Consider the following 110,060-nt stretch of genomic DNA (forward strand, 5'->3'; position numbering starts at 1 on the left):
CAAAACGGTGAAAAATAATTTATTTACATTTTTTGTAATTAATTAATTGGTTTGTAATCATTTCCTAATTTTTAGTTTCAATAATTTTCAAAGCATGTGTATCTAATTTATCAAAAACAGACGAAGATTACCTGCGTCGAACGCATTAAAAAGTTTTTCAGCATCGGTTAGGATAGGATCGCGAAATACAGTGAGCACACATTATCGTCCGAGCTGCGAGTCAATTAGCGAACTCTCAGAAGACAAACAAAAATATGTATGTGTGCAGCTCATCCCCGACGCCCTTCTTCACGGCGCATGTGCGTACACTCGGAGGTGTGATAAGGCCTTCGGCAGGTATAAAGAGGCTGCGAACGGAACACTGGAGGGTATTTTCCTTTCAAAACCATGTCGCACATCTCAGACGTCTTTCTGGCCGCCGACGGCCGGCCGGCCGTTGTGCTCAACACAGGCAAGGTGCTCGAGGAGGAGGAAATCGACTGGCCGGCCCTCACCACTGCCAGGGTGGTCGCCATGGTCGTCCTCGGCTTGGTCAGCTTCGCCCTGGGAGTCCTGCCCTGGGCGCTCGTCAAGATTTTCAAGCTCAACGTCGAGGAACGCATGCAGCACGGCAAAACCAAGGTTGGTGTTGGTTCATTCGTTTCATTTTTACGAAAATAAATTGAAATTAATTTGATTGAAGAGCAAAATTGAAAAAATCTAATTTAAATAAAAATGCCTGAAATAATATCAGTTTTTTTTAATAAAAGCGATTTTTATACTATTATCCTATCGCAAAAAAGACTCAATTTTCTACAAAAGCTGTGGTTTTTACACGTTTTTTTTATAACAAATTGAGACAATCTTGTCGGTTTAAGGTGGATTTCAATTAAGAACTGAATATATAGGCACGAAATTCCAGTCAGGCATTTTAGAGATAAGCCGACCAAAATAGTCGAATTATTTGCTTTGCTGAAATAGTAACTTCTAATATAAAAAGAGCTATATTATTATATTTTATGATTATTGGGACACAATTAAAATTTTTGGAACGGAAACTAAGCTGACAAATGCATTTTTGTAACACACTTTTATTTTATAGATTTTGTTATACTTTTTAGTTTTTCCAAAAAACTATAGAATGAAGGGTAAAAAATACTTTTTCAATTTTTTCTTTTTTTTACATCGTAAAAGGATAAATTTTAACTCTGACAACTGAGCTTACAATTAGATCAATCAAATCTATTACGATTTCTAAATTGACTTAGTAAGAAATGTCCCAGATTTTTAAATCTTTAGCTAATTTTATTTGAAATTTTAATTGCTCCATTATGATTACAACTCTGAAGTGAAATAGGCTATGAAATTGACCATTCGCCTTGCAGAAAAGCGTTTAAGTTGTTATTTTTTTATGTTAGATGCCAATGAAACCAGATAAATTCAGGGTTCCATAAAACTCGCCGTTTTTAGTTTTGAAAAAATGCAGTGTCCTGATTTTTTTATTGTTATATATCAATAACTTGCACATAATATAACTTTAGAGTAATTTTTGCTTTTAACCTCGACCTGAGCAATGAAATAGTAAAAAATTGTGGTGAAATTTAGGGCAGCAATAGCATTTTATTTGCGTAAGAAATCGACTGGAAAAAACCAGTGGCAAAAACCAGGTGGTCAGAAAATTCAACCCTGGATACATTTATGGGGCACACGGTAAAAAAAGTTCAGAAGAGAAATGATAATAATATTGCATTGCTTTAGTGGTGGAAAACCAATACCATAAAAACAGACTGCGTGCTTAAAGTATAATCACTTAAAATTAAAATTGATAATCAAAAACAATTTGATATTCACTTGTCACAAATTTTACATTATCTTTTACAGTAATTTTATAATGTAAAAATGAAATACAGTTAAAAAATTAATGCATTTATAAGAACAAAGTAATAAATCTGAAAGAACTGTAATAATCATGTTGTTTACCAATTAAAGGTTGTGTTTAAAAGGTTTAGAAGCGCAGTAAGTGGTGATATTAACATATCTAATTTTCAAATTAAGCTAATTTTTGTTTAAAACCAAATAATGAGTTGGCTGCAATTTTCCCTTATTTACCCGTAAGCTAAAAATTTAATCGGCTGTAAATAAATGAAATGAAAATTTACCAAAAATTAAAATAAACGAGCCAGTAATATCAAGGGAATTTTTATCTAGATTTACTGCTAAGAGTGAACAAAGGTCGTTGATCAGGTTGATCGCACACCCATCAATTGTTTTTTATGCAATCGTGATATTTCCATAACCAGAGTATAAACTCTTGAAGTTGTGAAGGTAAAGATTTTTCAAAAGTATGCACGCAGAGTAACGTGCCAGACCTAACATAAAAATTCCTTAGATAAAAAATGAACTATACAACATACATGTTACACAATTTGATAATTTTGCATCTTATAGATTATCTATGTTTCCTCCATTGCAACAGAGTAATGAGAAATTCTCAACCGACATGAAACTTTGTACGCGATTGAGTAATTTAATTTAATCAGCTCTCTCACAATTATGAAACTTGACGGGACGAGATAAAAGACTTAAAAATAATCGAGTTTTCTTCAGATTATGTGGAATTCAGCAATCACTTCTTGTAATCGTTAACATTCTATTTTTAGATTTTTATTTCCATGATGCTTTGCTTCGGCGCTGGAGTTCTTCTCTGCACAGCCTTTTGCCACATGCTGCCTGAGCTGAGGGAGTCTGTCGAGGCCCAGGTCGCGATTGGAAATTTGCCTGAGACTGGACATGGTGTACCTCTGCCCGAAATTTTCTTGCTCTCAGGTACTAATTGCAAATTTTAAAAATTAAATTACTTCAATTTTAAAAAAGGACACGCATTTTACATTAGTTATTTTAGTCGTTTAAGTTGAAAAAATTTAGTAAGCTGATTTCGTAATACACAAAAGCGTAGCTGTTTTTTGTGTGAAATCGTAAGTGGCAAAATATAAACATTTTTCTTCAAATTGAAATTTTGGTCACCTAACATAAAAATGATCTATTTTGGAAAATTGCGCAAAATTAAAATAAATAAAAGTTTTTGCGGATTACTAAGTGTTCTTGCGCCAAATAAGATTGGGGAATAGCAATTAATAAGTATTTATATTATTTTGTAAATCCAGTGGCCTTAAAATTGAATTTCAAATTTGTTGGGCCTCCGGCAGAAAATGTTTTTTAATGAATTTATTATTTATTCTATTTTATAATTATCAATGCAGTTTTTTGTGAAAAGATGTGGGTTTTCGCGAACCCTTTCGGTATTTCACACATAGATTACAATTTTTTTATCAGATTTAAAGTTACAAAACGCTAAAAATGAAAATTTGATTTTGTCAATCGATAAGTATTAGGATTTATTTTAGATTTAAGATCTGATTGAAATAACTAAACAAAATAATATTTATTTTGCTCTAGGTCTGTTCGCTGTGTACCTGGTGGAGGAGCTGGTGCACCTATTCTTCGGCAAAAACCAGGCGGGACACAGCCACAGCAGCAAGCCGGCGGCGGCGTCGTCCAAGTCTGACCTGGAGTCGTCGACAGCGGGCAGCAAGGAAAAGCTGGCGCGGCGCAAGAGTTCGCTCTTCTGGCGCCGACCCAAGTTGCACTCGCTGTTCAACAACCTGAGCGCGCTGATCGCCGTGCTCGCCTTGTCCTTCCACGCCGTCTTCGAGGGGCTGGCCGTCGGCCTCGAGTCCAGTGCCACGGACGTCTGGTACTTGATGGGCGCCGTCGCCGCCCACAAGTTCGTCATCTCGTTCTGCGTTGGCGTCGAGCTGCTCGTCGCCAAAACCGACGTCCTCCTGCTCTTCCTCTCCGTCGGCACTTTCTCCCTCGTCACGCCGCTCGGTTTGTTGGTTTTTAATATTATGCGCGCGGTTAATTTCACACGCAATTGACCATGGGTCACTTTAAAATCGGTCATGGAAATTATTTTTTTATTTGGACGGCACTGTAATGTAAATTAGAAAGGATTTGCCTGTTTAAAATTCTTAAAAAATTGACTTTAAACTTCATCTTGCTAATCAAGAGATTTTTGTGAGTAGAATTCATCACCTAGTTTTTCAATAGGACCACCATAAGGAGTGGGAATATTTCGTTCTGAATATTTATTTAAAAATTTGCCCGATCAAAACCCGCAAAAATGAATTTCTTGGTGAAAAAAATTAATTATTTTTAGAACAGATAATATTTTACAATGCTTTAAAGTGGATCTATAAAGACAACAATTGTAAATTATTTGAATTGTTGGATGCAATAACCAGTTAGTTGATCGATAAACAAATAGGGATGTTTCCTTCGTCCGGCGGGTTTTCGATATTAAAAATACTAGATTTTTATGTGCGTGAAACTGAAATATTCGGCGTCGAAACAGCCAAAGAGGGGGGCGTAACCGAGGGAATACAATATGGCGGCGCACCGTGCCACCGATGAGCGGTGAGCAGTGCACCTTACCTGCCGTGTCCACGCCGCCATATTGTATTCCCTTGGTTTCGCCGTTACGCCCCTACTTTCGGCGGCTGATTTCGGCTGTTTCGACGACGAACATTTCGGTTTGTAGCACATCCAAAAATCAGCCCAAAAATCCAATATTTTTTAATACCGAAAACCCCGTAGCCAAAATCCAAAAAAGAAAACATCCCTATTGGTCCACATTTTGCAACAGTAAAAAGGAACCTTAATTGCTATACACAAAAAATTCATTTTTTTTAATTTTCTCCAAAAATTTATACCACATTTTGTTGGCATATTTCGATTCCTCTCTCGTCGAGATCTGTCCAACATCGTATGAAACCTTTCAGGGAAACTCTTTGTTGGGAAATAAAATCAGATTTCAAGTAGGGAGACAGTCCTCACCATTTGAAAAGCATGCTAACTTTGCAGCCACTATTCTAAAAAAATTTACGGTGGTATTTAGGCCAATTTTGGCTTCAAATGAATCCTAATTGTAAGGGACGAGTTCATGCATTTGCAGTAATATATTTTCTGGTTTTTAACAGTATCAATCCTCTTTAATTTTAATTCTAAAATCAATTCATACAAACTTTAATTTATTACTCTACTCACTTCCTGGGTTAGAATTTTCACTAAAATAATTCTTATTTCGCTTAACAATATTATTTTGTGCTCAGGTATCGGTATTGGCATTGCGGTGACCTCCGGCGAGTCATTTTCCGCGGAGACGGTGTCGACGACGGTGCTGCAGGGCATGGCGGCCGGCACCCTGATCTACGTGGTGTTCTTCGAGGTGCTGCACCGCGAGCGCTCCAACCTGACGCACGCCGGCATCCTGCAGTTCCTGGCCGTGCTGGTCGGCTTCCTCGTCATGTTCGGCCTCATCAACGCAGGTCAGTCCCAATGATTTGATTTGATTCAACACGCGATTTGTTTCTTTGCGGCTAACAATAGGCTCCGGTTGGAGGCAAATAATGCAATCCGCAGTCAGTCGTGCGGATCTGCGTTTGAGAAAACGCAATAAATGTGAGATGAAGAGACAAAAAAGGGCCTCTGACGAGTGGGATTCCCATTTGTCAGTGGTGCGTGCGAACGTGGTCGCTCTGGGAATTTATATATTTGATCTGGCAGTCGTGTCCGTCGCAATATTTGTTTCGTTAGAAGCCTGAATGCTCTTTGATGGGATGAAAATAAATGTAAGGCTTCGCTCTCTCAAAGAGATTGATGGGGAATTTTAAAGGAGGGAAATGCAAAAGGCGTTTAAAAAGCAGCAGAGCAATTTAAATAGGAATTTAATCTAGAATTCATATAAACAGTGAGAGTTACAAAATAAATTTGTTTGATGAATGAACGCATTTTGACAAAATTGGAATTTAATTAATTTATTTTGATGCAATTAAGTGATCGCGACTGATCGATATTTTGAATAAAAATTAAATTTTACGTATAAAAGAGCTGTTATCAAGGATATAAAGAGATAATATTAAAATGATTTTTGAGAAAATTAAATAATATTCTTTGGGACGGAAATGAGCTAAATTTTTTTGCAACACTTCTTTTATGAAATTTGCCAATTTTTCAACCCCCGCCCGGTCAGATAATATTGAATATATATGTAATTTAAATAGATTTGTTTTGGATTTTTCGGAAAAAAACCTGGGCAATCAAGCGGTGTAGAACGATGAAAATTAATTGATATTCCTCCCGATTGGAGTCGATTTCGAACCTTGTAAATGATTTTTCGTCTCTTGCGCACCCGGGGGTAGAGGAAGTGGGCCTATTCATCGGGGAATTTTTAAGGGACACACATTTCTAAATTTAATAGAGCGCTGTAGGCTCGGTACGAGCTAAATTAAAAATTTTAAGTGGAAAAACGCGATTTGGGACAATTTTGGCCTCTGTTTTCGGGCCCTGGACCAGACCCTAGTGGCCCAGTGGGGCCTCAACGGGTCTCAAACGATGCCTTTTGAATAGTCATAGGTTGGGCCAGTTTTTTGTTCTTTCAAATTTGAAGATTTTTCGAATTTTTATTAATTTTAAAAAATGTTTTGGAAATGTAATTTTTTATAATATATTCCCTAAATGCCATATTATGGCATCTAGGTCTTTTTGAAGAGCTACGATTAGGTGCGTATTGATCAAAGTATTTCCTCAAGAATTTTCTTAAGGGTTAACTTTTCAACCATCTGATCAAAACGCATACTTAAACAATTTTTTAAATTTAAATATGTGCAATATAATAAAAAACGTTTAATTTTTTATTTAATTTAAAACAATTCACCAGTTGCATAAACACGAAGTGTTCGAAGCCGCTAACAGATGGCGCCACCGTAGACTTTCGATTTTAAGGCACTTCCGCTGCGATTTCAGATTCAATCTATAGCTACTGACAGGGTTCGCAAAAACCCGCACTTTTCCGGAAAACCCCACTGCATTGCAAAAACTGTTTTTTTGCGGGTTTTTTCTGCAATATTGCGCATTTTTCCAAAACACATGCATTCTCATAGAAAATAAAAAATTCTCATGATGCGGATGACCAAAAAAAGGATTTTTCAAAATCCCCAAAATCAGTATTACAGCCACGGGTTCCTTCAAGTGACAGAAATTTTTTTATGAAATTTCAGACTGATTTGGAGCAAAAATTGACTATTTTTGGGATAAATTCGGAAAAATGCGGAAAAACCCAAAATTGGTGGGTTTTTCCAGCCGGTTTTTTGCGCAAAAAACCAGTGGTGTATTTTTGCGCATTGCAAAATTGTTGAACCCTGGCTACTGTGCATTCTTTAATTAATATGATTTTTTTGACGTGCTGAAAACCAAAATCGGTTCAGTCAATCGCCGTAGAATCGTGAAAAACTATATTTTGAAATAAAAAAAATCTTTTCCAATGTTTCTACGGCGAATGGCTGAACCGATTTTGGTTTTCATGACGTGAAGAAAAGCAAAATCAATTGAAGAATGCAATATAGCTAGAATAAGACTGAAATCGCAGCGGAAATGCCTTAAAACAATTTTTTTAAGAAAGTCTGGTTGCGCCATCTGTTGGCGGCTTTGAACACTAAGGGTTTATGCAACTGGTCAATTATCCATATATTTGATTTGGCTATTTGCAAAAAATACATTCTTCAAAGTTGAAGGTGTGTGCGTGTGAAATGTGAATGGAAAGAAATTCTCTTTAAGGAGACAAGTGACGTTCAAGGTTTCAAGTTTACCGAATTAAAACCCTGCCAGACAATAAAATATGTATGTATTTAAATATCTCTGACATTCCCAAAGCCTTTTTATCAAATCAAGAGAATTAATTGCTCAAGAAGCCGGATTGGGGTCAATTTTATTGATTCCCATTAAAAGAGTCTGGAACTAACTGCTGCTGCACTGATCAATCGCGGCTCGTCGAACGGCTTAATTGGAAAGGTCAGGTGCACGTAACAGCCCTGCTGATTTCTTTGCATCTTTCCTCGTCTTTCGCAACTTGAGACGAGTGCTTTTTTTTCTCTCCGGCTCACACACAATGGAGATTATGTCATAGTCTCGGCTTCAAAAGGAAATAAACACGCAAGATGCGAAATTAATTACCTGGCATCTGCAGCAGGCGTTCGATTGCGTGTTTTCCGCTCTTTTCTTTCTTTTGCATCTGCAGCAGCAGGGAGTGGCGCGGATAAACAAAAGTGCAGCCAGCATGAAGTTGGTGTGTGTGTATGTGTGTGCGCTTTTCATTGGGCTCCTCTCTTGCCGCTCTCTGGAGCAAAATCGATTTTAGCGGGCTGGAGGTCAGTTCGTTTTAATGAATAACTTGCGCTCGTCGCCCGGCTTATGTGCTACTCGCTTGAGAGATGCATTCATCCCCACCGACACGTGAATTTCAACCCATTATAACACTTCCCATTCAATGAAAAATTCATGATTAAAACGACGGGCGGGCTCGTTTCCATTAGACAAATTAATGTGGAGTGGAAATAAGCAGCATAATAATTGGTTTTTAAAGGGGTTTAATTAAAAAAAAAATCTCGCTTATTGAAAAATATAAATTATTGACTTTTTGAACAGTTTTAATTAAATTGTAGATTTTTTAGAAGCTTTTAAATCACGTAAAACTGTCAGAAGAACTACAAAATTATCAAAATCGCATTTGAAATCTCTAAATATCTCAGTTAAACTGAAAAATGTGTACATTTTTATAAAATGATTATTTCTAACCTTTTGAAATGAAATGTCTTTGGAATGCAGTTTGCTATCAAGGGAGAACATTATTTTGTTTTGAAATTTAGAAACCACTTTAGTTGTTTTTCAAATGCAAAATTTTAACTCTGCCGGAAATTTTTCTTTTTTGGAGGGCACGAAATAAATATGGTTGTCAAAATGAGTCATAATTATATACAAAAATAAAATGAAAATGGGTGAAGAGCGTTACAAAATTCGCTGATACAAGACCATGACCATCTAAATACTTTCGTTTAATATTTTGAAAAAGTAAAATTGATGTAAATTCCCATACCCAAGAATGAAAAGCTCTGAGGATATTTCTCATGTGATAATATAAATTAATTCATTTTATAAATAGAATTGTGACTGCAGATTTAATTTAAAATATTTAAAAAATTAAAGTATTGTATAAAAATTTGAAGTTGTAAACAAGAAAATAAAATTAAATAAATAAATGTTAATAAGTAAAACCAATAAAAAAATTTCAGTTAACTTTGCACATAAATTATTTATTTTTTTAATTTTAAATTCAAATAAAATATTAAATTGAAAATTAAATTTGATTAATTTGTATATAAATTTTGCTTTTAAACTAAAATATTTACATATTAAACTAGAAGTTAACGGTAGTGGAACTCTGAGGTGGCGTGTTGGTTTTGAAATTGAAAATCACTCTCATTAATTGTTTTTTAAATGCGAAATTTTGTATAAACCTGATCTGGAAATTTTTAGGGCATGATTCAGAGTCATAATTATTTACAAAAATGAAAAGAAAACGAGTAAAAATCTTTACAAAATTTGCTGCTTTGAGGCCATAACCACATTAAAACTTCCGTTTAAATTTTTGAAAAGGTAGAAAACCCATGTAAATTCTCAAAACCAAGAATAATAAAAATAGAACAGCTTGATCCTCGGCATTTAATCTTGGAATTGTTTTTAAAATCAGTTTTATAGGTTCATTTAAATAAAACGTTCTCAAATCCACCTGAAAATTCGAGGAGAATATTTTAATATGTCCATAAAATGGATAATTTTGAGTTTTTGTACTCATAAACTTTGTTGTGAAATAATAAAAGAGTTCAAGTAGAGAGACAGTCCTCCCCATTTGAAAATCCACTGCTTGTCTTAAAAATTTTCAGTGACTATAGGTCAATTTTGGCTCTCAAAATCAGCATTTGCTTACCACCGCTGGTTTTTAACGTTTGTACCACTACATTTTTACCAATTTTTCGCGCAAGAAATGCGAGAAACGAATTTATTATTTATATCCCCTGTGAAAATCTAAAATGTGCGGTCGGAGAGGTAAAAATTTCCTCTAGTGCGCAGATTTTTTTCTTTTAAATTGCCATTTGCTGCCTCAATTTCTCAAAAATTTATCTCTATAACAGTCTTTCAAGTCGAGGTCATGAGCTAATAATTTATTGAAAACTGAGGTGCAAACATTGCCTGCAAGAAAATGGTTAAAATTGGAATGAAACCACTCTTTACCACTGCACTGAATTTTTTTAAATGCGGGTGTTTTGCAACCCTGGAGATCAAAATTTGCATTGGCAAAAAATATTCTTCCGAATTTTTTTAGCCTTTTTGATTTTTAAAATCTTTTATTCCCCAACCCAGAAACAAAAATAACTTTAGAAAATTATTCACTTGCTCGGACGCAATTTCATTTTAATATTTCCTCTGCGAAGGGATTCGTGATACAGCAGCGATCTCGCGCGGCCCTTTCTTCACACAAACACTCACTCAGACTCGCAGGTCGTCCTGCTTCGTCACTGCTTGCACTTGCAGAGCAGCGTATAGAGCAGTTTGTTTTTTGTCGTGCCTCATCATCGTCGTGGCAGTCGCAGGGTGGAGGCAGAGCGTGCGTAGTCCTTCATCTAGTCAGTCAGCCGACAAACACCTTGTTAGGCCTCGTGTTGCGAACCAATGCGCCTCGCTGCCCCACTTATACCCACCCTTTTAAAGGGGATGCGGTTGCCACGTGCCCTCCTTGACACACGCACCCAACAACAGTTGTTGACGTTTTATTGCGTAATAATGTAAACATAATATTAAGTTAATTTTAGCTTGTGTTTTATTTTCATTAATAATTTAAAAAGTTAAAAATAAAATTAAATAAATTTTCATGTTTATATTTTATTTATTATTTTCTATTTGAAGATTATTTTTTTAAAAACAATTTAATCAAACATTTAGCATTTAAAAATATTAAAACGTGTTAAATAAGTTAATTTTAAAACATAATTTGTCACGTCACCTTAGTATGGTGCATTTTGCAGTTAACACATTATACCCCCTCGTCGAGAGTATGCATCGATATTATAAGCAACAAGCCTCATCATATAAATTACAAATCTATTGAACAATCTGTCCTGTGTGAACCGATTAATTAGCAGGATTTGAAACTTTTCTCATTATTTTACACATAATTTTCCTCATCAAGCTGACACGTAAAGTAAATCTCAAAAGCCATGTATGCGTATGTTCAAACTGCTCTCGTGCCACGTGCCCTTGATTCGCACACGCACACAAAGTTGATGCAAACATTGTATGGCGTGAAAACTGATAGCAATGCATCAAATCGTACCATTTGTGCGAATGCGTAAAGTGATACAGCAGAGGCCGTATGACATTCTACTAACACGTAACCAATTACTGCAATAAATTGACACACTGTTGAAGCCTGTAGACAGCAATCGCGAACATTTTATTGTTATTTTGATGCCATAATGATATTTCATCATTATTTAATTAATTTATTGGTCCCATTCCATGAAAATTTTAAATGAAATTAATTTGTTTAAAATTTCCGGTCACCTTGAAAGGGTTGTAGTCAACTTGTCATCCTTTATATGAGGTACAAATGATACAATACTAGTTTGAAAGTTTCTATGCAAATTTTCACCTTGAAGTAAACTGCAACATACGTTTAAAGGGAAATGCAAACTAAATTTGTTCAATATTTGGGCTGAAAAAGTCGATAAAAAATATTTTCCCTTCTACTTGAAATAGTGTCTTAAATTTTTAAAAATTTCATAGCTATGATTTCTGAAAAATTGACTCAAATCGTCAAACGCATGTTGATCAAACGGCAAACACTGCGTCTATCCTTTTTTAAAAATCAGGATTTATTCTACCATGAGATAATCCGCACATCATTGAATAGAACGCAAGAGAGAAATCAAAATCAAGCGAAAAAAATCATTGAAAACCCGTTTGGTTTTTGTTATAGAAATTTGGCGAAATCTGCAATTGCTTCACTATTACTTGGTCTTGATTTCATTAATAATTGTTCAGAAATTCATTAAAGAGAATTGATATTGCAAAAACCTGGAAAATGCTTGTTGCTAATGCATGGACTCGTCCCTTTTAGGATTCCGTTGAAGCCTAAAATTAACCTTATTTTTAGTGGCACTGTTTTTTTTTAGAAAAGTGGTTGCAATGTTAGCATGCTTTTGAAATGGTAAGGACTGTCTCCCTTCTTGAAATCTGATTTTATTTCACATCAAAGAGTTCCTCTGAAAGGTTTCACGCACTGTTGGACAGATCTCGACGAGAGGAATCGAAATCTGCCAAGAAAATATGGTCAAGCGCTGTAAATTTTAGAGAAAATTTGAAAATTTTGAATTTTTACTCTATTTTTAATTGTTCGCTTGTAAAACTTTACTTTAAAAAGACTTCTAGACAAATTGTGCAGCAGTCACTTAGCAGAAGATAATTGGTTGCGATATTCGTCACAAATCGGCTGTGAAATTGCAGGTTTGCTGGCTGGCTTGTCCTTTCTCCCTCGAACATTGGTGCTGTGTCTGTGCAACTGGTTGTTATCTAGTGCGGCAAAGTGTGTGCTAACAGCGCCAAACAATGGCTTTCCCAACGATTTACGCGCTGACCTGCGACACACACCGCGCCGGCAACTCAATATATATTATTATCTGCGCGCGAGAGACTCAATACTATTAACTCTCTTCCGTGGATCGCTGATGACAGCAGTTGCGCGGGAGTAAATAAAACAAGAGCGATTTATAGAAAGGGAAATTTACCAGCGACAAGGTCGCGTTCGAATGATTGTTTTCGTAACAAAGCCGGGGATCAACCATTTTCGCTGACGGAGTGAATTGCAATCGTTTTTTTTTTGTTTTACTTGTATAAAACTCTCATCGCAGCATGGATCGAGTCATGCAACTTTTAATGTTAGACGGCATGACTTGAATCTTATTATTATATATTTCATTCTGACATCAATGTTTGTTTTGCTGTTACTGCCACAGCAGAAATGACTGTTTAAACGAGGAAAACAATTGAAATGGCTAAACGTGGTGCTCATCTGCACGCAGTCCTTTCGGTATTTTTTTTTTTAAATTAAAAAATATCTGGCCGCGTCTCTCTTAAGTTTAAGAGAGACTCATAAAAATTGCTGAGTAATAAGGAAACGTTTTTAAAATAATGTTGACCTCAGAAATTATAATGTAAATCAATTTTAATAATTTGAAAGCGAAACCTCCACTTAATTAGGGGCTGAATCCATCTTGAGTCCATTTAATTTTTCATATACGGCACTGCTTTTTTATTTCAATTAATCTTCGTAATGGATTAAAAACCTTCTAGATAAAACAAATGAATATATTCGCTATTAAATGTATAAAGACCACCGAGGAATAAATAAATTTTTGATCAAAAAGTAACCGATAAAAATATCTTCTAACAAAAATTAAATTACGCGAAATAAAATTAGAGCCAAAATTTTTTTATAAATAAAATTATGCGATATCCTTAAGATTCTTAACCAATTTAAATAGTTTTGGACAGCGGGGTCCAGATTCGTGCGACGCGCAGATATGGCGTCCGGTGGAGTATGGTCACGTGAAAATGTGCGAAAAGAACCAAGTTTTCGTCAATATTGGGACGTATAATTTGCATTACTTTTAACTAATTGTGTCTTTTGGATCGTAAAAACAAACTCTTGACACTCGTACGGCAATCCAAAGAGAGCTTTTTGTTTCCAACATTCAGACACCATCTTGGATCTGCGCAGTGCGAACCAATTTTATCGCACATCTGGACCCCGCTGGTTTTAGACTGTTTTTGGCGAAAAATAGTCCACGACCATCTAAAATTCAGAGCTCTACAAATAATGAGATTCATTCTTAATGTAAGCCAGTTTTCCTTTCAAAAATTAATTACCTAATAGAAGTATTTTCATTAATATAAGAACTCCGCTTACTAACGCCTTTCCCTGCAGTAACACGCACACACGAGAAAAATATTTCCAATTATATAAATTGATTTCAAAACTTCCCTTCTCAATCTCAATCTTGCGTCGTTTCGCATTGAACGTTGCGGTAGGGGCAAATTAACGATCAAGTAAAAGGATTTGACCTATCAAGGTGCACATCTCGGTGATGAGGTACGCAAAAGGAATTTCTCTGCTGTCTCACAATCAAAGACGAGTTTTCCTTATGACCCTTTATGACATTACCGCGTTAAATTGTGTTTAGCGCACACACTCTCTCGCGCATTAAATATTCCATTCACCTGGATGACGTCAGTGGCCGCGCAGCTCGATGCCAAAGGTGGAGGAACCCAGCAGCGCTCTCAAGGAAGCAGATTCAGTTTTTTCTTTGAACTGCATCGCATGAGTCACTCTCAGGTGAAAAACCTGAGAAATTATTGCTAAATTGATGATTAGTTTGGTGAATTTAATTAGTTAAAAATTAATATTGGGAGGCTTTAGTTCTAATTGTATCCAGAATACTCTTAACCTGATCTTTTTAATATAGCCTAAGAAAATTATATTGTTGCACGTTTATCAACATCATCAATGATTCTTGGTATTCATTTTCAACCAACAATTATTATGTTTCAACACAACAATTAATTATCTAGTCATTTTCAGATTATTTTTAAAATATTTAATCAATATTAAAATGTTAAAAAAATTACAATTTAATGTTTGGTCTGCAGGCGAACGTTGGGGCAGCTCAGGCTGAATAGTTTTACGACAAAAACTTGTAAGAAATTTTTAAAATACAGTATATTTTGTGCATAAATTATTTATAAAGTCCTATTAATAATTTAAACAAGAAGGTTAAATTAAATTATAATGAAATAAAATTTTTATACTATATTTTTGTACATTTTGCTATTAAATTTAAGGTTGGCGGCAGTGGGACCGTCAGAGACGGCGTTTTAGTTTTTATGCGTCCCCAGGGGGTGCGAATCTTCCCGCAATATTCGCTGCAGACGGCCGGGAGGGAGGCCGCGCGCGAATAAATTTCTGCAGCTCACGTGTGTGCCCTATCGCGTTACTGGCAAACACACCTGAGGGACTCTTTGCGTTACGTTACACCGAAAGATGATCTGCGCGTCGTCTCGAGTACGGGCTGCAAATTATCGCGGCAAAGACGGAGCCTTGAATGCATTACGCTTTACGCTGCTGCCAGCGTGCCAGATGATTGCCAATCTCTGCACAGATCGTTGATTTAATCGCACACTTGGGGACTTATGATAATTATTTTTAATATTTTTCTTGGAATAAACTTCAGCTGAATTTCAGTATTTTAAATATTATGGTTTTATAAGAGTCAACTGAAAACAAATTTTAGTACTATCTCAAAGTTCCAACTGTTGCAGAAATAAAAATTCTGATGCTTAGATCTAAAATTTATGACAAGGCTCAGTTTATATTTCCAACGCAGTACAAATTTCAACCGATGAAATGTTGAAATTTAAAACCATTTCCGGAAAGCAATGCTTTTAAATTTAAAACAGTAATTATATCCAGGGCAATTTGTCGATTTTTAACGAAAGGAAATGACCCTACTCTGAAACACCACGCCACACATGTTGTTTCAAAGCTGATTTATCTGTCAATTTGCGACCGTAATCAGTGCTGCTAGCAGGTAACAAGAGAGTAATTGGCAAAATCTGTTGCGCACTTTGTTAGGGAATAATTATTTACCTCTCACCCTCGGCAGGCCGCGAGTGAGAGTTAATTAGTCCGGCGCCCGGCTCTAATCAATACGCGTGTGTGTGCACCCGCACAGCTCGCACACCGCATACCTAATGATTTTGACTCTTAACTTGAACTTATCACCTTTTCGTGGGGAAATATAAAAGAATATTCATCAATTTCTGGATTTATCTAGTGTGGAGGAAGAAAACCATTTCGAGTAAAATAACTTTTTATGCAATGCTAAGGATTGGACAGGTGTAATTATAATTATTTGCAGATAACTCTAAAATTAGATGATATAATATATAATGTGGCAATGTGAAAAACAAGCAATAAAAATTTGAATTTTTTCTTTGGCGTAAAATTTAACCAATATTTTGAGATTAAAAATTGAAATGAAATAAAAGATAACTTAACTATTTCAGTCTGTTAAAAGGAAACAAAATTAAATTTTAAATTATGCACTCGTTTTAATAATTGTAATAAATATGGTATGTGGGATTAAATGGTTCAACATTTAAATTTTTTAATTATTCTTATCGGTCTGCCTATGGATATTCTCAAATTACGTAATACTGATACTGACATTAGATCCCTGAATTTCTCTAAAATAATAAATAAAACATGCAGGCACAAGACGTAATACTTGACTGATTAACAATAAAATTTCGAAACAAGGTCACAAATCATTTAATTTTAAATATGTTTTACATAAAAGAAAAATGAAATTAATTCAAACGTAATAAATGTCTGGCATTTGCCCTATCCAAAATTGTCGGTAGAGTTTTCCAAGGATCAAAAAATTTAAATTGACAAGTAAGTGAAACTGGAAATTGCCAAACAAAATGGCTAAGTAAAGTTACAAATTTCGCCATTAATATTTCGGGGTACACTTAATGGCCAGGTTGTTTTGCTGACTTAAAAAAAACATTGTATAATTTACGTGACCTTTGAGGAGGAAACTTTTGTCTTGACTATATTAAATCACAAATGTTTAAAGCTGTTCAGAAAAGAACAAATGAACTTTCGCTCATTTGACCTTTGGGCCGACTTTTTCACAAATTTTAAGAGAACAATTGGAGTAAATTTAAAAAATTAAAACCGACGCTCGAATATTTGAAGGCTCGGCAGATATGAATAAGCAAATAAAGGGAAGCGGAGCAGAGCAGTGAGTCAGAATGAAAAATGCGCGATTAATATACCGGCGTCAGCGAGCGCCGTGAATGGCGCGTAACGGGCGAAAAGGGAGCATCGAAGGAAGAGCTTCCTTGGAAGGCTGGCGGGCGCGCGCGCGCGCGCATTATCCACCTTCGGAGAGCAGCAGCTGCCGCGGCAAGAGCGGGCGGGAGAATCGGGCAGTCGTCAGTCGCTCGCGGAGCGTGGAGTGTGGTGGTTTCGCGGTGATACAGTGTCCGGCGAGAGAACAGACAGACATACAATGGAAGAGGATCACGTGGTGGACGACCTGCTGGTGGCCAAGGTGGTGGCCATGGTGGTGCTGGGCGCGTCGAGCCTGCTGCTGGGCGTGCTGCCGTTGCGTCTGGCGCAGTGGCTGCGCTGGGAGTTCACGGCGGCGCGCTCGCAGCTCGTCCTCTCGCTGCTGCTCTGCTTCGGCGGCGGGGTGCTCTTCTACACCACCTTCCTCCACCTGCAGCCCGAGGTGCGGGAGGCCGTGGCCGTCCTGCAGCGCAACGGCCACCTGCCCACGCCCGAGGGCCACATCCACCTGGCCGAACTGATTTTCTGCTGCGGATTTTTCTTCGTCTACCTTGTCGAGGAGCTGGTGCACGTCTGTCTCGACTCGAGACACGAGGAGGATGACGAGGCCGTCCTCCACCGCACCATGTCCATCAGGAAGTGCGGACGACACCCTGAGCTCGCCGCCGACGCCGCCTCTGCTGGCACCGTCAACCAGCAGAATCTCATCCCCAGGGTGTCGCTCAGCGGCAAGACCACAGACTCCGGCAGCTCCACACAGGTAATTTTCTAAATTTAATACTTGTTTATTAAAAGATGTGTGCTTGAAATGTTTCACATAAAATGTGGAATTTAAAAAATTCAATTCTTTTAAATTTGTATTTTTAGAGACAATGAATGCAACTTTTTATTTTAAATTTCACAAAAATATTTTTTTTTATTTGGGAAATTTTAAAATGAGTTTGCAGAAAATTACCTACTAGATTTTGTTTTTTTAGATAGCTCTCATCAAATTAAAATTGTTGTGCAAATGATTTGTGGTGCTGTTGATATATTAATATCAATTATTTGCCGTTTAATGCCGGTTAAGTAATTGAAACAGAAATAACTGTAGTCAAATTCGTCCAGATTTGTGTGCAATTTACTGCACAGCGACACGAAACTTTAAGTAAATGTAACAAATTGTTGAAGATAGATTTAAAAATCTTTTATAATCTAACGCCGTATTCTTTTTAAAATGTTAATCGTTTTTCTCAGTTATTATTCAATGGATATATGCTTGCAGTCAGATTTTTTTAAGATTCTGGAGCAATTGGAAATTGCAAATTTAGTAGACTAGTATTGATTTTAAGAAACTATAAGTGATATATAATTATTTTGTGCTAAATATTGGTATCTTATAAAAATTGTAATTAATTTATTTAGAGAAACTTTTTAAAACAACACGTTTTTTTATTAATTTAAAATAAAATTTATTATTATATATTTTACGGTAGTTAATTTACGATTTTAAAATAATTTAAATTAATTTTTTTTGTTTTTTACTTTATTAAAAATATATTATAACAATTTTTAATTTATTAAAAGCTATGATTTTGTTGTACATTATCATAAAAACTCTGCAATCAAGAAAGAATAAATGTTAGCAGTTTAGCTAAAAAATTAACCAATTGTTAATTAAACCTCCATCACATTTGAACCCGTTGAAATGCTCTAATTATTTGACACTAGACGATTTCGAAAATTCGATTTGACTATCTCGTGCAGCCCTGATTCAGAGGACAAATGTAGTTAAAACATATAGAGAAAATACTATGTAAAATCCTGTTAGCTCGTCTCAGTTTTCTTATTAAAAAAGAAAATAAAAAATTCCTACCCTGATAAAAACATTCTTTTCTGATCCAGGGTTTGATCTCGGCGGGCTCGACGTTGAACCTGAGCAAGCCGTCGGCGCTGGACGCCGAGGCCCGCATGACCGGCGGCCCTTTGGCTCTGGTCTCCAACGCCGTGCTGCCTGAAAACTGTCCAGTGCGGCATTCGCATCACGGCCACTCGCACGTCATCCCCGTGGACTCGAATGGCAGCGGCGGCAACAACAAGTCGACGGTGGCGACCTCCTTCCGCGGCCTGCTGGCGGTGCTCGCGTTATCCTTCCACGCGGTCTTCGAGGGTCTGGCCGTGGGTCTGGAGACGAGCGTGGCCAACGTGTGGTACCTGTTCGCTGCGATCGCCACCCACAAGCTGGTCATCGCCTTCTGCGTCGGCGTCGAGCTGATGAACTCTGGCACCAGGAAGTGTCTCCTAGTTCTCTACGTGGCCACGTTCGCCGTTGTGTCGCCGCTCGGCATCGCCATCGGGGTCGCCGTCGCCGCCAACGCCGACAACACGTCCACCCTGACGCCGACGACGGTCGTGCTTCAGGGCATGGCCGCCGGCACGCTCGTCTACGTCGTCTTCTTCGAGGTGCTGCAGCGCGAGCGCGCCAACACGCAGTCCGGCTTCTTCCAGCTTGTCGCCATCATCTGCGGATTCATCATCATGCTCTGCCTCCAGCTCATCAGTAAGCACCTTTTTTACTTCTTATTGGTTGCAAGGAAAAATAAAATATTTAAAAAACAAACAAATAAACTAGAAATGCCATCAAGAAGACGTTTTTTAATATTTAAAATTGGGTTTTAAAATTCTATAAGTTTTTTTTAGCGAAATTGATGAATATTATTACTCTATAGGGGCTATAAGATTTGCTGCTATCCATTTTTATTACTAATTTTATGCAGGGTGGTCAATAAACCAGTTGTAAGAGCCCTTATATAGAGTCAAAAGCCGCCAACAGATGGCTCCACCGCATACTCTCTTAATAAATTTAATTTTAAAGCACTTCCGCTGCAATTTCAGACTCAATCCTGTTACTGTGCATTCTTTAAATAATATGCTTTCTTTTGACGTGCTGAAAACCAAAATTGGTTCAGCCATTCGTCGCAGAATCATGAAAAACTATTTTCTGAAATAAAAAATATTTTCCGACGATTCTATGGCGAATGGCTGAACTGATTTTGGTTTTCAGCACGTCAAAAGAATATATATTAAGTGAAGAATGCATAGCAGCAAGATTGAGTCTGAAATCACATCGGAAGTGCTTTAGAATTAAATTTATTACTAAAGTATTCGGTGGCGCCATCTGTTGACAGCTTCAAACACTAAGGACTTACGCAACTGGTGACAAAAAACTATACCGCGTTTTTTCCCGGAAATTTCCAGCAAAAAACGCCAATTTTTACACCTGATTTTAAGATGAATTAAATTCTTGACGTGAGTTCTGCATGAGGAGCCCAAAAACGTTATCGTCGCGGTCAAGTAAAAATATCGCTTCAGAATTTTATAAGCTAGACGTCCGTTTCGATATTGCAAAAGGGTTAATATATTTTGAAATAAGTGTTTGTTGTGATATGGGTTTCTTAAGAGTTAATTGATTATTCAGAACTTTTCAGCTCAGTAGTTTTTAACATTATTTAAAAATAATAAATAAGGAACTTTAAAAGCCTCTTAAAAATTTTGCCAGTGCTGATGGCATATTTTTTATTAAATATAAAAAATTTCAATAAATATCGTTGGTTTGCTGGAAAGATTTGTTCTCCGAGCTTTTTCCCTACACTGTTCAAATAATTTGTCGTGGTTTTTAAAAATACATAAAACATCCAGCGTCTGGAAGAACCTGAACATTTTTTGCTGATTTAAAGACCAATGGATCACCGTGTTGGCTGTGTTTTCATACTAGTATAATAGCATAATTTTAAATATTTGCAATATAATTCCGTCTTTTATTTTTGCTATACTAAAGAAAGCTTTATTGTCAAATCATGATCCATTGTATCTTTGAAAAATTTTGATTAATTGCGAGGAACATAATTCACAAAATTGTGAAAGGTCTTTGCTCTTCTTAAGAGGCCAGCAAATTATTTCAAAAGTAACGGTGGAGAACCCTTTCAAGAACAATTTCTCATGAAAACTATCGTAAATCGTCCAACTCAGACTTACAAACTGTGTCTGATAACAAAACTAACCTGCCGTCGACGACTTTAGACCCTTCATATTTTTGTATTCGGGCTCTATGCAAACAATTTACGCAATCTATAATGCAATACTGCCCTGAGTCCAATAAATAAAAGAAAAAATGTGACAATTTAACTGACAGGCGTTGTGTCAGTTCGACACCAAATAATTTGCATTTTACGCCGCATATTTCCCAACCTTTCAACGCAGCCATTAAAAATTTATTTGCCTCATAAAGGTTAAGAAACGTTAAAAAAAGATTTTCAGAGCAAACGCACACGCGACTCAATTGTTACGCCAGCGAAGTATGTAATTGAATCGAGTGGTGTAACACGCTGCCTTTCCGCTCGGCCAGTTCGCTTCTTCGCTTTTCTGCTATTCTATTATTTGTAGTTTGCTGCAGCCGGGCGAGCGGGCGAGCGGGCGAGCGGGCGGGTGCGCGGGCAACGCAATAAAAACTTTTGTGCCACTCCGAAGTGTGTCGTAAAAATTTATGGACGCCGATTTCAGCCTTAATTAAAATGTTTTCGCTGCATGATGCGAGAAAGGGAGAGCTAGGAGCATTTATTTATTCGCTTAGCTCAGCATGGCGATTATTGGGAAGGCGAGAGTGAATGTAATTGAAAAGCACATATCGCACACAGTTTGTTAACATGTAGTGTATATAAAAGCCCTCTGCGTAGGAAATTTTATCACGGCAAGTCTTTTGTATGCAAATTGTCGCAGATCAATAATGAAACTAAACAGCTCAGCTCTGGGGTGACTTTTGCGCTGGTATTATAACATTTATAAAATTATAGTGTTTGCAAATTTACGCCTATTAAAACTAATTAAAACACGAAAGGTTAAATGTACAAAAAAACACTTGAATAAATAATTTCTAGAGTTTGGCTCTCGCTATCAGGATTTTCAAAACAGTAAGACAGAAATAAAAATGGCCGTTAAATTTTGAAACAAATGATGATTAAAAATTCCATTATTTGCACAGAACCATGAGAGTCTATTGTTCATTTTTATAACTTTAAAATGAGTTGATACAGGACAGCAATAAATTGAAATTAATTTGAAATGCTGACATAAATTAGAAGTCGTCTAATTGTTGACTTGAACAATAGCGTCTACAAAATGTGAAGTAAAGAAATTAAAGTAGAAATTTAAAAGCCAAAAATTAAGATTTATTTTGCATTGTTGACTAAAGAAAGTGGTTAAATAAGTTAATTGTTTGTGAAATGTAGCATCGTTTATCCCTACAATGGCAACAATGAAATCAGGACCGCGAGGAACAGTTTAATTTCAGATTGTGTCGAATTTCTCGAAACATTTAACAATTTTTGTCAATGATTTTTCGCTTAATTTCGATTCCTCTCGTCGCACTCTGTCCAATGGTATGGGAATTAAGAGTTAATTATCCTTTCTGGCTAAATTTTTTTGGAGACAGTGCTGGAAACAGTTTTAGCTTTTCTCAATTTTTAGAGAATCTATTTAAGATAATGAGAAAATTATTTTTAAGAATTTCGCATTACACCTTTATTTAATTTAAAAGGCTTTAATCGTCTTCAACTACTGAAACAGCAATAAATAATTGACGATTTACGATTTCTGTTAAAATCAACTAAAAATCACATTTTAGACAAAGTGATTTTGTAGATTTTATGCATTGTTCAGCTTCACAAGCGTTATTAAACTGTTTTGATTACTTCAGGTTGTGTTAGGGACGAGTTTTGATCATTTTGACGATTGTAATTACAGAACTTTAGATTCATTTCAAATTTTAACCAATGAAAAAATTTACAGTCTTAAATATCTAACTGTAATCGTGACGGAAAATAGTTATTATATATAGCTTCCTGATTTTTACCGTTATAAAATCTAATCTAAACATGTACTTTAACCGCTTGTATTTCCATATTTTAAGTTATTAATGACTCTTTTCCCTTTGACAAATCAATATCCTAACTCATTCATGGCTTTCTGATCAGTTTTAAATTGATCAATCATTTCACATTATTATATCAGTACTTCACAAATCTATTGGATATATTATCTTCTGTAAGAAAACAAAATCATAATGTTTCCTGAATAGGACACTGTGCGTCGTAGAAAAATTGCCTAATATGGGTTGTTTACAAATAACATTTTCTTAAAAGTAGCAGGAAATGTGTGTTATTATCGATATATCCACTTAGACATTTCCTTTAAAATGCCTACATGAACTGCTAGAAAACAGATTTGACAGAATTTTCTGTTCATATAAATTTATTTTTTAAATGTTTATCATGGGTACGCTTTCATTTTAAATTAATTTTTAACGGCAGAAAGGTCGTAAAAAAGGTATATTTCTCTGCAATGTTAAAAATATCATAAAAAAATGTATGGAAAGATATTTCAGTCAAGGGAATTTTTCCTTTGTGACCCCTCTATGAAATTAACGCTTCATTACATATAGGACGGCATTTTGAGCTTTTGAATTTTGTTAAATATGAAAGGTTAAATCACGCGTGGGAGGATCAGTGGCAGGGTTGACAAGATGTAAAGCCGTGCGTTTTCGAAAATAACTGATTCAGAATTATCTAGCTGCTGTTATTGTTTTGTTTTGGATTTGGAGGTAAATTAATGCTGATGCGAGGCCTGCGGGGCCAAAACAGCCGCTGTACAGTACCAGAGCGTGTTATTTAATTCCAAAATTTGACAAATAACTATCCAACCCAAATTAATCCGTGCCGAGCTTATCCAATTAATCGATAATTTTAAATTTCCAATTTTTTATTTCTATCTATACAAAATTATCAATATAAGCTAGGTTAAATTTAATCAAAAGCCCTTCGCACGCTTATCAATTATCAATCCAAGGCTTAGGGAAACCTTCAAAATTTACAATTGTAATAAAATTTAATTTAAATCAGTTCTGAATATTTTATAAAACAAAAGTATTTGCTTTTAATTCAGTCTCACTGGTCTCACGGCCAAAGGGACGCCTTTAAACCACAACAACCACACTTTGAGACGAAATACACGTTGATGTAATCACTTAATCAGCATGCCAAGACCGCGTGAACTTACTCGGCCCGGCCTACGCAACGAAAGCGTGCGTGGGCCGGGAAATTGCGCAATTCATTCCTAATTGTAAGTGCAGGCAGATCGAGGCGGAAAATTCAACGTGTGTGTGTGTTTGCTGCTAATCCGATGGGCCGACTAATTGCCTGAATAATTAATCTGCCCGTAGCAGCGCCCATTCATAATTCATATGCCTTTGGAGTTTTTGCATCTGCTGCTGCAGGCAGGCAGGGTTAAAACCCGGACTCACTCGGTCCGGCTGGTCGCTTTTCCAACTCCGATATGAACTTTGGTTTATTCATAAACACGTCGAGAGCGCTCTCATTAATTCAATATCTACTTTTCCTGCTTTGCTAAACTGTTTTCTGTTTGATTAATTTCATAAATAATCACAAAGCGAATATTATTGATTTTGATTATGAAAGCTGGACAGTTAACTCTTCCTGTGTACTACCTGTATACTAATATTTTAACTATATTTTTGGTCAATTTTCCACTTAATTTGTGCGGTTGTGTTAACGGTTTTTTTATTCTGCTGAATTAATTCTTTAAATTTAAATTTTTGCTGATGAATGATGATACAATTGTCCCCTGTAATAACTAACTATTTGATACACGATTTTTTAAACCTGCCGAGTTGAATTCCAAGAACAATAATTATTTTTTGCTCAGAATTCGAGTAGTATTCTTTAAATAACTGTTCGTTAATCCCTTAGAGTGGATTGTTGCAGGACAACAATTTAAAAACAATGTGCTGCAACAATCAAAAGTGGACATTGCTACAGTTGCAATTTCAAATTTTGCCCATTTTCTCCCAAATTTCCAGGCAGATTACGATTCCTCTCGTCGAAATTTATCAAACGGCTTGGAGAAACCCTTTGTTGTGAAATAAAATCAGATTTCGAGTAGGGAGACAGTCTCATTACCATTTGAAAAGCATGCTAACTTTGCAAACACTTTTTTATTTTAAAAAGTTGGTAATTATTTAATTAATTGGACGAAATTATTATTAGCCTGAAAACAAACTTTGGCTACTTTAAAGAAGCAAAAAATCTCACCCAAACTCGGTTTGCTTCTACTTATAAAATTCCTATGAATGTTTTTCCCATTTCAAAACTCATCGATGCAGATAAATTTTTAATTTAAGTTTTTTTAATCCTCTTTAGTTTTTCTCAAAGCTCTCTCTAAAAGCAATTTTAAATCCACGCAAAAACACTCGACCTTTTTTCAGTCTTGATGAAAGGTCAGAGTTAAACAAAAGAGATAGATGAACTTTTATATTTCCAACAAAAAGGTCAATTTTGAAAGTGGCTTTCTGCGTTCATCGAAACACAAATAAGTGCTCTTATGGGCCACGCATTCAAAAGGCAAAGCTGCGGTGTTTGCATATACTCATCTGTGGAAAGCCAACTAATTTCCTCTCTGACGCGTTGATTATATTGGCGAGAGATGCACGAACTAGAGCGTGCGGCTGCGGAGTAATTACGGGGCTCCCTCTCCAGCTCTCCGCATATATGTACACAAAACGATTTTAAAAATACTTCCCGATGAACAGTTAAGCCGGCACGCGAATGGAAATTTATATACATATTTCCACTGCGGCGGTGAATGTGTCTCGCCTCGATAGAGATAATTTTAACGTACGTTGCATTCAATTTCTTGCTCAGCAATTTCGTGCCTTCACCGCGCGTTTATTAATAATAAGTTTCGTCCTAGAAGAGGAATTTAAATTAAACTCGGTTGCAGAACGGATTTTGCGAAATAGCTAGGAATACAATGACCGTACATTAATTTATTTGAATTATATCGAACGTGAAATTTGTTCATTTCCCTCGCGGACTATTGTTTGAATTGGACAATAGACTTGCTGGTGCTTCTTGGAAAGATGATTATTTGCAAGGGAAAAAATGTGGTTTACCCAAGAGAGAGGATAAATTAACTGCCACCACATCGTTCTGAAAGAGTGCCTTTTTTTATTCATTTGAAAGGAATTTATTATAAAGAAAAATATTGCAAAATTTTAAAAACTACCTATTAAGCAATTTAAATAATATTAAACTGTTATTTTATTTAAAAAAATTTAATACGAAAAAACTTTTATTGTTAATATATTTTAATAATTATTTTGTTTAAATTTAATATGAGATTTAAAGTAAATATCGTGAGAATAAATCTTAAATAGTTTACAAATGTGTTAAATTTTATTTTGTGATTTAAATTTTTAAATTATCTCCACGTACAATCATATCATGTTTCAAACGTAATTTACGTTCATTTCGTTATCATTTACTTTATACTTTGAAATATATAATTAATGCTAAAAAAATGTGAGTCTCTTCAGACTATTTTAAAAAAATTCCGGCCTTAAATGATTTTACCCTCGTCAATCCTAGTTTAATTTTCTCATGCAAAAAGAATTATCAATATCAATCCCGTAAATAACACCGCCTTCGAGAAGACGCAAAATTTCTTTAACTTAAATAAATTGCTCTTTTTGGCACACGCATAGTGGAGATCTCTTCCCTTCCTCGTCTTTGTGTGCACGTAAATTATGCATCGTCGCAGGATGTGGAGCTCTACGGTTCCTTTGGGGTTGAAAATTTAATCACGCGGAAGACAAAGGCAGCAAAGACACACACGACCCCTTTTCCGCGTAATTAAATTACGCCCTGCAACGTCCGCTGGATGAAGACACGGGGATATTGCGACGCTTTGATTCGTCCGACGACCCTTGCCTGATTTCTGATGTGAATTGATAATTAGAAGAGAAACGGTCCAATTTGCTGAGAGCAAGAAGTGCGAAAACCAGGCCAGAGAGGCAATAATATTAGCTAAGAGCGCACGGATTTTATGCTTAATTTGCCGAGATATTTTTTAAGTTTGTTGATTAGCCTGACGTTCAACTTGTTCGCGAGGTTTTGGGTCACGTTCAAAAACAAGTTTTGCAGATCGACAAATGTTGTTTTTTTCATTTGGTTGAGTAATGGGAATGAATTATTTCCAGTTTTTATTGGCCTGCGGAGCCAAATTATTTTCTCTGCAAAAATGAAACAGATGCATCTAAGTTTTGACACTTCTAGAGGTTCTATTTTGTACACCAGCTGGAATTAAAAATTTAAAAATCTCTAAAAATAAAGAGAGATAAAGTCATCCATTAAATCCAACGTTTTTTTATAATTTTTTAAGGAAATACTTGATTCAGATTTTCCTGGCATGGTATTTAAATTATCAAATATATATTTTTGCAGCTTTGACTAAAAGGGAGTCAGAGGTTGTATCTAAAACAACTGACGAGTTAGTAAAAAAACTGAAAAAATGAAGTTTTTCTTTTCTCCTTCATAAAAATGAAAAAAAGTTCCATAAATTTATTAATTTTCAGGCTGGAAAAATAAAAAATTTGGGGAATTCTCTCAAATGTACCATAAATATTCACTGTTGCAAGAATTTATAGTCAATATTTTGACGTTTTTTGTAGATTTTGGCTGCTTGTATACGTATATCAAACGACGCAAAACTGCGATTCATGGTCCCGTGATGTTTGCAAGCAAACAAAAAAGGTCGATCGTCTAAAATCCACAGCCCTCTATAATACGCATTCTGCTCCAGAGGCGTGTAAAATTTTGTCACGCTCTCCGGGAAACAATGAGACGCGCGCGCGTCGCCCGGCAATTACATAATTACTCTCTCGGGCGTCGAGTGCACCCTATTATTTTCTTGTGCGCTTTCGCGAACAATGGCTGTGCGTCAGTTCTAATGAAACGCGAGCGACCACTTTCAAGGCCGGCTGCGCTTTTTGGGGAAACAACAAAAAGGTCGGCAAACCGTCCGCAAAAGTTTAGCCTCTCAAGTCTCAAGCGGCGCAAATTTGCCTTCAGAGAGCCGCGCGAGGATGAGTCAAACTCGGAAAGCGCTTTGTTGCTTTCTATATCGCATGTTTAATTGTAATAACGTGCGTGTTTGAGGACAATGCTGTTGGAAATTTTTATTACGAGTCCGTAATTAATGAAAGGTGGATTGCCCCTTCAAGGGCAAGCCGCTGTTTAATTCGCAGACAAGAATTAATTGTTTTTAGCATCTTGAACTAATGTCTCATGTTTACGATGACACACTATTTTCTTTCTTAATAATTATAATTATCCGTGAGAGTTCAACATTTTTAACCTAAGATTTACACGCTTTATAAATCGTATATTATTTTTATGAATTAAAACGCGGGTGTAAAATTAAATTCAATGATCTCTCTTTAAGTGAGAGAAATTGATATTTTTCTGGTCTACAACGCCGAGACAATGGCTTTTCAGGGCAAACGATCCGAGCCAAGCAGAGAGAACAAAGGCGATGAAGAAACTGAACAAAAGTTTGTCATCATCGTTATCTTGTCTCTTTTTATAAATGCAAACAGAGTTGCTTTCCAACACAACCATAAAAATCGGACCAACAAGACTTTGTCTCGCGGAATAAATACAAAAAAAACTCTGAAACTGTTCTCTGCCAAGTTTTGTTCATATTTTTTTTTAACCCAGAGAGCGAAGTTCTTTTGTGGTAATTTTCTGTTTTATGGAAATTATTGAATTTTGATTACATAACTGAATTCTAGCTACTGTTTCTTATTCAATCCAAACGTTATTCTAGTTTGCGCCTTCATTTCCAATAATTATAGTTAACGATAGTAGAAGTTTCCGTCGTCAGAATTAATACATAATTCTAAGCTTGCCAAGAAATCTTTCATGGAATAGCGTGATTCACGGAGAATTTAAAAAGAGGCATAATAGCTGCCACAATTCGCGGGAGAATCGAAAAACAACGCCATCGTCTCTTTTTCCATACAGAGTACAATCAATATTTTGGTTTTACTTTATTGTTTGGTTTCAAAATAGAGTCAGATGCCTAAAACGTGTACATTGGAAGAGAGACTGAAAAACAATAAATAATAACATGGGTTTGCTGGTAATCTCTAGCCTTGTCAGATAGATTTTCCAGAATTAATTTAACTGTCTCGAATACACCAGTGTTCGAAGCCACCAACAGTTGGCACCACCATATATTTTAGTAATAAATTTAATTTTAAGGCACTTCCGCTGCGATTTCATACTCAATCATGCCATTATGCATTCTTCACTTAATTTGCTTTCTTTGGACGCGCTGAAAACCAAAGTCCAGCCATTCGCTGTAGAAACGTTGGAAAATATTTTTTATTTCAAAAAATAGTTTTTCACGCTTCTACGCCGATTTTCTGAACCAATTTTGGTTTTCAGCACGTCAAAAGAAAGCATATATTAAGTGGAAAATGCATAGTGTCAAGAATAAGCCTGAAATCACAGCGGAAGTGCTTTAAATTAAATTTATTACGAAAGTATACAGTGGTGCCATCTGTTGGAGGCTTTGAACACTGAGGGAAAAAATCAGACTATCAAAATTTTGAGGAAAATTCACTGCAAAACAAAACGATTCTTTGGTCGAGGCACTCTCCGCAAAATTTCGCAACCTTCTTTCTTCACTCCGATCCACATTGCACACGACAGTGAATTATGGAAGATGTCAGCTCAGAGTGATACACCTGCAAAGAGGCATTTTTCCCTTCTTTTTACTAAAAGACTGGCTCATGGGTCTCGAGCTGTCGTCATCTCGGTGTGCACACAAACTCTTTCCTCCTTCGCTCTGTGTCTCTGTGTGTGCAGGAGAGACCGCTCTCGTTTGGTCCACAACGTGTGTGCATTCATCTCGGCGCGATGAGAAAGTTAATTCCCTGTGTGAGTCAGAAGAGATCCTTTCTTCCTTTCTTTTGTGAGGATCGAGAGGCAACCTTGAAAGCCAGTATTACGTACTCTGCTCGCGCGAACAATGAGTGACACACGTCTGCGGAGAGAGAGAGAGCCAGCCAGACTTTTCAAATTTTTCCCGTCTGCTCTCAGGCTGGGGTATTGTGCCCGCGCGGAACAAACGACCGACGCCGATTCCCTGGCTGCTCAAGAATTGTACATTATGCATTCGTTTTAAATTTCACCAGCTCAGGGACGGGAGACAAAATTCTTCCTCACATAAGGCGCTATTTCTCTGAAACCCCTTTTTTGACACACAAATTCACCACTCAACCAGTTTTTTTTATCCTTTTTACCTTGTGGTTTAACGATCAAAAGCGCCGCCTTGCTGAAATTGGCTCTTTCATCCCTCGCCGCAGTTAGCGGGTAAAAAAATTTTATATGGTGGGCGCTTTTGACTCTCCTGCCGGCACGAGCGAATTGAATTTGCATCGCTAAACACGCGAGCAAAATGTTATCTTGTATATGCTTTTTGCTACATTAGCCGGTCAGTTAAACGGATTTTTGCTTGTGTGTTTCCTCGCTTAAAAATATTGTTGAGTTAGTCGAACCTGGTGGCCTCCGCACGGGATTAATCGAATGTGTTGAACTCAACTGGTTATATAAAAAGGCGAGACCTTGCTTTCATCTAAATTTTCACGAACACGTTGACATTCACCTTATATTCCCTTGGGTTTTTTTACGCTGATCAAAAGCAGGACCTACATTTTTTGCATCTGAATGACCTCTAGATGACATATACACGGCTCTGGAATATTAAATGCGGACATGAAAATTATAGGAAAATGACATTGATTACCTCGTAAAAACGCAAGGAGAGTGGGAAGTTTTTTGGAGCTCAAGTATTTTGGTAAAATACTTGACCTAAATTGTTGTCCATTCTGTGAATCCCTTATTGTACCAAAATAGGATTACAATCGAAATATAATCCTCTCGATAATCCGGACTTTACTTTTGTAAATGTATTGTATTTGTCCAATGCAGTGTAAAAGTGTGGTGAAACTATTTTTCACTCAAATACTCTCGAGAATGTGTTTTCCGTCGGGCAAAGCACCCGCTTGTCACTAAATATAACCGTGGACGAAATAACCCTCGAATCACTCATCGAGAGTTATTTTTCCACACGCTATAACAAAACAACGGGCTAGTGTGGGAGACGTCCTCAGACTTAATTTCACGATTTTGGCAGACTGAATGGTGAGAAATGATATTTCACTGATTGTGAGCATATTTCTTTTCCTGTCTATGAGAATTACTTTTGAAGGAGGTCAATTTCAATTCATATATATTCCGTTCCTGTCTGTATTACGATTATTTCAAGAGTGTAAGCAAAATGTGTGACAGATATTTAAACGGAAAGTGGGAAAACTATGGCCGTTTCCAAATTTTGTATAGAGGATTTTCGATAAAATATTTATTTCTTCTTATAATTTTACGGTAAAGATCAGCCGGGTCAAGATGTGCGATAAAATTGGTTCCCACTGCGCAGATCCAAGATGGCGTCTGAATGTGGGAAACAAAAAGCTCCCTTTGGATTCCCGTACGAGTGTCAAGAGTTTGTTTTTACGATCTAAAAGACACAATTAGTACAAGGAATGCAAATTATGTCACAATATTGACGAAAACTTGCTTCTTTTCGCGCATTTTTACATGACCATACTCCACCGGACGCCATATCTGCGCGTCGCACGAATCTGGACCCCGCTGGTAAAGATAAAAATTTAGCCTGGTGTTGTTTAGAGTTAATTGTTCCAAGAATCCACTCAAACGCTTATTTGCCAAGTCCACAAACATCTTTCTTTGGAATCTTCAAGAAAATCATAATAACACTCCAAAAATAGAGCCAATAAAGAATCTATTTTGGCACTAAATTTCTCATTCAAATTCAGCCCCCAGAAATTTCCCCCGTGCATGACCGCATTTAGTACATTTACGACCTGAACGTGTTTGGCCGATCGCGTGTGTTGGAAGTTGGAACTCTCGACAATATATAAACTCACCTCTCATAATATGTTTGGTGTCTGAGTTCCGAGTACGTGCCGAACTGCACACATGAGCGTTCCTCGCTCTTTCTCATTTATGCATCTCGAACCTCACTGCATGCGTGATGCGGCAGTGGAAGCGTTGGCGAGCGTGTTAGGCGCAAATCTCGACTCTCAAAATAGAACGACGCCTTTGCACACACGATAATTTTCTCGCCGAAGAGAATTATACAATAGAAAACTTTGACAAAGCATGGCATAATATATGTGAGCTTGATTTAAACACTCTGGCACGCACGCCCTTCGAATGGTTTAAGGCGCAAATCCATCCACCTATATGGAAAGAGCGATTTGTCAGCGTCGCAAAATTCTTTCATCTGAGCAAACAGTCGGATTTCCTTTTTTTGCAGTGTGAATGTGAAAGCTTTGAAGATTTATGATAAAAAATTATAATTTAGGCATTTAGTAAACGTTGGAAATAATTGGTCATTTGGAAAGTCCTACAAGGGAAGCGCGCACCATTTGAACAAAAAAATTTGATGATTTCTTTGAACCAGATGATATACAGTTTTAAAATTCAACCTTCTCTCCAAGGCAAATTTCTGGTTGTGAGTGGTTAACAAGTTGTGCGCCGTGGAAATCCAATCTATTTTCTCACAGTGGAGGGTCGCGGACTTTCCGATTTGCCAACAGTAATAGCATTGTACAATTTTCTGTTACTTACGTAGCAATTTCAGACTAAGTTCCTGATATTTTGTAATCCTTAACGCATAAAAAGAACAAACAAAATCCGAAATTTGTTCTGGTAAGCGCCGTAGAAACTGAGCGGAATTTTTTTCGCATTGGAAATGCTGTCTATTTACGTTTCTAAATCAATTTGCTGAACTGATTTTAGTTTTAAGCAAATTTAATAAAATATTTTTACACGAAGAACGCATCTTTTGGCGATTTTAAACCTGTGCAAATTGCTGATTGCTCAAAGACCTTTAATATTTCGATTCCAAAAATTTAATTGATCCCAATTTTCTGGTAGAGAATATACCAAATCAGTATTAGAGGATTTGAAACAAATTTTTTACTGTGCATATCACCCTCTGATGTCAGATTTTTGCTAACAATTTAAATTAGGAACAATATAAGCTTGAAATTACCTCATTAAATTATCTTAACTGTTTAGAGCTCACCTGCTTCTATTTCTATTTGATTTGACTTACAAAATTATCAAGATGTATCTGACAACAGTGGGGGCCAGATGTGTGATAAAATTGGTTCGCACTGCGCAGATCCAAGATGGCGTCTGAATGTAGGAAACAAAAAGCTCTCTTTGGATTGTCGTACGAGTGTCAAGAGTTTGTTTTTACGATCCAAAAGACACAATTAGTACATGTATTGCAAAACCAAAACTTGGTTCTTTTCGCGCATTTTCACGTGACCGTTTTTTCGCGCCATACTCCACCGGACGCCATCTGCGCGTCGCATGAATCTAGCCCCCACTGTCGGACAACTACTGATATCTAGTTTTTAATAAGGAAATTTAAAGCTTTAAGCTTATAATAATTTGAAAAAGATAAATTTATTAATAGATTGTCAACATAAAAAGCTAAAAATTCCCTTTTTAGACAAAATAATTCATCTTGCGTGCACAATGAATAATGAAAGAGCAGAAAAAAACGAGTTTTGCCTGCACGGAAGGAGAAAGTGACGTTTCGCCTCGGAGGCGCAGCGAGAGCAGGACCGCGAACATTAATAATAATTTGTTTGTCTGGACGTGAAAGGTCACGGCCGCGCGGCACGACGAGAGAGCTTGCAAGCAACTTGATGCATGTACATTAAAATGTCACCCGAGTATCGGAGAATGTGTTCCGCGCCGACTGAAATTGTCCTGCGGCGCGGTGGCTGCTCTTTTTGCGCGCACCCAGGCAAAGCCATTTCAGGTTTTTGCTGCTCGCGACGCACTCACTGGCATTCCTGGCCGTGTGTCACGCAGAATGGCTCCGACAACAATAATGTTCCTCAGGCTAAATGAAAAACGAACAACACACACGTCGCTCGCGCGAGTGAAAAATTGCAAATTTCCGCGGCAAAACGCTGTGTTTGAAAGCTCGCGGCGCGCTCGTTAAAAAGTTCTCCGCCGCCGCCGTCGCCGCCGCATGATGAAAAACTCGAATTTCGAACGCGATTACGTAAACGGCAGGCAGAGTGCTGTCACTGATTTTAATTTATTGAATCGTGGCTATAAATTTGCAAGTTTGCGCTGCTCCGGAAAGGGGAAAACGACTCCCGCCGCCTCTGAACGCCAAGGTTGAATATGTTTTGCGTATCAGGGGATATATATTTATAGCTGCGCATGCAAACTTTCATCATTTTCGTGAATTTCCCGTGGGATTTCTTATTCATTTTCCACTCCAGTAAATTTAAGATTGATGCTTGTTAGCACGAAGCTATATATAAAGAGACCTTTTTGTTTAAGGGTGGCAGACAAAAGTCTAAGAAGTTAGAGAAATAGAACACAAACACGTATATGCATATGGCGGCATATTTGTGTGTAAATCCTAAAAATTGTTTAAAGAGCTTCCTTTTAAGATTTTTTGACGATTTGCTAATGATAAAACTTCTAAATTGTGTTCGTTAGGTAAAATTTGGCGCAGAGAAAACTGCAAACAAGATTTTTGTCGCGCCAGAAAAATTAACAGCAGAATTGTTGACTTCTTAGACTTAATTTTGAGAGAAATGAAATCTCTTTAGACAATTCTTGTGGTTTGAAATGCAGTGGACTGGACTGAAAGGTCAAACAGAAAAAAACTCAAGAGTTCTCAGCCACCGTTGAAACTGTCTGGACTTACACCTGATAATTCCTAAAACTGTTTTAAATCATCGAAATCCCGTGAAATTTTGTGCGTTTAGATTTCCCAGATATTTTTACATGAAAAAATAACATGGGAGTCTGATCTAAAAGAGTTTTGACACTTCTAGCCAGCAGAAAAAAATAAAAGAACATCCACCAAACGCGTTACTAAAAATATAAAATGTTTATTTTTCTTTTACATACTAATCATTAATTAAATTTTATAACAACACTTTTAAATCAAGCCTTTTATGTTTCTAGCCAGTTATTAAATGTTTCCCATGGCATTTAAAGAGCTTAAAAATTCATTAATTATGCTTAAAAATAGGGATTTGTCCAAAATTCCACATTTAACCCAAAAAAATCTCATTTAAATTTTTATTCCAATTCACAAATGTCCAGTTTCCGTCGGAAAATGCGCTCGCCCGGAGCAATAAAAAAAGAGGGATGATGTGATAACCAGTCAGAAACAGAGATCTGACCCGGTAATTTGTCCAAGCGTGCGGTCTATCGACCGCTTGGCTCGGGCTAAAAACTTGTGTGATGTCACACAGCGAGCCGGAGAAATTTTTTCCACCCTAAGCGCGCACTCATCCCCATCCACACACGGCGCTGGTGGCGAGATTTTGGTATTCTTGGCCCGAAATGAGGAATTATAATGAGCGAGAGCAGATTTTCGCATCCAGCCGGTGCGCCGCAGCCGCTTTTTCATTCGGCGCGCGTGCTCGGTTTTGTTTGCGATACACCCACTCGGGGGTTGTTCTCCGGCGGCGCGCAAAAGACGCAAGGGTCGTGCACGCGGCGAGGCACGAAAAAGCAGCAGCAGCAGAGAGAGAGAGAGAAAGGCGTTTTGTTTGCTGCATCCATAATCATATGCCTCGCGGACTACTCACCGGCAAAAAAGCGGCAACGCACCGGATTTCCATCCTGCCGCGCGGCCGAGAGCAAAATCGATTTGCGCCGCTTTGGCGAAATCGCCCGTAGAGAGCGAAAATAAATATCTTGAAGATGTCCGAAGTTTCATCCAACTCGCTACTTGACCGGCCCAGTTTTGTTTCTGTTTGGTTGATTCTTTAAGAATATGATATATTTCAGAGAGGGATTGAGTGTTATCCCATTAAATTATTTATGTTAGAAGATTTTTTTATTTATTTTATGAATTCCACAAACTTTTATTTTTTCTTTTAAATTTAAAGTAACAGATATTTTACGTAAGCCACATGCAAGCAATTATTACTAAATAATATAAATAATTAAGTTTACAAGGATTTGCAATTAGCGTCTTTTCTAATCACTCCTTGATAATGCTCGAATGGTTTTGTTTAATTTTAAATAAAATTGTAAGTCTGATAACTCTAAATCACTAGCAAATGGCGTTCAAAATACAATTTCTGGATATTTGAACTGTGATTTCAGATTAAATCCTATCCTGCTGCTGTGCATTCTTGGTGCAAAGATTTTAATTGACGTGCTGAAAACCCAAAATTGGTTCAGCCAATTGTGGTAGAAACCAAAATCTAAGATTTTTATCTTGAAAAATGGCAAATGAACGGTGGCGCCATCTGTTGCTGGCTTTGAACACTAAGGACATTAAAAATTGATTTAATGCACCAGTTGTTTAAGCCCTTAGTATTTGAAGCCGCCAACAGATGGCGCCACCGTATACTTTAGTAATAAATTTAATTTTAAGGCACTTCCACTGCGATTTCAGACTTAATCTTGCCACTGTGCATTCTTCACTTGATATGCTTTCTTTTGACGTGCTGAAAATCAAAATCGGTTAAGCCAATCACCGTAGAATCGTGAAAAACTTTTTTTTTTAAATATAAAATCATTTCCAACGTTTCTACGGCGAATGGCTGGACTGATTTTGGTTTTCAGCGCGTAAAAAGAATGCATATTAGGTGAAGAATGCACAGTGGCAGGATTGAGTCCGAAATCGCAGCGAAAGTGCCTTAAAATTAAATTTAATAAGAAAGTATTCGGTGGCGCCATCTGTTAGCGGCTTCAACTGGTGAATTACATGAAATATTTAAATTAAAAAATATAAGTTTATTATAAAACTTCCAGTTGTGCTGTTTACAATTATTTTATCTCTTCTTCAACCTCGCAATCAGTTCAGGCAGGAGCTAATCAAGTTGACAACCTGAGCCGAGAGCGAAAGCACCATCGAACCACCAACAAGAAAAATAAGGCTACCACTATAAAAGTGGGGCGTTAAATTGTTTGCGAGCCCGCTGTGTGTGCGGTGTGTGCGTTTTATATCCTTACTTTTAGCAATAAAGCCGTCGCGTGCACCACGTGGCATTGGAAGTGCGAGCAAGGTCGTGCCGCGATTCGACAATAAACCATCGCAAAGGACACTGATTGATACGCACACACAAGCTGTGGAATCGCCGAGTTTCCTGATATAAAAATCAAAATAGAGGTGTTTGTCCATGAGATTTTGTTGTTGACGTCGCGCTGCCTCCGCTCGCGTCGGAAAAAATGAAGCCTGTCAAATGATAAAATGATTATTCATGCTTCACTTGGCGGGGCATTATGCTTGAAAATATAAAAAAAGTCGTAAATCAAATTTGAACAGCAAAAGGGTAAATTTTTACTCGGCAACATTACATTTATATTGGAAATTTCTTAAAATTTTTGAAACTAAATGCATATTTGAGGGGATTTATTATGTAGCGATATTTCTGCAAATTTTTACAAAAATAAAATCAAGGCCAAAAGGAACAATTAAATTTCAGAATTTGACAAAATCTTTGCGATGCATTGAACGGTTTGGTAATGATTTTTTTGCTTGATTTTGACTCCTCTCGTCGCAATCTTTCTTACAGTGCACCAATTATGAGGTAAATTAATTTCCCTTCTGGCGAAATAAATCATGATTTTGGCAAAGGAGGACCTAGAAAATTAAGCCTGTTATGGATATAATTTTAAATAAAAGAAAAATATTTTTATTTAGAATATCGAAGCATGACAACGTTCATTTTTTATTTTAATTCTTGAGAAAATTTACTGTAATTAAATTATAGAGGAAAACTACATAGTTAAACCTGCAATAACATATTTAATTAGAAGGATCAGTCCAGTACAACAGAAAACAATAATTCTATATAATCATCTCAATTTGCAAGCGGATCATTTTAATTGAGTTAATTTTCGGAATAAAATGTATAATCAAGAAAGGCATAACATTTCCTTTTCGGAATTAAGGCTCGTTTAGCCTGCTGGAAAAATTAGTTTCATGCGAAAGAGCAATAAATTATATTATATACCATCTGCGTGCTAGCATCAACGGGATAATTTGGCCCGATACCGGAGCACCAACAGACAAAGAACAGGCGAAAGCCGACAAAGTGGCATTGAAACCCCAGCACGGGATAACTCTGCTGCGGCTCCACGCGCCGGGATGCATTCATGTGACGAGCACGGAACAAGGGTCGCGGTTATCGATTCCGCTAATTTGCGTCATGCCAATTATGAAACGAAATACATCTATTCAGCGCCGGCGTTTTATTTGTCACCGGGCCTGTTCGCTGGCTTAATTGGTGGAAATTCACCCTCGACTTGCTCTTTTCAGACGCCCGACTGACGCCGGTGAATACGCATTTAAATGAGCACCGCGCGGTTAATTAGCTTCGGAATTTTTCAAAAGGTCATGGGTTCATATTTTTTTTAAATAAATGATTTGAATACTGAACCGCAGGACACAGATACAAAGCGGGTTGCATAGCCAACGTTTTTCGGTTTTGGAAATAAGCCAGATAAATGTGATACTTAAACCACCAAGCCGTTGTTGAGCGCATGCTTTGCGTGCGCGTTGCAATGTGAGAATCCGAGCGATGTTTAGGGGTTGAGTGCGGACGCGGACTCCCTTTGCATTGCAATGACGATCGAGTCCATTTGGATTTGGAAGGATTTCGAAAGCTGTTCCGACTCGTTACTTGCTGGTTTGTACCTTTCCAGCATGCGTGAATTTATTTTGTCTAGCGTTTCAATGAAAAGACTCCATTGTCCTTTTCTGGACGTGACTTAATCAAATTAGGCCGCGATTATTTTGGAACAAGGAGTTGTCGCGTAAAAAACTGTTTCCTGAAATAAAAAATCTTTTCCAACGTTTCTACTGCGAATGGCTGGACTGATTTTGGTTTTCAGAACGTCAAAAGAAAGAATATTAAGTGAAGAATGCACATTAGCAGGATTGAGTCTAAAATCGCAGCGGAAGTGCCTTAAAAATAAATTTATTATTAAATTATACGGTGGCGCCATCTGTTGGCGGCTTCGGACACTAAAGGCTTAAACAACCGTTGTATTATAAACAAAGTTTTGATTTCGGATACAATATTTTACATGAAATTATTTGAATTATTTCTTTTTGTTTGTGATCAAAAACTATTTATAAAAATATTCAAGACAACTAACTGAATTTATTTAGAATCAAATTACCTGCATGGTGCTACTGGCTCAAAATCAGAAACACTAACCGCAAATCACTCTCGCTATAAATAACCCCTGTCCGTCGGTGGTTTCGGCTCGTTCGCTCGGAAGGTCGAGTAATTAATTCGCTTTGGCTGTCACGCCTAGGCAAAGGTCTGGAAAACAACAAATTTGCGCGACTTTCGGGGCAGAACAGCGGGACAAAGGCGCCTTTGAACTCGCGCGCGTAGTGAAATTCTCTCGCAGACCAAACACAAACGCGGCGCGTGCAAGAAAAGTGTAAATATAAAAGCTCGCCGGAGAGGCAGATCAATCCATCTTCATCATTTCGGTCGTTCGCCATTAATCACAAAGGCTTTGGCGGACTGCTTTTTCGCTCGTCTACATACATGCACACCGTAGGTAAATAGGTTCACCGAGAGCACTATGTACACACAAAAGAAGATACTGCGGCGATCGATCCTGCAAAAGCAGCATCCACCGGCAAAAGCCACCCGCACCCTCGCTCACTCGCAGACGTCTCTCTCTCTCTCTCTCTCTCTCTCTCTCTCTCTCTCTCCTTCTCTCCTTGTATGCACACGAGAGAGCACGTGCGCCGGGCGTGAACGAAAATAAAAATCCTTTCTCAAACAGAGCAAAAAAAATCAGCCGATATTTGCATGTCAACTCCAAAGTGCCGCAGCCACGAAATCTATCAATATCTACTCCCCCCAAGCTAAAGAAGTTGCTAGAATTATGATATTATCAGACAAAAATTGGAAGGTTCTCAAACTGTTTTAAATTTTTCCCGAGAAAATAAGACTAGACTTGGGGATTAAATATTTTCCTACCAAAAATTCGATTTATCAGGCGATTTACTCTGTTTTAATAGTCAGATTCTAGGCTAAGATTTTCGTTCTAAGCAGTGGGGTCCAAATTCGTGCGACGCGCACAATCGCACATATGGCGTCTGGTGGAGTATGGCGCGAAAAAACGGTCACGTGAAAATTCGCAAGAAGAACCAGGTTTTCGTCAGTATTTTGTGACATAATTTGCATTACTTAGTACTAATTGTGTCTTTTGCGTCGTAAAAACAAACTCTTGACACTCGTAAGGCAACCCAAAGAGAGCTTTTTGCTTCCCACGTTCAGACGCCATCTTGGATCTGCGCAGGGGAAACCAATTTTATCGCGCATCTGGACCCCGCTCGTTCTAAGATACGAATATCTATTTTTATATTGCTTTTTATCCCTGTTCGAAGACCGGGATTTTTGAGATATTTAAATTAATAGGAACGAAAAATGAGCTAAAATACCAATTATTTGCAATATCTCTTCTGGAAGTTTGTTACAACTACATGAAATTCAAATTTCTCCAACCATTCTAGGGGCAAAAATGAAAAGAAAGGTCAAAATTTTCCCAGTGAGATTGTTTTGGCAGCTTGAGCGAAATTACTTGGTCCGGTTTCAAGCGTGACAGTTTAATGGTTGCCACAAAATTAATTACAGCTCTTTAGAGAGTTTGTAAAGAGCTCAGGCAAAGCTTTTTAATTCCTAGTTTTGTGATTTCAATATTTAAAGTTTTCCATCTTCCAATAGGACGAAGAAAAAGCTCAGCAAAAGTTTACGATAGCATTTTTATCATAAAAATCATTTTGTGCTCATGATTGACTCAATATTTTTTTGTCTTTCCAAGAAATTCTCCCAGTGTCTCAGTTGCCTTTAATATATGCGTGGTATATTATTTTACTCTATCAAACTTTCCGTTTTCCCGTAAAATTAGCAGATTGTTTTGAGCGATTTGATTTTGGAATATTCCTCGTTAGCGAGCGAGTTCGCAAAGTTTGCGCGGTAGGCGATGGCTGGACGTCTGAAAGGCAAATTATTTCACGCGGTTTACCTTGGCACAAACTACTGTAATAAAGCGAACGAGTTTGGCTGCTTGGTCATCTGCATCCGATAGAGCATACTTCCATTGGAATGTCTCCAACCGAAGAATGCAGGATGCGGTATAGAACAACTTCAAGCCAATATGTTTATTACATCATGCCTCGTAAAATGTCAAAGTTTGTCGAGGTATAAGTCCATTTGCATACTTTAAATTGCAGACAAATTTTCCATCTCCGTTTTTACTTGGAAATAAGTTTTTTTTCTAGTTTGCTTTCAATTTTCTCGCCACATGTATAAAGGAGAGATGTTCAATCTCCGGCATCAAATCAGGTTGACACAAATACGCGAATGAAATTTTAATGCATGTTACGTAACCAATGTATCCAAAATGTTCACTTTCATTCCTCCTTTTTTGATATTGATATTTATATTTTTTATCACAATAATAATTGTTCTATAAGGCTTGTTCAAGTCTAAATTTAATAAAAAAATAGCAAAATAACGTAACCTATTATGTGTATAGCTTTCAATTATTTAAAACGCAGAAATAAATATAGATAAAAATTACTTCAAAACTAATTTTGTTTCAAAATGTCTAATAATTTAAAAGATTTATCACAAAATAAATTTTTCCATTTAATCGTCTCTTTAAAAAAGCAACAATCAAGTTTACAAGGAAAAAGATCGACAATATTAAAAAATTCCAATTCAACGTACTAATGAGACTTTAAAATGTGCAAAACGAGTTTAAATTAAAGCAAAGGTGGTTTGCGAGTGGCAGCTATCCGTTCCTTCCAGTTAACAGAAACATTGTTGTCCACCAGCGTTTCATTTCCTGCACTAAAAAGGCGTGTTGCAGATGAGCAATCGATCCTCGTCTCTTCGCTGAGTGTTTTTTTCTCTTTCTCTCTGATTCTGCTTGGTCTTGTTTCCCGCATCGCGAGCCAGCAAGCGAGTGACTTAAAAGCAGCAGCTGTTGCCGCGTGTGTGTGTGCATGGTGTCAAACGCGAATCGCATCCGCTTTGCCTCCGCGCTCGCTGATAAAACATCTCTATCACATTTTATTGAATTTATTTTTTCTGTTACTCTTTCGCCCTGCTTCATTTGTATTCAAGTAAAGAACATCTGCGACGCACAACACCGAGTGCGATTGTTTATTCCAGACGGACAGTAATGCGTGTATGACTCGGGAATTTCGTCTGTAGAAATATTCACGAGGCGTACGCGCGAGTGTCGCAGCGAAATTTTAATAAATAAATACTGCACGGTCCGCCAATGAGGAAGCTGGCACGCAGCTGGATTTTCAGCACTCTTTAGAATTTTAATTTATGCGTTCGTCATAAATTATGAGAAATTTTTAGTATTTATTTTTATACTCATTACAGGAATTGGAGATGTATTTTTACAACTGTAGGTTTTGGCAGTTGTAAAATCTTCTAAATATTAGACTGTTTCATTTTTAGCATATTTTTTAATTTGGTATAGTTATTAAAATTATTTGTTCCTACCAGCACCAAACTTAATAAGGTTAACTTTCCTTAATTAAATTCTTATCACATGTTGTACACGAAGAGTGTTTAATAAAATTATTGATTGTTTCAATAATTGATTGAAATAACTGCTGAATTCAGTCCTATAGTTTAAATTTGCATATCAGAATTTTTGAATATTAATAATTAATTTAAAAGCAAATTTGAAAAAATCCAATGGAAAACAAAATAATGTTAGGATTTTTTAAACTATTAAACTTAGAATCTAAACTTGTCAACAGATAACAAAATACTTTTCAATTTTAGTCGACCATATCACTTTATCTATACATATTTTTTCGAATCATGAACTTCTGGGTTTAAAAAACGGTTCAATGGTTCAACTAAAACCAACATCTTGGTTAAAACGGGTTATTGAAAAGTAAAACAATCGCCAAAATTAGGAAAAAATCTACGATTTGCATGGATACCCTGATTTTTCTGCCCAAAGCTACAGATTTTTATATTCTGGACAAGTTATATACAATTCAAATAAAAGGTACTATTCAACTAATAATTTTTCCTTAGCAGATTTCGATAAATTTGGACAACTTTTAGTTTACAAGAAATCAAAAGCTTCCAGAAATTTCCAAATTAAAATGTTTATAATGCATATTTTAGCTCAAATTTGGTTCCAAAGGGTATTAAATGCCTCGAAAACAATAAATCGAACCCTTTCTAATCTTTAAATATGACCAATTGACGTGCTGAAAACCAAAATCAGTCCAGCCATTTGCCGTAGAATCGTCGGAAAAATATGTTACTTCAAGAAATAGTTTTTCACGATTCTACGGCGATTGGCTTAACCGATTTTGATTTTCAGCACGTCAAAAGATAATTAAGTAAGTAAGGAACGCACAGTGGCATGATTGAGCCTGGAATTGCTGCGGAAATGCCTTAAAATTAAAATTATTACGAAAGTATACGGTGGCTTCAAACACCAAGTGCTTATACCACTGGGGTATTGGGCAGAGTTGTTTTTTAATGAACTGAAAAGATTAAAATTATTGACGTTTGAAAATTTTGATTTCAGATTCAACCATTAACGTTAAAATTAAAAAAATAAATCCCTTATTCTAATAGATTTAAAAAAAGTTCATCTTGAAGCTCTATAAATCCCTCTTATCATTTCTTGACAAACTTTGTTTTTAAATTATTCCGAGGCTCGATCTGTAATCGGCTTCACTGTTGATTCTCTTTCCTTTTCTATTAAATTTCTACGTCTCGATCCCTGCGAGTGAGCACTCATTCGGCGCGCGCGGTGTGTACGACGTGTACGAGCACATCTGCTCTCGACTTCTCATCCTTTCATCCATATTTTACGAGGCAATATTCTCAAGTGGAATAGCAGAAATATATAATATAATAAACACACGCGCCTGCCACTATATAGACACTCCGCCTCTCGGTTATTATTTGCGGACGTGTTTCACGACCATGCCAAATTGTTAAACAGTTTTGAATTCTGCATGTGGAGCGTGTTTCACACGCAAAACGCATTTGCAATTTCCGTTTTCATGTTAGAACGATGCTGAGAGAGGAAGTGCGAAGCGTAAGTCTCTCTTGTTCTTCATTTTCTTTCACTCAAGAAGAAGAACAGTTCAAGCGAACCGCAGGGAGTGTATTTAATGCAAAAATAATGTTGTACAGCTTAATTAAAAACTTGAACTTTGGCTTTAGAAATGCGTCTAAATTAGCTATAAAAAAGCATATTTTTTCTTCACGCTTGAAAAATGTTTATTTTCTTCTTTGTGAAATTTGTTTATTTGTTTTACATGCGAAGTGTTTTTGTAATTTTTTAGACCTTCGGAAAACAAACTACTGTCCTCGTTTTGGTTTTAAATGTGTTGAAAGTTTTCATTTTCCAGCTTAAAATTATTATTTAAATTTTCAAATCACTCAAAATTTGTATTTTGTTAATTTTTCAAGTTTGTCAAGTTCGTTTACGTATGATTTTTTTATTTAAAATTTTAACATTGTTTTATTTGGGTTGAAACCATCTCGAAAAACCGTCTAAATTGGCCCAGAAGCCGTCCAATTTGTACGGAAAAACAGCAGAGAATTTCCCGAAATAAAAACCGTCTAAATTCGCAGCCCTAAATGTGACAGATTTAAAAGATTGATTTTACAATAATTTACATCTATATTAGCAACCGTTAAACTCTCTATACCAGTGTAGGAAAAAGACCATTATCGCGTGCGGGCGAAGCAAGAGGCGCTCTTGACACACACGTGCAAAAATAGTCAGGGTTTGTATGATGTTGGGCCATTAGGCGCGCACATTGAGCTTTTTGTGCTTGGCGGTGCTGGCTGGCTAGCTCTACACTCGCACCCCTCGAGCTGAAACAGCTCACACTCTCGAGAAAATATAAATGTGTGAGTGAGTGACAGCCGCGCAATCTCCAGTGAATATAGGGCTGCGTGGCGTGTGCATGCGATCGGATAATAATTTGCAAAAGTTTGCATTTGCATCGCGAAATATAATTTTATTGCGAACACGTCAAAGCACTCTCAAGACAAAACAGTGCATTGTGTTTCTATGCTTCTCTCTCTCTCTCGTGCGCGCTGCAAATTGTTTTTCCACCGACTACAGACTACATAGTGCTGCTGTGCTGACAAGGCCAATTAATTAATGTATTGCCAACTCGCCTGTGCACACAACACACACACACACACACGCTCCAATTCGTGCACGCCGATCAATAATAAATGTCAACTGATTTAAACTCATCTGCTGGAACTGCTTCTCACGGGGTCATGTGTGCCACTCTTGTGTAAAGTTTTAATTGCTTTCAATGCTTGACATTCATCAAATTACACTCAAGTCGTTTTATCCGTCAACGAACACTATAAGAGTTAAAAACTGCGATAATCATTGCTCGTTTGTTCTTAAAAGGATTAATTTGTATTGACACTTTAAATCGGGATCGATAACAGATTTAAAATTATTTGCATTGCAATCGATGAACAATTTGTTCTACAATTAGTGAAATTAAAAAAGTACCTTTTTTACGGTAAAAATACAATTTTTTTCAAATTTTATCCAAAATTTACAGCGCTTGACCACATTTCTTGGCAGATATTAATTCCTCTCGTTGAGATCTGCCCATCAGCTTGTGAAACCTGTTAGGGAAACACTTTGTTGTGAAATAAAACAAGATTTCAAATAAGGAGACAGTTTGCTAAATTTGCAGCCACTTTTCTAAAAAATTTACACTGCTACTTTTAGGTCAATTTTGGTTTCAAATATTTCCTGAGAAATGATTTCAGTCATTGGCAACGAGGATTATCCAGGATTTTACTGTATCAAATCCTCTTTAAATGATTTTCAGTGCATCATTTGTAGCAGAAATCAAAATCAAGCGTCCGTGCTTCAGGCTTTTTTATTTGAATTTTGATAGAGGAAAGGTCTAAGTTTTGCAATGAAACTAACTCCATTCAGTCCATTCCCATTCATGGACGATAAAAACTAAATAAAATTTCTAGAATTAAAATTAAAACACTTTTTACCTTGGAAGAAATTTTCTACAAAACCATTTTTTTTAATTTGCAAACCTGAGGTAATTTTAGATTGTGTTTGGACACTCATACAAAAATGATGAGCTATTTAGATTCAAAAGTAATTTACTATTCTTAAGTTCAATTGATTTTCATGTACTAAAAATTCCGTAACAAAATCTCAGAGAATGCTAATTAAATATTATTTTTGATTCATCACTATTATTAGTATTTTACAAAGCAGTCTGGAAAAATTAATAATTTCAAAATACCCTATGACTTAACTTGAAAGTTTTTTAAATAGATTTTAAAATAACATTATTTAATTAAAATAATAATCTGATTAATTACTAATAAAATAACTCTTTTTGTTACAGCTGGACACGAGCACAACCACGACCACGAAGACGAGCACAGTCACCACGATCACGAGCACCCTGTGACGGCGGCCGCGCCGACCCTGAGCTCGGTTCTTCCACAGCTGGTGCAGAACCTGACTGAAAAGGTGGCGAGCACGTTGGCAGGCACAACGATGGCGCCGCACCACCACGACCATGACCACGATCACCACCACTGAGAGGACCCATTATCAAGCCGCGACGCGTAAAGACAATGGAACGTGCGCGGACGAGACGAAAAATAATGTTGTTCAAGCAGTTATTGATATAATGAGTATTCCTCCGGATCGGTGTTTGCGTGTATTATTCGTAGCAAAAAATTATTAACTATTTTTCTGAGAAAACTTAATTGAAAATGGCGAAAAACGATCGAATGTGAAAGAAAGTATGGCAGGGACTGATCAACGTTCTTATAAATTAATTAATTAATGTTTGTCGACGAGACGAATGTACACCGTCGTGTACTGGATTATTGCGAATCCTTTGTTCGATTCACAGGGTAGTAGAGGGCAGAAAACTGTAATATTAAATATTAGTTGCGGAAAGGAAGGTGTTGATTTACATGTGATCTGCAACGATTTTAAAATTGTAATAGTTCCATTTCAAGTCTTTTTAAATATTTAACATAACGTATTGGCATTTCAGATTTGATAAATTGCTAGTCAAGCTAATGACTTAGGGGCTTTTATAAAATTAAGCTCTTAAATTACTAAATGAAGGGAATTTTACTCAGTGCAGAAACAAGACAAAAATGTTATAAAACAAATTAAATTTAGTTGGGAAGAGGATTCACAAGATAAATGTTTAAAACAAAATTTAAGCGTTACTATTTTTCACTGTTTTCGGTCTCTAATGTTTTTATTAGTGTGCTAGTGTCCTTCAAATTTCAACCGAGAGTCACACACTACTTGTACTTTTATCGCAAATTCAACTATTTGGCCTTTATCTAAACGTGACCAGTCGTAAGCTTTCTATTCTGAACGAGTTCCTCTTGTGATACTAACCACGCACTTAAGTAAAAACTTCATTTTCAGCACAAATAAAATTGTCAGTGTGAACAAATAAAATAACGAATATTTAACGAAAATCGGTGCCAACGAGTGATGTATGACTGAGACAAAAGTGCTGTTTTTTTCCAATAAAACTGTTGAGAGCGCAACTTGTCTTTTCATTCATAAAAAATAACATAACTGAGAAAATTATTATGAAATTTCTACGTTTATTTATATGCATTTGACAAATGGCATTGGTAAAAAACAGCCATTAACAGATTTATGAAAACGATCAATCTACTTAGAAAATTTGTGGATAGCCTATAGGCCGTCGCATGGATCACTAGATTTTTGGAAGAAGTCGTTGAATTTGTGCTCTGCCAAAAGCTCATTGACCTTGTACTTCTGAAGGCGGGACTCTATTTTCGACAGTGCAATCTAAAAATTATCTCATAAATCTCCAGCCAAAGGTTTTTTTTTTAAATTTCTTACCAGGTCTTCTTGCATGGTGGTGACTTTAAACCCATAGAATGGCTCGTCTCCTGGTTCCTTCAAAGCGGAGATCCACTCCTCCTCGAGTTCTTCAGAAATTTTCTGCTTTAATTCCTGCAGTTTCTGCTCCGAGACTGGCACTTCAGCGCCAATGCTGACGATCAGCTGCGGATTTGGCGAGTCAACAGCGTCCTTGAAGGCAGAGAATTTCTCACAGACCTTCTCCATTTCCTCCTTGGTCCTGAGCGGGGCCTTCTTTGACTTCTCAGATTTGCTGGTCTTGGCTCTTTTGTTGAACATGCCAAATGGTATTTTCACGGTCTGAAATAAGTTGCCGTGGAATGTGAGTCAGCTGGCATTCTTGGTATTTGTAAATTTTAGCATTGACAGAATTCCTGCTTCTGTTTCAGATTGTACAGAAGTGGTTAAATTGCCATTTGCACATCAATTTCTAAAAAAATCCTTAATAATTTTTCAAGTTTAGTCTAGGTCATGAGCTAATAATTAGAAAATTATTGAAAACAAGGTTGCAAGCGTTGCCTGCAAGAAATTGGTTAAAATTGAAAAAAAAAATGGATTTTACCACTGCAATGCATTGTTAGAAAAAAATAAGTACAGGTATTTTGCAACCTGGTTAATTGGAAGCAATTAAAATTTAAAACTTTCATCAGCCAAATTTTGAGTAAATATTGTAATTCCAAGTGGGAGATTGGATATTTTTAAATTTTAATGTCAATTTTTGAAATTAAAGCAAGCGTAGTTAAAATTGGCAATAAATTAAGTATATTTTTTACTAAATTGAAATTAAAATTTTTAAATATTGATTTTTAATACCTGGATTAAAATAAGCTAGAAGAAAATAATTACGAGCTTAAGAAAGCATGGAAAAACTCTGATGCTTTCTGCTCAACACTCACCATCGGCTATGTGAGCTCACCGGATTCCAATAACACAGAAAAATGAATAACATGGGGCTCGAGTGACTGCAGAGGAGCTTGGGCCCCTTCTTGAGCATTCTTTTTGATCAACTAATTAAAATTCCAGACATTTGTCTTTAGCTTGCTGAAGAGGAAGCAAGCTAGCAATTGGCGAGTCGGCCTTCCAGTCTCGCAGATAACTATTTGAGATATTGAAAGTCAAAGAGCCGGTAACCACCATATTGGGCAGCCAGCAGGAACAGATTTTCCAAACTCTCGCACATCTCATATAACTGCAACACGCTAGGAATTCCTCAACAATGCGAGCCAACGAGCTGGTTTTTAAGAAAATCGGGAAAATCCAACCATTCCAACAACACAAGTATATAAAAAATCAATTTTTGCTGGTAAAATATCTTTAAAAATGTCTGAAAGCCACTCTAAAACAACTAAATTAAATATTTTCAGCATCTAGATTTGATTCGCATCATGTCAGAATAAAAAAATCAATAAATCCACCATCACAAAACCTACAAATAAAATAATAAAACTTTTCCTACCAAAAGATTGGAGGGCCGGGTGCTAACAATCTTGTCTGGCATTTTTTTGGCCTCCTTTACCGGAAACACTAGTTCCTCCTTTTCCTTTTCCTCATTCTCCTCATCCTCACTCTCATGATCAGCGGGTGCACCAGGCCCTTCCTTCTCCATCAAAAAGTGGTGCACACTCTTGTAGCCGAGGGTTCGGACGTAACTGGAGATTTGCCCCAGCGGCGCCCTCCCCGCCTTCTTCCTGCAGAAGGAGCAGTTGCACACACCCCTGCACATGGGACACTGCCACACCTGAAATTTAATTTATGTCAAGATTTGTCAACTTTGTTGGAGTTAGGTGGCACTTACAGGATCACGCAGAGCTTCAGCCAGGTCTTGTCCATAGTGGTCTTTGAGACAGGCGCCGCAAAATTGGCCACGTACACCAATGCAGAATCCCGACCTGCATACTGACTTGGTGTCGGCAGTTTTTTGCCTAGAAAAATTGATTACTTAAAATAGGAGTAAAAAATTAAGCATTATTTTAAATTGCCAAAGCTTCAGTTATTTCTAAATGAAATAGTGTTTTTCCTCATGACTGATTTTTGGTGATGCATGCTGTATTTTTCTCAGGGCTTGCAAACTGATTTTTTTCCGAAAAAATATTATAATTCATTGCAAAAAACTGTTTTAAAGGTTGTTTTATGCAATTTTGCACGCATTAAAAAAACACGTGCATTTCTATTGACGATCAAATGTTCTGATGATGGATGACCAAAAATGGGGATTTTTAAAAATCAGCAAACAAGCCACAAACCACCCGTCGTAATTTACCTTTAACTTCTGACTCTTTTGGCGCGATTTATAACCTTCAAGGATTTAAATTCGGAAAAAATAGTTAAATTGCAAATCAAAAATTAATTAAGACAAGTGTAATTTAATACATCTAGATAGACTGTAAAAATGAGAGTTAAGGCTTTGCTTCAAGATAATACCATTTAAGCTCAAATCTAACAATTGCAAATTTAGAAAAAAAAGTATCATACATACCTGCACTGATGGCACGATTTTCCATTCACTGGATCATACTTCTTTTTGGTTGACATGTAATTGATTTTGGCAATCATTTCCTCAGTGACGTCCTCGACGTTTAGGATAGTCACAGGCAAACTTCTGACAGTCGACTGAAATTCAATCACTAAATGAAAAACTAGAAGATTGTGAGGCGAATCAATTCATACAATGGAATGCCTTCTCTTCACAGCTCCAGGTTTGAGTTTTGAAAGGAGATTGTTTAAATTGTCATCTGGATTCCGGTACCGGCGATTGCCCCTCAGGTCCTCGTCAAATTCCAGACTGGAATAAAAATTACCCTCGTTAGAGTTTGTCATATTTGGAAGTTTTTGAAATCCTCACCCTCTGTAGTCCACTATCGGCATGCCTGAGAGTCTGGTGGACTTCCTATCCAGGATGGGGCTCCTAGGCCTCTTCAGGGCGCCTGCGGCCATTGAGTGCCTCCTGGCCTTTAATGCCTTTTCATTGTCCTCTCTTAGTTGACTGTTGAATTCATCGGCAACACTCTTCAATGCGGCCCTCTAAAATAAGTTTATGTATATACAATCTATGTAGGTGATTTTAGGGGTTAAAATTGAATTACCGCTTCCTCCAACGCTTTCATGTTCCTCTGACGAATCTCATTCAAATCTGAGGTACTATCACCATCATCGTCATTTTCGTCCTGGGTGTCAGACCCGCCAAGTGGGTCGTCGTTAATTAATTCAGTGTCCAACATTGTGAAGCCTACAACTGTATGTCCATACAACACACAAAACGATTTTTATGTAATGAAAATGACACCTCGCGTTAAAGGTCTTACAGTTTGCTCACTGTTGTCCGACTGGTCGCTATCCTCGAGCGGTACTAGCAGATTAATTGCTTTTAAAATCCAAGTAAAATAATAACAAACACAAGGATGCAGAAATTTCTGCTCCCTGTTCAACGATTAACGAACACGAACAATTCAACCGATTCAACGATTCATCTGTGTTGTGTGAATGTGAATGTCAGTTATGGCGGGAAAAAAAGTAAAATAACCGGTTAATTTTAACAATTTGAAGTCTTTACCGGTTATTTCCTACCATTAGTTTGAAAATAATATTAACAATTAAAGGAAGATTTAGCTAATTTGGTACTTCAATTTAAGTTTTAAGGACAGCTTTTGAGGTAATTCTTGGAGAGCAATACACACTCGATTTTTAATTCTGTAATGTATGTAGCATAGTACGTAATCCTAACCGATCCAAACCGGTATGATATTTTATGTTTATCTCATTTGTGACAACAGGCTGGAGTAAAAAAGTGGGAGAAGAGGGGCGTGATCAAAATAAAGCATGGGAAGTGGGCTGCGCCGGCTGTGCATCTCGTCTCTTGTTGCCTGCTCTTTTGAAATTTGTATTTTAAGTTGAAAAAATTAGGACTCTCGTAATTTTGGTCTGTAAATTATCTGGCATCAATCCCGATCTATGTAATGTATGTGTGAATGTAATTTTGTCAATTTCAAAACATGTCAATTTATTAATATTAGATACATATTGCTGAAGCATGCATAATTAATGATGTTGTTCCAATGAATTTTGACCTTCCTCATTCGCTTTGCAGAATGGCTAGCTCTTTTTCGTTCCACGAGCTATGCGAAGAGTTGGAGAAACTCAGTTCAATGCCAAACAGACCAAGGTTTGCTAGATCGAATGCCTTCCGGACGTACATCAACAAAGTCAGAGACAGAATCGAAGCAAACTCGGACATTCAGGTGCAAAATAAATTTTATAACATTAAATTGAATTTTAACTAAAAGTCACTATTCACAGGATAAAAAATTGGGTCTCTTCCCAATAGCTCGACTTCTTCTGCCCGCTCTGGACAGGGAAAGAGGCGCTTATGGCGTGAAAGAGACTGTCTTGGCCCGCAAATACGTCAAGGTTGGGAATTATGAATAAATATTTAATTCACTATTATATAAATATTAATTTTCTTAGGTGTTATGTCTTTCTGAATCTGGTGCAGATGCTCAGCAACTGCTTCGCTATCGAGAGCCACGAGGAGGATCCAGCGATCTTGGAGGCGATTTTGCAGGAATCGCTGCGCACGTTTTGAAAAGTTACCTTTCTAACAATCCCAGCGTCTTCACGGTTGGCCAAATCAACGAAATCTTTGACTCACTGGCCAAAAACAATGCTGAGAACAAGCCAAGTAATTTATTTACCGAAAAACCGTTACGCATCCTTTATTTTCAATTTTTATTATAACTTATTTGGATTATCACCAGCCATAATCCCCCAAAATATTAAATTGCGTGGCTTAAGTCTAGCTCTAAGTTTTTAATTTTTCTCCTCGCAAAATGTGTGCTTTTTAATTTCATCAATTTAAAACAGTTTAAACAGATATTAGCTATCATTAACCCTGAAACAAACAAATCATTAATTAATCCTAAGTATTAAATTGAAACTTGCATTGGTTAGAGAAAATTTTGAGTAAAACTTCCAAATTGCAGGACTGGTTGACGAATGCCTTGAAAACTTACTGAGGAAAACTTCAGCATTGGAGCAAAAGTGGCTCATTCGAATGCTTCTAAAGTCAGTTAAATTCGGCCTTGGGCGACGGGCGATTTTCTATGCCATCCATCCTGATGCTGAGATGCGTTTTGACTCAAGAAACAGCTTAAGAGATGTAAAATCCTCGCCCTTAACCTTTGCCCTTGTCTTTATATTGCGTTCCAGGTTTGTGAAACTCTGAGAGACCCTTCGAAGCGACTGAACGAGATTGAAATCTGCTTGGGTCTGTCCTTCAGTCCCATGCTGTCAGACAAGGTGGATATCGCTCGCCTCGCCGCATTTTTCACTCCTGAGAGACCAGAGCTGTTTGTGGAAACTAAACTGGATGGAGAGCGCATCCAGATACACAAGGATCCGCAGGGAAACTTCCGCTATTTCTCTAGGTTTGTCTGCAACTTTCTTTTTTGTTCTCCTTAAATTATTTCATTTAATGAACCTATCATTTTCATTTTAAAAAATATTGCCTTTTTAAATCAAAGAAGTTTTGCCACAGTTAATAATTCAATCAATTTTTGTAAAATTTATTAAAAAATTGTAAAATATTTGTTAAGGATTTTGCCATTTTGCTTAGAAATCTTGATTTTCTGCTCATGCTTTAATAATTTTTTCTCTAAAGAAAAATTAAATTGATTTTTAAATATTCCGATTCTTAATTTATTGTTTTTCATGTGAAGTGCCCATGAAACTTAGCTATTTATTTTACAATTAGGGAAATAAAATTGTTACACGAAATTAAAGGCCAACTATTGACGTTTAAAAAAATAAAAATTCGCCTACATCCTTTAAAATCCTTCTGGTGTAGATTTCAATTCAGTTTTTAAATTTTAAGCTCAAAAATTCATGTGTTTCCTCAAGTTCCGTTTCAAAACAATTTTATTTGGCTAAAACACGAATAAAAATAGTTCCATGAAAGACAATTTCCGCGGGAATAGCTTTATAACTTATACATATATATATAAAATATATATTTAAAAATTTTCAATATTTTCAGAGTAATTTTGGTTTTAATGGATAGCACTAATTTAATTTTTCAGAAATGGATTTGACTTTAGTTCAGCCTTTGGAAGCAGCATCCAAAGCGGCTCCCTGACCCCCAGGTTAGCCAAAGCTCTCCTCCCCTCAGCCTCTTCCTTCATTTTGGACGGAGAAATGATGGCCTGGGACACAGCACGGCAAAACTTCAAACAGAAAGGGCAAAACGTGGACGTGAAAAGTCTACCTAGTCAGGGTGCCGTGGTTGCCTGCTTTTGCGCTTTTGATGTTGTCCTCTTCAATGGGAAAGTGGTCACCAACAAGCCGCTGAAGGAGAGAGTTCTACTACTGGATTCTGTCTTCCGGGAATCGCCCCAAACCATCGTCAAGACGCCCAGATGGACGGTTACCAATGAGTAAGACAAGTTTTCTTTCTCTGAAAATGGAACAAAATATCTGTGTCCTTTTTCATGTCATTTTGAGTTCATATTGGTTTAAATTTAATTTATTAGGGTTGAAGTGAGGGAATCACTGAACAGGGCAATTGATAACCGAGATGAAGGGATCATGCTCAAAGATCCAAATTCTGTCTACAAACCGAGCAAGGAGCGGAAGGGCGGCTGGTGGAAAATAAAACCTGAGGTAAATCAATTACATAAGAAATATAGCTATTTTAAAAATTGATTTCAGTACAACAACGAGCTGATGGAGCACTTGGACGTGATTGTCCTTGGCGGCTACTTTGGAGAGGGCAGACTCCGTGGTGGGCTGGTCAGTCAGTTCCTTCTTGGCGTGGCAAAACCACCAGCTGTCCCTGGTAAGTTTGGACTCAAACTGGAAACCTATAATTAATTTTCTTTAAAATTGTCTTCAAGCCCAAATCCATAAAATAAATTGCTAAATAAGCTTGGTAAACGATGAAAGAATTATTTATATTCCAGGTGGAGTACCAACAGAATTTTTCTCCTTCTCCCGTGTCGGCTCTGGATACACCAAGGGAGAGCTGATGGACACGCTGGAGCGGCTGAAAGGACTGTGGCAGGATGAACAACCGCCAAATGTCTTTGTAACCAAAGAAAAACCAGATGTTTGGATTCTACCACAAAAATCTGTCATTGCAGAGGTTTCAACATTAATATCCAGCAATTTATCCATCTAATTAACTATATGTATTCAGGTTAAAGCAAGTGAGATAGTTCCCAGTTCTTCCTACACTGCGAATTACACCTTGAGGTTTCCCAGAGTGCAGAAATTCCGGCCCAACTTGATGTGGAGCGACTGTCTCAATCTGGACGAGCTCACCGAATTGAGAAAGGTATTCAAAAGGATGTTCTGCATCAGATGAAAATCTAAATCTGAACAGATCTCTGCAGGTAAGCTGGCCAAGCACGTGACAAGCAGCACCGCGCCGGCAACAAAGAAGAGAAAGGCAGTGGCCTCGGCAGAACCAACAGTTGCCGCGCACTTCAGGCCTGCGGACCTGAGCAATGTTCAAAAAGTGAATTTTCTGGGTGGGCTGTGTGGGTTTTTTATTTATCAGAGTTTTTTCAGGAATCATTGCGTTTCGAGGGTAAAGAATTCTGCATCTGGGGCTTGGAGAAACAAAAGCTGGAACAGCTCGTCGCTGCCCATGGTGGAACTGTCATCCAAAATGCTGGTGATTTTCACCTCTAATTTTAAGAATTTTAATTCGTGTAGATTGAGCAGTTATTATTTTTCCTTTTTAGCCATAAAAATATCAAACTGACTGAATTAAATAAACTAGAAACTCTCTGATATTTTAATAATTCAGAGACAAAATTCCAATTTTAAAAATATGAAATAAAAAAACAAGTAAAAATGTCCCATAGTTTTATGAGCAAATTAAACAACTGGATAATCATTTATTTGTAAAATATTTTCATATTTCTGATCTTTTTTGCCATGAGGTCATAGTTTCAGCAAAATAAGATGGGACTAGAGAATATAAAGTTTCTTTTGGATTTAATATAAATTCCAATTGTCAACTAGTAACACTAAAATGGCTTTTTTAAAACAAAAATTTAGACCGTCTAATATTAATTACGTGCATATCAGTGCACATTATTTTAGAAACCTTCCAAAAACTTGCTTTTCGCAAAACTGATTAATTTTATTTTATGTATTTATTTATTTTCATTATTATTATTTATCGTCCTAGTCCCGGTAAAATTGCGCAACGGTCAACAAACACCCAAATTTTCATTGTCGAATTGATTGTTGACCTTTTCTCGCAACAAGTAAATTCGCGTTTGGTTGTTGAAAGTTGCGTAATTTTACTGGGACCAGGTCGATATATATATTTGTGATGAAATGGAGTGTTAGTTACCATGGTTCATAAACTGTTATGTTGTAAGAAACCTTCCTGACTAACCTTAAACACAAAACAATGTCCTATCCAATCTCATTTTTTTCTCATTAATTCCGTGGTGGTTCTAATTTACACTCTCTGTCCAGGTCCGAAGACTTTCGCGATAGTCACCGACAAGAAGGACTCGGTCAGGGTGCAGAACCTACTGCGCAGCTCAGACGACGGCTACCCAAAGTGGGACGTGCTGCACGGCTCTTGGCTGAAGGGGGTGGCTGCCGGCGAGCTGCCACTCAAACCCGAGCCGTCTGATTATATTTTGATCAGCAGCAAGAGCTACGCCAGGCTGAAAAAGGAGTTTGACAAATTTGGAGACTCCTACACAGAGCCAGCCACGATCAGCAGTCTCAAGAAGTTGCTATCGAACATGGCCAAAGACAAAACTGTCGATCCCCATCTTCTCGACCAGCTGGAAGACGAACTTCTGGGCGCCTCAAACCTCCGCAGCATCTTCAGACCCTGCGTCGCCCTTTTTGATCAATATTCTGACGTGAGTCCTAGTTTTTCACGGGTTTTGGCTGGTTTAAAATAATTTTAATGTCAGGATGGCTCAAAAAATCAGTTCTTTTGGAAGCTGCAGCCAGTCAGATTTGAGTTCAAGCTGTACGGTGGCTCCGTGGCTTCTGAACTGGACCCGAATACAGTTACCCACGTAGTAACCAGCCCTCTTGCAAGGTAATGTTGTGCATGTTTTGTCAAATTAAATTTTTTCATAAATGCTTAAATAGTCCGGACAGGATTCTCGAGCTGAGGAATCAGCTGCGTCCCAGAAACATGTTCAGGATCGTTTCTTCAAATTGGATTCGAGACTCCAGAGCTGCAGGCCACCTCATGGATGAGGAAAACTACCAAGTTGGCTGAAGGTAGGAACTTTTAAACTTCTGTAAAGGATGCGCTTTTAGTTTGAATAGGTTTGAACGTGGATACAATTATTTATTCGGTTCGGAAAGACTTATTTTTTTTTCAAAATTTAAGAAACTGAATTTCCTTCAAAGAATACTTTCTAAAATCCTGACTATGATGTTTGTTGTAGATGACATCACATCGCCACCTTTCATAGAGCTTAATGGGAAAATGCAATAAGTACTTCTTTTATGTAAACCTTTTTATTTTTTATCGATCTCACATTTGGATAAAATATGTCACACAAAAAATGCTTAAAACACAGTTCCTATAAAACAATCAAATTATACGCTTAGAGTGCCATTAAAATATATATTTAGTCATATTGAACCTGTAAGTTTAATTTAAAGCAGTCATTGTCATCTTGAACGGTTCGGGCGCAGTGGTGAATCCGTCCAAAATGACCTCGGATGGTTTTGGCCCATATGGTGCTACTTCCAGTTTGAAATTCTGCACGATTGACGTGTAGAAAATGAAAGTTGTGTTCTTGGCAAACGGCTCTCCAAGACACATTCTCGTGCCTGCGTTAAAAAATAATCAATCCCCTATAATTACTGGAAATTGATTTAATTATACCTGAGCCAAACAGCATCAGCTTTTCATCCTTGTGGAATTTTCCGTCAGGCCCGATAAATCTTTCTGGGCGGAAAGTCTCAGGGTCTCCCAGGTGTTTTTCGTCCATGTTCACGCTTCTGAGGTTGACCAACATCATACAACCCTGAAAAATAATTACAAATTAAAATCGAAACCATTATAGAAGAAGGGTAAATTGCTGCACTTATGAGCTTAAAGATTATTGGAGATGGGTTCTAAATTTTTAGCGTGTTATATTTTTAATTCACTCACCACGCATGTTGAACATTTTCATTACATTAAAAATGGTTTAGAAATTAGAAAAAAATCAGAAAACTTTAAGAAAAAAATTAAAATTTGTTACAACCATTTTTTCTGGTCACATCAAAAGAATAGATTTTGGTCAAACCTTAGGAATGTTGTACCCTTGGAAGTTTACATCCTTGACTGTCGACTTTGGCGGCGTGGACGGTGTCACTCCTGAGTGACGCATGGACTCTGTCAGCACAGCCATGCAGTAGTGAAGACTATTTATTTTTTTATCAGAGAGCTTAATACAAAATTTAATTATTCTTCTTACTTGGGCATGTCCTCAGTCGAAGGCAGGCGATCTTTGCCGACGACCTGGTAAATCTCGTTTCGCACTTTCTCTTGGATTTCAGGGTATTTGATTAGGTATCTGAGAGTGAATGTGGTAGTACTGGCAGTCGTTTCTGTTCCGGCCAGAAACAGGTCCATGCAGATCGAAATAAGTTGGTTTTCTAAAGGGAAGATATGTTTAAATTGGCTGGAAGACTTAAAAATTTGATTGGAAAGGGAAATTATTTATTATCAATGATGTGTTTCCAGAAATTGGAGTTTTTGCTAGATTTCCACTATCTTGTGCGATTTTCCAAAAATAAAAATTAAAAAACAAGTTAAATGGCACCATAGATTCACCAAAATAATTATTTTTAAATCATTATGGCGATTTTTTGCACAAATATTAGTGGTTCAGTTGTGCGCACTGCAAAAGTTTGAATCATATTGATAAATTGGCTAATAAACTTTAAAAATCCCACCTGAAAATGAGCCGTCGGTGTCTTTTTTCATTTCCCTAATGTAAACGTCCATGAAATCTCTCATGTCGTTTTCGTTAAACGTCTCCACATGTCGCACCACTGCCTCCTGCAAACACCAAAATTATTCAAACTTATACGAACGTAAAAAATTGGAAAAAAACAAATTAAGTGAATTTAATTTAAATATTAAAATTTAAAAATGGGGAAAACGAATGGATGGCTAAAAACTTTCAAATTCTACTAAAGAAAAATAGCTTCACACGCTTTCGTACTGCATGCAGCTTGCTGTTTTTGGCTTCATAACAAAAATCACGTAACGTATTGCGTTACTTTCTTTTGCAATAATTAATTCATTGCGTGTTTCTTATGGAGCATAAAATATTCTACGAAAATCGTTAAATTCAATGGTTCCTTAATGGCGAAATTTCCCGCCATTTTTAAATTAAAAGTTAGACAGATTTTTAAGAAAAACTCCTCGTCGTCAACTAACTAATTCCATAAAAAATTTCACTTCAAATTCAAAGGGACCTTACAATTTTTTGTGTGGATAATATTATGCCATTGGCTATCCACCAAAATTTCGTTCAGTAGAAAAATACGTGAGAAACTAAGAAAATTAGTTTTTGCCTGAATGAACGTCATGATTTCCTCCCCGCACTTCTCCTGCTGCTTGAAATTGTTGTTGATGACAGGGATGTGCTGGAGAAGTCTGTAGATGGGCACTGGCGAGGTCTGGTCACCGAGTCGGAAGAACTTGAGCACCAGCCTCGTCAGCCGGATGAAATGCTCGTTTTCCAGGCCGTGAATCTCGCCTGCAATAATGTACCACAGCGTGTTGATGGCCACCGCGGGCAGCACTTTCAGGAAATCGTGGCCCGTTTCCTTCTGCTCAGGGTGCTTGGCCATCAGGTCGCGGAAGACGGCGAACAGGATGTCGATCTCGCCGTGGATGTAGTGGTCCATGCTCTGCTTGCCAAAGCCAAAATCTCGCAGGTGGCGCAGCGTGAAACGCCTCTGCGTTTTCCAGTCTTCGCCGTCCAGGAAAAAGATTCCTGTGCACAAAATCAATATAAAAAGGTTACAATCTAATATTGTAATTATTTTTTTATGTGTTAGAAAATAAAAAATTCGTAATTAATCTAATAGATGAATTAAAAAATTTAAAACTTGATCCCTCACCGCTTTTTTCATAGTGGAACATTTTGTGGTGCACGACGGTAATGTCCGGCCTGTAGGTAAAGTCTTCCCTGGCGCTGACCTCCTTGACGTTCTCGTAGCCGCTGACGAGAACTGCAGGTTGGATGCCAAGGAAAAGACCAACCACATTTCCGTGCTTTTTTCTCAAACGGTCTAAGGGGTCGAAGGGGTGAATGTCGCCGGGTTGTCCTATCACCGCCGGCAACGTGCCCACCAGCGGCCAATTGCGAGGGCCTTTTGAAAAATGACAGGAACAGAATGGTTATGTAATTGTTTTGCCCTGGATTTTTTAAAGTGTTAAATACACGCGTTGAAAAGCAAAATACCTAATTTTATATCACAAAAGGTAGTGAAAATTAATTTTAAACTGAACAAAATTCAAGGAACAATATTTGATGTTACGTAACTCTTGAATATTTAAATAAATAAACACAAACTCACCTGGTGGAAAGTTTTTAGGCCTTTTTTGAATTACATACAGTAATAATAAAGCAATTAAACACAAAACTACGGTGAAAATCATCTTAAAAGTGTTGAACGTCCAGATCGCGCGTGGTAACTGCTCTTTGTGTTTGTGTCTTCATTCAACTCTTTGAGATAAGAATTTTTCGTATTCTCTCTTGCTACCGAGACGCTCCCTGCCAAGGTTACCTGGGACGGCCTAATCATTTCCCCCAGATTTCGCCGATCTATTCTTGGCAACCTCCATCTCGAGTGTTTATATTTTTCTCACTCTCGTGACAGGTTGTTTTCGTACCTGTTTGATGAGATGATTACATAATAGCAGTAAATATCAGCTGACTTATATGCTGCTGTGAAGGGTCATGGTTATGATATGATATTTTTAATGGTTATGCAATCATAATAAATATCCAAACGGATGTCAAGAAATTTATGCTAACGTAACTGGTTAAAAGTTCATAATTGATTAGATAATCGAGACCTGACCCTTTAAAATAATTTCACCAGTCATGATTTAAACAATCTTTTAATTTAAATATTAGATTACATAATCATCAGACATGCAGTTGGTTTAAAAATGTATTTGAAATCATTATGGGCTCTTCTGTAAAAACAATTGGGCATATATTTTTTTATTTTTAAAGTTTTGTGAAGCTGATTTTGAAATGCGCTGGCGATGTGGTGAAACCAGGCAACGTTTCGTCTGACGGTTTTGGGCCATGTGGTGGAATTGCCATTTCAAACTTTTGCACCAGTGAAGTGTAAAATATAAAAGTGGTGTTTCGCGCAAATGGTTCACCTAGGCACATCCTCACTCCTTAAAAAAATGTATTATTACAGACCTGAATAGAGATTTCGTAATACTTATACCAGTTCCAAAAAGAAAAAGTCGTTCGTCCCGTTTAAAATTCCCGTCTGGCCCAATGAACCTTTCAGGCCTGAAATTTTCAGGGTCTCCCCAGTACTCTTCGTCCATCAGCACGCTTCTCAGGTTCACCATTACCATAGTCCTCTGGAATTTTAAATAAACACTTGGCTTGAAAATTTGACACAAAAAATTGTCCGTTTAGAAACAGCTCAAAATATCCTGAATAGAAAGAAAAATATATATTTTGGATGGGAAATTGGCTTATAAATAATGTAATTACCTTCGGAATGAGGTAACCATTGAAGAATGTATCTTCTTTTGGTGCCTTTGGTGGTGGAAAAGGGGTAACTCCGGAGTGGCGAAGAGATTCAGTCAGCACTGCTGTGCAATACGGAAGGCTTGAAATATTAGCATTAATTTTTAATATTTTCAATTCAAACTGATTATTTACTTCATCATATCCTCCATTGAAATGGCTCTGTGTTTGCCGACAACCTCAAATATTTCCTGTCTGACCTTTTCTTGAATGTGCGGATACTTTATCAGGTAGCGCAGGGTGAATCCGATAGTGCTTGCAGTCGTTTCTGTTCCCGCGAGGAACAGATCTACGCAAATCGTCGTCAGCTGTTCGTCTGATACAAAATTTTGTTTACAGTTATTTTTCCGACTTTTCAATTGGTTTTATAGTTTACCTGTAAAAAATCCAGTTGTGTCTTGCTGCATTTCTTTCAGATAAATATCAATGAAATCTTTCACGTTCGATTCATTGAAATTTTTCTTGTGCGCTTGAATCTCTCTCTGGAAAACAAATTAATATCAGAATATTTAATTTTAAAAAATTTTAATAAAAAAACACATTTTACCATGACAAAGTTGTTAAGTTCATCTGCACACCGCCTCTGCTCTTGATAAACGCGGTTGATGACTGGAACGTGTTGCAAAACTCTGTAAAAATTCACAGGCGAGTTCTGGTCTCCCAGTCTGAAGAACTTTAACACGCATTTGGTCAGGTGGTGGAAGTTTTCGTCGTGCAAGTCGTGCTTCACGCCGGCTATGATGTACCAAAGGGTGTTGATCGCCACCGCCGGCAGCAGATCCATCAGGTTCAGTCCGGTCTCTTGCTGTCCCGGATTTTCCATCGCTAATTTTTCGACCTCGGCGACGAGGACGTTGAATTCCTCCTGGATGTACTGGTCCATTGTTCTCCTGCCAAAGCCAAAGTCTCGCAAGTGGCGCAGAGTGAACCGACGCTGGTTCCTCCATCTTTCACCCTCGGAGAAAAATACCCCTGAAATTTTATTTATTCTTGGTTACCAGGAAATTAATTGTATGAGAAAAGTTAGAATTATACAAAAATTTAACATACAAGTTTGAGGAAGATTTTAAATATTTTTGGCAGTTACGCTTTGTCTTCCGGTATATTTACAAAATCAAAAATTAAATTAATTTAAACAACCGATTCTTTTTTCTTGGAACATTTCGTGGCGGGGAGTGAGCATGTTCGGTCTGTAGGCAAACTCAGTCATGTTGGAAATTTCCTTCACGCATTTGTAGCCGTTGATGAACACGGCAGGCTGCGGCCCCAGGAAGAGTCCTACCACGTCGCCGTATTTCTTCCGCAGTCGCTCTGTTAAATCGAAAGGCGAGTCACCAGGCTGCTTCTTCATCGAGGGGAGAGTGCCGACGATCGGCCACTTTCTCGGCCCTTGGAATTTTCACTGTTAGAATAATTCAACAATTACAAATTAGTCCTGCTTACCTGGTGGATATTTTGTTGGCCTCTTTTGGAGAAGGTAAATTAAGATGATAGCAAGGAAAATTAGTAATATTGCCACAGCCATTTTTTCGTTCGGACGCAATTTCTGAACAGTTAATTAGAAATGAATTGTCAAGTCATTTTTCTAACAATCTTAAACGTTTTTGTTTATCATAGGAGAGATTCCACGTGGTTCTTATCAATATTCAAGAGTTGGATGGCTGATACAGATAGATTTTAATTTTTCATCACTGTAAAAAACGGAATGAATTTAATTGGATGAAAAATTTAAATTCGTAAAACGGTTTCCCCTATTAAAATAGCCTTTTCGTCGAACTTGCGGTTTTCATAAAATAAAAATTGATGGAGTTAACAATTTAATGAAATTGGCAGTCCAAAGATTTCCAGTTGATATCTAATTATTTTAAAAGAACCTAGAAAATGTTGTAACTCAAATACGGTTATCTGAAAAGCAATCCTCCTTGGCTCTTCTCTTTATCTTTCTGAGTTTGATGACTGATACCTCAACAATTTAATCCTTTTCTTATTGTGCAACACGTGAGCTCGTTCTTTTCTATCTTGTAATTATTGTGAATTCAGTTTCTTGAGCTCTTTGTCAGTGAACCTGATTCTGAGAATTTATTCTACGTCGTGTACTCCGTGGAATAAAATAATTTTGAGTTGTATACATCGTGTTATCAGGCTTCTCATATAATTTTTTTACAATTTTAAATACGTTTGAGTGTCGATGACAAATTTAGACGATTTTTAGCGTGACTCAAAGGTTTTAAAAATAAAAAATATCATGATAATTTGACCCTTAAAAGATATTACAGTAAATGAAAATTGGTATGGTAACAAATAAAAAACCATTTACGAATCTCATTATTAGTTTAGTTATTTATTCTATTCTCAATTTATTACTTTTAATTTCTCATCAGAAAGATTGATATACATAATACTAAATGACATAAAATAGGATATGGAGCAAGGGCAACAAGGCTAGCAGAAGATCAAGAATTGTTTTTCTTAATGAAGGATCTCATCCAATGACGGCCAGGTAGTCAGGACCTGCCGGCGTTCTGGCCTCGTCGGCAGTCGCGTACTCAGATTCTCCGATCGGCGTGTCGATTTCATTGGGAACCTCGTAGGTCACTTCATTTGGAGTGTTGTACTTGACCGGCTCGTAAAATGGCTCTTCTGTCGGCTTCTCTGTAATTGCAATTATAGACTCGCTCTTCCTCTGCTTGACCGACCGCCGACAAATGTTGACGCCGAGGACGGCCAGCACGATGCCGTTGAGAACCATCAGCACGACGTTCGCGATCAAAACGGCGGTCAAGGGTTCGTCACCCATGCAGCCCGGTTCTCCCTTAAAACCGAAAACATAAATAGGGTTGAATTTAAAATATTACGGGGGGCGTGAGATTTGCATCGAAATAGTTGACACTAGTTTATTTTTTTAAACAAAAAAAGGCTTTTTATAAAAAAGTTTCTAACTTTTTGCCCAGCAGGGACCAGATTCGTGCGACGCGCAGATATGGCGTCCGGTGGAGAATGGCGCGAAAAAACGGCCACGTGAAAATGCGCGAAATTAACCAAGTTCTCGTTAATATTGTGACATAATTTGCATTACTTGAACTAATTGTGTATTTTGGATTGTAAAAACAAACTCTTGACACTCGAACAGGAATCCAAAGAGAGCTTTTTGTTTCCCAAATTCAGACGCCATCTTGGATCTGCGCAGTGGGAACCAATTTTATCGCACATCTGGCACTCGCTGGTTTTGCCAAATTTTAGTCAAAAGTTTTGTACCAAATTACAGAAATTAAAAAAAAATCCAACTCAAATCAACGGCTTCAGTATAACAATTTCTATTTATATTCCATTTCAATTTTTTGAAATAACCATTATTTATATATTTTTTTAAATATTTTAGCTCAAATTAACACATTTGCATGAACCAATTTCAATCCATGAAAATTTATGGTGGGTTTCTAAAAATTTAAAGAACAAAATTTAATATTAAATATTTCAGACGAAGAAGGGAATAATTACATTTTTGATAGGAAATTAGGAACTCTTTTGGATCGTGTTTGTTTTATAAACTGACTTATTTACAAAAATAAACTAATTTTAACTCACCTTTTGTCAAAACAATTTCTAAATAAAATCCAATAACAAACTTATTTTGAGCTTCAAGAGCATTTCAATGAAAAATGTGCATAAATATAGAATATTACAGTGGATATCTTGGATTACAGTGTAAATATTGCTTAAAACTTAATTATTCACGCTCTTTTTAAGTCCATTATTTTATATCACAGCGAGAAAAAAAGTTGAAAAAAAACTAAAACGTGTAGTTCTGAATTATTTACCATTTTTTGCGTCAGACGGGTTGCACTTATCCTGTTCTTTTGTCTGAATCAACGAGCAGGAAATCTCAAAAGCGTGCAGGATATTGTGCTCATGATTATTTGCTCTTTTCCCATTGGCCTGAGGGCTGAGATACTTTTGCGGCTGTTAACGCGATAAAAGCAAGTCTAAAAATGCGCCTATTTTATTTCATGAGTCACCCACCCCTACACCCAATTGCCGGGGGAATGAGAGAGAAAGCTGGCTGGCTGCGACATCGGTAATGAAAAACCCACTTTGCGAGACAAGTGTCGGAATTAATTGGCCGAAACTCGTCCCACCGCCGCGTTTAATGTTACCAATAAAAACTTTCTCCCGATCATTTATAGCATTCTAAATCATAATCTCCTTAAATTGCATAAACACAACCGTCAAAACAAATTATGAATCTTTTAAAATGAGTCTTAGACTAATGACCTATTTAAAACACAAATTGAGACAAAGGTTGGAGGAGATTGTTCCAGAGGTGATTGTTGCGGGTGTTTGAGTTTATTCCTTCACCTCGGGTCTGGGTGAAATCGGTTCCGGAGTAACTTATTAAATGTACACGTGCGCAAGAGGATCGATTCCACTCAAACTGGTAAGCCGGGTCTATTTTTAGAGAGGTAGTTGACATAGCGATAGGATAAAAGGACCGGAAAGGGAGAAAATCAGCACATTTTGTTACAAGTGCCCACCGGTCAAACGTCGCACAGCAGACAGGATGAACGTTTTTGTAAGTGTTCAATACATTTTCTATTTTTAGGGGGTTTGTAGGCAACTTTTTATGTAAGTAATAATTGTCCACTTTATTATATTTTCTGATAAAACAGTTGGTTTTAGTTTTTTTTTTAAGGTAAAAATTATATTTATACAAAGCGCAAATTTGGGGAGATATCTAGCGTATGCAATTTAAAAAATATGAAGCAGGTTTTATAAAAATTTTGCGGATAAATGAGTCATCCCTGTCAGTATTTTGTCCATTTTATTTAATTGTTAACATCTACTAGATTTCAGTTAGAGTTTAGACGTTTATAAACTTAATTTTGAAATTGATTTTTGATGTATCACAAATTTGGCAAAAAAGGGGAGGGAATTTAAATTGTATTTCGGCAACTGCTTCCTGAAAGTTAATAACTCATGCTCATTTTAAGTCTCATTTTGTCGTACGTTAGAAAAAAAAGTTGAAATTAAAAACCGAATGCGCAGCCCTAACTATATTTATTTAGATTTTTATTAAGGTTAATTTTGCTTTAAATTTTCAGTTTATTTTGTATTCGCTAAACGGATTAAATTTGTGGAATTTTTCATTAAATACGTTGTTTTTATTTCGGAATAACAGACTGAGAGAGTCGAGTTTTTTGTCGTTGAATGATTGCGATATTCGAGATCGGTTTCACACAGAATTTGGTTTAACATTTTTTTTATAAAATTTGGTCGTGTTCATTGATCCCTAAAGTGGATATTCTTCTCAAACTCAGATATTGTATGTTTTGAAATGATTATTGTCTTAAATTATGAAGCTTCATACTCAAATAAATGTCTCTGATTATTGCATCCTCGCGATTGGCATACCTAACTTTTAAATGTTAGATTTAATTAAATTTACTTTTTTTAATTCATAATATCAGACTTAATAAATTACCATGGGCTGGGTCGGAATTATGGAAGACCTTGACTTAAACTAAGTGAAATTAGATGCTGAAGTCTCAACGTTGACGATTTGAGAATTAAATTTAAGTTTAATAAATTATTTACTTTAATTTTTGGCGGGGTTTAAAAATTAAAAAATTGGGGAGATATTATCGTATCGGTAACCCAAACACAGATATTTAAGACAACTTTAAGACCACAAGAATTTTATAATACAATTTTAATTTGCCAATTTACTATACAGTGTTCAATTTTAAATTAAATTAAATTTGAAAAAAACACTTCTACAAATAACTAAAATCAAATGGTGTTTAACAAACAGTTAAAAAATGTTGAAATTTAATTTTAAATATTTTGTGTAGTTTTAAAACATGTATGTACATGATTTATTACTACATTCATGCAAAAATTGCTAACGCGCGGCTCTAAAATTCAGTTCCTGGCTGCATTCCTATCCATCTCAACCGCCACCTTCGCGACGCACATACGGCTGGTCGTGAAAAAACCCATCTTGTCGAGGAGACCAACCAAATTCAAGCGCTGGTCCGACGTCGACCTGTACGCCGCGGGGCCGTCGGTGTCCCTGGACAGCTACGGCGTGCCCTTGCGCAGCCCTGACATCAGTTACGGCGGCTTCCGGCCGGTGGCTCCTTCCTACGCGCCGGCCGTCGCTCCTGCCGTCGACGCCGCCTCGCCCTGGGCCTCCTTTCTGAACCCTGACGCTGGAACCTTCGACCCTTTCGCCCCCAAGCCCCTTCCCGTGGAGCCCAGTCCGGCCCCGACCGAAGCCCCTGCTCTGCCCGTGACCACCACCGCAGCGCCCACCCCTGCGACCACGAAGGCCCCGGCGGCCCTGGCGGCCGCGACCACTCCGGCCAACGCCTTGCCCACCGGAGAGCCGATCGCCGTGTCCAAAATCGCGGAGACCATCACCATCGGGCTGGCGCATCCGCTCACCCTGGACCACTTGCGCCTCCATCCATCCCAGATCGACCACGATGCCAGCCTCTATTTGAGCCAGTTGGGCATCAACGGCGCCCAGGACCCCCAGCTGTTCAACCAGCAGTGGGAATGAATTCAAAAAATAATGAATGTTGTTGTAATATTGCTATTGTATTTTTTAATGTTGAATATGACATTTTAGTCAATCCTCTCCCAAATAAAAGTATTATATATATAATGTATTTTAATAATTTTAAGGTGTTGTTTTATTTAAATAAATAAATACATTCAAACTCGGTGTTTTATGTCTCTCTTTTTTACAGACGATTTGCATTAATCAGAAAATTTAAGTCTGCTTTTAAATTCAATTGGAAATCAGCCGCTCTTATTTTAAATTTTAGAAAAGTCAAAGAATTTGTCCTCTAATTCATCAGTATAAAAAATAAAGCTTTTCCTATACGGTTGACATTTTGTATTTATTGTTTCCAAACATCAAAATAACTTTATCGTTTTAACTAAATTTAATCCTTAAAGTTTTTCGCCACAGCACCCTTTTTTATATAATATAGTAAGAGCAAACTATAGAAGAAAATAAATCAAGTTTAAATTCAATTCAAGTTGTATTTTGTAGAATTAAAATAATAAATATTAAAACGAATGATTAGCCCTTTTTTGTTGGAAAAGTAAAGTTTTTTTTTTTAAAAAAAGTAAGTTCCAAATTTATGAGAACACTCACTTAAAAGCAAACTAAAATCCCAATCTTTCAATTTAGGGCTATTTCAATGGGTGAATATTTGACTTTTTTAATTTAAATATATGTTACAAAATTATAAAAAATTGTTTATTCGCACTTGATAAAGTCACAAATAATTCAATCCGCAATTTTTCGTTAAGATTGATTATTTATTTAAATCACATTCGAAATGTTAGTAGATAGCGTATCTCCTCTTCTTAACGTGTAAAACTCAATACTCGGCACTCGTTGACCAGCATGATGTGCCCTATTTTTTCGGCGTCTCCTCTCTTTGCACGTTTTATAAATGCAGAAAACTAACGCCACGACAGCCAGCGCCAAGACTGCGATGGCGATCGCGACACTGAACCAAAAGGACATTATTATTCAGCAATCAGCTATCACTGCTTTCGCCGGGCTCTTCTGCTGAAATCAATAGAAATTCCTGGCAATTTACACATTACTAAATAAAATTTTAAATCTTATACTCACGAAAACTTCAAAATGCAGGGAGAAAAAGGCATGATTATATCATGGAGAAAATTTTTTGTAAGCGAAACAGCTGCACGAGTGAGCTCAGCATAAGGAAGTGGATGGAAATTTTGCTTCCTTGGTTCTTTATCATTGTCGGTTTTGAAATTATAAAAAATTATTTCTTGTATGAATATATACAGCTCGAGCCAATATTAGTATTACATGCGAAGTAAACAATATTCCTGGAGCTCTGGTGGGGACGCTTGCAAGTTCTTTCCATCAACGTGTTTTATGTAAAAGAGAAAATAGTTTAGCCAATTCTATAAGGAAAATTAGAAAAATAAAATGACGTGTAATTCATATATATTTTTTATTTGACATGCGTATCAGTTTGGTCTTTTATTTTTTTGTTTTCAGTATCTACAAAGATCTGTAAAATATCTGATTGGTCGAGTTCCAAGCTGTTCGTCTCTTCATTCTTCTTTTCCCGTCTATTCCTTATCATAGAATTGATCTTTTTGTGAAGGTAGCGAATTAGCAGTATGATAGCGAGCGTTAAAATTATAATGTAAAGGACCGCAAGCCATAAACGGAGCACAACACGCGTAGTGTTCACAAAATTCTCACTGAAACATGAAAAGTTTATTGTAAAAAAAAGTTTTAAAAACTGAAACACTACTTACTCCATACTGTTTAGACTAAGAAAGATTAAGAAAAATGGTAATCAACTTGTTTTCACGAATAAAAATAATTTTGTGCAGCTGCTTGAGTGATTAGAACTAAAAGAAAGCGATTTTTATATTTTTTTCCGGGAAGAAAGTTTTAAAACTCTATATTTTAAAGTTAATGGAGGGGAGCGAGTGATTGCCATGTAATCCAATAAAAAAATCGTTTATTTATTGCACGCTACAAAATTGGCTGTTCCATCCAAACCTAAAAAATAAGAATTTATTTTAAATTTTGTAATTATTGAGTTTTGATGCTGAAAAATTAACAGATTTGGCCAAAAGTAGTGGGATGAAGACAAATTTCTTGATTTTATTTAAGAGGTTTAGAACAAATAGAAAGTGGATTTTTATTTTTAATTTCCTTCCTATTTTTTTTGTATTATTTGAGGTGAGAGATTGAATTGATATAATTTCTTTGTATTCAATGTTGAGCCGTTTTTATTATTTCTGATAGTGTGATACACCCGGCAATATTGAATTAACAGCCCTCTTGCTCGGTGAGCTGCAACGCCCTGGTGAGTCCCAACTTGCTGAGGATGCCGTTGGCCGCGGCCACGATGGTCGGCTTGGGCTTGCGTTCGCGGGTGATGATCCAGGAAGTCTCTGCGCAAATTTAAATTTAATTAGTAACATTTCTAAAGGGAAATATGTGTGGTTACTCACGGCGGGACCGGGTTCCGTCGAACCTGCAGGACCAGACGACGGCGAAGTCGTTGTAGTCGGTTCCCAGCACCCAGTACGGGTTTTGCTCTGGAAATTTAAATAATTTAAATAATGATGATACAAGATTTTTAAACAAGATAGAGGAGGAAATTTTATAATTACTTAATTTTGAATGAATTTTTAAGTGTTTTTCTTACTTCCTCCGAAGTCGTCGTAGGCGATGGTCAGCTTTCCGTCGTGCTTGTCACTTGCGGGAGCAATCTGTCCAAGCCAGGTCTTCTGGACGCCCTCCCTAGTGAAGATTTTCGAAATTAAAAATGTGGAAAATTCTAAAATTTTTGTAATTCTTCCGCAAATCATTTTTGATTGGTAGTATTTAATATTTTTATGTTACAAAATGAAGTTTAAATTCCAATATCGACTAGATCAGTAGCAAAATTTCGAGACGTTTAAAAAGAAATTAATTCTCTAGAGGGAAAGAATTACAAAACCATTACTAAAATAATTATTAATTTGGAAGTTACTTTCATATCTAGATTCGCTAAAAATGCGTGATTGGCCGTAATTGGCATAAAAAGCAATGCTATTTACAAATTAATTATATGCAATCTCTTTTCAAATGTTTTTAATTATTTTTACGTCACTGTAAAATTTTAATACATTCTTTTTCTATGAAAATTGATTTGATCATTTAGAATTTAAATTAACTTATTATTTTTTAGCTACTAAAAATATTTCCCCAAATTATCTCTCACAGTTAAAGAGACAAAAAATAATATATTTAAATTTTCTAGTCCAGCGGTATGATAAAGTTTCTGAAATGGAATATAACCTATGTTGGAGATTTTGGATCACGAATATTAAATGAAAATTCTTATAACGATTATACCATGTAACGTCTCAATAAATTAATAATTTTTTCAAAAAACTCATAAAAATAATTCAATTATCAGTGTGTTTCCTTTTAAAATAAAAATTGAACTTACTCAATGGTGAACTCCTTCAGGGTGAAAGTTCCGTTGCCGTTGTCGATGTACTCGTGGGTGTCGCACTTTCCCTTCTCCAGGGGGCTGATGAACGAGTATTGGTACCAAATACCGGCATACTGCGCAGAAAATGTTCAAGGTACTAAGAAATACTGGCTGAAATGGGATAAATTTTACCTTGGACCAGTCGAAGTCATGTTCGACTTCGACGTCTGGGCAATCGCCGTGGCCGTAGAACTGGGCATTGGCGACGGCGGCCAGCGCCAAGCAAGCGAGAAGATGCTTCAGAGCCACTGAAAAATTAGAATTATTGAAAAGTTAATAGCTGTCGCAAGATGATCTGAAAGGCAAGTACTTGTCAAGATCACGCTGGGTGAAGTATGATGCTAAGTGGCAGTTCGCCCGGCTTTTTATACAGCGCAGAAACGTGCTGGAGGGGTTGGTCCAGCGCTCATTATTTTTAGCTTGCATGATACGTGTCATTTATTTGCGATAACGTTACTCTGTGTTGAAACTGCGGCCATGACTTTTGTCATTTTTCAAGGCAAATCTTAAAATATACTTAAAAAAGGGCAATTTTTTAAGTCGCGCAGTGTTAAATATAGGATTTGCTTCTTTACAGGCAAAAAATTTACAGCTTAATACAATTATTTTTATTAATAACCAGCCCGCTGGCTCGCATTATTAAGGCATTCTCAGGAGTTTCAAAGCAATGGGAGGTATTTGAGCAGTTCGGAGATCTAATACTGGCTACCCAATGTCAGAGATGGCAAAAAGTGGTTAGTTTAGTGACTCGAAATGCTCAAATTGCTCAACGGGCTGGGAGGCGCACCGGCGCCGACTCGCTACTTGCTGGTTTGCACCTTTCCAGCATGCGTGATTTGGCTTCACGGGACGAATGTCTAGCGTTTCAATGCAGTCCTCGGTGCGGAGGCAACTGGCCCTTGAGTGGGCTGGGTCCCTGTGCGGCCTGGTGCGCCCATGTCATCCGTTCGCAGCGTTATTGGGACCCGGGTTTCAGCATTCGTGCTAGTGCAGTGCGCGCCCTTCCCGCTCCTCCGGTCCTCGGACAGGGATAAAAAAGAGCAAAAAAATATATAACTCTGATCAGTATTGCGTTCATTGGGGCTATTTTTTTAATTCCAGCACTAACAATTCAACTGTTAATTCGATTAAGGAGGCAAATTTACCTGCTTGCGAAATAAACAGGGAGACAGTGTTCGTCGTTTCTTGAGTCAATTTTTGCAGAAATTTAAACAGCAACCTGAAGACATTTTAGAAAAAATTTAGACAAAGATAGGAATAATGGTATTTCGCAATAATTTTTAATACATTTTATCAGCATCTTTTTCATACTCGTGACACATGATCTTTGACAAACTGTTTGATAAGAATGATACGCACACGCAAATCAGAATTTTACTCATTTTATTAACTTGCTGCTGAGTGAATCAATTTTTCACACGATTCTAGTCAAAATGTCTTGAAGTTAAAATTCCATAATATTTCATTTAAATTGATCTGATTTTGAAATTGTGATTTAGATTAAACCAATGATATGCATTGAGTGCACTTGTGCGAAAATACTAAATGATGAAAACCCTAAAATTGACTCTCTAATCAAGATTTTGGGATGATCCTAGAGGTAGCTCGCTACCTGTTGGTATTCAGGGTTAATCAATTTTAATGCATAAAACTGCAAAACTGTTGCTATGCGCTAAATATATATTTTTGCCTCGGAAAATCATGTTTTTCACCAAATATAAAACCCAGAAATACCAATAATAATAATTTTTTATGTTTCATAGTGGCAATATAAAATTGATTAATAATTCATGTTTCTACCTTGCACCTAATATACAATAAATACTTGAATGTGGAAAGAGTTCAATAATTCGAAAAAATACACAATTTTAGCGATGCAGTGTTTTTCTTTTCGGCGAATGCTGGTTTTCGCAAGTCATTTTGATGATGCATGCAAAAATATTTTACGGAACGATTGAATTAATGGCCTTGGTGTGAGAGCAACAACATGAAGGGTCCATTTTTTATTCATTCTTGATAATATATTTGCACCCGAAAAATGCCTGAATTTGAAATTAAAAGCGTTATTTGAATAATCGAATATATACGCATTCCACTTTTTAAAACCAGAGAGGGACATTAATTAATTAATATTCAATCAGAGAAAAGGGGTGACAAATCCTATACATGAAACAATAAAATGTTCACCGTCGTAATTAATAGTTGTTATCAGTTGTCAGGGCATCAGGCACGAACATGACACGGTATGAGTTACTTATGTATATCCGGCAGCTTGAGGCTAAATATAATTTTACGTGGGTTAAAAACGCTCATGTCAAAGATTAAATATACAAGGATAAATTTATTTGGCAGTGCGCTCAAAGCTATTTTTAATTTATCATTTCATACGGAGACCTCACATTTTCCGGAAGTCACGGTCAATTTTTATCAGTAATTTATTTTTAGCCCTTTCATTCAATGGCCAAATAATCTTACTATTTTTTTTTAATTTCTATACATGTGCTCATCTCTTTTTTGCACTTTCAACGAAAATTAATAATTTTCAATGAAATTTAAAAGAGTGAAAGAGCCAGAAAAGGACATTTTCATCAGGAGTCAATAATTATTTGACGTAACAAGTTTTATTATCTGGCTGTTCTGAATATTAAAAAAAAGGATTTACGCTTTTAATTAAATCAAATTTACACAAATACCTTATAAACTTATTTTCCTGATATATTTCTCAGTTTTTTTTTTATTGAAATATAGGAGATTGTAATTAAAAATAAACACGATACCTCTTGAGTTTTGCTTTAATCAATTTATTCATTTTGCTGCGCAGTACAAAGGGTGTAATAATTTGGCTTATTATTTAGTAAAAAACATTACGATTAATTTAATTGAATTCATTTGATTCGTTGACGACCATGTACGTGACTTCCTTCTTCGGACAGTTGGCCTGGTCATTGACGACGAAATCACGCTTCAGACCATTCTCGTGCACGACCAGCATGGCTTTGGCCAGCACCAGGTCCGAAGGTGCGCGGTCACGGGTGATTATCCAGGCGTACTCTGAAAAAAAAATGTTGAATAATTCAAAAATCTTATTAAACAATTTTTAACTACTAAAAGGAGTGTTTCAGATTGATTTGTTAAGAAAAAATTATTATTTGCCTGAATAGTTTAATTTTCTAGCAGATAATCAATGATACTGATCCGTTTATTTTTTATTTTCAAGGCCAATAATGTTAACTGAATCATAAATCTATTTCCTTTTTTCCAGGAATTTCCCTGAAAGCTAAAAAATATATACAAATTTAACCTACGCCGAGAGTTTGTGCCATCACTCCTGCAGGACCAGACGACTGCATAGCTTTCGTAGTCGGTTCCAAGAATCCAGTAGTCCCTGACGGCTAGACAATTATTTCAATAATTAATTTTTGCATTGAGAGCAATAAAGTCAACCTACCTCCTCCGAAATCAGGGAAAGTGACAAAGAGTTTAGCCACTTTAAAGTCTCCTGCAGACCACGCGTAGCCGGTAGCAAACTGCCAAGCGCCAGTACTGCGATAAAATTTAATTGATAAAAAAGGGTGATGCAAAGTTTATTTAAAGAATATTCAGGTAAACTGCTGAGATTTTATGTAACGAAAATATAAAATTCAATTCAGAGGAATCCTACAAGTATGTAGCTTTAATTTAAAGAAAATTTCTATCACATAGAGAGTCACGTTGCGGGGTTATCATATTTCTTTGCTTTCTTTGCGTTTTGCACTTAGAGATGAGAGCAGGCAGACGATTTCAGAGGTCGATGATTCGAAATTATCTGCAGCTTACATATACTGTCGTGGCTATATATTTTTTTAGGCTAAGTTCAACTGATGAGGCCTGCGGCGCTAAAACAGCTGCTGTTCAGTACGAGAGCGTGTGACATACTTTTTACAATTTTTTTAGCCTTCCATTTCAAAACAAATTTTGATGTGTTGTAATGATTTAAAATAAGAATAAACATCGTAGAGTACTTAGCATAAGGAGGGGAAGCTTTAAAATAGAATGTCCCTAAAATTTGACAGCAAAAAGAGCAAATATTCGCTATTATCACCCCCTCAATCTTGTGATTGGATCATAATCAATTTTCCTTAATCAAATAACTCACTGGATGTTTATAGACGACTCATGGACGCCCATTGTAATGTTTTTGTTGTCGCTGTAGTCGGAAAAAGCGCAGCGGCCCTGCTCGTAGATGTTCACGTAGGTCGAGTACTGATACCAGCGTCCGTAGTACTTAAAAATGCATCAGAAATAAGCTTAAAAATTCCCAAATAAATGTGACTCACCTTTTTCATGTCGAAATTGGTCATGACCTCGACGTCAGGGCACTGGCCAGGTTCGATGGATTGGCCGGCCACGGCCGCAAAGCACAGGGCGAAGATCGCCCCTCGAAGAACCACTGGTTTTTTATTTAATAATTATATTATTAATGATTTATCATTATAACAAACATTTACTTACTTGTTACTTGCGGATCTTAACGCAGACGCAGCTTTCTGTTCGGTGGATGCAGACGTTGTCAATAACGTTTTGTCAGAGGTCAAGCAAGGCAGCGCCCGTTGACTCACAGATAACAGCAGCACGCCGTGATTATCGGCACGCCACCGCGTGAGCAATTTAAAAATAAAGTCTTATTCGAATTCGATTTAAGCCGAGGTCAAGATTGTCATATCAATTTTCCAGTTCTTCCAGATCATTTATTAAGCATATTTTATTAAAATGAAGCCATTTTCCTGTCTTGAAGAGAAGAGTCGGAAAAGTACGTGTCAATTTTTTTAACAAAAAATTAATGCTCTAAAAATTGGTTAATTTTGCTGTTTGAATTTTATAGAAAATTGACTCCAAAATTAGCATCCTAATTCGCTCTGTCTCGTCCCTCATTATTTATTTACCTCACAATTCGCACTCCGTGGATAGATCTTTACGAGAGGAACCTAGATCAAAAGTGAAAATCATTGATAGTAAAAATAATTTATTTTTTTAACCTCTGCTCAACACAATCCCGTGGGCTATGAGCTTACTGAGTCCCAATAACACCGCTGAGCGGATAATATGTATATTGGGCCCGAGTGGCCCATCTTTTTCGCCTCCCGAACCAAGGTTTTTCATTGAAACAACAGACATTAATTTGTCGATAAAGCTGCTGGGAAGGTGCGAAAATCAGCAAGTGGAGAGTCGGCGCCGATGCGCCTCCCAGCCTTTGGAGCTATTTGAGCATTTCAAGTCACTAAATTCACTTTAATTTTTTTAAGAAATTTGGAAAAATTTAGAAAGGAAGGGCATTTTGGTATTAAAATTGTTTAAACTGACCAGAAAAATTATATATTCATAAGCTCATCTGCTAAATCAATGCATTAAATTTACCAAAGATTGAGATAGTAAATTTTACTATTTAACCTTTTTGGCAATAAAATATGGAGACATATTAATTTTTATTAATCAAACATTGTCGATAACAAAGGGCACAGATAAAATTCAGTTTTAGACATATGATGAATGTTTCATATGACTAACCGGTGATTTTTTTAGCAATGGTTCCGCCTATGAAATTAGAAGCACAGTTGAGTTTTTGGTTCCTGATCTTTTATTGACTATACATAGGTGGGGATTTTGGTTAAAAATATTAAATTTAGCACAACTGATTACAGATCGAAATAGCGTAATATGTGTGACTCAATAATTTCTGTCTCAAGCAGTTAGGTTGAACAGCAAAATTTTAAAATAGGATAGATAGCGTTTGCCAGGGAATTCGTGCAAATTAAATTTTTATTACGAAAATTTTCAATTTCACATTTTTATACTTAAGAAATATATTAAAATAAAATTCTAATTGTGAACATTGCCACAAAAAATCATAAAAATTATGAAAATATGTGATTAAAATGTCATAAGCCAAAATATTGAAATATTTTCCTTCGGTTAAAATCCCTTGTTTGGAGGTGGAAGTGCTGGAATAGTGATCTTGGAAGGAATCTCATATTCGTCATTATTTACAGCGGAAGGGGTCTGTTTAGGAGCAGACGGAGGCTGTTGGTGGTTGATGGACACGTAGGCGGGCTTCCTCATGATGCTGTTTTCCCTTTTCAACTCGCACTTGACAGTTGCGAAGGATACTGCAGGCGCGGCGACTTGTTTCTTGTTCCGCAGCTTGATGTATTTGGCAACCAAAACGCTGAAGAGGACCGCGTCGTAGGTCGCGGCCACGAAGGTGATGATGGCGCCTTTCGGAAGATAGGTCTTTTCGGCTTTGTGCTGCGACATTTTTCAAATTTGAAACGCGACGAGTCTTTAAAAAAGGTCGAAAATGGAATACCATTTCTGTCATCATCGAATGGTTGAGCATCCTCAGGCGCTCGCTTTCCAGCTCATCCTTGATTGGAGGTGGACAAATTGGCTCGCCATCTAATTTTTTTACAACATTATTAGGGTTGGGGATTTGCGTGTTAGATTTAATATGCATTAAAGAGGAGGTAATTAAATTGCATTAGGAAGTTTTTCCTGGCAGATTTAGTTTTTTTTTTTTGCTGAATCCATCAGTAGGGCTGTGAATTTTAGACGAACGACTTATCTTTTCCGAGCTTCCGCGATCCTCATTGGACGATCTAATGAACACGAATCATGCAACACTTAAAATAGTCTAAAACCGTCTTAAATCGGCCTTAAAGGCAAAAACGCTAAGAAAACTGTGTACGAATAAGAAAATTAGCAGAATAAGAAAATTAGGCGAGCGAGGTGAAAGGTTACAGCGAGTGAGTCGGGAGAGGAAAAACGCAGCGGGCAAATCGGAAGGGTAAATATGGCGCCCACTGCATGCGCGCTGAACTCCACTTCCAAAAACGTTTTTAATTTTGGAATGAAATGCTGTAGCAATGGAGGCGCGGTTAGAGTTTATTTCAGCGCATCGAACGCGGCTTGCTCTTCCTCGCCCCAGTTAAACTCTACTCCCTATTGCGTCAGATCAAACAAGCCATCCCCTCAGAGGTGCAATTAATCAAAATTGGATTTTTTTTCTTTCAGAAAATGTGCCACTAGCCATTATTAAACGAAAAACGTGTAAATTTGGCTCAGAGACCATCTAAAATCTTGTATTTTGTGAAATCTTTAATGTTTTATCGAACTCTCTTTAATTAATCAATTAACCTCAACGAAATTTACATGATTTTAGAAACGTGATTTTAATTTCCAAAAGAAGGTTGGGATTGCACGAGTCTTGACCCAACAGTAACAGACACCACTTCTTTCTCTTTTCAAAAATTGGCAGGATTATGAAATAAATGTCAAACTCCTCTCTCTAGAACCATAAAAATATGAAATTTCGCATTTTTTTAGCTCTAAATATAGCTAGAGATTATTTGTCACTGGCTAAGAAGTCTTGATATTGAAGTGACTTGCATTCATTTAGAGTAAATAAAATTCAGACAGAAAAATAGTCAATGCTCTAACCCTATAAAAGAATTAATTTTGTAAAAAATTAAATTGGAGTCGAGGTTTTCTTACTGGTAGGGTCGAAGAGGTCAAAGTGATGGCGTTGGCCAAAATAGGTGCCCTCCAGAGTAATAGCCTTGTTGAGCGATTGGCAGAAACAATCAGTGGAATGCTTTCCTTCTTGCACACCCATTTGTATTTTTAAGCACCCATTCTCCGGCAAGGGGCAGTTTTCCAAGCCTGCAGAAGTAAAATGAATTAACTCGCAAACAATTTACCGTGCATTTTGCAAACCTAAATTGGCCGTTACAAACGAAAGCACGAGGACAACGCTGAGAGCATGCATTGTTGTTGGCACTGGACTAGAAACTTCGAAAATCGCAAATTCCGTGCTGTTCACTTGCTATATAGTGATTGGTTTGTCAAGATAATGTTTATTTCTGTCAATGCTACGCAATTCCAAAGAGGAAAAAATTTTAGGCGGAAGAAACAGAAAATTCAACCAATTTGCATATCCTGCCTTTTGCATATCCAGTTTTCGCATCCTGTCGTGAGTCAGAATTAAACAAAATCAACGTCTCTCCGACGAAGCAAAACTTTATTTTTAAGATCGACATAATAAACTGAATTATCGCGCAGTCCTAAAATTCGTAGTCTGAGACGACGATGAACAGTTTTGCAAGGACGGTGCCGCTGAAGGAGCCGTTGTGCAGAATTTCCATGGTCAAGTGCAGCTCGATCTGCTGTGGTCCCTTTATCGGCCGCACCAGGGAAATTATTGCCTGCGACAGAATAATATTATATCATGAGTCATCAATAATCCAAAATAATAAACTTTTGTTCTTACAAAATTAATTAACAAATAATATTCTAGTTTACATCTCAAATTTAATAACACTTAAAACATATTTTACAATAAAAAATAATGAGTTCAAATAATAATTGTTTAGGTTTTCAGCAGGATTAATAAAAAATATGACAGTTAAAGATATTTTATGAAAATGAAAATTTTTAAATATTTAGAACTCTAAATGCTAACTACAATTATGACGAAAACTCTAAATATTAACAAAGTCAACCCTTATCTTTAAATTGTATGGCAATAAATCATTATTACGAAATATGCTATGTTTGTAGGTGCTTTTTCCTTATTTAGACTTCTTCAGTTTAATTAATTACCTGGTTGTGGCTTTGTCTGCGGATGCGGAAGAACTCCTTTTCCACTGCGGGCACGTGGGGCGGCGCCCTGGCGCTGACCATCTTCAGGTCGAACCGGACGGCCGTGCTCTGCCACATGGGGCCGCGCATGGTGAACAGGTCGAGGTAGCCGACGGGCGGGATGGCGATGTTGGAGACGAACGTCATGTAGTTGTTCGAGATGGTCTGCGGCTCCTTCATGCACTCCAAGTCGTCCTTGTGGCAGTACAGACTGTTCTTCTTGCACCGACTGGAATTAAATTATTTTTCAGAATATTTAGCTGAATATCAATGGCGTTTAATTTTTTATCAGAAATCTATTAATCTAATAACACTGATTTTGATGCAACTGGTAATTTTCTTAAAAAAATAAAATTAAAATAGAAAAACAATCGGTTGTCTCTTTTAAAATGACGCGATGTGACGGGTCTGAGGACAAAATTCACATGAATCCAAGCAAACTCAACAAGATTTACACCAAAAATTAATCTTTAATCTCAAAATTAAGGTGTGCTTTGGGCTCCTCTTGCCAAGGCCAATCGAACTAGCTCTAAATATTCTGAGTAAAGGTCAAATTTAATGACAAAAATGTTAGTTTTCGTTTTTAATTTTGGAATGGTGTTCAAGAATATGGAATTTTGAAAATGTTCTTTGAAGTTGTCCCACAACATGTGCAATCTTATGTGAAAATTTTGGAGTGCTCCTCGTCTGCTAGAAAAAAACTAGTTAGATTTTTTTTCTTGTTCATTTTTTCCCAATTTGTAAACTCCAAATCTCTGGTTCTAACCATCGGAATTGCAAAAACTGAGCACCATTAGACCCGGCTAAACCTCCCCGGACTAGTTGAAGGGCTTAGGGGGTGCTCATTATCCACCCTTTCCAACTCCCTCCTGCTACAATTTTAAAAGCAAAAATGTACTACTTAAAGAGAGCATTTAAGCTTGCTCAGGGCTTTGAAATATTTTAAATTACCAAAAACTCGCTCTAAATTGACATCCTATAATTTTATTCAAAATTAAATCCGTGCATGTACTTATATAAATTTAATGCAAAAAAATCCAGGGCTATTTAAGTTTTTACTTTTTGGAATGTAGCAGTTTGGGGATAGAAGGGATGGGTTTAAACCAGAGCAATAAAAATAAGTAATAAATATAGTGCATAAATCGAACACGGAGTTTCTGTCCAATTAATTTCCACTATTGAGGAAAGTTTTGTTAAAAGTTATTTGATCCTTACTTTTTGTGTTCCGTCTCTCTGGAATAGCCTGACGGACAGTAGACGGAGTTGCACTGGTGGCCGCCTCTCGTGTTCAAACATACTTGGTCTGAACGACAGATTCCCGTGTTGCTTGCGCATTCATCAATATCTGAGAGTAAAAATTAAAAATTAGACAGATTAATTAAAAAACTTCATAAAGCATTGGCAGATTTCCAACTAATTAAATCAATTTCCTTGAATTTTCCAAAGTTCTTATTCTGTTTTGTATAAACTGACTGGAATATTAACCTATGCAAGTTCTATCATCAGAACCAAGCCTGTAGCCCTCAGGGCAGCGACAGGTGTAGCTTCCAGGCGTGTTCTGACAAATGCCGACGCACAAATTCCTGTCCTTAAACTGCTCACACTCGTCAATGTCGTAGCATGATCTAGAAATAGTTAAAAAAAATTACTCCAATTTTTATGTTACTAAAAAATAATAATGTTGAGAACCTTCCGTCTGGCTGCAGCACGTAACCGGAGTTGCAAGAGCAGCGGTACGAGCCCCAGGTGTTGAAGCAGTTGTGTTGGCACAATCCAGGGCCCATGTCGCACTCGTTTATGTCTACCAACAAAAGGTTTCAATTTAGCTTAAAATATTTTTTACGAATAGATTAATATTTTTTAGAGATTATGTAATTAGACTAAATGAACTACTTTTCTAAACATTGTTGACATGCCCATGCCCATTCCAAAAAATAAAAAAATATGCCAATTGAAGAAAATCAATAAAGTGTATTAACAAATTTTGTAAATAAGTAAAATAATTTAAAATTTTTAAATTAAATTTACTAATTTTTTAAAGCCTTATTTCCAGATTTATTGTGCGAATCATTAAATATTTTAAACAAAACTATTTTATTTAAAGTGATTGCAAAAATTTCAGTTTAACTCTTACCAACACAGACTTTGTCATCGTTTTCATTCTTGAATCCTTCCTTGCAGTTGCACCTGTAGCTTCCCTGCAGATTCTGGCACACGGAGTTGCTGGCGCACAGCTGCCGATTGTTCTATGATAAATTAATATGTCTATTTAAGATCCGAACGTTTCAATAATTAGTAAATGCGGGTTACCCCAAACGAGGTGCACTCATCGATATCGATGCACTCTTTAGTGACCTGGTTCACCAGGTAGCCCTGCGGACACTGGCACGAGTACGAGCCTATTCTGTTGAAGCACTGCTGGCCCCGTGAGCACGAATGCGTCCCTCGCGTGCACTCGTCAACGTCTGGAAATAAAAATGACATAAATCGCTTTGAAAATTGGAAACAATTTTGATTTAAATACCCTTGAAGTGCCTCTAGATTTAAAAATCACGTTGACATGTGACAAAATTTTTTGTCAGATTTTTTTAATGATTTATAATTTTTTTTAATGATTTGCCCAGAAATTAATTAAAAAAATTAATTATTTCTCAAACAGATATAGGTAAAATTATTGAATTTATTCAAATTTATTAAGCATTAAAAAAGGAAACTTTTTCAAGGTACGAACCGACACACTGAGTTCCCTGCGGATTCATTTCAAAGCCGTGTCCACAGTCCAATTTGCGCGAACAGTAGTACGATCCCGGAGTATTGACGCATTTCTCATTTTCCCTGCATGGATTGCTCAAGCATTCGTTCAAATCTGCAATGAAAACAATTTAAATTCAAATTAATCACAAATAAAATATAATTTACCTGTGCAGACTCCTGTGGGACTGGATTCAAAGCCAGTTTGGCACACCTGGTCAACACACTCGCCCGCGAGGTTGAGCACTTTCCTACCCTCGCAGGTTTTCAACACGCAACGGAACGATCCAGGCGTGTTTTTGCACTGGTATCGCGAACCAAGCCTTGCACAGTTGTTGCTCTTCAACAAACACTCGTTGTCATCTAAAATTTTATATGATATAAGTTTATGCTATTATTTTTATTAATCGAGAGAATTGAGAAAAATATATTTTATTTGAGAATTTTAAATTACTATAATATATTGCAGCGGGGACCAGATTCGTGCGACGCGCAGATATGGCGTCCGATGGGTTATGGCGCGAAAAAACGGCCACGTGAAAATGCGCGAAAAGAACCAAGTTTTGGTCAATATTGTGACATAATTTGCTCTACTTGTACTAATTGAGTCTTTTGGATCGTAAAAACAAACTCTTGACACTCGTACGGCAATCCAAAGAGGGCTTCTTGTTTCCCACATTCAGACGCCATCTTGAATCTGCGCAGTGTGAACCAAATTTATCGCACATGTGGACCCCGCTAATATATTGTACATAATGTTTAATCTTGTTTTATTCTGGGTGATTTTAATTTTTAAATTTACCTAGTGTACAACAATAAATTTTAATTCAGCTTTTTAATACCTTCACACTCTCCAGTTTGTGCGTTGAGAGTGTATCCAGTTCCGCAGCTGGTTAATCTGAAGCACTTGTACGATCCGATCGTGTTGTCGCACCGCTGGCCCACCGTGCAGTCGTGCAATTCCAGGTGGCACTCGTTGATGTCTGCAATATGTAATTTAGTCTCAATTTCTCACCCTTTTTACTCTTTAAAATGACTTGCCCACGCATGCCAGCGTGTTGGGATCCTTCTCGAAACCTCTTTTGCACACGCAACGGTAGCTGCCCATGTTGTTGAAGCAGTTCTGCGAGCTGTCACAAACTGGAATTCTGCTTTCCACACACTCGTCAATGTCTGAAAATTAATAAAAAATAATTTAAATGAAAGAATAATTGCTATTTTCTGTTTTACCGACGCATCTTCCAGAGTTTGATTCGAATTTGAAACCAGCTTGGCAGTCTTGAAAAATAGGAGCGGTCACTGTCGTCGTGGTCGTCCTCGTTGGGGCCGGGGTCGGGGCCCACGAGAAGGGCCTTTGGGTCCGCTTGGCGGTGCAGTTGAAGCCCCCGTAGGTGTTTCGGCACGACTCCATGACAGGGTCGCAGTCGTCCAGACCAAGGGCACATTCGTCCACGTCTGATCAAACGGAGAGGAAAATGTTAAGACTTAATATTTTAAATTAAAATTTATTTAAACGAAATTTGAGAACCCAATGGTATTGGTAATTAATTTTATCTATTTTTAACCACTTCTATTGTTTTAGAGAGTTTATAAATAATATTTTTTGTTGAATATATGAAAGTATAAAGCAGTAGCCTCTATAAAAATGCAAAGAATTTTCCCAAAATATTAATAACGGTCAATAAATATTTTATAGATAAAAAATTATATCTAGAATTTTTTTAAAAGTAGAATAATAATTTTTTAATTTTCCCACATGTACCTATGCATGTGCTGATGGTTTCGTTAAACACAAATCCCTGAGAGCACTTTTCCCCGTTGATGGGGATGCACTCGTAGGCGCCGTCCGTGTTCACGCACGTCTCGATCTCCTCCTGGCAGCTGTGGATTTTCTCGGCACACTCGTCAACGTCTGAACGAAACCAATTGTCTTAGTCCAATCCGAATTTTAATTGGAAAATATTTATTTTGTACCCAAGCATTGCTGAAGGGTGGTGCTGTACTTGAAACCTGCTGGACACCTCCACGAGGCCTGTTTGTGGCAGATGAAACTGCCCATTGTGTTTAGACACTTGAGATTCTGCTCTCTGCAGTCGTCTAGGCCCTCGAGACACTCATTGACGTCTAATAATTTTAGAATATATATTAATTAAAATTGAATTTTAATATTTTAACAAAAATATTTAAATATATTCGTAAAAGTACATTCAGATTTTCAATTTTAAATTATCAAGAGATATTATCACATTCCAAAAAAAATCTTAAGCATATTTTTACTCTTCTTAATTTTTTCTTTGGAGCATCTATTTAATAAAAACCAAATCTGACCCAGACAATTTCGGGAGAAAGCAATTGTCTTAATTCTAAATTTTTTATTTTAATTTAAACTCGATAAAATCAATAAATAAATTTTACATCGCTCTGTGTAAAATTTAAATTAGGCTGGAAGAAGTTAATTTGCTTGTTTTACCTTCACATTCCTTGGTTTCTGGATTGATTTGAAGCCCTGGAGCGCACTGCTTTTCCTTCGAAACGTTTTCGCAGAAGAACGAGCCCACCGTGTTCATGCAAGTCGTGTTTCGCGGGCAGATTTTCTTGTTTGCAATACACTCGTCGAGATCTGCACAACATGACAGATTAAATTATAAATCTCTGAATTTTTAATCGCACTTACCGTCGCAGAGGAAAGTGGTTGGACTCAGGGCGTACCCCTCTGGACACTTTGATTCAGGCACCTTACCACCTGTTTCTTCCTGAGATAAGTCATCTCCTGATTTTTAAATCAAAATATTCAATTAAATTATTAAAAATGTTGAAAACAAGCAAAATGAAGGTGGCAAAAATTTAGTTGAGCCTAGAAACTAAAAATAAAAGGAAAATTTACATATTTCTTGTAGCTTTCCAATAGAAAACTTATGAATAAAGAAAAAAAGAAAACTTCTATTTATAACGATACGTCTCTGAAAGTGAAATCTAAAATTATTACATATTTTACGTTCGCCTGCAAGCATGACTTACCGTTTCCCGGTGAGCTCTGGAGCGTTCCCGGTTGCATAATCGAGCCGTCAGGCGTCAAACAGACGAACGAGCCGGCTTCGTTGCGGCACTCCATGCCGGCCAGTTTGCACGCGTTGCTGTCGGACGCGCATTCGTCGATGTCTGCAACAGCAAGTTTAAACGATGGTCTGATATTTTCAGTAAAATAAAAAATATTGTTTAATGGAATGAAGGTGGCCTAATTATCTGTATTAAGTAAGCCAATTTAAAATATATAAGTTGGATGGAGATGGTAAGAGTTAAAATGAATTAATATACAAAAACATGAGAATAAATCAAATGTTTCCTCATTTTAGTCTATATAGAACAAATCAGAGATATATTTATAATTAATTTTTAACAAGAAATATGTGTTTGCTAACTTCTCACTAAATAATAGACATCTATAGATAATTAAAAAGTGAAAGTGTTACAATTTAAATAATCCAGTAATCAAATTCTTGGCAAAAAATAGTGAAATTAATCAGCCCAGTGTGAAACAGGGTTTATTTTTTTGATTTAAAATTTCACCATTGCAGTTTTTCTTATCCGCAGCGAGGGTGTAGCCTGACTGGCACGAGCATTCGATAGCTATGCCAGTGTCCACGCACTTCTGGCTGCAGGGGTTGTTTGACCGGCACCTATATTTAATTTTAAAATTAAAACCTTCTAATTAAAGAAGACAAGTCCCAAACCGATCGTTTTCTGGCAGCAAAATGCACGATTTTCCGTCTGTGTCTAATGTAAAACCCGTTCGGCACTCGCACTCATACGACCCTCTTGTCGGAATGCAAATGTGCTGGCACAACTGTCCCGGGAATTGATCACAAAAATCTGGGGAAAAAATAAATTATATTTCAAAATCGTTGAAAATTCTTTAGAAAATTGAAATGTAGTTAATTTTAGCTTCAATTACTGTCGGCCTCTTCGCTGTCGCTGCCGAGGTCATTCAGTCCAATGCCAATTTTCTGAATGGGCTGCGTCAGGGTGGGTGCCGACGCCAGCCTGCCCGTGTAGGGTTGGCTCGAGCAGCACGTCATGTAGGCCACGTTCCACGGCGGACCGAAAAGGAACTCGTGATTTGCGCACGCCAGGGTCATTGACGAGACAATCAGGCCCAATCTGCACGCACTGCAGCAGTCCTAAAAATGTTATTAAATTTTTTAAACTAAAAATTTTATTAAACGTAGATATGGGTGCAACTCTAAATACTTACAATTTCTTAAAAACCTTTTTATAATTAATTTAATTTTTTATTTTAAATTTGTGAAATAAAAAGTAAATATACTACTGAAATTATTTGAAATTAACTGTAAATGTTGAAGCTTAAGACAGATTTTAATATAATTATTTGCAGTCCATCATGAGGACTGCGGAATATTTTAACATTTGCTTTTGCTATCTAGCTGTCAATCTTAAATAACCTAAATAAGAGGCATATTTCATAATTGAAAATCAGGTAAATAAACAAAACCTTTCTGTATCGCGTTGAAACCCCTGGGAGACCTACGCAGTCCTGGCCGTCCCTGGCGTCCTGTTGTCCCAGACTGCACTGTTTTGCCCTTAAATGAAACAAGCAAATAATTTTTCAGCAGGGTTGAAAATTAATGTCAAAATAAAGCTTTAATTTTAATTGCAAGGGGACTTAAGGAGTCAAAACTAGACCAGTATTATTTACAGTTTTAAGATGTTAAATAGAAAATTAACTCACAAAAATATTATAAATTAAATTATGATGTTTTTATTGCATTTAACAAACAAAATGTCATTGGTCGGAGGAAAAAATTGGCACGAGATCTTTGGAAATCAATAATATTTTTACCAAAAATAAAGGATAAAATCACTGACTCCAGCTAGAAATTTTCTTATTTAAAAAGAATTGACAAAAACTTGTACTGCAAGATAATTTTACAGAAAACAATTAAAAAATCATTTTTTTTGTGATAGAAATTTAATTTCTGTTCCTTTATTGGGGAATTGAGCTTGAAAATAGTAAAATAATTCCATTGCGTTGCATTTGATTTTTTTCTCTGGCGAACCTTTCTGCCTCGACGCAGCAAATTTCGATGGCAGTGAGACACATGCTGAGGTGCTCTGACGGCACATCCCTGGGCGTGGAAATACTGGAGCAGCTCTCCTCCTTGCGTCCCAAATTGCAGCAGTGCTTCAACGTCGCGTCTAAATCGCCAACTTTGAGAGAAAGAGAGAGAAAAAATATGAAACGAAGAAGGAAATAATATTCCCTGGTGAACGCGAGCGAAGGGAAGGAAGCGGATTGTTATTGTTTCTCCGAAGACACTGGCCGATAAGCACCCTCTCCTCGGTCTCGGAGGTGATAAACCTGCGCTGCAGCCAGCTCTGTGTGCTGTTTTTTTAGTAAACAATACATACAAAAGCCGTCCAAACACACATCAGATACCGAGCAGCACTGTTTCAACGCCAAGATAGGGAGGAAGTAGTGCATTACATAGAATTCCCTGTTTGTTCTGCTGGATAAACAGCTTTTTTCCTAAATTATTTTACGCGCAGACAGTGTATGGACCGGTCACTTAATTGTGTTGTTGTGCACAAATTTCGGGCGGCGCGCGGCAATTATTGTAGATTAACGAACGCCGTCTGCGCCGAGTGAATTGGAGACAAAGCAAGCGGTGACGTCAAGGGTTAACAGAGGTGCAAGGATAAATTTCAAACGCGCAGCTAGCTTTGTTAGACACGAGGAACTCAAACGCGTAATAATTCATGATTTGAATGGGATTCTGATCAATTTTCTGCTGGAAAGAACGGCAATACACATGGACAGTCAAATTTAAAAAAAAAAATAATGGCAAATAATATTCAGTGAATTAATTCAGGAATTCTAATTTACTATGAATGAATTTAATTTTAAAATTTATTTTCCTACATTCTAATTTAATTCCTAATAAGCAATATAAATTAAAATTCAAGCAAAAATTAAATAATTCAACCCTGAGAAAAAAATCACCACAGAGCAACCAAATCCTAAAGCCATTTAAATTTTTTAGATTTAATTAGAATAAATCCTGTAATCCTTAAAATAAAAATTAATATATCAAAAGACTTAGAGTTTTAGTCAATGTTACTTCGTAAAAAACTAAATTGCCAGACAAGAGATTGTTTTTATAAAATAACCGCATGGCAATTTTCCCACCCATTAATGCGCAGGAAAAGGAACTGCACGCTTAAAATGCAACCCGATCGGCCTGTTTGGTTACTTTGATAGCAATCGCTTTTGACAATTTGACAAATTACCTGCTGCACTGGCGAGTCGCAGGGAAAACGCGAGCACCAACGAGACGATCGACGGATGCAGCATCTCGCCGAGAATGAATGAATGGACCACTATAAGGAGGAAGAAAACACACACACACACTCCACACCCCAGCAGTGGAGGGGGAATAATGACTGTCTCAGTCGGCTCCTTGTAAAACACTCCCACGCACAAATTTTTTAACAAAATATGCAGCAGAATTGTAGAGAACTTTCATTAATGCTGAAAAACCATCACGGAATATTTAATTAAACTGCTCTAACTGGAAAATGATTGTTTTTTTTGTCAAATTTTAAACACTATAAAATTAAGTAATTGTTTAACTAATTTTTGGTGCATATAGTTTAATATAAACGGCTTTAGTTTCATTTATAAAATTATTTACAAAATTGTCACAAATATTTATAGAATAGCAATTTTGTTTGAACATTTTTTTAAATTTTAGGATTAAAAGCGATTTTAATGTATCTCATTCTTCGTTTGTAATATATATTAGTTTGGTAGTTTTTACTACTTTAAATATTAAATTAAAAGGAGGCAAATGTTTTTACTAGAGTAATCTAAATGTATTTCAAACAACATAGCTGTTATTCCTTTAACCATCTTTTAACTATTGAAACTAAATCAAAAGAATTACTATTACTTGTGAGTGAAACTAAAATGAATATAATTAAAAATAGACAAATAATAATTATTAAGCCTGACGAAGTGAATCTTTAACATAACATCAGAGAAGGAAAATACCGATGTCAAGGTAAAAAAGAAAACCCAAAGCCAAAAAACAAGGCGTGAAACCAGCGGGCTCCAACGACAAAACTGCAAAAACTAAAACTGGCGCTGACTCAGGTGGACCCAACAAAAATGGATCTGGAGCGAAATCTGCTCATGTTAAACAAAAAATTCTACGAAGATGTAAAAAAAAACAAGGGTATCAAGCAAGACAAACCAAATTCCAACTATTGCAATTATTGTACCAAGATGTCATTAGGAAAATCATTTTTTCCTACAAATTTCAATTTCCTAAATCAGAACACTCAATTGCATACAAAAACTACTATTTTAAATTCGTCATTTTATTTATACTGAATTCTGTGAATTCTAAATAAAATTAAAAACATTCAAAAGGTATGAAAAATACAAAATAAATTTTCTAAAAAAATGCAGAAGTGCGCTGATATTTGTTGGCAGTATGGCGCTGAGGAAAATTGAAAAAAAAAACATGGCTGATCAAGCGCGTTCCAACAGGAAGCTGATGTGAGCAAGACCTGGTATTTGCCATCAGTTCGAAAGCAGCTCTCGGTGAAAATGATGAAACTAAGCGTGCGTCGAGTGAACGTTATTGTTCATATTCTAAAAATTAAAAATGATTTAATTAGGCTTGTCTGCTCCTCTTAACTCTCTTGGCAACCCTGACCGCTGCAGCCCCCGCGAAGATGGACCAATACGCCCCCAAGAAGGATGATCAGGTTTTGCGTGTTTCGAAATTTAGTATTTGAATTCAGAAATAGGACTTTTGATCAGGCCGCTGATGATATAGCTGCGGAATTAAAGCAAATCGAATTGGTACGGTACATTCTCATGGTTTCAGATATATTCTAACATTATGAATCCAGATACCTGCCTATCCAGAGGAAAAAACTAAAGGATTGCAGGAGTTGCTTGATGATGGGCCAGGTATTGATTTGTCGAGTCGAACGGATTTAATTTAATGTTTTATCAAGCTTACGCCTTTTTGTCTCTTTTAGTTTCCAATTTAGTTATTACAAATTTTGCTCGTATTTATTTTTTGTGTAGAAAATAATGTCTAAAAATTCCTATTCGGTCTGAATATACGTAATAATTATTGTCAATTATTGGATTTTTTTTTCAAAATGTTTTATGGGTTATGGGCCACATCGTGGGGCTGTTAAATGTATATTCAGTTAGAATTGGAAATTTTAAAAGACGGTATTTATTTTAAGTACTGTAGTTTCAAGTAGCGCTCTATTACCTCTGGAAAAAATTTTATTCCTGAATTTGGGGTTTTCACTCCAGATAAAAATCTCATATTAACTATTTATTTGCTTTACTCACAAATATGTCATTCAAGTACCTGTAGTCTCCTACTACTTTTCACTTTTGGTCGCGGGTATTATTGTTAGTAATGATTGTTAGGCGATTTTTATATTAGAAATTCGTTAAAGCAACAGAGAAAGATTTTGAATTAAAATCAGTTTTCGCCGGAAACACGAGCAAACAAGTTGCATCACTAAGAGTTCCGAGCGTTTAATTGGGAAGGACCCGGCTCAATCGGGTAAATTCTTTGCTCATTTTAAATTTTACTTCTGTCAATTCTCTTAAATTGTTATTTCCAAAGTCGATTATGAATTCTATTTAAGGTCCTTGTATTCTGTTAGTAGTAGTTGACAGAGGAGCCTTTCTTATTAAAAATAGAAGAATTGTTCAAGATCCCGATTTATTTGTCACCTCCTAACCCCAGAGAACACTATTAAATACAAGTTTATATGTATAACACGCTTAAAATTTGTAGTTTACTCTCTTTGTCAAAAATCATGTCGAAAACAATTTTTGTTCATTTAATGGAATCAATCGAATCTATAGAGATGAGTAATGATCCGGCTGCGCTAGCAAAACGATTGAACTTAAATCTTACGCAAATTATGCCGGTAAAGTTGAGTTTTCCATTTGAACTTTTGAGTGCTGAAACCACTCTCAGGGTCCAGATAAATTAGACGAAATGACAAGCGGAGGGCTTTGGATGCAAGAGGAGTTTAGAAGACGCCCTGAGGAAATTGTAACAGTTAAAGTGATCAAAAATTTTATAAATATTAAAAATGCCACATAAACACAGAAAAAAGACCAGCTTGCTATTAATATGAAGTCAGACGACGAGGAATCCGTACAAATCAAGAAAGAAAACCCCAAGAAAAAAACAGGTAAAATAGAATTTTCGTTCTTTCTGGAAGAAAGTTTTATGATGACAATTAAATCGCTAATATTCCTGATATTTCTGAATATTTGCCAACACCCAATAAATCCAAATAAATTTTCTACCCATTTAAAGTTTAAAATGAAAATGTCCCGAAAGATTTTATTTTGGCTTTTTGTGTCTTTCAAAACAAATATTCAAATTTTTAACCCTCATTGTCAGAGGCATCACCAGAGCAGCCTAATCCAGTTTTCAAGACTGCTGGCAAGTCGGATGGCTCAAAAAAGGTGGCTGTTGTAGGATCTGGAGATGGCAAGGCCTCAAAAGCAAAGGCCGTTGCTAATGCGAGCGGTACCAACAAAAATTCATCTGCGGTGAAAACTGCCAACGCTAAACAAAAAGTGCAGCCCAAGAAGAAGGTGAACAATAAGGGCCGCAAGCAGGAGAAGCCGAAAACCAACGCCGGCACTGCTCCCAAATCTTCTGGATAGTTGCAAAAATTGAACATGTGACAAAATTGCAATATTAAAGAAACAATAAAGAAATTATTTTCTGACTCTTTTTTTTATAAAAATTCATTTTTTTAGTCTTTAGATTATATTTTCAAAAATATTAATTGCAAAATTTCAAATTTCGGTGCAATTATATCTAAAACCCTAAATTTCCTAAATTTAGAGCTTATAACTAATTTTTGGAAATAAAATAATGTCTTGAATTGAATAAAACATCAGAGAAAAATTTCACTTATATGTGTGTTTTACCGCAAAAAGTACGAATGATTTAGAATATTCGATTTTTCACTAAAACCCAGTGGAAAATATGCTCGTATGTTTCCCAACTTTCCATCGCTAAAGCGGATGTTTTGATCAAACTGCAACGCACAGTTGGAAACGAAGCTTCTAGCATTTCGTAGTAAAATGGGCAAATACAATCATGGCCGACGAGATCCGCTCCAAATATTGAAATACTGCGCAGTTTTTCAAGGACGATTAACAGGAAACTGCTCCATCACATATGCTGAAACTCTCGAGAGTTAAATCAGTTTGAAACTTATGCTCGTCGAGAGGCAAGCGTTCAAAATGATCAAGTTAGGCGTGAGTCTACACACAATATTTTGAAAATACAATTGGAATTTCCTCGACATAATATAGGTGTGTTTCATCGTGCTCAATGTAATCGGGTCAAGCCTGGCTGCCCCGGCCAATGATGTATCAAATCTTAAGATTGCCCAGAAACCAGAGGGCAAGCCCGCAGACCTTGGCGCTTCCAATAACAAACTGCAGGTAAGGGAGAAGTTTGAATTTCTGTATGGTGATATGAAAACAGGAAATGTCTGTTTAAGAACTTGAGGGGATCGATTGGCACTGACCAAATGGTCCTGGTAGGTGTAGAAATGCTAACAAATATATTATGTTTAAAATTAATCTCTTCAGGCTGCTCCTGTCATTCAGTCGGACGAGAAAAATAAGGAGGTAATGCAAATTCCCCTCCTCATTGTTCGGTCTAAGACGTGATGCATAAATCAACAGCAAAAAGTACAGTCTCTTATTGCCGTTGCCGATGCAGCAGTTGCAGAATTACCCCAGCAGAAGGTAAATATAATTTGATTTGCTAGAGTAAATCAAACTTAATGTGCGTGTGACTTATTATTTAGTTTAATCAATTTTTTTGTTATTTCCTTTTGATTCTATTCTATTAAAGAAGTCTGTCGGCTCATTTAAACTCAGTATTTTTCTGTTAAAAAGGAGCAAATATTGGAAATGTACTGACAATGAGAACGTGGAAATTTCAATTTTTTAATAAAAAAAACAATGAATATACATGCAGAGCGATTTATTTTAAATTTTGCACTGAATTTAATAAATCAAACGTTATTCAGAAACCCATAGACGATAGCGCTTTCAAGAACAACCTGCAGGTAAGGGAGAAATTTAAATTGCTGTATAGTGATATGAAAACAGGAAATGTCTGCTTCAGAACTTGAAGGGATCGATTAGATCTGACCAAGATATGGTCATGGTAGGTGCCGAATTAGGTGCAGAAAAACAAACAAATCATATTTAATTAATCTCTTCAGTCTGCTGCTGTCCTTCCAGATGACAAGAAAGAAAATAAGGTAATGCAAATTCCCCTCCTCATTTTGCGGTCTAAGACATGATGTGTAAATCAACAGCCAAAAATGCAGCCTATCAGCGCCATTAGCGATACAGTAAACGCAGAACCACCCCAGCCGAAGGTAAAAATTGATTTTCTAGAATAAATCAAAACTTGAGTGACTCATTTTTTAGTTTTAAGCATTTTTTTGTATTATTTTGCTTTCACCATTAAATAATTTTGTTGGCCATGAGCTGCTCATTTAAACTCAGTAAAGGATCAAATATTGAAAATGCATTGTTTTAGTGCTGTTTTTCACAATTTGTGTTCTAAAATATTTAATTTGCCAACAGATGAAAATACATCAAATCCAAGACAGTGTTGGTGAAACAGGAGATTCGCAACAAAACAAGGTAAATAAATTTATAATGAGCACGTGAAATTTAATACCTTTAAGGGAATAGTTTTGTATGTTTAATGACGTCTACTGAGGACGTAAAAATTTCAAGTTTTGAAAAAAGGGGTTTTTAATTTTTGCACTGAATTGTAAAACACTTAAATTTCTTTTTTTCCAATATTCATATTAAAAAATATGAACTCAATACGTTTAATTAAATTCTTCGCGTTGTCCGACTCGCTATTCCAGAAAAATTAGAACATATATATTTTTATTTCTTATCACCCTCCACAAATTAATCTTCTGTATTTCTTCTTTCTTTATTCGTTCTCTGTTATTGGATGGAAAAATTATGTGCCTTATTTTTCCAAATTTCCTTTTAACCAGCGTAGCATATTGCATGACTTTTAATCAAATTTTAAAATATTAAACAGATGTGTGATTAGTATTTTGTGGACAATTTATCAAACATTAAAATCAATAAAATATTTGTATCACTTTTCTTGAACATATTATATATCCACAAAATTAAATCAGAAGCAAATAAAAATAGATTATCTGCTAACCTTTCGAGTAAATAATTAAATTAAATATCCATCAGTTGGTGCCTTTGAATAAAGCTGTTCAAATTGATGTAATGAACGCTCCAACGATGCTGCAAGGAAAACCACAGGCAATCAGCGGAGAAAACGTGCAAAACTCTGGCGAGAAAAAGACTATCAATTTGAAAGGAGTGATGCCAGTCAAGGCAGAAATTCCGTCCAAACTCTCTGTAAAGTCACCCGCCGGGAACGCCAAATCTGACCCAAAGAACACGGACGCTCAACCGCAGGCAATCAGCTTGAAAAATGGGCAAAATTCAGATGGGAAAAAGGCTGTCGATACTAAAGCGAAGATTCCTGACGCTAAAGTTCCATCAAAACCTACTGGCTCGGCCTCTGAAGTCAAGGCTCCCGTTAAAGGAAAAGCGGTAGCGCAGGTAAAATCTAAACAGAATAAGGTGCCTGCTGTTCCTGCTGAGAAGAAACCTGCTGTTAAATCAGACAAGCCCAAGCAAACTCCGGCAGAAAGTGGAAAGCCGGTAGCTAAAGTTGAGAACCCACCGAACAAAACTTCCAAAATTAAAGCTAAAGCGGCTAAGAAACCATAGCTTAAGTCTAATAGCGAGCCCAAGCTTGTAAACTGGATAGATGCATGAAAATGGGAGTTGAAAATCGTTTTTGGACTTTTTAATTGTTACTTTATTTTTCACACACAGTCAAGTTATATCTTGGGAATCATAAATTATCTTGTAAACAAATTAATTTTATATTTGCAAATTATTTCGATCAAAAAATCTCTACTTTGTTTGCATTATCACGTGTGTAAATAACTTTTGTAATTCGTAAGCCACAATGTATCTGAAAAATTCAAGAATAAAAATAAAAATTGATGAACACCATCTATGTGAACTTTCCTTTTAAATACACCACGGCAATGTAGACCTGTTTGTACGTTTTTCAATATGTTTAAAGATTTTGGAGTTTAAAAAATTTTATGTGGCTAAAAAGTCATGAAATTTCATGATTATGGCGTCTACAGGTTGATCAGAACGCACATAAATATTTTTCGGCTTTCTTAAATTGCCAGCCTTGATTATTTTGAGCAAAATAATCTCAATTTGATTTTAATTATTGCAATATTTAATTATTTATGCTTCATAATCCTGGTAAATGCTTGTTGCCTATGCATGAACTCATCCTTTAGGATTCAGTTGACGCCAAAATTGACCTAAATCAAGCTGTATAAATTTTTGTAGAAAAGTGGCTGCAAAGTTAGTCCTGAGGACTGTCTCCCTACTTGATATCTGATTTTATTTCACAAAAAAGAGTTTCCCTAAAAGGTTTCACACGCTGTTGGACAGATCTCGATGAGAGGAATCAAAATGCTCCAAGAAAATGTAGTCAAGCGTTATACATTTTGGATAAAATTTGAATTTTTACTGTATCGCAACGTCTTTTTTTAATATTGGAATTTTAGAACAAATTGTTTCTCGAACAACTATATGTTTATTGCATCCAACAATTCATATAATTTTCAATTTTCGCCCTGTACATCAATCCACTTTAATATTAAGAATAGGTTTCTACATAATTCACAGGGGCCTAGCAGGCCCAGAAAATTATTTTTCACTAGATTTTATTACCAATATTAAAAACATCTACAGGGGATTGAGCCTTGTTAAAAATGCGTCACAATTTCACAAACGCAAAAACGTTATTCGACCGAACATCAGCGCAGAACGTGCAGTGGACAGAAACAATAATGGCCGACCGTATCCGCTCCAAATAATTTGAAATTGTGCAATTCCACGTAGGATAGAATTCTAAGAAAAAGGAAACTGTTGAGCATGGGAACATGCTAGTTTTTCTCAAACTTTCATACATTTTTGAAGTTGGTATATACACGTAGATTTCAGACTCAAAAGTTTATAAAATGTGTAAATGGAGCTTCAATAAACAGAACTGAAATTACAAGCAAGATCTTATAACTATTTTTTGTCTTGATTGGAGCAAACTTAGCTGCGCCGCCAAAGAAAAAGGGAAGAGGATCAATTATGAACGAAAAACAATTAAGAGCAATAATAACTCTGGGCAGCGAAGTGTCACCCTTATATAGAGTTGTCAATGTGCCAGTAGATAAATTTATCATTCCAAACGATAAAATAATTTTATTTCATATAATATCGTCCTTAAACAAACAGACCATGTCCAAAACTGGGGGAGATGCAATAGTATCTTAATATTAATTTTTTTTTCAATTTTTTCACGTCGGAAGTGATATGCGGTCATATGGGAAAATGGAGGGTGCATGGAAAAGCCAAACAACTACATAAAGATAAAAAATATGGAATAATCAATCAAAAAGCGACAAGAAACTCAGAATAGCAACTAATTTTGCGTCCAATCTTTCGAAAAATAGTTAAATAATAAAACAAACTATTTTTATTTCCAAATCAAAAATTCAATACACTGTATGTGGACTGACGACTGCGAAAGACAACACTAGTGATATTATGGAATAATAACTATTTGAACAATCTTATAAGCAATTGCTTCGATAAGTTTTAATGAAATAGATTTTAACCCCCTGGTTTTTCCAATTATTCTCTAAACACGCGAATAATGCGAAAGTTACTTACTCAACAAAGCTTTACAATAAATCTGAGAATTAGGTGTTTTCCAGAACCAGAAAAATATAAGAAAAACGCATTCAGTAAAAGAATTGATTTGGTTGTCACAGTGATCCTCAATTCTAAAATGAATAAACACACATAAAATACCAATTCGAATGTTTTGGAGAAAAAGTAGAGCATGCGCGATGCATTGGAAACTGATAATGATATCACACTGATGATTTCAACGGAATCTTCGTTCTCCATGTTGTCAAAACGTCATGGTGAGCTAAATCCGCTCTGAATAACAAAGGTAACAAAATTTTGTGCTGAATTTTCCAAGGACAAAAACACAACAGCGGAAGCCACTTGGTTGGGACGCACAATTTTTTCCAGTTTTTGTCAGTTTGAAAGTTTGGCTTGCGGTGAAGCCAGGTCCAAAATGATCAAACTGGGCGTAAGTAGGAGCCAAATTATTTGAGCCAGTGCGATAATTACTGGGACGCGCGTGTTGCTCTCAATCAGAGTGTGCACCAATTTAATTTATATTTGAGTAAAAATGAACTGGTTTAGACTTTTTATTATTTTTCTCAAAGTTAAGACACGTTTTAAACGTCGTCAAAGGTCTAAATTGATTTTCTATAGTTAATATTTATTTGAAAGGATTTGAAATAAAAGTTCATACTGATGCACGGAAAAATCACATACATTTTAAAAAGATTATCTACAAGTCTATCGCAAATAATCCCATGAATAATGAAACTATTTAAACGCAAAATAACTTACTATTTAAGACCCAAAAATAATGCAACTCGTGACATTTAGGTATCTTAAAAAAATCCTGTTTTGTTTCGAAACACTTCTATTAACAATAACTAAAAAGAGAAATCAAAACAGTTTAGGCATAAAATAAAAGGGGCAAAATACCAATTTTGTGAAATAAAAACATATTTCGTTGGACAACAGGCAAATATTTTAGCAGATTTTTTTAGTTGCGCAGTTACTGAGTAATAATAATATAGTGTTAATTTTGATACCATCTTAATTTGCGTCCAATTTTATGAGTTGGGCTTGTTCAAAAAGCACCAAAAATTGTACAAAAATAAACATACAACCCTTCGATATGAGTAATAAAAATTCTAGAGCTTCAATAATCAAATCGAACCATTGGCGCTAGGTGTTTCTCATCGCGTTCGAAGCTTTGCTTGGGACAATTTTAGCTGTCCCGGTTCCAGCGGACACGATGCCAAGTATGCCAGGGATGCCAGGTATGCCAGACTTTTCAAGCTTGCTTGGAGGGGCGGGACAAGGAGGTTCCCCCGCTGACGTGCAGGTTAAACCCCACGAATAAAAATTGTCAAATCACTTTATTATTATTTACCATCTTCAGAAAATATTGGATATGCAAGCTAAGTCACAGAGTCAGCTGTATGGCAGTGATATACAGGACGCTATGGCGAAATCGAATCAATTGCAAGCAGTATGAGAGTCAGTGGTAGTTGTGTTCACGCATGTTCTAAAACAATGTTGTACTTCAACTGGAAAAGGAGTCCATGGCGAAGGCGGCCGAGATGCAAAAACAGATGGAAGCCCAGATGGCTGCAATGACGGCAGGAATGCCAGGAATGGGAGGAATACCAGGAATGGGAGGAATGCCAGGAATGGGAGGAATGCCAGGAATGGGAGGAATGCCAGGAATGCCAGGAATGGCACAGACTCTACAGTCCAGCACTTCGAAGGTAAAATTTTCAATACTTTAAAAAACATGCCTGAAACAAACATAAAAATCAGGTTCAACCACCAGTCGCTTTGCCTGCAGCGACGACTCCGAAGCCTCCAGAAATCCCGAAAACTACTGCAAATATTGCGACAACCAAACAAACCCCTCCTCCTCCTCCACCTCCTCAGCCAGTGGAACCTAAAAAGGTCATCCCTGATCCGTTACCACCAGCAAAACCCGAGCAAAAGCCTGTTGAGGTCAGAAGCACAGCTCCAACGACGACTGCACAGCCGACGACGACTAATCGTGCTGTCCAGCCAGTAGTGGACTACAAGAAACCTTCCGACGTCAAAGCTCCTGAAAAGACCATTGTGGCAGCTCCTGTTGTCAAAGTCCCTGAAGTAAAATTGCCTTCAAGTGAAAGTGGTGCCAATAAGGCCGTAGGAGTCAAAGAAAATTCTAATGTACCACAAGCACTGGTGAAAAAGGACTCTAGTGCACCACAAGCACCCGTGAAAAAGGAATCTAGTGCGCAACAAGCGCCGGTGAAAAAGGACTCAAAAGCCAAGCCTGCAGTGAAACCATCCAGCAGCAAAGACGCCAAGTCAAGCCAGCAGCAATCTGGGGCTAAGGGAGCTCCGCAGACGGCAAATTCGAAAAGTAGTAATAAAACAAAGGCTGCTAATTCCAAAACAAAAACAAAGCCTCAAAAGAAAAAGCCAGCACCGCTGAAATCCAATTCCAGCGCCAGAACTTCGACAACTAAAAAGACAAAGACCTAATTTGGCAAATACTATTGAAGCCTCTTTAATTTGATATAAAATTATAGCTGGATTACGGAATAAAAGATGGTTTTAATTTGAAAACGCCCTCTATTCTATCAAATTTACCTGTTTTTTGCTATTCCTTCTCTTGTAGGGATTATCTGTTTTAAATATAAATAAATCTTGCATTTCTTATAATTAGGAGAGATTTTAAGCAACGCTAACGATGCTGAGAAATTAAAAAGAAAATCTAAATTTATCGGTATGTGTTGAAGAAATTTCAACAATCTTACAGGAAAACGGTCTAAAATATATTGAATGAATGTAATTTTGGCTGTTTTACAGTTTTTATTAAACAAATTTTTATTATGCCTCAAAATAACAGGCAACCCATATAACAAGGGATTAATAATTATACGTAATCGCGAGAGAATTAACTTTTTTGAGAATGGAATTTTTAAAATGAGATCGAGTGAAATTCAAACATAGTTTCATTTACAGTCAGAAAATGTGATGGCCGACTCCAAATAACTAAAAAAGAGCAAATAATAATATTGAAGATGGAATGAATGCTGTCTTTGATAGGAAGTTTCTCCATTGGGAATAGTGTTGGTCAGTTGGAAAGTTGCACAATTATCGAAGCGAGAGGCCCGGTTCAACATATTTCAATGTAGGCTATATAAATTCAAATAACATCAAATTTTAATAAAACTTGAAAAAAAACATAAATGAGAAAACAAAGTGCTGTCGTGGGTGAGGAGCAGGTAGCGTGGTGATATATTTGTAAATAAACTATGACTTTCTTCTAGTTTATGATAAAAATGATACATTTTTAACCATTTCATATCAGGGAATAAAGTCATTCGTACTGATGAAGCGCCTGGTGCAACTGAAACCGGACGAATGGGAACTAAAATGACAAAAAATATGACATATATGGCAAAACTCATGCAAACATTTTAAAATATTTTCTGGTACTTGGCTTAATTCTTTTGTCAAGATTATAATTTACTCGGTCCTGTTTTCATTAAAGTAATTTAAATTAATTCAATATAGCTAATTAACCTGCCTTTTAAAAAATAATTTATATTTATAAAATTTATTTACCATAGACCGAAGTAATGCGCTATAATAACACGTTTAAAAAAATCGTTCATATTGTTAATGAAATTTCGTTTTCTAATATTAATTTACTGCATGTGAAGATGATTCCAAATTTTAAAAATGCAATTCCTATTGGGCCACGTCTTTGTTATTAAAATTTCCATCATTGATTTTGATTTTATCAAATTAAAACTTTTATTTGCTACGTACGTCACGAAAAATCATACGTGCGCGTGGATGCTTTTCCATGTAGAGCGGATGTTTTGTCCAAACCTTGAAATATACATGGAAAATCTCTGACGGTAGTACAGTCGTCATCAGTTGCTTCCATGATGGTGGATAAAATTCACTCCAATTAAATTTTACAGCGAAAAGCTGCGCAGTGATTTCCAATAACGTAAAACTTACCAAGTCACAAACAGGAAGCTTATCAGTTGGAAAGTAAAATTTCATCTACGTTCCATCAGTTTGAAATTTGAACTAGTGGCGAGAAGCCCTGTTCAAAATGTTCAGGCTGAGCGTAAGTGGAGCAAAACTTCAAAAAATTTCAGAAATACAAATAAGTTGTTCATGTTAGGTGATTTTCATCACGTTTGAGGCTCTGCTTGGGGCAACCCTTGCCGCACCAGCAGACTCAAAAACGCCAGACCTTTCCAAACTATTGGCAGGTGCTGGACAGGCAGGCTCCAACGTTGATTTACAGGTATGCACGGCAAAACATATTAAACTATATTTTAATAAATAAACTTGACAGAAATTGATGGCGGCCGGTGGTGGTAATGCGCAAGCAGTATGAGTTTTATCATATTTTTCAGAGCTCTCTTGCTAATAATAAAATTAATTATTTCTAAAAAAGATGCAAGAACAGCTAGCTGCTGCACAAAAGCAGGTTAGTTTATCGTTTATTTTATCATAAAAGTGCATGGAGATTTGATTCTGAAACGTCTGCCAGGGGAGCGTGGGAGGACTTGACCTTGCAGCTTTGGCTCAAATGGGCGGTGGTGGAGCCAATTTACAGGTTCATTACACAATACTATGAGAATAACATATTGTAAAATTCTTGATCAGGGAAGTATACAGCTAACTGCTCAACGGCCAAGTGGCAGTGAGAAAACCGATGTGAAACCTTCAGATGGGTCGAAAAACTATGCTACTGCTACGCCAGAAACGCCAAGGCCGATGAAACCTGCTGCTCCGTCTTCAACGGATATCAAAAAGCCGGGTGATGGCAAACCTGTTGATTCCCCACCAGCAAAAATGACAGAAAGACCAGATGTAACGCCTGATCCAAGAAATGTAGCTCCATCGAGGTATCCAGAACAAACCAAGCCTCCAGGACAGACGAGAGTTCCAGAGCCATCGAGAGCTCCAGAACAGACAAAGCCACCAGGACAAACAAGGCCTCCAGAGCCATCGAGAGCTCCAGAACAAACCAAGCCTCCAGGACAAACAAGGCCTCCAGAACCATCGAGAGCTCCAGAAAATAGTAAAATTCTTGACCAGGGAAGTTTACAGCTAAATGCTCAGCAAAAGCCAAGTGGCAGTGAGAAAACCGATGTGAAATATTCAGATATGTCGAGAAATTATGCTACCGCTACGCCAGAAACGCCAAGGCCAACGAAACCTACTGCTCCGCCTCCAACGGAAATCAAAAAGTCTGGTGACGTCAAGCATGTTGATTCTCCACCAGCAAAAATGACAGAAAGACCAGATGTAACGCCTGATCCAAGAAATGTAGCTCCATCGAGGTATCCAGAACAAACCAAGCCACCAGGACAGACGAGAGTTCCAGAACAACCGAGAGCTCCAGAACAGACAAAGCCCCCAGGACAAACAAGGTATCCAGAACAAACCAAGCCTCCAGGACAGACGAGAGTTCCAGAACAATCGAGGGTTCCAGAACAGACAAGGCCCCCAGGACAAACAAGGCCTCCCGAACAGTCTAGAGCTCCAGAGCAAACAAGACCTCCAGGACAGACGAAACCTCCAGAGCAATCAAGGCCCCCAGGACAGACCAAAGCCCCAGAAAATACAAGACCTCCAGGACAGACGAAACCTCCACAAACAAAACAGGACCATCCGACGGAAAGACCTGACATAACGCCTGATCCAAAGAATAAAGCGGCTCCGACGAAGGCTCCAGAAAAGCCGAAGGCCCAGGAACAATCCAAGTCAGAACAATCGAAGCCAACTAAACCAACTGCTCCACCGGGTGATGCCAATAAGAAGTCCGCTGATGTCAAGGTGAAGACAAGCTCTGACTCAACAGGCGGAAAAAACGCGCCAAGTAACACGAAAACTGCCGATGCAAAGAAACCGGCCTCAACTGATACTAAGAAGTCCGTAGAAGTCAAGGCATCTGTGAACGTTAATGATAAGCAAGCTCAATCGGCGGTGGATACAAAAAAAGCAGCTGCGTCGGTTAAGAAACCGAGTGACAAGCCAGCCAGTGGCAAGGACGCCAAATCGGGAGCAAATGATGCCTCGAAGTCTGGGGGTTCAAAGGGTGCTTCACCAAAAACCACTGATACTAAAGCAAAATCTCAGTCGAGACCCTCTTCAACTACTAAAAAGACCAAGAAATAATTCGAAAATGCGGCACAACGGTTCTTAATTCCCAGCTTAAAAATGAAATATAATTTAATTACCATCAGAAATCGACAAAACACTAAACCCTGTGTATAAATGCAAATAAAGAAATAAAATTTCAAATTGAATTTACTGATTTTTGCATTGCTACAAAAAATATTATTAAAATAAAATATATATCTGAGCATGAAGTTGATTTTTCTATTTAATTTTTCAAGATGAGCGTCAAATATAATGATTTGCTATTGGGAAACTGTTCTCTGGTGTCATACGCAATAATAAGCCGAGTGAAAAATTTATAGAAGGTATTATTTTGATTTATTTTTGTCTTGAAGAACACAATACATTTTTTGAGTTAAATCGCAGAAGAAAAATTTATTTTCTCTTAAATCAATGCACCCACACGGCATAAGTAATACGATATACAATGTTATTGGTATAAGGAAAACACATTTTTTATGTATGCAAAAGAGATTTGCTAATTATCTGACTGAGATCGAGCAACACTCTAAAAGAGAGAAATAAGCTTACAATAAACGCACCACACATAAATTTAAAATAAGCCAACAAACAAACTGCAAAATCAATATTGTATAGATAAATTTAGCCTAGATGCTGCACACAATTAGCCGCTCGTTCAGATGTAAACAAATCTTAAGTCAGTTTGGAAGCTGCCCAAAACTGCTGCGATTTGTAAATTAAGTGAAATTCACACAGCGTAAGTTAGAAATGTTTCGATTGAAATAACTACAAGAGACCTAAATTTATTGTCTTTTTTTGGTAATATCGGTGAATCTGACTGTGAGGAAAAAATTATGTTTGATTCACTCAATTTGAATAAAAGACTGGAATTATTTTGATTTCAACGTGTCTCCTGCCATCCTCAAACTTCTTCCTGCTGCTGTGCTTGGGGAACTTTGTCCCTGAGTTTGTTGGCGCAGTGCTCGTTGTTGCAGTACTGCGGCAGTCTGTGGTAGATGGGCGGGCGGCCGCGGCGCGTGCCCACCTGGCTCGGCGGCCGCTTGCGGAGGCCGTTCTGCACGGCGGTCAGGTCGCACGCCAGGCAGTAGCAGCCCTGGCGGAGGTGCACCCTGATGTGCTTGGTCAGGTGGTCCGATCTGGCGAAGCGCTTCTCGCACAGCAGGCACTCGTACGGTTTGTGGCCGTTGTGCGAGCGCCGGTGCCGCGCCAGCTCGTCGGATCGGCTGAAGCGCCACGTGCAGTTCGGCCACGTGCACCTGAAATCAAATAATAAATGGAAAAATTATTATTGATTTTGTAACAATATTAACTTTGAAAGGAAACAGCTAAGTCTTTATCTTTTAAGCAGATTTTAATAATTTTTAGTTATATAAATTGTGACAGCTATTTTTATTCAATTTGTTATTTTAATTAAATCTTAATAGGTATTAAATAACATATTTATTAAATAAAAATGTAATTTAACTCCAAAAAAATCTTAAATAACAAAATAGCCTTTGAAAAAAGTTTTTATTTGATTTTAAGACATAGTTAAAATTTTATAAATACACACGTGGATGTCTGCATGTTACAACTTAAAAAAACGGAAGTTTTGATCAAATCTTGAGTCTTCAAATACGTAGAAAATCACTAACGATTAACACAATATTTATTTCAAAGAAAAAACTGCACATTGATTGCATTTATAGCAGACCATTTGCGCTGCAGAAAATTTGACAATTTTATATAATTTTTTTAAGGCAGTGTAAGAAGATTGATACCTGAATGGCTTCTCGCCAGTGTGTCTGCGAAGGTGCGACTTGAGATGCGAAGACTTGGCGTAGATTTTGCCGCACTTGGAGTAGGGACAGAGAAAAGAGCGGGCCTCCTGGTGCTCGCCGCCGCCCCTCGTCTTCACGGCGGCCGGCGCCTCCGGCTGCTGGAGAATATTCCCAGCAGCGCCGCTGCAACCCTCCAGACTCACACCGAGCACCACAAGGGGCGAGTCGAGTAAGGGCGGCGCCATCCCCGTTGTCGCCGGCACCAGTTGCAGCGCCGCGTTCAGTTCGTTCAGGTAGTCGTTGCAGTCGTCCGTGCAGAGCAGCGTCCGCTCTGGCATCGCCGCCGCCGACTCGCTTGCTGCCGATGCCTCGCCGAACAGGCCTGGAATATGAGAGAGGGGCAAAATTTTTCACGGTTAGGAAGAACGAAAAGGATATTAACGCTTGAAAATCATATTTTGTTACATTTAAATATGCTAGTTTAAGCTTAATCTAGTAATTAAACGAAACTAATTGTAAGCAGGCAAATTATTCAGGTCAATTTCTTAAATCCTTTGCCCCTAGTTTTCAACATAAAAATCTAATTCATGCTGTCGAATCACCAACCGCCGATCAATATCAATATTTCGCTGTTTAAAACCAGTTTTTTCCTCATTTGATTACATTTATATTTTTTGTTGAGGGACAATAACGCACGTAAAAACTTATTTTTTTAAACTTACAATAGCACAAGCTGCGTTGGTTGAATATTTAAAAAAATCATGGCAGTTTAAATCAACAAAAAATATTTAATAATTTGATTTAAATTAAAGAGTTATTAAATTTATCCACGCAAAATAAACATTTTTAAAACTATTTTTTTACTACATTGATTAAAAATTGGTCCTGTTTTAATCTCCTTTTATTTAAACAGATGAATTTGCCAGTTAAATTTTAAGACTCTGCCCTAACCAAACCAATTTAATTCTTAATAATTATTATTTTAAATATATAAATTAAAAAATAGTCATATTCTAACTAAAAAAGTGCCTACCTTCAATGTTGACCCAGTCATTGTTGATGTCTGCAATCATGGTGGTGCTCCAGTAAGGGTCGGAGGAGTCAAACAGGTTGTTGCCGTAATCGGTGGTTGGAAAGTCTTCGAGCGGCGGGGGTAGGTCGGCCAAAAAGAGGTCGTCGTCGCTCGGAGGCATGATTCCGGACAGGAAGATGCTCGCGAACTTGTCAACATCTTCTCCTGCAACAATCAGACGCAGAGGATGGATGAACACATCGCCGAAATGATAAGTAAATAAAATTGGCGCGTGGGCTCGAGAGGAAAAAGCTGAATCGCATTCGATTTATACATTTTGGAACATTTTTCCTCGACAGATAAAAATTTTCAGGGGTTTTTTGCTTTGCAAAATTCGAAAAATTTATCAATTACTTTGAAATAAATCAATTTACTCTCAATGAGTAAAGTTGTAATACTTTCATTTAATTCACTCGTGTTATTAAATTTTTGTTAGTATTCTTTATTCATATTTTGGATCATTGACATCTTATATATATTTTTCGTACAGAGTTTGCTAAATAAAATGTAAAAAATTAAAAAGGTTTAAATTCTTAAAAAGTATTGTTTTTTATTTTTAACGACAATTTTACATTTGCAAATTTTGTTTGTTATACTCTTTCATTTTATGTTTCAGTTCTCGCTCAGCAAAAATCCTTTTTTTCTGAATCGACAAGAACCTAAATATTAAATTCGCTTTAATTTTTTCCCAATTAATCTCTCTTAAAATAAAACGAAAATTCCCTATCGTTGAATTACCTGCCATGGCGCTGGAAAACCGTCCAAGAGAGCTGCTGCGGGTGCGAGGGGGTTGGGGTAGCTGTTGTTTAGGTCACGGAGCGCGTGTCAGCATCTCCTCAGCGTCGTGACTGATCGGCGCTGCGTCCAGGAGCCGAGTACTGAGAGCGTGTGTGTGCTTCCTGTGGCAGGCTGCGTGGCCACGCCGATAAGTTGGCCTTATCACCCTTGCAGCTCAGCCGAGAAAAAACAGCAGCCGCAACCCAATACATGCGCGCACTTTTAATGAAAAAATAAATTGACTCGTCATACGCGCCAATAATGTGTTCTAATGGCCGAATTAGCACATTGCCCCGCATCAGGTTTTTTTTCATTTCAATCTTTCTCTCGACTATGGCCGACACCATCTGGCACTGCTGACTGAATTATCGTAATTGCTCTTGTTGCACTTTGGGTTATCGCTTAGTTTGCCACATTTTTTTACTTATTTATTTTGTTTTAATGTTATATTTTATTGAACATTCGTAGTTGGCTCACGGCTTAATAAAACGGATTTCCGCTTTGCATTTACTTTGGTTTTTAATTTCCTTTGTTAGCATAAAATTAAAATATCGAACAAAAATATTAATATTAATCCCCGGCGTAAATACGATAATCAATTTAAAACGCATAACAAATCAAACTATTTTATTTCACAACAAAGAGTTACTCTAAAATGTTTCATACACTGTTGCATTGATCTCGAAGAGAGGAATTTAAATATGTAAAGAAAATGTGGTCAGGCGCTGTAAATTTTGGTGAAAATTTGAAAATTTGAATTTTTCCTACAGCAAGGTCCTTTATCAAATTATTACAAATTTTAGAACAAATTGTTTATCGATCAACTGCTTATTTTATCCCAAAAAAGGGTTTAATAAAAAATAGAACTTAATTTAATGCATTTTCAACCATTTTTCTAAACTTAACAAAAATTATTATATAAAATTAGAGATCTCCTCAGCAGCCATATAGTTTTAGGCGGCGGCCGGATGAACTGATTTTAGTCGAAATTTAGCCTACCAGCGGTGGCGGCTGAGCATTTTTGCCGGTGGCTGGCGCACCTAACAGAATTTTAAAATTTCAGCCCTGCAGGCATTAATTAATTTATCTTCAACCAAAATTTATATCCACTGCATTAACTGCAGAGTATTTTAAATCAGCAATCGTTGAAAACGTCCGCCTGCACTCTTCGAGGGCAAAAATTAAAAAAAGAGCAACAAAAATCTTAACAATGCCTATATCACAAACAATTAAAGTGGAATGATACAGGGCAACAATTGAAAATTATTTGAATTGTTGGATGCCATAAACAATTGATCGATAAACAATTAGTTGAACAATTTGCAATAGTAAAAAAGGACCTTCCTACAATAAAAATTCAAATTTTGCCAATTTTCTCCAAAATTTAGAGTGCTCGAACATATTTTCTTGGCATATTCCGATTCCTCTCGTCGAGATCTGTCCAACGGTGTATGCCACTTATTGGGGAAACTCTTGCTTTTGAAATTAAATCGGATTTCAAGTAAGGAGACAGCCATTGCCATTTGAAAAGCACGGTAACTTTCGAGCCAATTTTCTCAAAAAATTACAGCGCTCCTTAGGTCAATTTAGGCTTTAACTGAATCCTAAGGGATGAGTTTATACATTAGCAAGAAGCATTTTCCAGTATCATTCCTCTTTAAACTAATCCAAAATTCACCCTTTCATCTCTGAGAACAAAGACTTGAGTTGCAAAACCCAACTATTTCGACAGGAAAACTGTATTTACTGCAAGCTATTTTCTTCAAATTATACCGTTGACCTTCTAAAATTCACAGCTCCTCATTTATCAGCTGGGAAAGCCTCTCTATTCCTTTTTTTTAAAGAAAGTTCCGCATCAGATTGTCTCCTGATTTGAATTGGTGACAAAAGTGATGCTAAAAGTTTCGCTACTCCTTTTTTTTGCACCGCGGATGCAAATCGATTACAATGGACGCGACACTCAGCTTGAGATAGAGCGCGATTGTTTAACTAAGGCAAACGAACAGATTTCACTTGCTGCCCCGCCGTTCATTATATGTATAAATGAGAGTGCACTATATTTCTCTCCGCTCCAGCTGATTGGCTTTGTGTTGTTTTTGCACGACCAGGAATTCGTTGATCATTATTGCTGATCCATGAAGATGAGCGCGCGCGATTTGGTGCAGCAGTTTCTATACGCGACGTCTTTGCTCATTACCACACTCTGCTCCAAATACAACGCTGACCGAAAGTAAAATTTTCCTCGTCAGCCGCAAGAAAGAGCTTTAGTAGTATAGCTTCCTAAAACAAACAGTGCCTTTTATTCAAAGGGCTTGGCGTGATTGT

The 110,060-nt window shown here is 36.9% G+C and overlaps 14 protein-coding genes and 1 long non-coding RNA gene across 19 annotated transcripts; 6 read left to right on the top strand and 9 right to left on the bottom strand.

Moving 5' to 3' along the window:
- The first annotated feature begins 352 nt into the window (after positions 1-352).
- Positions 353-47,465, top strand: LOC135935779 (zinc transporter ZIP1-like). 2 transcript variants are annotated; one of them, XM_065478337.1, is made up of 5 exons: positions 353-621; positions 2,640-2,805; positions 3,436-3,867; positions 5,151-5,366; positions 46,286-47,465. In XM_065478337.1, the coding sequence occupies exons 1-5, from the start codon at positions 388-390 to the stop codon at positions 46,483-46,485; spliced, it is 1,248 nt and encodes a 415-aa protein (XP_065334409.1). In that variant the 5' UTR covers positions 353-387; the 3' UTR covers positions 46,486-47,465. The 2 variants fall into 2 exon arrangements, with proteins under 2 accessions (XP_065334409.1, XP_065334408.1); XM_065478336.1 differs by lacking the exons at positions 353-621; positions 2,640-2,805; positions 3,436-3,867; positions 5,151-5,366 and adding exons at positions 17,006-17,606; positions 18,731-19,385.
- Positions 47,466-47,502: 37 nt separating this feature from the next.
- LOC135935778 (cell division cycle-associated protein 7-like) lies at positions 47,503-51,063 on the bottom strand. 2 transcript variants are annotated; one of them, XM_065478335.1, is made up of 9 exons: positions 50,895-51,063; positions 50,654-50,832; positions 50,479-50,593; positions 50,288-50,421; positions 49,607-49,733; positions 49,268-49,549; positions 48,010-48,111; positions 47,791-47,955; positions 47,503-47,736 (listed from the first exon to the last, which is right to left on the bottom strand). In XM_065478335.1, exons 1-9 carry the CDS (start codon positions 51,027-51,029, stop codon positions 47,620-47,622), a joined length of 1,356 nt encoding a protein of 451 aa, XP_065334407.1. In that variant the 5' UTR covers positions 51,030-51,063; the 3' UTR covers positions 47,503-47,619. The 2 variants fall into 2 exon arrangements, with proteins under 2 accessions (XP_065334407.1, XP_065334406.1); XM_065478334.1 differs by having other exon boundaries at positions 47,791-48,111.
- A 521-nt stretch (positions 51,064-51,584) lies between these two features.
- On the top strand, positions 51,585-57,439 carry DNAlig4 (DNA ligase 4). Of its 2 annotated transcripts, none has more exons than XM_065478994.1 (17): positions 51,585-51,766; positions 51,896-52,046; positions 52,105-52,215; positions 52,273-52,486; positions 52,788-52,963; positions 53,014-53,231; positions 53,883-54,236; positions 54,333-54,462; positions 54,511-54,637; positions 54,762-54,943; positions 54,998-55,135; positions 55,184-55,318; positions 55,372-55,477; positions 56,296-56,696; positions 56,751-56,881; positions 56,935-57,069; positions 57,240-57,439. In XM_065478994.1, exons 2-16 carry the CDS (start codon positions 51,897-51,899, stop codon positions 57,065-57,067), a joined length of 2,706 nt encoding a protein of 901 aa, XP_065335066.1. In that variant the 5' UTR covers positions 51,585-51,766; position 51,896; the 3' UTR covers positions 57,068-57,069; positions 57,240-57,439. The 2 variants fall into 2 exon arrangements, with proteins under 2 accessions (XP_065335066.1, XP_065335067.1); XM_065478995.1 differs by having other exon boundaries at positions 51,585-51,761.
- LOC135936241 (methyl farnesoate epoxidase-like) lies at positions 57,291-59,790 on the bottom strand. Its single transcript, XM_065478996.1, has 6 exons — positions 59,371-59,790; positions 58,744-58,849; positions 58,263-58,443; positions 58,092-58,209; positions 57,686-57,827; positions 57,291-57,630 (listed from the first exon to the last, which is right to left on the bottom strand). The coding sequence occupies exons 1-6, from the start codon at positions 59,704-59,706 to the stop codon at positions 57,449-57,451; spliced, it is 1,065 nt and encodes a 354-aa protein (XP_065335068.1). The 5' UTR covers positions 59,707-59,790; the 3' UTR covers positions 57,291-57,448.
- A 1,480-nt stretch (positions 59,791-61,270) lies between these two features.
- LOC135937453 (methyl farnesoate epoxidase-like) lies at positions 61,271-62,937 on the bottom strand (the record flags this gene model as incomplete). Its single annotated transcript, XM_065480603.1, has 6 exons — positions 62,747-62,937; positions 62,134-62,575; positions 61,963-62,068; positions 61,722-61,908; positions 61,551-61,668; positions 61,271-61,414 (listed from the first exon to the last, which is right to left on the bottom strand). Coding segments are annotated over exons 1-6 (1,188 nt in total), but the record flags the coding sequence as incomplete, so codon positions are not given.
- A 966-nt stretch (positions 62,938-63,903) lies between these two features.
- Positions 63,904-65,560, bottom strand: LOC135936131 (uncharacterized). Its single transcript, XM_065478831.1, has 2 exons — positions 65,405-65,560; positions 63,904-64,398 (listed from the first exon to the last, which is right to left on the bottom strand). Exons 1-2 carry the CDS (start codon positions 65,405-65,407, stop codon positions 64,069-64,071), a joined length of 333 nt encoding a protein of 110 aa, XP_065334903.1. The 5' UTR covers positions 65,408-65,560; the 3' UTR covers positions 63,904-64,068.
- Positions 65,561-68,839: 3,279 nt separating this feature from the next.
- LOC135937679 (uncharacterized) lies at positions 68,840-69,373 on the bottom strand. The gene is made up of 2 exons (XR_010574518.1): positions 69,241-69,373; positions 68,840-69,193 (listed from the first exon to the last, which is right to left on the bottom strand). It is a non-coding gene; the product is annotated as an uncharacterized LOC135937679 (long non-coding RNA).
- A 987-nt stretch (positions 69,374-70,360) lies between these two features.
- Positions 70,361-76,261, bottom strand: LOC135937454 (uncharacterized). Its single transcript, XM_065480605.1, has 12 exons — positions 76,136-76,261; positions 75,961-76,073; positions 75,780-75,907; positions 75,093-75,187; positions 74,950-75,036; positions 74,526-74,695; positions 71,955-71,985; positions 71,777-71,892; positions 71,600-71,718; positions 70,811-70,905; positions 70,614-70,700; positions 70,361-70,553 (listed from the first exon to the last, which is right to left on the bottom strand). Coding segments are annotated over exons 1-12 (1,167 nt in total). The 5' UTR covers positions 76,137-76,261; the 3' UTR covers positions 70,361-70,428.
- Positions 76,262-77,235: 974 nt separating this feature from the next.
- LOC135936230 (uncharacterized) lies at positions 77,236-79,524 on the bottom strand. The gene is made up of 4 exons (XM_065478972.1): positions 79,394-79,524; positions 79,172-79,339; positions 77,988-78,076; positions 77,236-77,926 (listed from the first exon to the last, which is right to left on the bottom strand). Exons 1-4 carry the CDS (start codon positions 79,443-79,445, stop codon positions 77,594-77,596), a joined length of 642 nt encoding a protein of 213 aa, XP_065335044.1. The 5' UTR covers positions 79,446-79,524; the 3' UTR covers positions 77,236-77,593.
- A 152-nt stretch (positions 79,525-79,676) lies between these two features.
- On the bottom strand, positions 79,677-89,477 carry LOC135935375 (fibrillin-2). The gene is made up of 23 exons (XM_065477645.1): positions 89,375-89,477; positions 88,144-88,294; positions 87,579-87,666; positions 87,021-87,246; positions 86,800-86,938; positions 86,636-86,745; positions 86,087-86,227; positions 85,743-85,838; positions 85,539-85,688; positions 85,043-85,192; positions 84,831-84,980; positions 84,299-84,523; positions 84,110-84,241; positions 83,911-84,051; positions 83,237-83,431; positions 83,049-83,183; positions 82,628-82,782; positions 82,452-82,563; positions 82,007-82,118; positions 81,803-81,942; positions 81,533-81,662; positions 80,279-80,546; positions 79,677-79,881 (listed from the first exon to the last, which is right to left on the bottom strand). Exons 1-23 carry the CDS (start codon positions 89,436-89,438, stop codon positions 79,741-79,743), a joined length of 3,351 nt encoding a protein of 1,116 aa, XP_065333717.1. The 5' UTR covers positions 89,439-89,477; the 3' UTR covers positions 79,677-79,740.
- A 1,187-nt stretch (positions 89,478-90,664) lies between these two features.
- LOC135937266 (uncharacterized) lies at positions 90,665-92,878 on the top strand. Its single transcript, XM_065480387.1, has 8 exons — positions 90,665-90,713; positions 90,770-90,859; positions 90,915-90,956; positions 91,007-91,067; positions 91,995-92,059; positions 92,110-92,187; positions 92,245-92,329; positions 92,545-92,878. The coding sequence occupies exons 1-8, from the start codon at positions 90,699-90,701 to the stop codon at positions 92,811-92,813; spliced, it is 705 nt and encodes a 234-aa protein (XP_065336459.1). The 5' UTR covers positions 90,665-90,698; the 3' UTR covers positions 92,814-92,878.
- Positions 92,879-93,296: 418 nt separating this feature from the next.
- Positions 93,297-96,254, top strand: LOC135937265 (histone H1, early embryonic-like). Of its 2 annotated transcripts, XM_065480384.1 has the most exons (11): positions 93,297-93,416; positions 93,474-93,605; positions 93,665-93,703; positions 93,756-93,794; positions 93,852-93,914; positions 94,202-94,240; positions 94,300-94,341; positions 94,400-94,438; positions 94,496-94,558; positions 94,770-94,829; positions 95,415-96,254. In XM_065480384.1, exons 1-11 carry the CDS (start codon positions 93,375-93,377, stop codon positions 95,961-95,963), a joined length of 1,107 nt encoding a protein of 368 aa, XP_065336456.1. In that variant the 5' UTR covers positions 93,297-93,374; the 3' UTR covers positions 95,964-96,254. The 2 variants fall into 2 exon arrangements, with proteins under 2 accessions (XP_065336456.1, XP_065336458.1); XM_065480386.1 differs by lacking the exon at positions 93,665-93,703.
- A 2,077-nt stretch (positions 96,255-98,331) lies between these two features.
- On the top strand, positions 98,332-100,553 carry LOC135936314 (proteoglycan 4-like). Its single transcript, XM_065479076.1, has 5 exons — positions 98,332-98,424; positions 99,145-99,300; positions 99,358-99,447; positions 99,515-99,706; positions 99,759-100,553. Exons 1-5 carry the CDS (start codon positions 98,410-98,412, stop codon positions 100,467-100,469), a joined length of 1,164 nt encoding a protein of 387 aa, XP_065335148.1. The 5' UTR covers positions 98,332-98,409; the 3' UTR covers positions 100,470-100,553.
- A 1,328-nt stretch (positions 100,554-101,881) lies between these two features.
- On the top strand, positions 101,882-104,272 carry LOC135936862 (neurofilament heavy polypeptide-like). Its single transcript, XM_065479849.1, has 6 exons — positions 101,882-102,075; positions 102,133-102,258; positions 102,310-102,345; positions 102,412-102,444; positions 102,508-102,573; positions 102,624-104,272. Exons 1-6 carry the CDS (start codon positions 102,061-102,063, stop codon positions 104,139-104,141), a joined length of 1,794 nt encoding a protein of 597 aa, XP_065335921.1. The 5' UTR covers positions 101,882-102,060; the 3' UTR covers positions 104,142-104,272.
- A 167-nt stretch (positions 104,273-104,439) lies between these two features.
- LOC135936863 (Krueppel-like factor 6) lies at positions 104,440-108,120 on the bottom strand. The gene is made up of 4 exons (XM_065479850.1): positions 107,697-108,120; positions 106,920-107,123; positions 105,887-106,268; positions 104,440-105,382 (listed from the first exon to the last, which is right to left on the bottom strand). The coding sequence occupies exons 1-4, from the start codon at positions 107,701-107,703 to the stop codon at positions 105,028-105,030; spliced, it is 948 nt and encodes a 315-aa protein (XP_065335922.1). The 5' UTR covers positions 107,704-108,120; the 3' UTR covers positions 104,440-105,027.
- Between the last annotated feature and the right edge of the window lie 1,940 nt (positions 108,121-110,060).

Source organism: Cloeon dipterum, chromosome 2 (genome assembly GCF_949628265.1).
Source record: "Cloeon dipterum chromosome 2, ieCloDipt1.1, whole genome shotgun sequence".
Classification (NCBI taxonomy): domain Eukaryota; kingdom Metazoa; phylum Arthropoda; class Insecta; order Ephemeroptera; family Baetidae; genus Cloeon; species Cloeon dipterum.

Bases quoted from the DNA above. Each gene is read 5' to 3' on its own strand.
- LOC135935779 (XM_065478336.1), top strand. From the start codon at position 17,067: ATGGAAGAGGATCACGTGGTGGACGACCTGCTGGTGGCCAAGGTGGTG. The intron at 17,607-18,730 runs GTAATTTTCTAA...TTTCTGATCCAG, and splicing joins ACTCCGGCAGCTCCACACAG to GGTTTGATCTCGGCGGGCTC. The intron at 19,386-46,285 runs GTAAGCACCTTT...TTTTTGTTACAG, and splicing joins GCTCTGCCTCCAGCTCATCA to CTGGACACGAGCACAACCAC.
- LOC135935778 (XM_065478334.1), bottom strand. From the start codon at position 51,029: ATGTTGGACACTGAATTAATTAACGACGACCCACTTGGCGGGTCTGAC. The intron at 49,734-50,287 runs GTATGTATGATA...CAATTTTTCTAG, and splicing joins AAATCGTGCCATCAGTGCAG to GCAAAAAACTGCCGACACCA. The intron at 49,550-49,606 runs GTAAGTGCCACC...ATTAAATTTCAG, and splicing joins CTGAAGCTCTGCGTGATCCT to GTGTGGCAGTGTCCCATGTG.
- DNAlig4 (XM_065478994.1), top strand. From the start codon at position 51,897: ATGGCTAGCTCTTTTTCGTTCCACGAGCTATGCGAAGAGTTGGAGAAA. The intron at 54,638-54,761 runs GTAAGTTTGGAC...TTTATATTCCAG, and splicing joins AAAACCACCAGCTGTCCCTG to GTGGAGTACCAACAGAATTT. The intron at 55,136-55,183 runs GTATTCAAAAGG...AAATCTGAACAG, and splicing joins AGCTCACCGAATTGAGAAAG to ATCTCTGCAGGTAAGCTGGC.
- LOC135936241 (XM_065478996.1), bottom strand. From the start codon at position 59,706: ATGGACCACTACATCCACGGCGAGATCGACATCCTGTTCGCCGTCTTC. The intron at 58,850-59,370 runs GCAAAAACTAAT...TGGTGTTTGCAG, and splicing joins AAATCATGACGTTCATTCAG to GAGGCAGTGGTGCGACATGT. The intron at 57,828-58,091 runs GTTTGACCAAAA...ATTATTTTTCAG, and splicing joins AAGGGTACAACATTCCTAAG to GGTTGTATGATGTTGGTCAA.
- LOC135937454 (XM_065480605.1), bottom strand. The intron at 75,908-75,960 runs GTGAGTCACATT...TGCATTTTTAAG, and splicing joins CCAATTTCGACATGAAAAAG to TACTACGGACGCTGGTATCA. The intron at 70,554-70,613 runs GTGAGTAACCAC...AAATTTGCGCAG, and splicing joins CGACGGAACCCGGTCCCGCC to AGACTTCCTGGATCATCACC.
- LOC135936230 (XM_065478972.1), bottom strand. From the start codon at position 79,445: ATGCATGCTCTCAGCGTTGTCCTCGTGCTTTCGTTTGTAACGGCCAAT. The intron at 79,340-79,393 runs GTTTGCAAAATG...TTACTTCTGCAG, and splicing joins GTTTGTAACGGCCAATTTAG to GCTTGGAAAACTGCCCCTTG. The intron at 77,927-77,987 runs GTATTCCATTTT...AAAATGTCGCAG, and splicing joins ATTCGATGATGACAGAAATG to CACAAAGCCGAAAAGACCTA.
- LOC135935375 (XM_065477645.1), bottom strand. From the start codon at position 89,438: ATGCTGCATCCGTCGATCGTCTCGTTGGTGCTCGCGTTTTCCCTGCGA. The intron at 87,247-87,578 runs GTTTTGTTTATT...TAACATTTTTAG, and splicing joins TTTCAACGCGATACAGAAAG to GACTGCTGCAGTGCGTGCAG. The intron at 85,839-86,086 runs GTAAGTCATGCT...TTTAAAAATCAG, and splicing joins CCAGAGCTCACCGGGAAACG to GAGATGACTTATCTCAGGAA.
- LOC135937266 (XM_065480387.1), top strand. The intron at 90,957-91,006 runs GTACGGTACATT...TTATGAATCCAG, and splicing joins AATTAAAGCAAATCGAATTG to ATACCTGCCTATCCAGAGGA. The intron at 92,188-92,244 runs GTAACAGTTAAA...ACATAAACACAG, and splicing joins GAAGACGCCCTGAGGAAATT to AAAAAAGACCAGCTTGCTAT.
- LOC135937265 (XM_065480384.1), top strand. From the start codon at position 93,375: ATGCTCGTCGAGAGGCAAGCGTTCAAAATGATCAAGTTAGGC. The intron at 94,241-94,299 runs GTAAGGGAGAAA...TGTCTGCTTCAG, and splicing joins CTTTCAAGAACAACCTGCAG to AACTTGAAGGGATCGATTAG. The intron at 94,342-94,399 runs GTAGGTGCCGAA...TAATCTCTTCAG, and splicing joins CTGACCAAGATATGGTCATG to TCTGCTGCTGTCCTTCCAGA.
- LOC135936314 (XM_065479076.1), top strand. The intron at 99,448-99,514 runs GTATGAGAGTCA...CAACTGGAAAAG, and splicing joins AATCGAATCAATTGCAAGCA to GAGTCCATGGCGAAGGCGGC. The intron at 99,707-99,758 runs GTAAAATTTTCA...CATAAAAATCAG, and splicing joins TACAGTCCAGCACTTCGAAG to GTTCAACCACCAGTCGCTTT.
- LOC135936862 (XM_065479849.1), top strand. The intron at 102,259-102,309 runs GTATGCACGGCA...TAAACTTGACAG, and splicing joins GCTCCAACGTTGATTTACAG to AAATTGATGGCGGCCGGTGG. The intron at 102,574-102,623 runs GTTCATTACACA...ATTCTTGATCAG, and splicing joins GTGGTGGAGCCAATTTACAG to GGAAGTATACAGCTAACTGC.
- LOC135936863 (XM_065479850.1), bottom strand. The intron at 106,269-106,919 runs GTAGGCACTTTT...CTCATATTCCAG, and splicing joins TGACTGGGTCAACATTGAAG to GCCTGTTCGGCGAGGCATCG. The intron at 105,383-105,886 runs GTATCAATCTTC...ATTTGATTTCAG, and splicing joins ACTGGCGAGAAGCCATTCAG to GTGCACGTGGCCGAACTGCA.